We start from the raw sequence: 121,896 nt of genomic DNA on the forward strand, positions 1-121,896 counted from the left end.
TAACTGATAAGTTTTTAACTATTTAAATATTTAATGTTTCAAGATAACAGAGTGTCTAAGATTAAATTATTTTCTTCAGATGGCGACTAATCATCATACCACTATAGTACAAATTAGCCTTCTAAAATAATAATGCATATTATACTTTGAGGTGACAACCACAAATAAAATGTTACTTATTCTGATTGTAACAGGATAATATCCATAGTACAGTTTGCTATCGTAAATTGTAAAACCTACCAATCTATTAAATGAGATTTTATAGAAATATTGAGAACTCAGAATTCTCTCTAGTTTAGACACTGACGTAGCCAGACTAAAATTCGGAGGGAAGATCAAATATCTGGGAGGTTCAGAAAAGGACCTTGCCCGGAAAAATTGTTCCGAAATGTAGTTTCATATTAATATATATATATATATATATATATATATATATATATATAATAATATATATATATATATATATATATATATAATATATATTATATAATACTTTGAATACTTAAACAAGATATACAAACATTTGTATCAATGTAAGCACATTATGTTCATAACCTTAGAAAATGAGTAATCTGTTGTGCATTTTTTGGCTTAATTAGAAATTAATTGCTTTAATAAATCATGCATGCAAACTTTTCGAAGAAAAACAAAAACTATTTAAAATACTTTATATTTGTGTTTTTAGCCATACAGTTATATAATACTGTGAGTACTTAAAAATTATATACAAACATTTGTATCAATGTAAGCATATTATGTTCATAACCTTAGAAAATGAGTAAATCTGTTGTGCATTTTTTTGGTATTGGTTAAAAAATTGTTGTTAAATATTGACTACTTTGATAATTTCATGTTGTCTAGATAAAAACTACTGCAAAGGATTGAAAAGAAGCGAAAAGGATGATAATTTGAGAAACCTTCTCTATTTGTTTTTGACTAAAAATGGAATAAATGGCTGCACTTTCGAACTGCGTGATGCGGTGTGTGAAGCCCGAGTTCCAATTCTAAGAGTCATTCATGTACCGACTAATACAAAAATAGATATTGCCTCTTCTAATGGCTTGGCCGTAGAAAACAGTAAATTAGTGAGGTAAGATTAATTAATGTATTAATATCACATTATAGATTTACATTTTACAATAATCTGTGCGACATGTTACAGATTCACAGTTATACTAGTCATAAGATTCAAGCTGCAGAACCACAACTAATTATTATTATTATTGTTCTTAATACATATCTGTTATAATATCATATCGATATTTTAGTTTTGATGGTTTGATAACTGATCAGTTTCTTCAGATTCTATTTTTGACCAAAGAACATGTATTTGTGGTTGCTGTTCCTCGAGTGTATTAGTCAATAGCAAGTTGTACAATTTGTTCCTTTGCTTTATTTATTGATTAGATCAATAGACAGGATGCATTCAAGTAATAAAAGTAAATATAATCGGTTTGTAAACAATACACTCAGGGTACTGAGGGTCTTCATACCGTATATATTGGAACTATTTTATGTAGCTTTCTTAATTTAATTAAAACTAATAGAATAAATTAATGTTATTTTAAATACTCAAAAATGAATAAATAGTGGGTATTACAGTTTTGCTCATAAAGATTCTACTTTAAAGATAAGAGTGAGGGGTCACCCGCAATAAAATATATTAATGAGAGATAAGCCGTGTTACTATTGAATTTCATACTGACTACATTAATTTTGTCTTCAGAATAATATAGCAGGCCTACTACTGAATGTTTTAGAATGGTATTCATAGAAAGACTTCATGTGTTAAAGTAATTACTTAAATCATGGAAATGAAGAGTGATTTAAATAACCATCAAGTTGTGTAATTGGATAAATACATAATATGATATTCTATCCCATTAGTTTGTATAGAGCAAATAAGAGCCCAAGAACTTGTTACGTTTCACAATTATTTCTTAAATGGATGGGCCAGTCGCCGTTGACAGAGACATTGGGTGATGTGAATAAAAACTTAGCAATTGCTTAAAGCATTTAGTAAAAGCAAAAAAGCAATTGCTAAAAGAAAAAGCAAATGCTATTAGCAATTACTAGGGTTGAGGTGAATAATCTTTTGCTTATGCTAGACAGCAAATGCAGGACTTAAATATCAACTGCTTGTTTTTTCCTGTTGGGAATTCCTGGTTTTATCTTGTGTTTTGTCAGTCAGTTTGTCATTTGTGGTCTGGTCTTCATACAGTTTACCTGTATCTGTAATTATAATTATGAGTTCATCTGAGAGTGATGTTTTTGGCGGTGAGGAAGAATTCTCTGCTAATTACCAGTTTGTAGAGCTTATCAGTAAGTACCCTATTGTATTAAATAAGTCTCAGGTACCCCAAATTAAAAAAACAAAAAGAACAAGCTTATTCAAAAATGATTATGGAATATGGGAAGAAGGTATTTGGCAAAGAGATAACAATAAAAAAACTACAAAAGAAAATACACAATCTAAAAGGGGACCTTAAGAAGAAAAATGATAGAAACGCTACAAGTAATAAAAAAATTGTTTTAAAAGATTGGGAAAAAAAGCTGCTGATGTTATTTGAAGTTGATAAAAACCCAACATTTACGACGGTTCCTGGAGCCCAAAGTGCAGGAACCCGTAATGATAATGCACAATCTTCAAGCGCGTCTGCAAGTGCTACCTGTGTCGAACAATTGTCAACACCTTGCGGTTCTACTAGTGGCAAGAGGCAGAAGGTTCAACTACAGCTTAATGAAACAGAAGAAACCAAGAATTTGGGAAATGCAGACTTACAACAACTGGTGTTATTAGAACAACTTCAGTTAATTCGGATGCAGAAGGAAAAGGAAAGATCATATTAGCAAAACTGAAACAAGACGAAGATCAGCAGACAAACGTGGTTCATGATGCTGAAAAAACATACTTTAACCTGTAAGCGAAAGTACATACTGTGTAAATTAGGCTACAAAAGTGTTTTTTTATGTTCTTTACAATTACATTCAGAGAGTATTATATAAGTTCATCTATTAATTGTGGTTTTGTTTAATATAAAGTTGTGAACATAACTGTGATTTTTTTTTAAGGAAAGGATTTGTTAGATGTGAACTGTTACACTCACTAAATCTTTTTATTTACAACTCATGTACAAAAGGCAATATAAGTTTATATATTACTAATTACATTTTTCAACTCATCTCGTTTTCTTTGACCAAATCTCCTTCTGGCAGCTTCATTTTCAGGCACTCCTTCAAATGCACCAGCACCATTATCGTCATCTTCTTCCAATTCAGAGTCATCCCAAAGTAAGTCATCTTTTAAATATTTTGCTATGTTGTGCAGAGTTGCACATGCTAAAATTATTGAAGGAACTTTATCCAATGCTACACGAATAGGATTTTGAAGGATGGAAAACCTTTTTTTTAACTGGCCAAAGCATCTCTCAATTGTTACTCTTTCTTTAGCATGTAATTTGTTGTAAGCTTTTTCTTGTTGTGACGTTGGATTTTCGTAGGGGGCCATTAACCATGGACTTATTCCATAACCAATATCACCTAGTAGTATAATTGCATTTTCCTGTGCTCTTTTCATGACATCAAAAATTGACGAATTTCTTAAAATTCTGCTGTCGTGGACAGAACCAGGCCACTGTGCATCGATACTGGTAAATATTTCTTGTGCATTGCAAGTTGCTTGAACATTTATAGTGGTTACACCCTTCCTGTTAACATAATCATCTCCAAACAAAGTTGGTTTCAAAATAAGAATATGTGTACAGTCAATAGCGGCAAACGCAGTTGGAAAGTTGAAAAGCCTCGCCCAATCTACTTTTGCCTCTTCGATTTTCCTGCCAGTAGGAAATATTACCCACTCCTTAGATTTATCCACTATTTTTTTTAGAACAAAGGGTATTGTTTTTGTCACTGTTGATCTACTGATACCTAGGTCCTCTGCAATACCATTTTGAAAACCCGGATCTCCCAAAAATCGAAGAAAAACCATCATCCTCTGTTTAGATGACAAAGCTTTCCCTCTAGTTCTGAGTACTCACCCAAGAAATGGTCTGCCAGCCACTCAACATTATTTTCTGTAAAGCGATACAACTCCTTGTATCTGTCTACATCACACTCAACACGCTCACGGTAATTTTTCTGTTTACGAAAATAAAAAAAAACTTAGCCATTTTTAACACGTCTGGTCACTTTAAGAACTTTCTAGCATGTGAGGGGGCATGCTTAATAATTTTGTAGTAAAGGCTCGAACATTTAAGCAAAAGGTGGGTTTTATTCACATGCATTTGCTGAAACGAGTAGCAATTGCTAACCAGTTTACCAATTGCTAGAGAGACTAGCAATTGCTTATAGTACAAGCTTTTACTATACTTTTATTCACATGAAATGAACCTTTTGCTTAAGAAATACCTAGCAAAAGCAATTGCTAGGCTTTATTCACATCACCCACTTAGGTCCAGAGAAAATACAGGAAGCTGAATGTATGATGTGTTGTTAGGGAATATTGGAATTAGATTAGTATTAAACCAAGTTAGCAGCTTCGAACTCCTTTAGCTTAACTTTTGAAACAAAAAAAACCTCAGCATTATCGAACTTGTTCTGTTTTGGACTTATAACTCGTAAGGGGTGGTTTCTTTACGAAAAGTTAACCACCATACTTTTATTAAAGTACATCAAATTTGCAACAATTTAAGTCCAAGTGCAACTGTGTAGACCCATTAGTTCCCAAGATATTGAACTTAAAATTGTGCCGTTTTCCTAAGAAGTTTAACATTTGGATTTAATTAATCTTTTGGCAACAATATTGGCTCAAACGATCAACACAAAAGGAAAGTCACAAGGGTGTTCTGTAGGCTGTATTAAACCCATAAAAATGTTTATATAAACTTTTTTTATCAAAATATTTAAGTTAATATTGAGTTACCTTTGGTTTTAGTACTGTCCATAAGAAGGGTTGTCAGGGTCTTCATCTTCCTCATAACGCTCTTCCAGTCTCCTTTTGGCAATTTTTCGTGTCTCCCGTATCTTTTTCTGTATATCCGTGGCTTCTTTTTGGGCGTGGCGTATGCGCACCTTGTCTATCGCTTTCAAAACTTCACAAGAGTTCTTTCCCATAGTCATCCCAAGATCTTCCAAAACCATGCACTTGATAATGTTACCTTTGTTAAATGTTGAAATTGCATCATATTATGTACCCAGTTTCAATACTTCCAACTGTACGAAAGTACCTTTTGGTAGTCGAGACCAAATAATGTTGTTGACCGACTCATTCGGGTTTTGATTTTTTCCATGTAAGCACTTTTTCAGTAAACTAGGCTGTGAAAGGTCCTGAAAAATAGGCTTTATTTTTAACATTACTTCTTGTGGAAGGTGAAAATGGCTGTTGTGGTCGTACTTGGTTTTTGTTGCAACTGCTCGCTGATACACCAGCTGTCAGGCCCTTTCGGACATAACTCGTGCATAGGATTCTCATTCGTAGAAGCAATATGGAAATATTCCCCCCATACAGCCTTCTTCATGGCATCCACAATGCCCTTTACGTTCCTCTTAATAGCCAAGTCATAGTATTTTTGAAGTTTTATTATTGCTTCATCAGTCAACCTGCCACGGCCGCCAATGGTCTTGTCATCGGAAAGCTTTGTTTTGCCCAATTGTTTTACGTCCTTCAGGCGTGTACCCATTCTTTTTCCAACATGGTTCATGCATTCAAGTTTTTCTATCTTTACATCACCATAAATGTTGTTGTCTGCCACACACTGAAACCCCTTTAATCTCCATCACCGAGGTAAGTTATATATCTAGCGTTATGCAAGTCCAAAGATCTTGAGAAAATGTTCATCGCGCCTTGAACCTCCATTGCTCCACTGACTCCTTGAAAGTTTGCCTTACAGATTGGCAAGTGAAATGTTTCACTCTTACCAGGGCATTTGCAAAATTTGCTCATAATATCTACATCAATTACAAGGCCAGTGTGTACACTTGTGGCTGTAGCGATACCATTCAAAGAGACGTGGCCTCTTTTTTTGCCAGGTGCCGTCTAGCGCAACTGACAAATCTCTCGAGCCTTCATTTATGCTTACAGCTTGCTCCACAGCCTCTTTCATTGTGGATGAGGCTACCTTTTGTAAGGACTGAACCAGAATTTGGTTGTATCTGGTAAACTTTGATGGTGGGGAAGGCAGGTTCATAATGGCACGTAACATCGCTGCTGTACTTTGACCTTTCCCGATCGATCGCATTGCGTAAACTAACCTAATATTTATGTCAAACATTTTATTGACTCGTGTTGTGACCATAGCATCTGCATTAGGTCCAGGCTTTTCTATCTCTAAGCATGGTGAGGTTAGATGAGTTCTGTTAGCATCGCAATGATTACAAACTATGGTCAATTTTGTCGCTAAACCAAATCGATACAATATATTGTACGTCAACTCACCTTTACATACTTTGCAACAAGCTACTGAAAAGACATCTTTCATAAGTTCTGATAAGTTAACTATGTCAAATATAGTGTTAGAGCTATCAAACTCTGAATATGATTCATCACTATTCCCTATTTTGGTCTTTGAAGAGGCTTAGATTCAACTGGCTAGGAACTAGGCCTAGGTAGGGTGAGGTTTTGATTATTTTTACTCTTCCAAAAGTTCTTCCTTTTTTTTAAAAACCCTCTGTGATCGTCCCATCACTAAACACTAGGCCTGTAAAAAACACTAAACGCCTACACTGTTACCACAGAAACATAAAATTACAGTGAAAATACTGAACATTACACTTTACTACACAACAAACTGAACATAACCTAAATTGAGAAGAACAAGTATAAGTATCTGACAGTACAGAAGTAAACAGAAGTAGCAGCTGCGGTACTTTGGGATTATACCGACCACACCAGTATGAAGAACACAAAAATATAAATTTATAGAAACAAACATGATAACACGAAAAAAACCCCTTTAATTACAAAATTACAAACTTACGTACAAGCATTTCCAGGTATTGTGATCGGTATTGTTGTCGCTGTTATCTTATCTTTCTCGAGAATCCCGATTACGGCAGGCCGCGCGGCATCACATGATTATTTAAGTGTTTTGCACGATACATAATTGCCTTTCCATTACAATTCAATTTATATTTCTGATCATCCGCTTTAGAATTTGATATTTTACTGATAGGTACTAACTCGAGGGATGTTTTTCTTTCGTTGACATCAGCGCGGGTGCTGCCGAAGCCCGCGCTGATGGCCGGAGGCACTCGCATTTTGGGTGGCAGAGTGTGATGAAGAATAAAAACAAGTTTAGAGTGTTTTTTTTTTTTTTCAAGAAAGAGTTTAATTTTTGTTTGGTAATGTTTGTTTTTGTTGAATTTTTGTGTTTGGAGAAATGTAACACAGAATTACAACAAAGCGACGCACCAGCTGAACGGGCGGCGAGACTCTGCAATCACGTTATCTACTAGACCGCTCGACTTTGACCTCTGTCTGAGGATGGGGAGGGGTTTGCGATAAGACAATTCCTGTTTTATATTGACGAAATATTGTTCTACGCTAATCTAGTAATCAGTAGAAGCAAAATGTTAAATAACGATTCATGTCTGGGTGTGGTCGGTATAATCCCAAAGTACCGCAGCTGCAAACAAAACACAGAGCAGAGTGGCCAACACAACATTATTTCTTTGACATCAGAAAAGTAACGTAGCATTATATAAAATCTTGAAATTCTTACTGACCCGGACGCTTGACATGCATTTACAAAATTATTTATAAAAACATTTATAGTTGTCGGATTACCTTCAAATAAGTTTTAAAATGTTTAAAACAATATTTACAAAAAGAAAAAATAATAATCAGAAATTTGATTTTTTGACCAATTTTTACTTCCCGAACCCCCGAAGAGTCACTTATAGAGCAGTTATTTAGCTTTAATTTAAGAACATAACGAATCCCGTAGGCCCAATAAGGTCCCTAGTTATCTGTACAAAACGAAAATGTATTATCCTATGTATATATACAGGGGGCAAAAAAGGTGTCCCACACAAACTTGATAATTCCCGGGCGATTACATTTAATACAATAAAACTTGGTACACCATTACTGCACGTATAAATCTACTTTTTGAAGTAACTACCATTCTTTTATCATGTCAAAGGGATGGCCTGCAAGGAGTCAAAAGGAAATCTTAAATAATAGCATAGGTCGAGTAGTACATATAGTTAAAGGTCTTTATGAATAGATTACAATGCCGTAAATCCGACCTGATGAAGTTCACTATATTAAAAATTATGCTGGTTGAAAGTATGAACATTTACAATGTAGGTCCTGTTCTAGGTGGTTCAATATTCTTGTCTTGGCTCAAGTTGTGAAAGTTAAACTTAGTAAACGAACTGGACTTGAGAAATAGTTTTTAAGGTAGATACTGACTCTTCACATCAAATATTGTTCGATTAAAATAATGTACATCTTGGACTATGCTTACATTAAAATTTTTGCCGAACTCCTTGAAGACCATTCTCCATTGGATGTGGACTACAACCATCTTACAATCGTGGACTAATGTCACTCTCTCGACCTTAAAACTCTTCGCTACGAAATTGTCCTCATGTCTGCTGCGAGAGCAAAACTCCAGCTTGCTTGTCTACCCCCAATCCAAGAAGCAGCGTCCCAACACTCCTACAGAACATACCACCAAGTTGGTTAGGGGTCGATATAGAGCCTTCCGACTGGAGAAGGACATGGTTCCGGTAAGGGCTAACTCCTATCACCACAACCCAAGATCCAGCACCCTCAGGACTACTGAACATGATTTCATGCAAATGTAAGAAAGTGTGTGGTGGTGCAACCTATATGCGAAAAAAAACAGGATCCAAGTGCCACAACACCCCAGACGTCTTGGCAGATTCGGAAGGGGAAGAAGAGATGTGGACAAACCTAGAATAAACACCATCTTCCCCAAGACCACCTCAACTTTTAAGTACATTTTGTAATGAATAATACCACCTGTAAAAATTAATTTTCTTAAAATTTAGTCGTTTTGCTCAATTTATTAAACAACCAGATTTCCCCTAACTTTTCATTTTGTACAGGTAACTAGAGACCTATTGAACCTACGGACTTCGTTATATACTTAGATTAAAGCTAAATAACTGCTCTATAACTTTGTTGCATACAACTTTTCCTGTTAGATTGCGGCGAGTGTCTGTATAGATTTGAAATTGGTGCGTGTAATCTATCAGTAGCCGCGAACACGATAGCCAGTTGCGCCGACCTCTAGGTCATAGCTTAAACAATAGGAGCCTCCTGTTATCCGGAATCCTTCTGGACAGGTTCTGGTAGGATGATTCCTGCTAGGTTGGTAGGCTGAGAGCGGAGTTTGTGTGCGGGTCGTTGTGCAGCGATCGAGTAGAGTGGACCGGGTAGAAGTGAATGTACGTTGTCTAGGATTAAGTATAATTGTTAGGGAACTTTTCGGAACCATATCTAAATTATTAGTTTATCTTTCGCCATCAAAGCTGGTTAGGTTTGGATAGGGGGAATCTAGTGGCGGATCCACGGTTAATTATTATTCCTCTGGAAGGTGCCCTCTTCCGGTTGCGACGACACGAGGTTGCAAGATGAACATTTGAACTAATATTCTAGTCAAAGGATGACTATAGTCGAATTTTGGATTTTTTTAAGGTTTATTATCTTGGGAACTAATAGGCTTGCAGAGTTTGCAGTTTGTCTTATTCTGTTCCAATATCTGTTCATATTGTATTTAGTCTACTTTAAAAAGGGAATGAGTAATTGTTCGTAAAAACCCCACCCATCACGAGGTATAAGCAGAAAACAGGAAAAATCCGAAAATGTTGAAGTTTTTGGCTGAAGGATTTCGAAGCTGCAGATTTGGTTTTATAATACTCTAATATCTCCTAACAACATACCATAAATTCAGCTTCCTGCAATTTTTCGCCTTTCATATACCTAGTGAGTGGCCTAGAGTCTTTCTGAAATATTCTGAGCAGTCAGGAAATTTAATCATGTGGTTTTCTGGAATTCTGAAAAAAAAATCTCGTTGTAGAACAATGGGTATGTTTCCACTCTTATACGGTAGTGTTAAAGGGCATGAAAGGAAGTTTAACCTTCGTGTTTAGGCCTTCAAAGAAGGTATTTGAGTTACTGGAGAAAATTATCACGAGGTGGGAATCAAACATTTCAAACATCGGCATCTTAGATCAACATAAAGAATCAGATAGTATAAGTAAATTATTCGATATTGAAATGAAAATAGCAAATAAAACTGATGTTATGTACATAATGTTTATGTAACATAGCAAAAAGCAACACTGGCGCACCCAACAATCTTCTCTGGGAGGTGTCCGGAGAGTCCGGGTGCCTTTCCCAGGAAAGTGTTTGAAATATTAGGTCCTAAAATCGTTATTTTATAGTGCTTCTGAAGTAATAAAAATGGGGCGAAGATCAAGTCAGAGTATATAGTTTCCAGTAAAACCACTATACCAAATAATATATAGCATTAATAATTAAAATCTGCTACAACAAATACAGTTTATATAAAGTGTTACAACTAAAAACAAAATTTAATCATAACATTAGCAAAATATAAAACAAAATAGTAAAGTTTAAATCACAAGTCAGGTCCAAAGATAAAGCTTGATGTCTTCTTTCAAATAAAAAAAGAATGGATATCCCAATTTGAAATTTGACCACAAACTAAGAAATAGAGGTACAATAACGGAAGTATTTAGAAGAATTAGCTTGTTTATTTCTGCGTTTGGACATACAAAACTATTTACTAACAATAAATTATAGTTTTATATCGATAACAACGAAAATAAATACCTGTTTTGGACGCTCCTCAATCTAAGTGTAACTTTGAAACTTCATAACTCGGAAACTTGTCATCCGTTTAAGACCAAATATTTAAACAAGATACATACAAGTGTAGGCTATTATAATTAAGTATGTCGTTTTAGAAATTTAGAATAGTATTAAAATGTAGTTGTTATCAAATTACCATCTTATTTTATTCTTGACCGGGTGCCCCAAAAAATTCTGCATCTGTCGCATTATGGAGCTCTTAGTCATCTTGAGCGTCTAATTCTGCAAACCACTATTTAAAACGTTTCATTTTGAAAACAGACAACATTGAGCAGATTGTGTTAATTTACCGTAACCGGCAACTGCGTTTTAGCGCAAACCGCCAGACTGCACAGGGTAGTGTTCCCTTGTGGTGACAACGAACTAACGCAGAATAGAACTGCTCAGAGCCAAGTCCACACTAGACCTCCCGCCTCGCTGCTGCCCTGCCGCTGGCTGCGTGATGTCACGGGAAGGGAAGGTCTCCAGCTCAACCAGCTCAACCCTCACTTGTCAGTTGTCACTGACACGCCAGTTCATTAAGGACGTTTGTTGAGTACAGTACTGCGTGTGTTGTGGATTTCGTCAACACCTGGTTTTATTATGCCAAGTAAATGTGTTCCAGAATGCAAAAGCAATTATTTTAATCCATGTATTAATGTTTTATCATTTCTGAAATATCCTGAGACATCCCGAAAGTGGGTAAGAGAAATTCACAGAGATAGCTATGACGTTACGCACAACTACCGCGTGAGCATGAAACATTTTTACGAGCGATGGGGACTCTGACGGCACCATTTTAACAGTTAAGCAAATTCGGCTAAAGTTAAGGAACGATGCGGTTCTAACAATTTTTGAAAACTTACCTAACTACATTGGAAAGGATCTGCCGGCCGAGAGGAGGGATCCAGAAGAAAGAAGAATGGAAGCAGAAGGACGACACCGAAAACAAATCCAAGAGGAAGCACGGCGGGACACAATAGACTACTTAAACTGTCTCGAATAAGCACAGTAAGGAGTGCAACTTAGAACTTAATGTATATCAAGTCAAAATCTGTTTATTCACATACACAAAACAATAACATATACAATACACTTCCATATGTATATTATCAACAGGACAACAACCAACTATTATTTTTTTAGTTTTCTATACAGTATTAACCCTACAATGTTACATTGTCCATGAACATTAAAGATGAGGTGCCCTTTTATTTAGCTAAAAAATAATAACTTGATCAAGGATAGTAGTTATATGCGAACGTTTTCACAGAGCTTAAAAATTGACCGTTGACACAAGCTGCGAGATTAATTGGAACACTATCCTCTAGAGTAGTAGACATTAAAAAATAAAACAAAGTAGAATGTACGAGCAGTTTGTTGGATGGCATGTCCGAAGAAACAACAGACACTAATGTAGCAGAAAAGTAATTAGATAATTAAAAAGAAAGTTATCCTGTAAGAAATAAAATGAAAATTAATCTAGCATAGGTAGTATTGATGAAATTTATGTAAAACCAGAAATGAGCTGTACAGGTGGTAAATTGGAGCAACTACCGCGTAATCAAGACAAAAATTCTACTAGATTAGCGACAACCGATCAGTCGTTTATGATAAGCTCATTACTTTCACACAATAAAGATGTTGTAGGGTTATTTCATTGTAGAGATTTAACCAGTGATTATTTGTATAGGTACTCTAATTTTACAAGTATTGAACATATTAATTGGTGTTGGGTATATAGTGTTATGAATTGTTTCCGACAACAATGGTTTTAACAGAGTTAAGTTTACAAAACTGTGTGGTGCAACGCTTATAAGTAGTTTTCAATCCTTATAACACTGTTAATCTTTTTAAATGTATAAGGAACAACTGACTGAACCAATCATACACTAATCAATCATTTATCTTCCTTTTACGATAATAAAAATACTTATTTTGCAAGTGTTTCACACCTAAAAATTATTCAAAAATTAGAAAAGGCAATGTTGTTAAAACAGCCCCATCATTAAAAGAAAAATGTTTTATTTCTAACTAACATTGAAAGACAAAACGTAGATTTATGTGTGAAACTATTTGATGTTAAGAACATGGCTGCTCTAAAGCACCATGCTACTCAAAATATTAGTAATGCATTTTTGGCACAACAATGTATTTAGATATAATTATTACGTGGAGGAAGATTGTTAACGTAAATCACCTTTTCAAAGGGATGAGGTTTAATGATAATTTTTGTAATCCAGTGCAAACGTTGACAGACGAAAGCTTGTTATATTTAATAAGTTAGTTCATTGGTTAGAAGCATGTGAGCTTGCCAGTTCAAGTGGGTAATAGAAGGAAACGAAATGGGAAACACTCTAAACACTCAACTCACTCACTATTGTGACAACTGATCACGTCCGGAGTACTGTACTAGATACTTTGGATCTGGTACTCAATCGCCTGTCCCGAGAGTACAAGTTACCGCAAACCTAAAGTACCCGGTACACGTTACTGTTACAGATACTTTACATGTTTACCACCGTTCCTGATACAAAGTACTCGAACTAGTTTACAATAAATGAAATAAACGTACCTGTACCATGTTAAGACTACTATATAACGTATGATTTTAAATCAGTTCGAGTTTATTTTTTACTCGGTTAATAAAAGTACGTGGTACAGGTAGAATAAGCCACAGGAAATAGTAAGAACTTACGTCACTTTCGTTGTTGTTGCGTGACGGTGAAATTCAAATATTTAGTCTAGAGTTTTGAACAAAATTTAATTATTATATGTGCACTGCCAGGGGCGCACCCAGAATTTTGGTTTGGGGGGGGCTTCGGCTTCCCAAGTATAAAATGTACGCCTATAGTTTTCCATTACATGACCTTCAATGACCAGTAATATATAATTAGTTGGCCTATAACATATCGAACTACAATAATGTAACATTTGGTACATCACTGTATTACATGATCATTAGATAATTGAGTAAGCTAAAAACCAACTGTCTGTGGCCCTGTTTCATAATCAACTACAAGTTAATCTTATTAGAGAAAAATTTAAGTTAATAGGCTACTATTACATTAAACCAGCTTTTAGCTCAATTAAAAAACCTTATTAAAATTACAAGTTAAAGCTTTATATTGATTTTTATTATGAAATGTCATCCTGGAATAAGTTGGACTGTCATTAATTAGTTTTAAGTTTTCAAGGAAAGAAATAATACATTTAAATTACAAATGTAAATTTAATGATTACCAAAATGAGATGTAAGTTAAAGTTAAAATATTTACAAGACAAAATCTAGACGTCTGGTCGATTTTTGAGAACAGAAACTACCTCTGTATTGGTCACTTCTATTTCACGGTGAATATTCAAAGCCGCCAGTCCACTCAGTCTGTTAGCACCCATGGTATTCCTTAGATAGGTCTTGAGTCTACGTAATGTTGAGAACGACCTTTCTGCTGTACTCGTAGTTACAGGGATAGTGCACAATATTTTCAACAATATGTGGATGTTAGGAAACATGTCCTTTATCACACAAGTTCAACAAATCAATTACATTTCTTGGTGTGTTGGTGTGGGTCTTAAAGCTGTTGTGCCACAACTCAAAACTCGGCTTTGAGCAGGCTTTCGTTGTTCCCACCACTTTCAATTATGTCATTTTTATAAAAACAACACAGCTGCAGATAATTAAGTTTTGAGGTTTCTTCCTTTCCACGTGATCCATCGGCTGCTGTAGGCATCAGACACTCAAACCCCTTCAATATGTCTTTATGTTTCATGAATCGGGATTCCAAAGAACTTATCAAAGATTCAAATCCAAGGGATGAAAATAGATCGCCGGTAGTACACTTCAGGCGTATCTGCTGGTGTGTTGTTTCTATTTTGTTCTGCCAACTGTTCGGGGCATGGAGATTTTACATCCAAAGTTGTTGGCCATATGGGTAGCCTCTTCAAACAAGGAGTGAAACTCTTCATCCGCATTTTGTTCTTATGGATTTTAGGCTTTCAAGTACAGTTTCAGCATGTGTGATTGCAGAAGATAGTTCCAAATCACTTCCTTGCAGCTTTTTTGCTTAGGTTTACAGTGTAACCAAGGAGCTTGTCTTGATGCCAAGAGAGAAATGATGAATTCGCCTTGACGTAAAGAGCTGAGTAAAATAAGATTTCCAGAAGAAGAGTCTCTATCACTCCAGTTTTTTATTTCCTCCAACGCTACTTCAACTGGTTGAAGAAGCTCCTTCATGACAAAGACGGCATCATGCCTTTGCACCCATCTTGTTGGACAAAGTTGTAGCAGTTTTTTCCTGTTGGTTTCAACATTTATCTCCGATGCAATACACTGTTGTAAAACGGCTTGTCTTTTAGGAGTGTTGAAAAAATTATACACCCTCTCTACTATTCCGAAAACAGTTTCTGATAGGTGCAACTTCAGAAGCGTTTGATAATGCCAGATTAAGGCTATGAGGAAGCGCAATGCACAAATATTGCTGTGGGGTGAGCTTCTTGGATACAGGCTTGGTCCCATTAAACTTCCCACTCATGGCAGCCGCTCCATCGTACCCCTGGCCACGTAGGTTATTGACGTCAATGTTTACTATCTTCAAGTCCTTTTTATTACAGTTTTTGCCCAACTCCCTACCGGTTGTGGAGGTTAGTGGCATGAACTTGAGAAATTGCTCACATATTTGGTAATTATTTGATGCATCAGAATCTCCGTATCGTAGACACAACGAAAAACTGTTCAATTGTTGAAACATCGGACGTTTCATCTGCGAGAATACTAAAAAACTTTAGCCTCTTTAACTTTTAGTTGCTATTTTTTTCAGTTATGATCTGGTTACAAGCATCAATTATTTGGTTTTGGAAGTTCCAACTTATGTACGTAGCATTTTTTCCACATGATTCAAAGTTGTTTTTTTAAATCTTGATCCCCCGCTTCAATTCTGGCTCTAAGCAGTGCTCTAAAGTTACCCTCATTCTCGGCAGGTCTACGATTTATATCAAACTCGCCATAATCTCTATGGCCCTAAGAGCAATATTTTGCCTTCCACACAAAATAATAGTGTCTATTATCGGAAGGATTCTTTTCACGTTGTTTTGGGCTTGAAGGTCTTTCCCTTTATCAAGGGATTTGTCGATTGATTTGATTTCACTATCCATTACTCTTTTAAAGTTAGCTGCGCTTACACAAGAGTCCTTGTGGTACTGTGAGGCTGCATGCTTTTCAAATTTTTCTAATGCTTTTTTTCCAGTTAGAAAAAAACCTTCCTCAACAAGTTGGCCCAGTATGTTGAGCGTTACTCTTGCCTACTTCTTTTTTGGAAAAAAGCATACAATGAACACAGTATGCAGAGTCTTCAATTCCAGAATAAGACAGCCAAGTATATTTATTTAGCCATGAAAACAAAAATTTTCGTTGTTGAGTCCCGTACGTTCTGTAAGGAAAGTTAAAACTACTTTTGAGGGACCCCATCTGTCATTCAACACTTTTAACTTTTCACTGTCTGTCAATTTTTTTTTGTTTTAAACAAAGCAATGTCTAAGTTATTTTGACTTACATCGGACTGCAGAGTTCTTACGTTAGCTCCCGAGACATCCTCCAACACAAACTCAGGCTGTTCAGCACATGTAGGCAGCTCCTTACTTGCCGAAATATTTTTGTGGCATTTCAACGGTTTAAAATAGTTTTGTATACTAGCTTTTCTTTTATCACCCAATAACTTACTAGACTACTGTCCAACCAATTTGTCAGACCTAGACCACAAAACACAGCTTGAACTTGACAGCCAGACAACCCATAACACACACTATACTGCAATTCGATAAAACTACGACTGTCAACTGGACAAAAGACAAAGACAAATTCACTGCCGGGGCGGGCACGGGCGCGTCTGGTGAGAGTTGTGGAAACTAGAGCTGGTCGCCCCATGGCAACGGCACGTAGTCATCGCCATAGAGCAGGATGGAATGGAGGGAGCTAACACAGCAGCGCAGGCAGTTATACTGTGAATACATACGTCTAAATATTTGTTTCACAACTCTTTTGATTTCTATGATTTAATCTGTGTTACTTTAATAAATAGGTTTAACGTTACCATTCATTATAGTTTATAAAAGTACGATAAAACATATATGATGATACATAACGAATGATTAGTCACATACAGTATTTATTAGTCGGATATATCAGGTCCTTGGGGGGGGCTTAAGCCCCCAAAGCCCCCCCCTGGGTGCGCCACTGTGCACTGCTATGTATTTCGTAAATAAAAAAATGGTTATAACATTTAAATCCATATATTGGATTATGATTGATTTCAAAGTTCCAACATAAATGTTATTTTGTAATCGAAATAGGCAATCGATTTTTAAAAGTCACATACTCTTGGGGGGGGGGGACAGTTCGCGTTCGTGCACCCCCGACGGTGCGCCCCTGGTATGCCAAATTCACGATGTCGGTTCACTGTGGTAAAAAAATCAGTAGTGCTGGGCTAATGCCTCTGGTAGTACAGTACTTTGATCTCACGTGTTAGAGATTATATAAATTTGCGAGACATTGGGCTGTCGAGTGGCAGATTGCTGCCGTAGTCCAATCTTGAAAAGGTCTAAATGAAGTTTATTCATTGAGAAGCTGACGAAACTGATTATGGGGACTAAGAACAAAGAAAAACATGTCGAATGTGGCCAGTAAAGCCGTAGAAGATTTAAGGGTGCTTATTTAGGTTAACCTTCGAAGTTGGCGTCGCTGGTTTCGGCAAATAGCTAGCTAGATTCAGGAATGCCGAAGTATTAACGGCTAACAAAGCACCAAAGGAAGATTCAATACAAATCCAATAAGTTTTCCCAATTGTGCTGAAGGACCGGAAGTCTAGAAAGAGGATCCTTAGATCCCCGCGAAAACTTATATGCAAAATGCAGTTCCTGACAACAGCATGGTCACAATACCATGCTTGTTAGATGCCTTTCAAGGCCTATAAAATTACGTGCGAGGTCACGTGTAACTGTATTTAAACTGCAGTATTACTAAAATAATGCTATTATATGACAGAAAGATAAAAGCATTTGGTTGAGTAGCAGCAAGGCAATATTTAGGAGATGCGTTTTAAAGCTCAATGAAAGCATGGCCGATTTGTAGACAAGCAAAACAATATACAGGCCTTCCTTAAATTCTCTGCAGGAAAGCTGATTGGTCACCGTCACTACGAATGCTAAGGCAATTGACAGGGTTATGTATATGATGGCCTAAGAGACCATGTGGTATATCTGCTGACCACAGTGTTGTAATAAGCCCCGCAAACTAAAGATTTCAGGCCTCAGAGGGGGATTATAGCATGCTATTGTCCAAAGCAAGAACAAATAGGAAAAATTACAAAAGGATAATACCTGTTCAAGAATACTTATTAGGTACCTTAAAAAAGGGGGTCACTTTTCAAAAAAAATGAAAAAATATTCCGTTTACTGTTTTTTGTTCTGAGTTGTATCCCAGAATCTCCTCTTTAAAATGATATATGACTTATGTTTCTACGGTTTCTGGAAGTGTGACAAATAAATTGATATGTTAGACTAGTTTCCAAGTTTTTTAGCATACCTGGTGTAAGTATCGCAAAGCGATTCAAAAGAATGTTGCCTATAATCACAATAATCGTTTCCATCTCTCTGAAAAAGTGATGCTTCATATAAAACCAGTGTTCAAAGCTCTTTCAGACCCAGTCTTGCTTCCAAAATGTGTCAAAGGCAAAACTAAGAACGTAAACAATTAGTCACTAAACAATGTTATCTGGACTTTTGTACCGAAAAAGAACTTTGTTAGGATAAAGACATTGAAGTTTGGAGTTTATGAAGCATTCACCTACTTCAATAATGGTAACATTGGAAAGCGTAGATTGTTTGGGAAATGCAACCTGATGCCTGGAAAGCAGTTTGTGAGTGCTTTGTGGAAGCTGGACCGGAGGCGAATCGCAAAAGCAGAAAAATGTCAGGATGAGCTTCATAAGAAAATAAGGCAGGTATTGCATAAGTCAAAGAGAAAACTTGAGGATGAGTATGAAAAAGAGGAAGGGGACAACCCATTATATGCTCCTGGCATGTATTATTAGGTAAAAACATTAAAATCTCTTAAACTGTTCAAATGTGTGCTTTTTTATACAGTATTTTTGTGCTTTTTTTATACAGTATTTTTTCTTAAGTGTTTGTTACACAGGCTGAAAAAAAATTACGTGTAAAAAGATAAAAGAATGTGTTTTTTTTAAACACTATTTAACAATTTTTAAACAAAAGAAAGGCATTATTAAAAAAAAATTTCCAATAAATTCAAAAATTATCTTAAGATTGTATATTTTAAATTCCAGTTGTAGTTAAGAGTAGTTTAAGAGCCAGTATTAAAATTAAAAAAAAAAAACGTTATTCAGATTTCTTTAATAGTTTCTTAGAAAAAGGCACATAAGTTAACATGGGCGAGATAGGAGAAAAGTGCCCCCTTTTAAGGACTGAATTACATAGTTGAGTATACTCCAGGCCTGATCGACTGACCTAAACATGAACTTTTCCTATGGGTAATGTAATAGAAGTCTTGTATCCAATTCCCTCGCTTCCCGACCTGGAGTAATAAAGTTACTTCAGCATAAAGATTGTTTGGCATAAAATATATCCTAGCTCACATTTTAAAACAGACATCAGGAGCTGTAGATACGTCAACAGGAAGACAGTATACTAGTACTACTGTATACTAACAAACATTGGTGAACTTGTGACAAGTTGGTGGCTGGCATGTCTGTCAGGTATATTCATGTACGGGTGCCATATGGATTCACTGTGTCAAGAACTATTAAGAAACAAGATAATGCAGAAGAATAGTGAGTACTTACCAGGTGGCATTCAATCCAAACGCACTCATAGTTTGTTGAGTCCCCTTCTAAGTAGTGATCTGACCATGTCACCCACATTTCTCAACATGCCAAGAGCATGTTGAGAGTTATGTATAGCTTCAGAACGCTGCTGTCTGAGACAGCTCATGTAATCATTATTTCTGCCAATTCTTTGCTCCCTGCTATCCCACATATGGAAACACCATCTTTAGCAGAATATAAATAAACTTCAAAGACACAAAAAGTCATCAATAAGGTTCATTTTTAATTTTGAACGCTTTGTGACCCTGTTCCTCCCTTTCAACAGACTACCAACATGCTGTCCTTGGAAGCGGTATGTAGAATGCTGACATGTTGAAAAATTCACTAGGATTATATTCCTAAAAGAGGCACAATACTTAAACAAGAGGCTCTTACACTGGAAGGATGTCTCCAAATGCATCACCCATATGTACCATTTCCTACAGTGAGGCTTGAAATTGGGAAGAAGGGGTTTTGTACTTCGGCCCCAAATTGTTAAAAGTGTAGTTTTGTGTGAGAAATGTAATGTAAATTGAAAGATATATTTACAAAAAATTACACATCTTAAGGATAATGCAATTTATAATTAGTTATTGATCATTGTAATAACCATTTCTTTATCTTAATGTTAGTTTTATATGTATTTACTTATAATTTACTGGATAAATATGTACATATGAAAAAAAAAACGGAGGGCTTCTTGCCCTAGTACAGCACATAACAATGTAAATAATGCTGGCAGCAAAAGACAAAAGGCTGGTGGACAATCAGACTGAATGGGCATATGTAAGAGTATTTTGAATAAGGATCTAGGAAAAGTGAGTTTTTACTAACTCAGTTCCTCACTATAGCCATCCCATTTTCTTAACTCATCTGCTCAGGATGAGCAAATTCGGAATTTGTTATGGAGTGTCACTACAGGAAAACATGACAGAACCACTACACTTAATTTATCTTTTTGCAGAGAATGAAGAGAGTTCATGTCACTTATTGACCAGTTTTGACTGGACTCTATTTTTGGAAAATGGTCTCTAGTAAGCAGACCTGGAATTTTATATGGTTAAAAATGTAAATAAAGTGCTGAATACCAAGAAAGCATAAGGAATATAATGGATTCTTGGTATTGCTCAATCCTGTGAAAAAATATTGTAGTAAAAGAATTTAGTAGAAACCATTTTGGAGTGGTAGAAAAAGTGGTCCCGATACAAAGCAATGCCTACGTTTTAGTAATTGAAAGTTAGATTTTCAGGAGTCTTGTAGAGACATTGTCGTAACCGGTAGAGGTTTTTACCTTCAATGATTGAATGAGTTTAGTCATTTCCTCTCTGTTTATTGGTTGAAGTATCAAAGTTGGGACATTGAAATTTTCTGCTGGTGTTATTTTCTGTAAATTAATGTGTCCATTCAGTTGAATGGTTTCGTGGGCTATATTGGTAAAGAACGTGTTAAGGTGATCGGCAATCAGTTTTGGTTCCTGTACATGTTTTCCGTGGATATCCAGTGCTAAAGGTAGGGACTTCTCACCTTTTGATTTCCTTTCAGAATTTATAATTTGCCAAAGAGTTTTTGATTTGTTACCTGACCTTGACACTGTTTCTGCATGGTCTTGTTTCCTAAGGAGTTTCAGCCTCAAGTCATAGTTTTTTTGAGCCATGACATTATCAATCAGCCATGACAAAAAACTGATTTCCACAAAAAACTGATTTCCAAACAATATTCATTAGCAACATTATCTCTTGGACCAAAATTATGGAACACACTGCCAAATGGGTTAAGATCACTGCCATTTGGTATTTTCAAAAGACAAATTGGATTTTTCCTTTTGGAACACCCACTTTATGAAGTGGATGAGTTTTTTGGGATTAGTTATAAATTAGATAATTGTTGTTGATTTTGGGAAATTCTTTTATCTGTATTGTAATTAGTTTTAATTAATTAATTGATTTGTTTTAATTGATATATTTATTTAATATATCACTTCTTTTAAAGATCTGGACGAACTGGAGGATTACATTGCTTTTAAAACTGAAATGTACAATATTGTGTTTTTCAATGTGACAATGTATGTAATCTTTACTGGTAATAAATGAGTATCATTGAGTATCAATTTGTCATTTTCACTTCCTGATATATTGTACCTTTCTTGTGCTTTGAGAAACTGTCTTTTCATGTGTATTGCAATTTGGTCAGTCAATGTGTATTTGGGTTTTTTAATTTTATACCTGATTAATGGACATGTAGAGTCTATCGAGTTTAGGAGTATTTTTTGAAAATTGTTGTATGTTTCTTCTATGTCCTTTGCGTGGTAGACTGTTGACCAGTCTTGCTGGCTAAGATAATATTTCAGGTGAAGTAGATTCCGTTCACACATATTTATTTGTTCGATAGTGGGCGGTGGAGGTGATTTTCTATTACAGTTGATTGTGCAGAGTTGACCTGTGTGGTCTGATATCCCAGTGTTGACTATTTTTACATCGAGGTCCTCGAGCGTAATATTGGTACAGACACAATCAATTGACGTTGCTGAAGTTGGCGTTATTCTTGTTGGTGGCAAGGGATTTGAGCAAGGGACATTGGCTCTTTGCTCAATACAAACATTTGGGCAACACCTAATGATTCAGAAACTAACCCTTAAAGTACTTTTCATGAAAATAACACTCTGTGACACTTTGATCTTGCATTTGTATCCTCCTAATTCTGACTTGAATCCTACTAACTTTTCTACATCCATAATGGGTAAGAACCCAAACTCTGGAGTACTTTGTACATGCGACATGTTGGGATTCTTGAATCCCGGATTCCACTGAAGTAAATACTGTGTAAGAGATCAAGAGCTTGTAAAACACACACAAATAAGGAAGTTACTTTCCTTGTACAATGTGTAGTAAGAGAATTATAAAATTATTGTAAAAGCAAAAATGTAATGGAAATATTATAAAAATTTAACGGAAAACTCAATTTTCAGTTTTTAGTTAACATTTTCAAAATAAACTGTAATTAGATATAAAGATCAAAACATTATTATATATTGTTCTAACGATTAGTCTACTCTTTAGCTATAGTAAAATTCTAAATTTTCTCTTTTTCCTCCCCCTAAAAAGGTATAGGCAAAGTGGAGTGTATGTCAAATATTTCGAGTTATCAATAAATAATCTTAGATAACATCTTCAAGAAAAGAGGAGGGTATTCGATTAACTGTTTACATGTCTCTGTAACAATTTTGTCTAAACTACTGACTCTTTTTTTAAATTAAAGATAGCTGCCTCCCCAGTGAATCCCACTCTAAAAGGTTTGAACCGGAAAATCATTTTGGAGTATGACATTTCCAACATTATACTAAGGTTTACTATAATTGAAAATTAGTAATTTTTAAATGTAAATTGCAGAGATGAATTTTCCTTAAAATTTAAGTACTATAAATTATCTTAGCAGTGCAAGAAGACATAACTTTCTTGTGTGGCTTCAGGATGGCCTCCCTGTTAAATTCAAATTCAAATGACTTTATTTGTATCATATAATTATACAAAAGGGCGAATCTCCATGACAAACCTCAGACATGGAGGAAATATTCTTCACTTTATGTCAGATTTTACCCTTGTTCGGAGTGACGTCACTGTTGAAGACAAACTGTAATCAATACTGGAGCAGCAAACCTGCAAACAGTGCAGAAATTGACTTTTTTAAACAAACATTCTTTGCTAAGAGATACCATGGAACGTTTCAGATGGGGTTCCTCTGGTAGTCCTTTAAAATGTAACAAAGAGCATCTTTAAAGAATAGGTTGTAGTGGTATAATTTATTCTAATGATCATCACTTATCCCATGGATGCCATGGAGTATTTTCCTTTTTGTGCTAAGGTTCCAAGGGACAACTGTTGGAAGCAATCTACAGTGGGGTCTATCATAGAGTAAAGAGACAGGATAGAGTGCAGATTGGAATTTCCTAACTAATATACTGTAGCTCAGAGATACCAGTGGAAATTTGCTTGTTTTTGCCAGGGTTCTCGATGAGCTTTCTCTAGCAGCCCATTGAATCACGATATAATTCAACTAGAAGGAATTTGTATATTTAGGTAATAAACCAAGATGTGAAGTAGAATTCTGTATTTATATTTATCCTCCCAACAGAAAGTTCTTTGGACCTCAAGGAATATTAATTAATTAATTTAATTACACTGTCAAGAACCATACCAAAACCTCAGATTCAGTTTGAAATATAGTGTTCACTAGGTGTCACTAGTGAACAAAGTGCCTTTTATAAAACTATATGTTTGTTTGTTGTTAGGGTTTATCTCAATTCTGACCATCGAGTGAAACATATGGTGGTGACAATTTTGGAGTGGTTCAGGCAGACTGGTCTGGTTGGTGAAGGCCCCAAGTTCCGGCCCTATGCGGTCACTTGGCTGGTTCTCTTCTACTTGATGCGGACATCACCTCCAGTTGTGTGTCCTGTTATTGATCTGAGAAAGGACAATCTAAAAAAACACAAAATTGCAGGTAGGTTTACATATTTTACCAGCCACTACATTTTTCCCAAAAGTGATCAATACTAGTGGGGCGAGGGTTAATAATGAAGATAATAATAACCTTGATCAGATAATAATAAGCATTTGTACTCTTTCCAATTCCTTTTTCCTCACTTAATCACATTACTGTTCACTAAAATTAAATGGGTAGATTGACTAACTTAATTTGAACAACTCTTTTATTTACAAACATTGATGACTTTTTACTGAATTAGAATCATTATTAATATATTTTTTTAATAGTATAATATAATCCCTAAATGATTTGTCAGAAACAAGAATACAAAAATAGTTAAAACGGAGTGCATGTCATCAGTGTTATTTACCTCATTTCTATTCAAAGATCGTATTATACAATGTAATCTAAACACTTAAAAATAATGTTAGAACTTCAACCACAAACATTTAAAGGCGTCAACTTTGTGGGAAGGTTTTATAAAAAGAATTTTCATCTCTTTTATAAAACAATGAAATTAAAATATATTTCAATAATTTTACAATATTTTTTAATAACCATTAAACAATTTCTTCTGACCTTTCAAACTTTTATTAGCTCAATGTAATCGAACTACTACTATCTTACTAATGACTTGTAGACTTTCTAATTTGTAAATACAAATATTAGTTTATTTCACATGGACCACATACATATTATTGGTCTCTGAAAAAAATGGAATGGGCTCTCTTGGATTTAAAAATAAGCTGGATTCGATACAACATAAAAGTTTTTCTAATAAAAAAATTATCAGTTGTTAAAAAAAAGAATGACCTCCTATGTAACAGTATTTTTACATAATTTGTTAGATCCAATATAAATCTATAAATCTTTCTTGAACTCTATATCAAGTAATGTCATAAATTAGATCAAGATTAAAATTCAACATGTTTCTTTTCTCTACAACTATTCTGGTAAATTGTAAAATAAATATATATTTTAAATTCTAAATCCCAAACATAAGCAGAATTTTTCTTATGGAATCATGGAGTGGAATAAAATAATAATTCTATAATTAATACTAACTGGATGAAATAAAAGACCATTTCTATGCTTTATTGAATATATGGAGGTCTAAATATTTTGTGTTGACTGTAGCACACTGCTACTGATTTTAAAATTAATAAACTGTCAATAAGTTAAGCAGTTACGATTAACTTTGTATTAGTACATAAGCAGTATATTTTGTAATCATTTATAATTTATAAAACTACAGGGTGGTGGATGTCAGTTTCCCCATAAATTAGGATATTTTGTTTCGATAGGTTGGTAACTACGTTAAGTTGGCAACGACATGGAGTAAGTTAATTGTTGCCTTCCAGTGGCTAGTGTAAAGTGACTGTCTTTGCATCTGTTATTTGTTTGTGTGTGTTTTTAAAATGTTTACAACCCAACGAGTTTACATCTTCCAGTTGTGGTGGAAGGATAGTAAAAATAATGCTATAATAATAATTGAAGAATTTAGTGGTAAATATCCAGATGTTGCGATACCTACTCAACAGTAGATGCGGGAGTTAAATAAGAAATTTGAAAACACAGGAAGCATTTTAAATGCCCCGAAGTATGGTCGTCTATGATCAATTTGCAACGAAGAAAACCTACAGACAGTTGCTCAAGCTTTTGTAGCCAGTCCCAGTAAATCGACTCGTAAGGCATCTGCTGAACTAGAAATATCAAGAAAAAGCTTGCAAAGAATGTCAAAGCAGTTAAAATTTAAGCCATACCGCCCATCTTTACTCCAAGTGCTTCACAAAAATGATTCCGATAGGCGATTGGAATTCTGTGGGACAATAATTATCCGCTCAGTGGTTCATCCAAATTTCTTGCGATCAATTTTGTGGTGTGATGAGTCATGTTTCATACTAAATGGACGCGTTAATCGGCATAACTGCGAGTACTGGTCGGATGTAAATCCTCATAATGTAATACAAGCAGAACTCAATGTGCCTAGTGTTATGGTATGAGGAGGTATTTAGAATTCTGCACTGATTGGTCCTTATTTTCTTCAAGATGTTAACGCAGAAAGTTACTTACGGTTGCTGCAAAAAGTAGTAGTCCCCAAGCTCAGAAACAATCCTGTTTTCAATATTCATTGAAGATGGTGTCCCAACACATTTCAGTATCCAAGTTCAAGATTTTTGAAATAACACATTAATTGAATGGAATGGTCGCCGTGGTACAATCGATTGGCCTGCGTGCTCGCCACACCTGACACCATGTAATTTTTCACTGTGAGTTATTATAACGGAGACTGTGTATGCTTCAAAACCGCAAAATCTTGACAAACTCAGAAACCTAATTAGAAATGCATTTGAACTTGTTAATAACAATAAACCTTTATTGCTAAAAATTTGTGATTCTGTTCTCAGTCGTTGCATGAAGTGTATACAAAACCAAGGTGGACATATTGCACAACTGCTATAACATTGTATGGTGATATGTAAGTAATTTCATGTAATGTATTTGTTTTCTTGTCTAAAAGAGTTTTATTCAATTAACCTATAACGCTTTTAAATTTATCTTCTGGGGAAACTGACATACGCACCACCCTCTATTAGCGAAATAAATTTTAAACAAGCAAATATGTAATAAAATTAAAAAAGAAAAACAGTTACTTTTAACTATATTGAGTTAGGGATGCAGGTGAGTTAGGAGCAGCTTGAGCGTACTAGCCTCGCCGTAAGTGTTCAATTACGTAGTCAACTGTATTGTTTCAGTTGTTCAATTTTAATAGATTATTTTTGATAATATTTAAAAGCACATTATAAATTCTTTGTTCAGGTTGGGATTGCCGATTTTCCTGTTGTCTGCCAGAAACAAAAAATACGCAGGAATACACCCAGTTGTTTTACAAGTTCTTGGATTTTGTAATTTCTCTTGATTTTGAAAGCCATGTCATCTGTCCTCTTACTGGTGACTTCATTCCAAGAGTCACGTTTAAGACTCCCAATCTTCTGCCTCTCTGTTTTACTCCTTATCAAAAAAATATAAAATATTTAAAAATATCTGGACTCAAATTAGGCACAACCATCTGTCTACAAGATCCTCTGGAGCTGGTCAACAATATAACCAAACAAGTGGACAGGTCTGTGGTAACCTCACTAGTAAGAATCTGTGAACTTCGCAAACAAATGCTACATGCTGGAAAAAATGGCAGACTATAACTTCCTACCTCAAAGATTACAGTGTTTAGTCTACTGTCAAGGGCGTAGCCAGCAGGGGGGTGCATGGGCTGGACCCCCACGAAATTTTTAATTTTTTAAAATTATTTTAATAGCTGATTGCCAATATTTATTATGGATTTACAGCTTTATATTCAGTTTGAGTTTTATGCAAAGGAATGGTGCCTTATTAATTGAGATATTTTTAACTACTTGTAAAAATAATCCTTTTTATAAAAATAGCTTATAATTAATTTTTATATGGCTCAAAATTACAGCAAGAAGTGTTTTAACACCTCTATGACAGTAATATTTTGTTTGTTAAGTTTCCTTGTATGGATACAATCTTATAATCGTGAGTTACATATTAAATATATTAAGTCATTTCATTGTTTATGTAATTAGCATAACAGCAAGGACTTAACTGAATAAAAGTGAAATAAATGCAGTAAAATACATAAAAGTAGTATTATTCAAAAAGAGTATTTTGTTCAGAAATAGAAAATCTTAAAATTTAGCAAAGATTTTTCTATATAACATTCCTTTGTTATGTATGTTAGTATGTGTTAGATTATAGGCAATATAATATCTTAGAATTTTAAAATGTGAAACTGGGTATTTTTTCATTCCAAACATTCAATGACATTTTAATAATATCATTGTATTCTTATTAAACTGGATTAATGTTGTTACTTATCATAATTAATAAAGTAGAATATTTAAAATTATAATAATATTTTGTAGTTATAAATTACTAGTCTTGAAATAAAAATAATTATAAAACTTGTTCAGTAATTTAACTTTTAAACAACAGTACAGTGTTTTTACAAAGCCAATATGTTCTTTTATTTGTATTCAAGATATGTTATGATTGGTTATTATTATAATATTAGCCTACATAATGTTTGTAATCTATGAACATACATAAAAGTAATAGTTCTTTATTTGTTATAGAATTTTATTATTATGTATAAAAACATTAAATAGTTATTAGGATTGGTTAATATTATGTGTAGGCTATCTCTATCCTCCTAGATAGCAAGAAATATTGTACTGGCCAACTGTATGACAAAAAGGTAATTCAGTGGACACTGTAGTTACTGTACACTTTAGATGTATATTTTAGATTAAATATAAAGTTAAAGAAAATAATTTTTGTTGTTTCATCATGGTGATGAAACAATATATATATACAGAGTGTTTGAAAAGTATGGGTACGGCTTAATATTTTAAAAACCATAGGAGATAACATCTATAAACTTTGCACAGTGTCATATGGCTATGTAAACTATTTTCCCTTGCTATTACGAAGACACGCCAACCATGGGGGGACGGCCCACAGAGTAAACCATGGAAATCTTAAATTGAAGCATGGGTCGAGTGATACCTCATTTGAAAGAGCTCACTTAGTAGAGTTGAATGCCGCAAACCGCATCTCAAAAGGTTTATCCAATCAGAAATGGCGTGTTGTTTTAGGTACACATTGTGAAGTACATTATGCGCTGCCATTTCTGACTGGATCGTCGTATTCTGATGCGGTAGGCGGCGTTTCACTCTACTAACCAATGTGTTTTCACTGACTTTTTTTACTTAGCAAATTATGTCATAAATTTATAACACAATAAATAAAACACAATAAATACCGATGGTTTTTTAGTTTTATTTATTGTGTTATATAATTTAATAATCTATAACATCTATTTAGAACATGTATGTAAATATATATATATATATATATATATATATATATATATATACCCCGCAAGTGAGAGATCCGGGATCGAGTCCCAGCACAGCGAGTAATTTATATATATTGTTTTAAAAAAGATAATTTTTGAGGAAAAAACTCAATATTTCTATCTGGCTCAAATAATTTTTGTTAATTCAGTAATTTTTTGCACTCAAGTCCTCAATTAGAACAACATTCTTTGTTTGAAGGTTATTTTTGACAATGGAAGGATTGTGAAGGAAACAGGATTTTTCCGGACATTTCCCATCGTTCAGTGAAACAATAAATCAGTAACACTACGTTTCGAGATCTGCAATCTGATCTCTTCTTCAGGTAAAGAACTAACCTAATACATAATATTACAAACTAGGTTAAAATAAACAAATCTTACCAAAGCGTTGTGGCACGCCTAAGTCAGGAATCACAACCTACATGTTGTTTGTTAACTTCACCAACTCTATAAACATGCACTTAATAAAAATTATACAAAACACTAATCATTAAAACTGAACTAATCATTAGAACATAATAAATTTTCTATTCATGATTGTGTATTGGTGGTTATTCTTGTGACTGTTATAAAATTAAACAAAAAAAAAAACCATTTTGTTATAAATTTTCACATAGTTTTAGTGCAGTTATTTTACTAAATAAATGTATGTTGGTATATGCAGCTAAAATAGTTTTGTGTGTGTTTATAGAAAATTTAAAAAATTATCTAGCTTTTACCTAGATTATTAGGTAAATAGTGAGCTTGTGGGTAAGGTGTCCTATAAATAAATATGGGTTAAATTATGTTTAATAAGGTGAATAAAACTACCTTCAAAATAAAAGCCCTCATTAGTGTATGAAGTATGCAATTAAAAGTTTCAAAAGATATAGAACATAAGAAGCACATTTTCAGATCTTTCTAGATCAATACTACAAATATTTTATAAAGATTTGTTAAATCGTGGATTCATTAATTTTCATGGAAGCTGCATTGAATCTTTTCAAAGTTTTTCAGTGATCACAGAAACGCCAACCTGAACATTCTGTTTGATAGTTTTTACTGCCACTTTGACTCCTCTGGCCCATTTTCACACTTTATCTCTGTTCATATTACCATGTAGTTCATATTTGACAGTGCTGATGATAAATATCTGTAATGATATGTTTCTTACATTAAAAACACATATCACTGAACGTAAGAAATAATCAGGCAGTTCAATAATCTTGAAAATTTTTAAGACACACAGTCTAGAGTATAAAGTAGGTATAGAACTGTATATGGCATTTGCTAGATCACAAGGGATGCTGGAAGGCAAATCACATGCTCATTATCATAAAGCTGTACGTTGACAACTTATAATAATAGTCTTATGCAACCATAATACCTTATGAAAATGCACATAATCTTTAATACTCTCTGAACCACTGTTTGATAATTATTGTTCACAAGCTGACTGTTCCTTGATTTTTAAATATCATAAAAACAGATGTTTAAGCTGAATAAATTTGAGTCCCTCTGTTTAAAAAGGCAAGTGTTGAACACAGTAAGCGCTATAGAAAACAGCTTCGAAGGTTTATCGAAACAAAATCTAATCTTCTCAATAATATTCAAAATATTAGAATCGAAGAAAAATATTGTACTGCAGTGGATTCCAAGTCACATAGGTATTTCAGGTAATGAAAAAGCTGACAAATTAGCAAAAGAGGCAATCAAAGATGGCACTAAAATAGAACAATTACATATATCCGTAGACGATTTCAAAGCGTACCAAAAACAATTATACTTCTCAAAAAGTAACGATCTGTTTATGGGAGTAGATAAAGCTCGATGGTATAAAGAGGTTGTTGTAACGATACCAAAATATACATGGTTCAAAAATGTTGAAATGAAAAGATGGGAAATAATCAACATTCTAAGACTAAGATTTGGTCACGCCAATATAAATAAAAACTTATATACTATTGGTCAGTATTTCACTCCACTATGTCTGAGATGTACTTTAGGTCATAGTGAAACTTTGGAACATATCTTTTTTACGTGCCCTGCATATGACCATGCTAGAAGCCAAGGTTTAAAATTAATAAAGAATAAGTATGGGATGAATGTTCAAAACTTAACTAAAATTCTCCAGTCAAACGATTTAGAGATTTTTAAAGAATTACTTCAATTTCTGAACTCAATTAAGAAATTTACTTAAAACAAAGTAACTATCTGCATATTGGTAACTTAAATGTAACCTGGATAAGGTGCTTCAACCTAGGAAGCCTGATGGACCCTTAGCGAGAAGATAACCTAGATCCTTACAAGAATCCTACGTCAAGAAACAAATAGTACATTAAGGCGGCATGGGATTTCCCGAAGCCTACTAGCCTAGAGCTAACAATTAGAGAAGAGAGAAAAAAAAAACACAATGGTTTTAAGTATTACTTTTATGGAGCAAGCAGCTTTCTGTCAATATCATACATTTTGTACTGAAGTTGAGATTGGGAAGAAAGAATATAAAGACGTTTTGAGGTACATTTCTTAAGGCTTCATTTTAGGCATATTTTGGTGTGGGGATAAGGGCCTGCTTGCGATTGGAGTGAGAGAATTATGACCACATTAAAATACATTAACCTCTCATGCCAGGTATCCAATCCTCTGTGGACCAGAGAGTTTTAACTTAATTAAATGTATAATTAATCTTTTTGTAAACCCATACGAAATCGATTATTTATTTTTAGATTTTGAAAAGACTGTATGATACTCTACATACTGGATGTGAATAATGATTGGATTTATTCTCATTAGACTTGTATTTATTTAGAAATCAGGCAATATTTAGTACTGACAGTCTTTACTTGTGAGTGTGGGTGCATATCAAGCGAGGTGCAGTCATAACACTAAATTCTAGACATGCTGCATTTTGCTCGACCTGCCCACCATCACTCAGTCATACGCGTTTGTTCTCTTTGTTCACAGCGATTTCAGATGCTGTAATTGTCTGGTATGACATTGTATCAGTATCGAAGCATCGTTATGTCCTTACAATGTGTCACTGGTCTAATTCAATATTAATAGTGCACACAATCTCCACTTCTCTCATGACACGGCAGTGAAACATATGCACATTTATGAGACTCTGGCGACTTGTCATAATATGAAAAAGATTGCCAAATTTTAAAACACAGCAAATGTGTTAATACATAAAAAGAAATTGTAAAATTAAATCAAACATTCAGATTTATAGTCATATTTATTTATTATTTAGAAATGGTAACAAACAATAATAACACAAAAACAAATCATAAAATAGTTAAAATAAAGACTCAACAAGAGTAAGTAAATTAAGTCATACTGTTTTATTCTCAAGGAAACAAACACATGAGCAAATTACAACTACATCCTATAAAATAATGATATTGTACTGACTAAAACTGGGATATTTTCCCTAGTGTCATAACATACAATGTAAAATGTTGATAAAACTGTATAGATTACTAATAGTGCACAGAAATAATTACTAAAGTTTTAATACTTTGAATTCCAAACTTTAACAAAACTTTAATCACAGACAGCTATATGTGTGAGAAGTGCTAACAGTGGCTAAATTGAATTCCTCATTACTATCTTGTTTATTAAAAAAGTTAAATACCTTTTTTATTTATTTACCGACTGTACAATTTTACCACATATAAACTGTCAGCTTATTTTAACAATCAACAACCTAGACTAGTTTCTTTCCCACATAAGCAAATGTTATTAAAAATGATGCAAACAAACCTCATACAAAAGTAGCATCCAGTTACTATTGTTGGTAATATTCACTATGTGTGGTTACATTTTCAAAATAGTTATGTTTATAACAATAAAACTATTAAAAACAGTTTATTTAGTTTCTATATCCTTACTCTTATGAATATAAAGTTCATTTCAGAAAGTCATTCCTCACCAAAGGCATGAAGTCATCGCCATGGTAAAAACTAAAAACGTTTTTAACTATTAAAAATATTATTTTCGATTGTAACAATGAGTGAATAAAAATAGTAATGAGAGTCTAATCCAATAAAAAGAAACATTTTGATACTGAGCACGTTAAGTTTCTATGTAAACAACAGAGTCAAAATACTGTTCAAAAAGCATTAAAACTCCTTCAAAATGTTACCGAAATATAACTTACGTGATAAATATAACAAACTATATTTGATCATGGAACTCAAAGGATTAAGACAGTAGAAAATAATTCAATAAGATATCAATAATATTATAAAATTGCAATAGTACAGTTTGTCATTTATTTATAACTGAGAATAATAAAATGTAAAGGCGACAAAGAAATAGTTTAGAGTAAATGTATAATATTATGAACTATCTTTAATGTGCTTACAACAAACCCAAACCTCTAATTTGGAATGCAGTCTGTATCACTTGTTCATTTAGCCTACAAATGTCCAAACTGAAATTATAAACTCTCCATCTTATTTTGTAGAGAAAATTATATTACATTTTGTATCATATTATCAGTACTTTAATTTCAGAAATTAAAACCGAGGTCATAATTTTATTTCAGTATTGCAGGTATTATTAAGTATTTATTTGTATTTGATTAGCATTGTATTTACAATATTGTATAAAATAGAAAGTAGCCAGTACAAGTGAGGCACATGGCTTGTACGTGGTAGCAAATTATTTTATTTGATTTAATTGCTAAATTTGGAAAATTATATAAGTTATATTTAATAAAAACATTGTAACAAAGGTCCTTTCTTGTGTGTCTATTTTATATTACACTGCTACATAGCAGAAATGTCTGGATATAATTTGTAGATCTATTAAAAATAAAATACACTATTATTTATATCATATATGTATAATAAGGACTTGAGAGTATGAATAAATGGAATAGAGGCACAAATAGAAAAAATATATATGTGTTTGAACTAATGCTATGTTGTACATTAAATCTAAAAGACCTCTATTGGTGCGGAGTTTCCTGCTCCAAATATATTTGTATAAATTTCGTCCCTTAAGTAAGTTTACATGAATAAAGCAAAAATCCCAAAATACACATTTAATTGGAAATTCAAAAATATACAGTTTGTACAACTTTTATTCTGAAATTGGTCACTACCGGGCCGAATTGATTGGGCCGCTCCCTCACGGGAGAGCACACTTGTCTTTTTATTATTTTAATAACTCTATTCAAATACAACTATTATATATATATATATATATATATATATATATATATATATATATATATATATATATATATATATATATATATATATATATAATACAATATATATAATAAATAACTGTAACATGGTGTTAATTGAAAAATTAAGGTAAACTAAATCTAAATGCTGAATTGTACAAGAAATGTTTGTTTCAATTGTCTAAAATAGAACAATGTCTTGTACAAACATCATCAGTAGCTCCAGGAAGTTACTATATTTATAGCAAAAGAAGTTGGAAGGAATTTTGAAGAAAAACTGCTAAATCACTGTCAATAAAGAATTTGATCAAACGTTTTATGTATTATTGCTAAAGAGCATCAATAGGCACAAAAACTTGTAATGAACAAGTACAACAGTACTGCCAATAGATATTTCCATTAGTAATTCCAAAAGTAGCTGTTTGGTGGCAGCACCAAGTAGACCAATGATAAAGCAGTTGACGGTCTGATCTGCGGCGATTGAACATAGCATCAGGTTCCCCACCACGGCGATTGTTCGAGAGAGGGTTAACAATTAAAATAACAAATAAAAAAATTGTATTAATATGTATGTAAGTTCTTCTTCTATGCAGCCAAATCATTTTCTTTCCACAACCCATGTAAACAAGCATGTACATACATACGGATATCCGGCACGCCACTTCCAGGGTTAAGGATCTTAGTAATACAATTCATTGCTAAAATATGAAAGCTGTATAGTTTAGCTTGTTTACAAATCAAAAACTTTTTCTTTTCGTCACTCAGCCACTCCACCTGATGTTGAGAGGACTTTGACAAAAGTGTGGATAATTGCTTTGAGCACATTGAACAAATCGCATTTCTTTAATTTTTAAAGAAATTAAAATACTTATTGTCACAAGAAAGAAGGCAGTAAAGGGAATTAAGCCATGATATAATAAAAAAAATGTGTAATCAATGTTTTTTGTTTTTGTTACTAAACAAAGGCAACATTCTATAGACATGTGGTTTTAGGTGTAGCACTCAAAGTATTAAAATAATATAACTAACACAAGATATGAATCATTAAAACTGCAAAAAGGCATTACCATATTCTAGCATATAAATAATTACATGTTATACCAATATGGAACATATTGGTATAACTAAGCTTGAACATGTTCAAGACCCTTGAGAACTTAACAACAATTAATTAAAACAAACATAGTTCATTAACTGCATTAAGTGGAAGTTCTAACAGAACACTGATCTGTTCAGAGTACCAATAACTGACTGTTGTAGGAAGCTTGATGGCCTTTGTATAGCATTGGTAAAACCAAACCATTTAAATTGGAATGAAAAATATAAAGCAAAATTAAATTTCCATTTAGTTGTGTAGGTGTGGTTGAGTACATGTGAAATTTAAATTCAGGGATTACAGGTCACAATCGTAAAATCATTAGTATTACGAAATTGGTGTTTTTCCTAATCTTTGTGAGATGTAATATTTGATAAAAATGAAGGTGTTGCAAGAACCCATTATTCAGAAACAATATACCCAATATTGGTAGGATAAAATCTACGCTTGAAAATCATTACAAGAAATATATAAATTGTGTATTTGTGGAATAGCTTTTTATGAACAAGAATAACTCAAGTAGTAAGGCACTATATAATTGACATACTGGTAAGTTTATATACAAAAGTTTTAGAGCCTCATGAGACCCTTGTATTAGTATACATTAAGCGTAAATAAAAACATTAATTAGCTGTCAATTCACAGCCTGTACACATACACTTCAGAGCTATTAAGTATATATTACAAATACTCTGGAAAATATGTATAAACAACAACAATATAATTATTACGCATTGTGGTTTGTTGAATCAAAGAAACAAACTGGAAGACAGCTCACTTTAAGAACTAACAGAGTTTTAGAAGTAATACAATCAAACTTACAATGTACTTCATCTATTAATATAATTAAAGAAACCACTATTTTAAATCTGGTATCGTTCAGATTTGAACACCATTCAAGTCAGTGCCACAACTTAAAAATGTAAAGGATTACACAAAGTTTTCCCCACATCAGGACATTCCAATGTGTATTTTCGATAATAAAGATTATATAAAAATCTTATTTTTTTGTCAGAATTAACCTATTTTGCTTAGTAAAATTTTGATTAAAATGCATATTTCAAACATAAAGTTGGGATTACTGCATAATATATGTCACATTTAAAAACAAACAAATTACTATTAACATGATAGAATTCATCATAAAATATAATAGAAACAGAGAGTCAAGCAACAATGTTGTTGTTCGTGCAATGAAGATATGGTAAAATAAATCAATTAAGAGCCATTCTATACATGTAGCAATTAAACAATTTTTTGTTACAATAAAATGTGTATCAAACTAGAAAAAAATGTTGAATTTTACTTTATACTTTAAATTAGTCCATACCCAAACAACTTTAGACTAACTTGAAAAAATACTAAGAGGCCAATAAGAGAAGTGTAAGATTTTCTATTAATAATTATGTACGTAAAAGTAAATATTTCTATTAATTCAATAATAAAGAAATATTTTATAAGTGATTACCCATTAATAGACTATAAACCTGAGAATATTTTGTTCCTTTTCAATCCTACTTAGGTGTAATAAGAGGAAAATGAATCAAAAACGTTGATTTGAATAGTACTATTATTAGTAGTAACATTCTGTTGTCAAAATCCTATAATATTGCTCATATTAACATAATCTGTAATAGTGCAATAAATGAACTACAACCTACAAATTAATCATATGTTATAATTTCAATATTAAAAGCAAATCCTATGTTTCTGAGCGTCATTTGTTACCAACGTGAAAACTATATTTTCTTAAGAAACATGTATTATACTCGTAAAATTATAAATACAGTACTGTATATTAAAAAGTGCAGGTAAAAAATAATGACAGTAAAAGCATTACAGCAAATTCAGACAGAAGTAAAAAAGGGACTTGAATATTGTAAGTACAAAAAAAGCTGTTTTGTCCAAACAAAATCTGGAACATAAAAATACAGCTAGCATATTCAATGTACAGTATTATACCTTGAATGTAGTATCAGACTAACAGTGATTGATTTTATGATAACAACCTCAGACTATAAAGGTACATGTCAGTCTTCTAGTTAGTATCTTGCTTAGACTTAGTTCCTCAAATATTTATAAACCTTTAGACTTTCACGGCATAGTTTCTTGAACTTCTGGAGATCTTTTCTATTAACTCCTGTAACACAAAAGGAATAATATTATTGAATAATAAACAATCAAATAAAATGCATAACAAAAGAATTTTATGATATGGTTCACTGAAACAAAGAATGTGTAACGAACAAATTTAAATTAAATTTAACTAGAAAAGATAATAAACTATCACAATATCATTCCTGCAATGATTTACCAAATTTATCCAAGATTATAATAATTCTTGAACAATAATAACTCTTTAACTAGCTATTTAAATTATTATGTTGATAAACTATTATTTAACAACCTTTTTAAAGAGAAGAATATTTTTCTTATTTGCTAACACCACATTATGTATTCTCTATGTATTATTTGAAAACCCTTGAAGTAGCACTTTGAAAGCCTGTAACATGAGGGAGCCTCATGATTTTCAATATTTAAATTTAGGTTTTTGATAATTTTTTCTTGGTTATCTATCTTTTTTGAGTAGTCATCAATTATACGTCCTAGTTTAGTGTCGTGCTCTTCAAAGACATTTTGACTATTTAGTCGTAGTTGTTTTTCCCTATCAAGTTGAGCCTGCATTTGTATCAGTTGATGTTGTAAGTTTTCAAGTCTTTCAGTGTATTTATCTTCCCTATTTCTCATGTCTTCAATTTTTTCTTCACAGCTGGCAAGTTGTGCTTTCAATCTAAGATTTTGTTCTTTTAAAAAATTATTCTCGTTGAGAAGAACAGAGCTTATTTTTCCAGCCATTTCTAGTTTTTCTTCTTCACCAGTTTCGTTCTAAAAAAAAAATTGTTTCCCATAAGGCTGTTTTCAAGTTCTTTTACGGAATTGTTCAGGAAGTCAGGATTATTTTTGGTAGTTTTATTTGGTACATTTTGAATAGGGGAGCTTGTGTTTGAGTCTGTCTCTTGTGAGATGTCTTTGCACTTTATACATTTCCAAACTGTAGTCTGTTGATGGTCCCATTTTTTACGATTTTTTTCCAACACACCCTGGCATCCTGCATGATACCACATACCACATGGACCTGTACATTTTATTCCTGAGTATTTTACCCCAATGGTGCAGACTCCACATGGGTACTTGGCAGGCACTTCAATGTGTGCCAGAGTATTAGGGAACGAACTGTAAATGTTGTTTGTATAATAAGTTTTCTGGGTTTCTCAGTGTGCTGTTAAAAAATGTAATTTTCTGAGGAGGGTCAAGAGTATAATTATTGTAGTTTATTACAAGGTGCAATCAAATTCCTAGTCAGGTACGAATGTCTAACAATTATCTGTTGATAAACTGTTTTTATAATTTAGATTGTATAATCAAAGAATCAAAGTTGGTAGTAAACTACAAAATGAGTATTAACCTTTTTTTTAAATGTCACTAATTAAAAAAATAAAATTGATTAAAATTAAATTTTAAGAATAAGTAAATAAAAATGTCTGTTAGATATTATTTATATGATAGGTGTCAAGAATAAGTCACAAAATATTTATGTCCAATAGAAATAAGTAAAAAAATTATTCGACAGCAGAGGGATTTGAACCCATTCTCCTATAGTTCAACAAGTTTACAGAGATAGACACTATACCAATTGAGCTATTTGAATTGTTGATAAGCTATTGAATAAGTTATATCTTCAGCCAAACACAAAAGCTGATGTCAGCACAGATAAGAAACAGCAGAGCAGAGCCCAGGGGGTCAAACTGCAACTAGAGTCCAGCACCAATTATCTTATCAAGTCATCTACACATGTGATAACAACTAATAACTCACTCCTGTCTATGCAAAGATAAAAAATAGAACAATTAAACTTTTTCCTTTTAATTTTATAAATGTTACAAATTGTTCACCTGGTTACTGAAGAAAAACTCTTACTTGAGACTTAGGTGTAAATTTTAGCACTAAAAGAAACAGAGAAACCACAGTATCTGAGGCAGAAAGCAGGAGCACAAAACCTCCCTTACTCACTTGTGGGTCTTCCCCCACCTACTGAATGAATGAATGAATGAATGAAATATCGTTTTATTCCCAACCACAAGTATATACATGGTGCATACCTAAAGAAAGAAAAGAAGAAAAAAATAAGCATATTGTTGATTAATTTTTTAAATTAATAATCTTAAAATAAGTGTAACTAATTATAACTAAAAACACCTTAATATAATAAAAAAAAGGAAATAGTCTACATGGGCAAGAGCCTGTGCGTAGACTAAGTTGCAGTGTGAGCTAAGTTAATAATATGGGAAATGATAATGAAGAAGTTAAAAGAAAGTTTAACTAACATATTACGATTAAAAAAAAAAAGAAAGAAACAATAAAAAATAAATAAAATAACAATGATAAACATAGTTTATTATAATTTAGAAAAAGTAAGTCTGGGTTTCAGCTTGGAACTGTCTAATATGTAATGTATAACTATCTCATTCTAATACTCTTACAATACAAGATACAACATCATTACTCTTGTGAACTAATCATGTAATGACATTCCAGAACTTAAATACTCCCCAAAGGGTTAGAAATGACAGTTAGAAACTACACATGCCATTAGGGTATATCAGTGCTAATACTGCAACTTCAAATATGACAATAACTCACAAACAAAGTCAACTCAGCAAGAAATGCAGTATCAACAGAAGATGTACCCACTACATGCTGTATCAATCAATAAATAATTACAACATCTCTGGAATTCTTTTCTCTGGATGAGGACATAATCTTCACTAGAAGTCTCCAACATCGCTAAAACCCCATATAAAAAGACTTTATGCTATTTTTTGTTCACGATTGGCAGATTTCAATCCTACTCCCTAATAACACAAAATTAAAAAACACACAGTACCTAAATAATTTCAGACTCTTAGCAAAACCCATTTTCTATTCAGGGAGTAGGTGTGTGACCGTTATGCCCTTTTGTTTATAATACAAATATGGAGTACCAATTTAGAGTGCAATCACCTATTCGGGTTTCAGGCTGAAGAGTGGCTGGCACCTCTTGGTTATTTTTTTTTTAAATGTTACAAACATTATTGTTGTATCGATAAATTATTTATTATTAAATAAATAGGGAGGAGGTATGTGTCACAAATTTTAGGGACAATTAATTTCTAAATTCTAATAATATACAGGGACAAGTTTAAGCGATTGGAGATCAGCATGGTGTTACACTACAAGGCCTTTCGCAAATACTGAAAAAGTTTAGGCTAAATCACTAAAATCAACCTTGACTTCAAATAAATAGAAATGTCATTAAAGACCCGGAGGAAAAATCTGATCACTTAAATAAATAGTTTCTTTGGCTCAACATCAGAAAAAACACTGCTAGCCAAAATATTTGGTACTTTTTTAATCCATATACTCAAGCAAATATGTACTCCGGAGGCAAAGGGAACTGTGGGTTTTCCCTTTCTTGAATTTTACATAAGATATGGCACACCTTCTTGAGAAAGGACAACTTCCATACATTTAGCCCTAATTCAAAAAAAGAGATCTGTTAGATGTCGAAGCAGGTGTCAGATACCCAGAAAACTTACTAGACGCATTTGCTAAACTTTAAATTCTATCTGTGGTAGTTCTGAATATACAAGAAGTTTTCCTTCACAGTCTCTAACTGACCCAAGACATCAAGACATCTTAGTCAGTACAGCAAAAACCAACAAATGATGGATCAAAGCTGGTCAACCTATTTCAAGAATAACTGAGGGACATGCCTACACAAAAGCTGAAGAAGCAGTTTGCTGACTGGCTGATGACAAGGCCCTTCTACTCAGCAAATGGAGTTATAAAAGAAGGAACACTGAAAGAAGATACTATATTTAATTACTGTAGTAACAGTATGTCACAATATTAATCTCAATGTACTGTTGACCACGTATCTGTGGGAAGCAAGGGGGAGGTTGATGCTTTTGCACCTTGACATGTAAAAAACAACATTATACCACAACGTTTATCCAATGATTTGTGGTATGGAACACGTAAATGGGCTGGAAGTCATATCTTTTTCTGGAAGGGTTTTCCATGGTTTTATCAGTGTAATTGAAGATATTTTATGAAACTTATTTAATTAATTTCAAAACTTACTATACCTTTTGTAATATTGTGAGAGAGATCAAAAGGGTCTTGAAGACAAATCGGTGTGTTGGTACGTAGTCTTTCAGGATTTTTCCATGTATTTATCTGAAAACATCCATGATTGGTTTTAATATTAACTCACAATATTATATGAAAGTGAATTAGTAACGTAACAGATTACTCATGGTGGACTGTTTTGGCCCAAAATTAAAAGTACAAAAAGGTCTTGAGAATTGTCCACTTTAACATACAAAGATAAAAGTGAGAGCTTGAGAATATTTATGAAACGTCACTTCAGACAGGCCTTTATAGAATAAAAGGAGGAGCATCTCTTGTATATATTTTCTCTCAAAGATCAATATTCAGAATCATTTACATAATTCAAGGGTCTCATAGAATATGGGCATGATCCACTTTTTGCGATTTAGGTTTTTTATATATTGATTCCTTACATAATAATGCACCTTGTATCAAGTTTTTGTACAAAAATATTTTGTAGTTTATTTTTTATGACCAAAAAAACAAAGGGTTTATGGATCATATTTGCCAAGTGCTACAATGTAAAAAGAATATTCAACAAGAATACTCGTTAAAGAAGTTGATAGAACAAGAGTTAATCAATCTAAATGTAAGATCACAAATGTTTATACTTTAAAAAAGGGTAACACAGAATACACAGGGTGTAAACAGATTTTTGGTTTATTAACCAAAGAATTGAAAAAATTACAAGAACAAGTTTATCTTGTTTGTAAAAAAGATACAAAAAGAAATATATTGAAAATATTTTGAATAAAGAGAGAATTATTCCTTGTACTTAAAATATTGTAAAATAAAAATGGCAAACCTTACGCGCAAAACAATCTGCAAGAAAACCTTAATTAAAACTAACATAGAATTTCATGGTAAGAGAGTCAAAGATGCTGAAGAAGCTACATAATCCCCCCCCCCAACACCTGTCAGCAAATTTTGATTTAGAAAATGTTTTATACTTTCCCCTAAAATTTGCTAAGCCAGTGTTTTACAAAAGGAAACTAGCATGTTACAGCTTCATGTTCTTTACGAGACAACAAGTAATGGAGGATCAATAAAAGTAGCTTAATGTTTGTTCAAATATATTACAAAAATTAGACCTGCAATCATTATTTTCAGAATTCTGTCACGACCAAAATTGAAATTCAATTGTTGTATTAATGCTGAAATATGCATTGAGCATTCATCCTTGCCTTAAAGTTATTAATCTCGTTTTTGGAGCCAGGCTACACTCATATGGAGTGTGATTCCATGCATACCACAACTGAAGTAGCAAGCCAGTTAGCAACTGTTTATTGCCCAAGAGAATGGTTATCAGAATGCAAACCTTATGAAGTCAAAGTAATACATCTTGAGAATATTGTGAACTTTAAAGGTTTAAAAAAATTATCTTATTACCACAACTCAAAGATAATTTTTATTATAAATAAATTACGAGGCGAGTTCAAAAGTACACAGTTTTATTTTTAACAAGTAAAACAATTTTATTTCTACATGAAAGCCCAAACCTTAAACTATTTTTTGACATAGTTTCCACTGCTGTTCAAACACTAATTGTCATAGCAGGTAATCAATTGTCTATACCCTCTTCGCTTCGAAGAATGTTCCCACCAACGAATGTAACCACAACTCCACAGCAGTTTTCACTTCATCGTCGGTTTCAAAGCTTTAGCCACCTAGTTCATGCTACATGTGCAGGAACAAGTGGTAGTTAGACGGTGCCAAGTCTGGGCTGTAGGGCAGGTGAACGAACTGCTCCCAACGAAATTGTCAAACCAATGTTTGAGTGTCACCATAGTATGGGACCGAGCATTGTCATGGAGAAACACAATTCCGTTACTTAGCATGCCTCTCCATTTGTTTTGGATTGCCCGCCTTAGTTTTCTTAAGGTTTCGCAATACCTTGCCACAGTAATAGTTTTACCTCTTGGAAAAAAATCAAACAGCCAAACATTTTTTCGATCCCAAAAGAGCACATGATTTTTTGTGCAGACATTGTCATCTTGAATTTTTGTTTCTTCAGGGATTGTGTGGGTCGCCAATCCATTGACTGTTGTTTGGATTCCGGTGTAACAAGACGGATCCAAGTTTCATCATCTGTCACAATTTTGTTTAAACAATCCTCAACATCATTACTGTACTGTGTGAGATTTCTGAGTCTCTTGGTTTTGTGCACGTCAGTGAGCATTTTTGGAACCCATCGGGAACACAGCTTGCAATAACCTAAGTGTTTCGTAACAATTTCGTACAAAAGAGTCCATGAAATTGGTGGAAAAATGTCAGATAACGTTGTTACAGTGAAACAGCTGTTCTCTTGGATTTTTTCCTTAACTGCCCTTACCAGATCATAGGTGATGAGAGAAGGTCAACCGCTCCGATTCTCATCATGCAGATTTGTTCTACCGTCAATGAACATTCTAACCCACTTTCTCACCATTCCTTCACTCATCACATCTTCCCCGTAAACATCACGAAGTTGACGATAAATTTCAGCCAGTTTCACATTCCTTGCATTCAAAACTCTTATTACAGAATGAATCTCACAATCGGCGGGATCACTAATTATCTTAAATATATTAAACGTTCAGAAAAAACTGAAAACTCAACGTAGAACAACTAAAATGGCGTGAGTCGATAGCCAGTGACAAAGGACGACTAGTGCGCATGCGAGGAACACCGATTGCAGCGCTACGGCGGCAGTAGAATGAAACGGTACTTACTTTCTGAAAAAAAGCCTTGTATAAAAGGTAAAAGAAAAAAATTAAAAAACAGAGAAATTTACTTAAAATTTATGTATTTATTGATAAAAACTGAAAAAGAAAACTATTTGCCAAATTGTTTATTTCAAATAAATTTAAATTTAAATAGAAATAGTAATTAGACTGAACAATGTTATAAAATACTACACTGTTAGTATATATTATAACCACAACACTACCACACGATGAAGAATAACAACGAGATACGTAGTAGACACGCACACATGACAACCAAAAATGCAGTATTACACGCCACGGATATGTTTGGTTATGGCTCTGTAGGAGACATAGAACTAACGGGCAGGTGGTCTGAGAGACAAAGAGCGCTCCCCTCCTCTTGCCACAGAATGACGGTCATTTATAAATACTTCCTTGGCAACCACAAATAGCATGAAGCTTGCACTGCACTGTACATTTTAAAAGGCCTTTTGAGCAGGGCCGCATTTACAAATTCGGCGCCCCTAGGCCTACAGACCAAAGAGCGCCCCCCCCCCAGAGGACTCTGATTACACTGACGTAGAAATCCAGTAAATTTCTTAATTACGTAATTTTGATGAAAGATAATAATAGTATAAATAAATATATATTTATATACAGGAGTGCTGAAAAGTCCCGGGAGGGTCTAATAACTTTTGAACTAATTACAATATAAGAACCAAAATTTACATCAAGCTTTTGCTCATATAAAACTATTATTTTATGTATTTCACCATGATATCCTGCTTATGGGGGACGTCCCGCTAGGGGTTGGTGAAAATTCTTAAATAGAAGCATAGGTCGAGTCGTACATCAAATTAAAGCTCTTTTTCATTGAAACATTTTGGCGAAAATCTGACATAAAACAGTTGACGCATTACAAAATGGCGGACACTCAAAGATTATAAAATACAGAATTTTTCAAATGCAAACATTCTGGTTGTTAGAGAAAACTGAGACACTTAATCTTTTATTTTACTTCTTTTACTTCAAATCACTTACCAAAACAGTTATAACAAATGTTCAAAGTGTTTGCCTTCAGTTTGCTGACAATATCCCAATCGATTGTAGAACGCTGATATCGCATTGTTTATCTGGAAATTCCTTATCAGCAGGTAAGGTTATTACCTTCCTTATCTGGAAGGTAATCAGCTGGAGCAAACAAGACCAAAAAGACAACAATGAAATTGCCAGCTGACAGATACAGTTGTTTTATCAACTCAGTCACTTAGAAGTCTTCAAGCCCTAATTTTGCAAGTAGTTTCAGTAGTGCTAGTTTATTTTGCTATGGCGCTTTCCGAGAGAGAAAGAATAACTTTATTAATGATGCGCGGGTTTGGTGACCGTATTAGATCATGTGATGAGGTAAGGCATCTGTTTAATGATAATTTTCCCAGATAAGGAAGGTAATAACCTTACCTGCTGATAAGGAATTTCCAGATAAACAATGCGATATCAGCGTTCTACAATCGATTGGGATATTGTCAGCAAACTGAAGGCAAACACTTTGAACATTTGTTATAACTGTTTTGATAAGTGATTTGAAGTAAAAGAAGTAAAATAAAAGATTAAGTGTCTCAGTTTTCTCTAACAACCAGAATGTTTGCATTTGAAAAATTCTGTATTTTATAATCTTTGAGTGTCCGCCATTTTGTAATGCGTCAACTGTTTTACGTCAGATTTTCGTCAAAATCTTTCAATTAAAAAGAGCTTTAATTTGATGTACGACTCGACCTATGCTTCTATTTAAGAATTTTCACCAACCTCTAGCGGGACGTCCCCCATAAGCAGGATATCATGGTGAAATACATAAAATAATAGTTTTATATGAGCAAAAGCTTGATGTAAATTTTGGTTCTTATATTGTAATTAGTTCAAAAGTTATTAGACCGTCCCGGGACTTTTCAGCACCCCTGTATAAATATAGGAGTGTTTTGAATAAATAAAAGCAATGAACCAATGAATGAGTCAACGTCGCACCCCGGACCTAGTTGACCTTGGCCACCCGCCCCGCCGAGCGCCAACACCACCCGCCGCCGCAACTTTCTTTTGTGTACTTTAAAATTTATGCGCCCCCTAAAATTTTGCGCCCTAGGCCTGGGCCTAGTGGGCCTATAGGGAAATGCGGCACTGCTTTTGAGAACTAAAAATCTGTCCAAGAGACAATCTATAATATCGGATATAACTGTATTTGGTGTTTCAGTCAAAGTCTACCATTCATATATATCCGTCTACGGCGTGGGAAGGGTTAATTCTTTTTCATGGAAAAGGAACTTATGAGCCAAACTTTTTACTGATTGATAACAAAATATTTGTTTGTTTAAGTAAAATTATTAAAACAAGAGGAGTGGATTAAGAAATACTTAAACTTAAAAAAATATGTTTTTATAATAAAAATCTTATTTTTAACAAGTTATACAAAAATATTAAAACGTATTTTGTCGTTCCTATAAAGTTTTGAAAATGGCTTATATATGCCTCTATTCCATGAGACACTCAAATTCTTTACACTCATTTGATTCTGTGTTCAGAATTGTCCACTATGTAGTTACTGTTTTGTGGTGATATATTACACAAACATCAAATTTTTAGAACCTATTTTTATTATACAGATAGACAAACTTTTAAATAATAACAATTTTGTTTGATTAAACAATACAAATATTACCTAGCAATAAACACCTAATATGAATTAATTGATTGAGGAATCCATGTCACAAAAATCTGGAGGATACTGAAAAGTATTGGATCCATGTATCAGTTTTCCCTTAGCGGATGGCCAGTGAGGAATTAAAAATCCTCTAAATCTAAATCTAAAGTGCCGCAGTCATTTTAAATCTGTCAACACACTGAAATTCGATTATGTTTAACAACATGACACAATGACATTTAATGAGTTTTTATGTGATATTCTTTAACCATAACATTTTCATGAATTGAGATGTCAAGCAATGGTTTTCTCATTGAATAATCAAATTAAAGTTATATGCAGGGTAGAGACTCTAAACGTCTTCAAATTCCCGATTTTCCCGGTCAAAAAATGTCAGAATCTAGTCCACTTTCAAACCAAATAAACAACTGTAACACTGTATTTAATCCTTTTGTCGAGTGGAAAGGTGAAGGTTTATTTTCACCAACTTTATTTGCTGATACCACAAAATTTGGAAATACCACAAAGCTGTGGTGGTCTAGCAAAACCACTAGTGATATGTGAGAAATTCTGTGACAATTAATTGCTGCCACCTATTTTAAGCTCCTTAGTAAAGAACAAACAATTACCAACACAGCGCTACCATAGGGTAGACTGCAGTCCAGCATTGCGAGTCAGAGGTCTACGGTGCATCTCGGTACGAGACAATGATTTTGCCGTTACACAAGTTCAGTTTGATACAATCAATAAATAAACTAAATACTTTCATTTGTTTGAAGGCTACAGAAATGACCAAAGTGCAGTTAATTCGTGATCTGTAGAATAAGTAGCCACCAGTACAGAACAGAACCTTCCATAGTTATTACCAGAATACAAGCACAATAAATATTATCAATTACAAGCTCTTAGATAATTGTGTTTGACCAGGTATACTTGTTGTAGGTATATCTCTGATTGTTGTGGGAGTCAATACGAAGTCTGTTCACACACAACAGTGATAATCATTCATAGACCAACTGAGACTTCAGCCACGATACAAATGGTAAACGATGTGTAGTAAGCGTTAGAGTGGCAACTTTAAGTGCAACACAAGTACGCTTGACACTGGCCATGAGGCTAACCAATATAAACTCTACTACACTAGTAGAGGTAACCAGTGTCAGATAGGGCTCATGAACATATGTCAATTTTTATTCAAAGTTTCACGGACCATGTTGTGTAAAATACGATGTTTTGAAATTAATCAGGTGTAATCAATTTAATTCAAGGAAGTGTCAAATTATTTCTTGTTTCATAAATTCTTAGAAACGGAAATATTGTTTTTAAAAACTTTCCCGATTATAAAGGAAGAATCCCGGCTTATTCCCCCAGTTGGGTAGCCACTCTGTATATGTCACTCAACCCATTTGTATTTTGAAATATTAAAGCAAAAATCCATGACGGCGAGTTGTAACGCTTCTAAACTAAATAAAAGTATTAATGATGGTTTTGAATTCAACAAAGGTAGTAATAAACTAAATTCAAATAATTTAAATCAAGTGATGGCCTAAAACTAATTAATTAGGTATAACAAAAGTATTTTAACTGATATTGCTATATGTCATATTTTGTAAAAAATGTCACAAGATGGGATACACTTATATTAGTACGTGAGGAGTGATAATCTCACCTTGTCCATGTATGGCTTATAGGCTGCTGGTAGTTGCAAATTTTCAAACTGAGTGCGAGGTATCACACTAGCGGAGAGGGGAGACAGCACAACAGATTTGAAGGAAAATTTTCCATAGAAGTCGAAGAACATGGCCAATAGCTCAAACTCTGATTGCTTATTTTCAGCCTTCAAATAATCACGGACTTCTCGACTGAATCGACAGTCCCAATCTGAAATCAATAACATGCTCATGTCAATATAGGATATTGTGCTACAGTGGTCATAGTAATAATAATTATAAAAGGTGTATGAATGTTAAGCAAATCAATATTTAAAGACATAAATGTTATTCATAATAATTGTACATACTTTTTTTACTTTGAGATGAAATGTAAACATAAAAGTAAGAATAAACCTCCATGACCATTCAGCCTTTGCACGGGCTAATTCTAATTCTGTCAAAGTTGAATTATCTAAAAATTAATGAAACAGCACTTTGATGGTTTGCCAGTTACCCGGAAGGCAGATCTCAAATCGTGGATTAACCTCCTCAATCAAAGGTGAAACATGCAAGACAAGATCTACTCCACTACCTGTCACTAGAAGTGTTCCTCAGGGGTCAGTGTTGGGGCCAGTTTTATTCATATTGTTTATTAACGATTTATCATCCTATATCAACTCAAATGGCAAATGCTTCATGTACGCTGACGATTCTGTCATCTTCCTCAGGGGTCAGTGTTGGGGCCAGTTTTATTCATATTGTTTATTAACGATTTATCATCCTATATCAACTCATATGGCAAATGCTTCATGTACGCTGACGATTCTGTCATCTTATCTTCACACAAATCTGTGAACAATCTTGAGATCAACTCTTTCATAGCAGTGAATATGGCCCTTAACTACTGCAACAACAATAACTTGGTCCTTAATGAAGAAAAGACGAAGCAGCTGATATTTGGAGCAAAGAAAAATGAAGTAGCTGATATACCTAATTTGAAAACACTGACTACACCAAACATCTGAAACATCTGGGAGTTATCATGGATGTTGATCTCTCTTAGAAGAACCATGTTGACATCTTCTGTAAAAAACTTAGCAGTTTATTGTACGCTATGAGGAGAACTGTTGCTAATGGTACAGCAGAGACTGCAAGAGTTGCTTTTTAAGAGCCATGTGACCTATGGAATCACCTTATAGGGGGGCCCGTCTTATGGCAACCTAGAAACGGGTTTGCTTCTCCAAAAGAGGACAATAAGAAAATTGGCTAGATTGGGAATATGTGATAGCTAAAGCAAAACTTTTCAAGATATGGAAATTCTGACAGTGGTTTCTCACTACGTCGTGGCAGTGATTTCTTCTGCTTGTACAAATGGACTTCAAAGGCTTGCTGCTATTCATCAACACATACCAGATTTGCCAAAAACTGCAATATTCTATTTCACTGTACAGCATTGTACGTGAAGAAACCAGCATACGCCGATACCAAGTTTAACTACCTTCTCCCAGTTGAATTAGAGAGCCGAAACAACCATAATCTCAGATTCCATTTGGAAAAATGGCTTGCTCAACGACCTTTCTACACAGTGAATAAGTTCCTGTCCTGAAGAAACTTTTACAGATATATTTAATGTAACTTTGTTCTTGTAAAAATGTGATGTAATGTAACTGTTTACACCTTTCTAATCTTAATAATTTTAAAATAAATTCTCTCTCTCCCCCTCTAACAAAACTTTATGAATTTCAATCAAAGGAATCTAGTCAATTCTGTCAGATAGAACATGGCTAGCTTGAGGTTTTATATGGCTATCTTATATTGCACTGTCATTTCATGTTACCTAACAAACAATATTTATTTCACCATATATAGAATATTTTTGTTCAAGCTTATATCTTTCCTTATTAATGTTGTATTAATGTGTAATATCCCAAGTACCATTAATGTTATTATACTATTTAAAGTACCGATTCTGTATGATCTAGTCTATATATTTTATTTTACAAGTTTAGTCCACATTAATACCATTGCACTATTCTCTCTTGTTAATGTCAAGTTTACCAATCATTTTAAAGAATTCAAAGCAAAATCAATTAAATATATTTTTCTTTAAACTCACTAACTAGGTCATTATAAACCTAAATGTAAAATCATTTAAACTTTAAAAATAACTTTTAAAGCTAAAAAATGTGCTATAAATAGCAATCTTGGTTATTAATGATTTAATATTGTACAATGATTAATTTATACACCTAAGTTATTTATCTTAAAACTACAAAGTCTTATTTATTTCTTGTATGAACCTATTATAATGGAATTAGTGTTTTCAATAAAGCCATAAGCTACCTTTGTAACTATTGTAACAGTGTAAAATTAAAGTGTTATACTTTAATATGTTTATGAGTATAATTGTATTTCTTTATAAGAGCTGTATATAAGTTCAATACACATTATAACATCATTGGTCTCATTAGTTCCAAAATTAGGTTATTTCTTTAAAATGTAATATCACCATCCAGTAGCTAATTTATTCTACTTACAATATTCTACTAAATAGAATAATATATTGATTCCCAAACAAGTGATCACTTGAAAGCTTGTTATTTTGGGAAATGTCTCCTCCATTAACTGTATTTAATTCCATCAGATGTAATTAAATACATTTTTGTACAAAAGGTAATAACATATATTTTATAACATCAAAACCCGTTATAATTTATGTTTTATTTGAAGGAATAATAATAATAATCTTTATTGCGTCAACAATTATTACATTGCATGCATGCGTCAAGTACATTCATAATAATATACAGTTCCATTGCAGTTATTGCTATTTAATTGCTTAACAGAACTGGGGGTTTAATTTTATTCTTGTTTTCAATAGTTTTCAATAATTTTCATCCCAGCAACTCAACATGATGTTTTATTCCCTCAGGCAGCTTGTTTATTAGTTTCACACCAACTTGGGACGGCAAGTGTTCAAATGCACTCGTTCTATGTTGAACAATCCGAAAGTTGTCCCTGCCTCTTGTCTCGTATTGGTGGACATCACTGCCTTGGATCAACTCGCATTTAAGTCGACAGTATAGAACGACGTCGAGAATATAGAGACAGGGTAAAATTAACAATCCAAGCTCTCTGAAGGCATCTTTGCACGACTCTCTGAAATTCAATTTGTAAATAATTCTGATAGATTTCTTTTGATCCTCAGGCTGGCCACGAGGTCCCTGATCTCAGCACACCGCTTGTCTCTGCATTCGGAGGGCAGGTCGCACTGCACGCCGCAGTCGGCCGCGGAGGCGCGGACTGGAATACTGATATGACATTCACAGATACTATAAAGCCCTATTTTACTGTATTTTTTTATGTAAAAGTATTAATGTATTTACTTTTACATTGTGTGTGTTTAAAGTATAGTCATGTATGACAATATTGGAGTCTTGTTATTGTACTAGGGAAACTGTTGGAGTTTGGGAGTGAGTTTACGAGGCTGCTCCTCATATTTTTATGCTGTGTGCCTGCCATTCTGATCCGTGACTAAGAATGCTGCAGTCCCTCTGAGCGTGTGAGCCTAGCGAATATACTTGGGATATTCAACCCCTCCCCTCCCCCAAGAAGGTTACCTCCATCAAACAACCACTGTACTCAAATAAAATCTAGAACTCTTATTATTATTGAGCATTATTTGCAGTTTAAGTATATGTAAAACTGCAACTGCCGTGACTTAAATGTTATATACTGTAAATTTGCAAGTATAGTTATAATGATTTTTTTATTTCTATTAGCTGTTACCCGCGGCTTTGCATGCAATCTTTAGAACCGAAGTACTTATATTACTTAGTAAAAGCAATTATGATGTAATATAATGGGAGTCCTATACAAATTTTAAAACGTAAGTAGGCATACATCAGGTAGATATTATTTAAGTTCATGATAAAAAGTATCAGAGTTTAACTTAATTATTATATCATTTTTGGCACGTGAATCTACCTTGTCATCCCGATCAAGAAAACACAAATCTCCGACCACACAGTATCTAAAACTTACTTCGGTCAAAAAGCGTATATTTCCAGTCCTTGTCATATATTTCAGGTCTAAGATATTTTCAGTACCATAGTAGAGTTTGCCTTGTTGTTCTGACGAAGAAAAAATATTTATACTTATGTAGGACCGAGATACCTACTTCGGTTAAAAAGTGCCTACTTAAGACCGTTAAAATTCACTTACCTACTATGTCACAGTTTACCTCAATCAAAATACTATATATGTTCAATTATCTAGTTCTCGGAAATCTATTTTGGTCAAAATCGTGTTGACATAGTTGAGTTTGCTTTGTCTTGATGAAGAAAATACACACATAAGTAGAACTGAAAAGCCTATTACGACCTATTAAGTCCTACGTACTTCTTAAGTACTTTCGGTATAAGAGGAAAATACTTATTAAGGTTATGCAACATTCCAAAATAATCGTTATTAAAGTTTTGAGTTACACTTTTTTTTTGGACTGTAGCCAGGGAAAGAATGAATCATTGAGGCATGTTAGTATTCATTTCTCTGTTTTTCCATAAGCCATTGTTAAAATGTAATATCATACTGTCAAGGAAGCCCACCAGTTTAAAATAACTTACATGAAAACATTCATAACTTTGTTCATTGAGGTTAGCATTAGATGATTTTAATTCCGTCACTGGCGCAATCTGGAGTAAAGTTTATATATTAACCCTTTGAGTGCCACAGGTATTTTCCAAAGGCATATGCATAAAGTGCCATGCTGTTTTTCGCATATTTGTACGCGTTTGGGAAAAAAGCTGTTGTAAAATAACTACCAAACAGATTTCCATCATTTTGTGGTTGTTCTTTTTCTTATTAAATGCAGAATATGATACATATCGTTACAAATAAAATTTGATTTATAAAAATATAAAAAATTTCAGTATTTATAAAAACTTTTTTACTATTGTATAAAAAGTTAAGTTTCGACCTAATTTGAGTGTATACAGTATTTTTAAGAATGTTTTTCTTTATATCATGATAAAGGCCATATAATTCTAAATAAAACCCATGTGTAATATCTTATTCTAGAATTTTAAAAACATGGCATTGTATGTATTAACAAAATGCTGCCCGGTACCGACATTTTATAAACTGCACTTCATTTGCCAGAGTTTAGAAATTACTTAGTAATGGTGTAGTTTTCCCAATAAATCTAATAAAACATCAATATAATACAAATAAATATGATTAGTAAATGTAGAAACAAATACTTGTTAACATATTTACATAAAAGTTTACATTTACTACATAATAACCCTAATAATATTTACACTGAAAATTCACGTTTTTCGCTTGGACACAACTCAAATCACTACATTACTTTTGTAAAGAAATACAGTAAAATACTGTATAAGTTACTTTTTTTTTTTTTATTTACTCAAATGCTTGGTTATTGGCACATAAACAACAAGAAAGGCCGTTACGCAACAGGGTACTCATCCGCTACGTAGCGTGACTGGAAGAAAGAATCATCGCACTGGTACTTCGGTATTATCACAGCCCACTATTTTTGGACGAGTTTTCCTTATCAGAGATCAAAATAAACTTCATTATACGTTCCTTCTTCCATAAGGAATCGAAAAATACTCGATGAGTCATACTTCCTATCTCCAAATTGGCTCCAAATAGATACACAAATGACCTGACATTTTCGAATAATAAAACGTTCTTATAGTTTTTGATTCCATTGATTGTCGTAATAACTTGTAAATTCCAAAATAGGTTAAATAAAGTTAGTTGTACTTCAATACCGGTACTGTAATTTGTTTTGTCCCCGATAACGAAAACTCGTCCAAAAATAGTGGCTTCTTGATAAGTACCCAAACAACATACGTTTCACAGATAAAATAGTAGAGAAACAACATACAACTCGTATTTATTGATAATTTGGAACCTATTGAATACAGCTGTCTGGTTATTTGGCCAAAATAATCTTGTACTATATAAAATATTATCTAAATACGAAACGTCAAAATTGGCGACACTGGCACTTTATGCACTTTTTGTACCGTCAAAATTAGCGACGCTGTGGCACTCAAAGGGTTAATGTTTTATTTACTATCTGCATTACACTACCGATCAAGCACTGTTTACTTCTTATTGATAAAATTTAAATGTAAACAGATGTTTGTCGAACTATAGCTGTCAACAGCTGTTTAGTGCCAGTTTAATTTGAATTATGAAACGTAAAAAACTACAATATTTTCTCAATTCCAAAATATTCCAGGTAACTTTTCTTAACTTTTTCTTCATAAAAACCTTCCACGGATTTCAATGGACATTATACAGAAAGAATAAACCGAATTGGTCCAGCCGTTATCAAGATTAGCGCTTACTAACACATTTCGCCATTCATTTTTATTTATAAGATATTACTAGTTTTGAAATTTAAATTATTATGAAAAGTCTGTGTTAAATAGTAATTGATCTTTTCTAAAAAAGTTGGCGCCCTATTCTACCTTATCTCTTTAAGACTACTAAGAGACTTGAACTAGTAGACCCACTACCATCCCTGAGAAGCCTGAGGCAAGGGTGTTACAGTACAGCCAAGGACTCAAATTGGCATATTAGATACTATTTCTTAATCAATAATATACTCTATTCAAAAGGGTTGGTTTTGAGGTCTTAATATAAGATTGAGAAATAAAAAATAAGTAAGATTAGATTAAGCAGATTTGTGCAAATTCTTATATAAACATTCAACAGCAAACAAGGCCCTGGGTATATTCAATTCATTTTGTAAAGTGATGTGTATTTTCAGTTCTCATTTAACATTTGCCAAGAAACATACATCTTTGACAAAATTGAAAAAATGGTTCCATTATTAAAATTACCAGATACCAAACTTACGTGCAATGGAGTACTTAGGACAGCCTCTTTGTAAATCTGTGACGGAACAAAGAACCTGATGGCGCATGAGGAAGAAAATGACAAGCCAAACACAGGCGTAAGAAGTGAAGATGTTACGGTCAAGCAGGTCATTGTGGCGCATCCACCATTTGACAACCACTACCAACCATTGCACTCTTTTGTCTGCATTCAGAAACATCCTATGGGCACACCATATTTTTACATAAGTAAATAATGCAAAATTATTCTGAATCAGGATTTTTGTTTTTTTTTAATTGTCATATACCACCATGTACAGTAAGTAATTAATTACTTAATTACTGTACCACTACTCTTATGATAGATGATGTGTCAATTTGTTAAAAATATGTATCCTAAATTAAATTTAATATAAATTGCATAGATAAGACATATATAGGATAAAATTTAAACATAAGCATTAATATAAATAAAATATAAATAACATATAACAATAAGATTCAAACATAAAATATTAAACGCTACGTATTAACCCTTTGACCGCCGTGAGCCATTATAGTGGCTCGAGATGTACGGTACCTTGACCGGCTCGCCGTATGCAGTATCTTGAGCGCCGGGGGCTACTATAGTGGCTCTGTGAACTTTACGCCTTTGTCCTTATAGTTTAAACATAATATATATAAAATATATTTATATCAACTTTGAATTGTATTGCTCTGCTTCATTTCAACTATAAAATATTGATATTTACTTGTTTTTATAGTAACAAGTGTATCTTCATCCTACAGCGGAATTTTTGAATTTTTCAGAATTTTACTTAAATTACATTATTTTATGCAATTTCTGTGGAATATATTTGTAACTTTTAGTATATGCTCAAAACAAATACTTTTGGTTAAAAAACACTGTTTGAGCCCAAGTTACTTATTCAGTGTGTTTTTGTACCCTCAAACTTAAGTTTTTTTTTTTTTTTAATTACGACAGGCATACATACTACTAAACAAATGTAAAAAAATAAAACTGTAATTTATTACATCAACTGAAAGCACATATCTTCCCCTCAAAAACAAAACCAAAACTAAAAGGCTAGCTCAAAATTTACGAAAGTTATGTAATTTAATATGTGACCATGCAAAAACGGGTGATTTTGCCGTGGCGGTATTCGATCCGTGCGGTGCTCAAACGTCTGGCGGTCTAGTGAACGACAGCACGTGGGAGCGGCGGCGCACTAAGGGTTAAATATAAAAATAGATAGCAAACAGAAAAAATCCACAACACAACATGAACAAAGACACACAATTTAAATAATTATTAAAAACTTATTGCTTTTCAGTTAAGAATCATTAATACTGTAGAAACACTTTTCCAGCAAATATCCCTTCACTTTATTCAACAAACTCTCCAAACAATTCTCTAATTTGGCATAATTGGGCAAATTGTTATGCAAACGAATTTCTCCATACTCAGGCAATTTCTCAAGGGCTCATGTTTTGAGTAAAAGGATACAGAAAAGTACTATTTTGTCTGGTGGAATAATTGTGTATATTTGAGAATGAATTGAAATTTGCTATATTTTTCTTGATCATAATGAGTGTCTGGTATTTATAAATTGATGGAAAAGTAAGCAGGTTTAAGTCTCTAAAACTAGTCTTGCAGTATGCATCATACTTAATACGGTTTATTTTATGGAATATCTTTTTTTGAAATATGAAAAGCTTGTATACTCCAACTGCATCACCCCAGAATTCAATGCCATGTGTTAGGTAGGAATATACATATGCATAGTAAACTATTAACAGTGTTTTAGTATCTACTTGTGTCACAAGGGATTTTTGCACCAATTCTCAAAATCAGTAAAATATAAACAAACAAGTATATTATTGGTTTACTGATATTATAAAGCTAAATTACCTGATAGAGGAGAGATTCATGTTTGTTTTACAAATTCTTTTAACAATCTATGTGTTGGAGAGGAAGATGGAGCAAGTTGCCTTGATTAAAATATAGAGTAAACTTGTTACACGATCCATGTATTGGAGGGGAGTGAACTAGATTACAACATGCATATAGATGTTTCTTGACCGAAGTAGGCTTTTCAAGCCTACGTAAGTTTATTTTCTTCATCAGGACAACAAAGAATACTCAACTACAGTACTAAAAGTAGATTAAATCGAAAGTAGGTTATAATGGCCGGAAGTAGACACTTTTTGACCAAAGTAAAAATTGGAATATCTTTCAGTGAGCAGTAATATCTCAGGAATATTTAATATGCCATTTAAAAAAGGATATGTCCATGTTATTCATCAGGAAATTGCATGTGGAACTTGAGTATCTGCTAGTGTAACAATATTAAAGATATATTCTTAGTACAGTTAATAACAATTTATATAATACAAATACAAATGGAAGAAGACCTCGAGGTAGACCCAAAAATCGCTGGAAGGACCAGGTGGAGAAGGACTTGCGGAAATTGAGAGTGGGTCAGGAGGATTGTGAAGACAGGGAGAGATGGAGGCAGCTGGTTGGCGAGGCCAAATACCACCTAGGGTATCCATGGCCATGGGAGTAAGTAAGAGTAAGTAAGTAAAATACAAATACAGATATCCAAGTATTCCTAGGTTTGGTTTAAAATGTTATTTAAATTTACAGTTCTGTACGCATTTTATCATATAAACGTTATTATATACTCCTCTAAAATACCATATTTTCATGCAAAACTATACCTATATGAAAACTAAAGTGTTTGGTCTTTTGTTACAGAAATTCCCTCATTAATATCTTGTTTTTGTACCAAGGTATTTACTGCGTTTTGCTAACATTAACAATTTTCATATTTTCTCAATGACTCAAAATATTGAGTTACGGGACTCTAAATAAAGTAGCAGAATATTTGTGATATTTTAGTATAAAAAACCAACTCTAAATTATATTTATTATGATATATGCTGCAAATAGGTAAATTTAAATTTAGTTCCTTATTTGGCTGAGAGAATGCAGCACTTTCGAGCCACAATTGGATATGGATAGAATTTTACAACTAAACACAATGGCCTGACAAGCAGAGCGAGAAAAGAGCAAGGGCCAATATGCGTGCCCCGGCGAGCTAAGGTTGATGATGTGGTTATAAACCTCCAAACTGACACAAAGAACACTTTGACCTCCAAGAGTGGCTCCATGAGCTAAGAGGACCATTACATCAGTCCGAATCCATTTGCAGAGGATTAATAATAGTAATGTTCTGAATTTATTAGTTTACAGCTTGTACAGATCCTTCAGGGTTATTTTCCAATCAGTAGTTCTGAGTCACATAGTTTTACAACAAAAATAATATACTAAACCTGATAAGTTGGGAGTTTTCAACAGAGAGCCCACTTCTGCAGGATATGTCACAAGGTGTATCTGTTCTATTATGAATCACTCGAATTATAGGTACTCTGGCATCAAAGACAGTTTCCTTCACTCGAAAATGTGACTTGGGGTGAGTAAACTGCTTCAGTAGGAAGTGCAACCTGTTTATTTGTTCGTCATGATGCAAGTCAGTAAAGAATGAGCGGTTATCTGAAAAAATTGAAAATATTAACAATTTATTTAAATTAAAAAGTTGTTAACTTTGAATAATAAAGTTTCTAATTCACATAGTGCTAAAAAGAATTGGAAATCTTCTTTTAAAAACTATTTGCTAAATTTAATGTTCTACAACTATAGGGCATTAAAACTTCAACATCATCTCCCTATCGATGAGTATCATCTTTATGTTTATCATTCATATATACATAAATTACCATATACGTTTGAATAATAATTCAATAAACAAAATAAGCCTCTTTCAAAACATTTATAAACTTACACCAGTGTTGACTTTAAAACTACATCATTTCTTTATCGATGAATATCATCTTTACGATATTGCATCACTGAGCATATGACGCCATTACAAGTTTATATAACAAAACATAAACATGTTTACTACAATTTATTCTGAAGCCAAGTGAAAGATAAAAAAATAAAGGATGTCTTATTTTAATAACAGGCGAAGTTAGGGAAAAGAAAAGTTTAAGCCAACTATACTGGTCCCAAGTTCTGGGCCCCATCACTCCTGTAACCAATGGGGAAGGACGAGGGAACCTCTAAAGTCCAACCCAGACGACAATTTCATACATAAAAATTAATGTTTTAAATATTTATTAATGACTTGCCCAAGCAGCCTCACTATTTTGAATATTAATTATCTTAACTACATTAATTTTTTTGCATATGATACTACATGTCTAATTAAGTCACAGAGCAGATTTTACCTATCTCAAAAAATAATACACAAATTCAACTTAAGCCAGTTAAGAACAACACACTTTCATTACATATCTCAAAAACATCAATATATAACTTCCATTTTATCACAAATAATGTTGAACAATTAGAAATAACATTCTATGAAATATAAATTAACTTCCTCTAACACTTGGAAATTTCTTGGTGTTATTTTAGATGACAATTTGAGATGGGAAAATCACATCAATCAATAAATTGGAAAATTAAATTCAGCATATTATGCAATTAGAAAAATTGGAGATCTGATTGATCTTAGGACGGTAAAAAACTGTTTAATTTGGTTATTTTGACTATCTAATTATTTTATTATTTACTATTTTATTTTAGGTATTGTTTTCTGGGGCGTGTCACCATTTATAGAAAACGTTTTCAAAGCTCAGAAAAAAGCTATTATGGTATTAAGTAATTTAGACTTTAACCAACCATACAGCAACCATTTTAAAAACCTTAGAATTTTGACAGTAAGGAGCAGTACCTATGCTCTGTGTTTTGCAGTCAACAAACAAGCTGCCTAATTCATTTCAGATAACAGATAATCCCATTTCTAACCCAAAAGAATAATTTTTGAAATGAGAACATAGGTAATGTGATACCTTTTATAAAAGCCTATGTACCCCGAGCATTTTGACACCAAAAACTCAATATTATTAGTCATATGTACATATGTATTGACCTAAGCCGTGCTTTTGACTGTTGATCATAGCCTATTGCTTGAAAAGATGGAACAGTATGGCATCAGTGGATCTGCAAAAGAATTTTTTAGATCTTATCTGTCTAAGAGGAGTCAAACTGTTTATCTTGATGGCCGGTGGTCTTCAGCTAGGGAGCTTAGATGTGGTGTTCCACAGGGGTCTATATTGGGCCCTCTTTTGTTCTTAATAGTTCTTAATAAATGATTTACCTATTAATATTCAACAGTCTAAAACTTGTATGTATGCTGATGACACCAATTTTCTTTCTATTGATAAAAACTTCATTGATTTACAATTACAAGTCAATAATACTTTAGAACTAGCTTCAAATTGGTTTTCAGCTAATAACTTACTTTTAAATAATGACAAAACTAAATCAGTTCTGTTTAGTCTTAGACCTGTTGCAGTTAATATTGAGTTTGATAATTGTGTTAAGTTTTTAGGTGTGTACACTGATTGCAAGCTGTCATGGGTAAAACACATTGAACAAATATCAACTAGGCTATCTCGTGTGCTTTATCTATTAAGACGTCTTGTGAGTTGTGTTCCTAAACATTATATTGTTACTGTTTACTATGGTCTATTTCAGTCAATAATTAGCTATGGTTTGATTTTCTGGGACAATTCCAGCAACCTTAACGATATCCTTTTGATACAGAAGAAGGCCGTTTGAATAATTACCAAATCTAACTACCTGGCTAATTGTAAACCACTTTTTATTAATTTATGTATTTTAACTGTTTTTAATATCTATATATTTTATTTATTGTTATATATTCATAAAGATATTTTATCATATAATATAAGGAATGAAATCCATGAAAAATTTACAAGGCATGGTAATTGTCTTGATGTACCCTTCACAAGATTGGAAAAAATTAGATCTAGCCATACTATAGTGTGTATTAGACTATATATTAAGTTACCACTCTCAACCAAAGATTTATCTTTTAGTCTCTTTAAATGTAAGTTACATAGATGACTGGTTGCTCATCCCTTCTATAGTATAGATGAATTTTTAAACATGCCACATTCAGAAATAAATGTTTTGTAAGTTTTTTACATATGTAAGATTTAATTATTTTATTTATTGACTATTTATTTTAGTTTATTTATTTATTTTTAGATTTTATTTGATATTTATCAATGTTATTTTAATTCAAGAATTAGGTATAGCAAAAATGATGTTTTATGTTATCAATTTACATTAGTTAGTCCTACCTACGTAGTATAAACATTAACTATGACAAGTTATGATTTGTAACATAAAATGATGACCATGTCGATTGCTATATGCCTAAAGACAATAAAGATTTTGATTTGATTTACAGAGTGTGACAAAATGTCTTAAATTTAGGTTTTAATAGTAAATTCTGCTGTACGCCCCCTTAAGACCTACGTGCACCAATGTTTTGTATGATGTTTATTACACACCCTATCAGGAAATATGTAGTGGTGGCGTATCGTTTACTTCCATTTCTAATTTTTATAAATCATACAACATTAATAAATTAAAAACATGAATAGTCAAAAATAGCAACGTATGTTGTAAAGTACACTATTTAAAAATCCTATTAAAGACAAACATTTGTTGTAATTTTATAATATGTAATTTTGTGCAATAAATAAGAAACCTAAATTCTAACATAATATAATTTAATCTTACAATAAAATTATACTAAATTCTGAAAATAATTTTAAATATGGCTCATCCATGGAGTCAATATTTATACTAATTCTAATTTTCTGGTGAATCTGGTTTAAAATCATCATATGTATATATTTCATTTTCCAGCATTCTGTAATGACTCTTTTGAAGGAATTTAATGTTGGAATCTCGTTCCATGCTATTGGTAATTTATTGAAAAAATATTGGTTATTATAACAAAATGATTTTTTAAAGTGGGTAGTTTTATGTATTGGGGCAGGAATAGCATTAATAATCTATGTAAAATAATTTTGTTAGCAAATTAGAGGTTTGGTTTGTACACTTCTGTAATGAGAAGCCTTATAACATTGTTAATATGTTCTCTTGGGGTTAGACCAAGAGTTAGTCACATCTCACTTGCATGTCAATCCAAAATCCCTATTCCCTCAATCAAGGTTGAACAACATACATTGAGGTTGCATGGCCAAGTGGAATTTGGAGTGAGTATGCAGACTCTCAAGACTGAAGTCTCTTCAGTTTCAAGTAAACTTGCTCCATCGAACCCGGGGCTTTCCCGCAGTGGACCCAACACTAAAAGCTGAACAGCTTCAAACCACTAACACTGAAGACGAGCTGTTAACTAGCTTAAGCAATGAAATAGATCTGGATAATAACCACAAGCCACTTTACAAAATCCTATGGAACTCTTTGTTTCATTTGAAGAGCAAAGAAGAACTGAAACTGAACAAAGCAGCAAGAAAATGGTTTAAGTGGCTTCTAAAGAAGGGATTGCTAGAAGAAGAGGCCAGAAAGGAAGCATTAAAGGTTCTGCCACCAGATAGAAGGACCAAGCGGCCTTGATCAGAAGAAACCACCCCCGAATCTAATCAGGCTAATTACTGAGGGGGCTACAAATTGGCTTCCTGGCCAGAAAACAGCTCCACAGGCAATCAGCCTAAAGTAAAATCTGGAGAGATCAGCAAACGTTTACCTGTGGGCTAAACAGGGAAATCTAAAGACAACTTCAAAGAAGCCCTTTAAATTACTAAGGCGGGAATTATGCTGATGACTTTCCCAGAAGAAAATCTGACCAATGATCAGATGAATAAAATTGAGATGGCTATTCTCGAACAAGTTGCAGAGAAAAGAGGGGAGACCACTTATTTCAACGCCATAGCTTTTTGTCCTGGTTAGCTAAGTATATTCTGTGTGGATAAGGACACCGCAGGGTGACTACTGTTCATCATATGAAATCTAAAGCCATTGGAAGAGGCAAGCTTGAATAATGTAGAAGAGAAGGACTTACCAAGGTCAAAGATCCTTAGTGTATGCCCTCCAAGCAGCAGCTCTGATCCAACAGAAAAATACTCAAATTTATCACAGCTAAAACTCCTCCCTTGAGATGACTGAATGGAGACTGGTGAAGATGAGTGACAAAGGAATTGTTGTACACCTTCTAATGTGTACAGACCTTGCCTCCATCCAATGCCTCAAGAAAGAAGTATATAAAATCTTCTATACAGCTAAAGAAGTCTACCAAACAGACTGTCAAGAAGGTGAGTGAAACAAGTTAAGAAACTCCGCTTTCTCTTCAGACTGGCACTAACAAGCATAAAGCTAAAAAGTCAGTAGTGGCAGAGCCAGAAACTTCGTAGGCTGCCACCAAAAAAACAACAACAAAAGCCTTACAGAAAGTTAACAGGAAAAGATGGTGATAATAAGTGGAAGAAGCAGCACAACCTGGATCTCGGCTCAAAGTGGTTTCCGACTTGGCAAAGGAAAGAAACATAAACCTCAAAGGTCAAGGAAGTGATGAAGGGGCTTCAGGTCATACAGGTGAATTTCCAGCACAGCATAAGTAGCTGAGCCGCTTGCAAGGACAGTATCCCTCAGCAGTCAGCCACCTAAGCAGCAGCCACATTTGACATTGCTTGACCCCATTATCTTGTGATATCCACTATGTTACAAGTGTGAAGTGTCATTCAATTTTTCAAGCTGAGGAGTTAAAAGCAGCATAAATTCAATGAATAATGGCACAAGAAGATGGTAAAAACAGGTGACGTTATAGTGTGTAAATGGCCCAAAAAATTTTAAGGTGAACAAGTTGATGTTCATGACAAAAGAGGCCAAGTACACAAGTCTTTTACATAAACAACCTCGTTGAACAAATTGATGAATGAACAGTTAATGCCAAGTGGAGTTATCATCAGTGAAATGTCTGCCAAATATCTTAAATTTCAAGATAAGTGTTAGATAAGTTCCAAAAATTTAGTCTGATGACCACAACCCTTAACGAACGACAGCAGCAATATAGTTTTTTAACCATGACGCTAATGGAGTATTAAAATATAATTGTGACAGAGATGAGATGGGTTTAATCTCCCCAGATATACAAGAGTCACCATCAATGGATGTATTCAAATTCAACAAACAAATCCAAAAAATTAAAAAAAAACCTTTAAGAACGGGATCAAGTTTTGGGACCATAAAGGTGTTCTGCTTATGGAAATTTACAGTCAGAGACCACAATAAATACATTATTACATTATTTTACTATAACAGTATACTGTAAAAGATGCATAAATTTACCAGTCTTGACAAGTCTATGTCCACTTCTACACTACAGTCCAAAGTGAAATTCAACACTAAAAGACCTAAATTCTTGAATCCAAAATTATGCATTGTGACTGTTAATTCAATTATCTCATGATTTATGTTTAAAAACGCAGATAGGTACCTATCCAACTGTAGAGCTTAAATTCTAGGCATTTCAGGAGAATTGTGTGTACACTACTTGAATTAAACCTAAGTAACATTATAGAAAAAATAAATTATTACCAAAGTCAATGTAGACATCCAAATCACTCTCTTGTGTAGCCAGTCCCGTCACTTGTGAACCAAAGAAATGTACCTTGCTGCCTGGGACAATAGCATTAATGTCCCGTTCTATCAATAGGTTTTTGGAGTCTCGATTCATCTTATGACGGTCCATGTCAATTTGTAGAGCTCTCACATGTGTTTTAACAGAATGTGGTGACTGCAGAACTTCCCTTACTTCTGTTTTTAAACAAATTGGTTCCTTGTTACGTCTTCTTGTGCGAACTTTATCTAAAACAAAACCGTTATTAGGTATAATAATACAGTTTAGTTGTAATATTTATTAGACAAATTCATAAAAACTAAACCATTTTTAGTAGTTTTCTTAAACTTATCATAAATTATGTATTTTTTATAATGTTATATAATGATTTGATGTTAACAAAATATGTAACAAAGTAAAACAATATTAGCTTTTAAAAATAACTGCTATTAAAAACTAATTCTTTAGTGGGCCTACATTTTACTGAATTTATAACAATTTTGTCTTGAATATTCTATACTTACAACGATAATGCTAGACACTGGAAAAACAAAGAAAAGTATCAATCAATAGACCTTATAACAGGCAAGGAGAGTAAAGATGGTCAAAAAATCAATGGATCAAACCTGGATTGAGACTACACAGGCCCTTGGCAGTTCTCAACCAGACATATGTATGGATCTTGGCGGTAAAAGGGTTATAAACCTAATTGTTATACTGCAATCAAAATTTCTATAAACAGTTCAGCAAAACAGATTTTTCTATTTAATTTAAAAAGGAATCCTGTGCATAATCAGTTCTCAAAATTGTGATATCAGAGAAACAAATTTAATAAAATATATTTTTTCATGGAGGCTAAATTTACCACATTTTGGGGGGGGGAACCTTATACATTTCAAATTGTCAATTTAGCTCCCCCGTATATGCTTAATAGATCCAATACTGACTATACTTTAGAATAATACCTAATAAGGTTGTTTATATGTGTTTTATATCATCCTTGACGGTTTAAATAATTATTTGTATGTAAATAACATAGTGTTTTGTATCAAATAGTGTTTCTTCCTTTGTTTGTATTTTTCGGGTTGGGGTTGTAATCCAAGTTTTTTTACAACCATTACAACTAACTTTGAGTTTCTTAGGAGCTACATAGATTTAGCATCCAATAGGCTATATAATATATTAATTTCTCAAAAATATTTCTTTTTCATGCATGACTTCTTTTTAAATCATTTATCAACATACTTTACAAATTATTTTCAAATTACAGTGTCACATAATACTTTTGTTTGAATATCAGTATATAAAAATATGATTTATATTTTACTGTTATTTAAAAAAATATGTCTTAACTTAATGCTCAGAAATGGTCTGCCAACAAGAAGTTAAATGACTTGCTGCCAAATGGAGGATTATACTGATAAAATAATACCAGTATCCCCTGAAGCTTAATACATATTTACAAAGCTTGAACAATTAGTATTTGCAAATGTGCTTAGTAATCAGAAAAACAACATTTAAATGCATATAAATAATACTTACCAGCACTAAGGGGATTTATAGAAACTCTAGTTTCTAGTTTTTTAACCCAAATTTTCTTGAGTTGTAATGCTTTTTGGGCACTTTCACTGGAAACAAGACATACTACAATTTATAAGAAACAACTAAAATATTTCATAAAATTAAAAACTAGTTTGTTACTGTAATTAAAAATAATTTACAAACACCCCAGTTCACAATTCATTGTCTGTACAGAAGTTTTGGCCAACCACATCATCCCTGTTTTGGACTACTGCCACTCTTATTGTGTAGAGAAAACAATAATATATTCTGCCACTCTTGATGAATGTAGAGAAAAAAAAAAAAAATATTTTTCTTTTAGTAACCATGGAAATAATGACAGTAGCCAAACGGTGAAGCTTTTGGGAATTATACTTGATCCAAAGCTATCCTGGAATCCTCATGTTGACTATGTGTGTAAAAAGTTGCATAGAGTGATTTACCTTCTAAGACACCTTAAACTATGCATACCAAATGATAGCTTAAGAATGGTTTATTTTGCATCTTTTCATAGCACGATAGCTTATGGTTTGCTTTTTTGGGGCAACTCCAGTGGTTACATTTTGTTACAATTTTAAAAGTATCATTTTTCCATGTTACGTCCACATGTTAAGTTAAATTAATTTCTTGCACTGGGTTGCACGTTTTGTTTGTTTTTTACATTGCTATTAGTCTACTTAACTTTTTAACTTAATATTATTAAAAACCACTTTTTAACTTATTAACTATTGCTTTTAGCTATCGCTTTGATTCAACGGTATTATGCCCGTGATTTAACTATGAATTTACTGCACGATTGATTACCATTGTTTATATGTAATGTATATTTATTTGAATGTAATTCTTGATCTGTTTTAACTTGCAAGTTGTAATTGCATCATATTGTGACGAGATCCATTGCATGTAAATGTTTAAAGATCAATAAAGATATCTATCTATATCTATCTATCTATCTATCTTAGTGGCTTTTTTCTTTGGTTTAGTCAGTTTTGAATGGCACAAGACCTGAGTCTGTCCAAGCAGTGAAAACAACAAAGGACACTTATTTTATTATTGCACCTTTATTGCAGTTGTGCAATAAAGGTTTTATATATATATATATATATATATATATATATATATATATATATAAAATTACATAACAATATTACAATGCTTATTCAATGTAAGTTTCTCTACCTATCCCAAGGAAAATATACTGAAAGTAAGTGAGGTCTATATAACAGTATGTAAATATCAGAACTTAAGTCATGCCATTTCATCTGAATTTTCCTCTCCACAATGGGCTCCTTCTCGAGCTCTGTACCATTTCATAAAAGGCCACAACCTACACTATTTCAAAATCTGCTTCTTATACAATACAACACAATTTTATATAAGAATAAGAATAAGAATCATTTATTCCATTGATCTGTTTACAGAAATAGGACAAGTCATTTTAAAATTACATACATTGTTAGAGCTAAAAATTACATTAACACAAAAGTGTTGTAAAAAGTTCACATGAAATTTAAGTAAAGTAGCAATAAATAAAAGTAATTATAGTTAGTTATAAACTAAAACCTAACATTAATATGGCAATTCATGAATTCCTCAATGCTGTAAAAAGGATTTTTGACTAGCCAATCATATAACTTTGTTTTAAATATTTTAAAGGAAACAAGTCTCGCATCATCAGGCAGCTTATTAAAAAAACTTATAAAATTTAATTTAAACGAGCTTTTAGTTTTAGCTAGTCTGTGAGGCAATATATCAATCTTATTCCTTCCCCTAGTGTTGTATTGATGGATCTCCTGTCTTGTATGAAAAAGATTCAAATTAGATTTTGTATACAATAAAACTTGAAAAATATAAAGATTTACTATTGTGGGAATTTGAAATTGTACAAAAAGAGGTTTGCAGTGTTCAAGTGGGTTGGCTCCTCCAATATTACGAACAGCCTTTTTCTGTAGCACAAGAATGTCAATGACATGTGAAGAATGACCCCATACAAGTAGACCATACAATATGTGCGACTGAAAAAGCCCAAAATATGCCAATCTTAAATACTCTGGACTAACAAAACTTTTGAGTTTCCAAAGTAAGTAATTTACTCTAGAGATTTTGTTACAGACAGTATCTATATGAGTTGACCAGTTTAATTTTGAGTCTACATTAATTCCTAGGAGCTTGACCGATACCAAATTGATTTCCTGTTTGAGGCTTAAAGTAATACACTGTGTTTTATCCAAATTGCATGCTAGCTTATTTGCTGCAAACCATTCATAAGCCCTTTTCTCAGATTGTTGGGTAATTTGTGCCAAACAGTCTAAATTATGATGACTAGAAAGTAAGGTGGTATCATCAGCGTAAATCACTGAATGAGTATTGAGGTTTTTAGGAAGATCATTAATATAAACAATAAAGAAAAAAGGCCCAAGAATAGAACCCTGTGGAACACACGAGCTCCTCACGTGTGAGATTTAATGGGGTGATCAACCGAGGCGGAGAGAAAGAGTGGGGATGGAGGGGCCCCTCCTGCCAACTACAGATAGCCCGTGTGAGGAGCTCGTGTCAGTTTTGGATCCATCAGTATAAACATAAACATAACCTAAATGAAACGTAGTGTTACTGTTTTCTTGTTTCACTGAACGATGGCAAATGTCCGGAAAAATCCTGTTTCCTTCACAATCCTTCCATCGTCAAAAATAACCTTTAAACAAAAAATAACCTAAATGTGATAGTGACATTTTTTCTAACCACAATTAATTGTTTTAGAGTTTCTTTACTCGTATTCTTTTTACTTACTTCTAAATTTGTTAATCTAGGAAAAGTTAGAAATTTGCCTGGACTTAATTAAGCCTTCTAAGTAACAATGTAAGACTTCAATAAATTATATAAATTTGTGTAATTGTAATTGTATCATAAATCTTTATATTCGTAGCATTAGAGATCAGTAGGACTAAATTATTTTCATCATCCGTATTACATAAAATTTCTGTAATATAAGTGTAATATTTCTTACATAAATATAAATGTTTAAAATTGTAAACCAAAAATATACTCATATATGATCTTAAACTGAATTTGTCAGTTACAGTAATATAATATAATTAGCAAAATTTTGTATTTATTAATGATGTCACGTGCTATGTTAGGTATTTAAGTCAGGTAGTTGTCATTGGTTTTGTCATATTTCTATTATTATGTTTTTGGTTGAATATTTACTCGCAAGTTTCTTTTTTAATCTTTTTTAATACCCTTAGTTTATTACAGCTATTACATAACTCTTATTACAGATTTTGTAGTGTAATTATTAATTTATTTACTACCAATTAAGGACTCCACATGTTGCTTTTGCCCTATTAATTTGAATATATTCCAATAGCACAAAAAGATTATGATATTTTATTCGTTGTGCACCATCTCACATTTTGTAAAGTGTCTTTGGAGTTATAAAGAAAGTTCAATATTAATATAATTAATTCGATATAATTTCTATGTTTTGCAGATATGTTCGTGTAAAGTGTCTTTGGAGTTATAAAGAAAGTTCTATATTAATATAATTAATTCGATATAATTTCTATGTTTTGCAGATATGTTCGGATATAAAACGACTCATTAATTCGGATATAAAACGACTCATTAATTCGTAAGATAATAGAAATCAGAACCGTTCCGAACTGAGGTCGCTATTAGCCGCATGTACAGAGTTTGTCAGGAATTTTCGGGATTTATCGGTACTGCTCGGCTCTGTCCCCACTCTTTCTCTCCGCCTCGGTTGATCACCCCATTAAATCTCACACGTGAGGAGCTCGTTGTGGAACACCAGTTTCCACGGTTTTCATTTGAGAGCATTTATTCCTGACACATACATATTGCAATCTATTGGAAAGATATGACTTAATAAGTCTTAAAGCACAATCACTAACACCGTAAAATGCAAGCTTATCAAGAAGAACATCAACAAGGACACTGTCAAATGCTTTACTGAGGTCACATAAAACTAATGAAGAGGAATCCTTTTTTTCAAAAGCCTCTAGGGTATGATCAATTATGTTTAATACAGCCGAAGTTGTAGATCTTCCCTGGCGGAAGCCATATTGACTATTTGAAATTAAATTATGAAACTCAAAATAGCCATTCAGCTGGTTGTACATAATTTATTCAAAAATTTTAGAAAATATAGGGACAATTGAGATTGGACGATAGTTATGTACACAATTTTTGTCACCTTTCTTAAACACTGGAGTAACTTTTGACACCTTTAGTAAAGGTGAAAAAAAACCCTCATTCATGCAGTTATTTAAAATTATCGCTAGGGGTTCACTTATAAATTCAATAGTACTTTTAATAATGAAATTCGACAACCAATAATAGTCCATAGCTTTTGAATTTGAGAATTTTGACACAGCCTTTATAACATCCTCGGCTGTAACTGTTAGCCAAACAAATGAATTTTGATCAATCATTCGTTCTCCCAGAAAGTAATCAGGACTATGGTGACTGGGGGGAATTCCTTCACTAAGCTCTTTAATTGAGTTTATGAAATACTGGTTGAATTCCTCAGGATCCAAATTTACATCTTGACTGTGTGTAGGTGAGTGTTCATTACTAATCACCTTCCAAGCAGCCCTGCATTGGTTAGGAGCTTTACTAATATACTGCTCAACTGCAACTTTTTTTGCTAGTGTTAATTCATTCCTATACCTTTTTTTATGTTGAATATATACATTATAAGCTGCCTGAGTTTGCTCTGACCCCCTTAAATTCAAACTTTTATAAATTGTGAATAATGCAAGCATTTCATTTCTTGTTTTGGCTAGTTCCGGTGTATACCACTTGACAAGTTTAGTGTTATTAGACCGTGATTTATTTGAGGTTTTTACTAAGGGTGAGCAATAGTGCCATAAGTCAACAAATTTTTTAAAAAAAAAACTATTAAAAAGTGTTTTAATGTCAATTTTATTTTGTTTAAAATCATCTATCATGTCCCAATTTTCTTTCTTTAAATAATAAATAAACTGATCCAGACTTTCATCACTGTGCCTTCTAATAAAACCATTACTAGCTTGCAACATGTTTTGATTGTTCTGTAAGTGCTTTGTGGAAAACATTTTTAAAAAAAAGGGGTACATGGTCTGCAAGACAATGTTCACCAAGTGTAGTAGTAAATAGCTTTTTATTAAAATTAACAATAATATTGTCAATGCAGGAATTAAAACGTGTAGGTTGATTATTTGTAATAAAAAGATTAAATGATCTGAGAATGTTACTAAATTTAGAAAAATCCAAATTACCATTATCACTATTACCCATTTCAATATTAAAATCCCCAGCTATGAGTACCCTCTGGTTATTAATTAGTAACCTTTTGACAGCATGCTCAAAACAGTTAAAAAATTTGTTAATATCTCCATTTGGAGATCTATAAATGCTCACAATCAAAATATTTTCTTGTATTTTTATAACCTTATAAAACCTTAAAAATAGGATTTCCGTTATATAGTTTAAGTTTACAAAATTATACCAGGTCAAAAATAACACATTAAAAGGTGAAAATTCAGATGGAATGGTTTAAAGGCTGGAATGAAGCCTATTGTAAACTAAAAAAATTATTATGAAATACTACAGAGATTGAGAAGTGCCCAACCACGGCACGGCAAGGTGGCTTGGGATAAAATTCTAACTGTTTAATCCAACGGTGTTAATGAAATGCGGCGAATTAAAATGTATACTCGCCGCGAGCTGGTGCCCGGCTGGTTTGTCACCAGAGTGGGTGTGGGTTGGCTTCAACTGCCGTAATGTATTGGGTATAGGGATTTCCAGTCTATGTTCTTCTTTGGTCGCTGGGCAAATCAGACTCGAGAAGTTCTAGATTCTTTTAAATGGGAGGTGTTTCCTCATTCGCTTTACATTCCAGACCTTACACCCAGTGACTACCGCCTGTTTCCAGGCATGAAGACCTGACTTGCGATGCAGCGTTTTGTCGATGATGTGGAATTACGGAAGAGTGTGACTACCTGGTTTGAAGTCTCAGGCAGCAAAATTTTATAACGCTGGAATTTTAAAACTAGTTTACCGCTAAGATACGTATTTAAATGACTGTCTATGTTAAAAAATAGTATTTTAGTGTCACTTTAACATGTATATAATACAATTTTTCCTTGTACTTTGTTTTTAGTTGATATAGAGTATAGAGCTGTTCAGAGAGTTAATGAGGCGTCAAGGTAAGGCAGTTAGTATTAGGGTAGTTTGGGTTGGAGTACATGCGCGACAGTTAGGTAGTGGGTAAGGTAAGTTTTGTTCTTTTATTTCTCAAGATCAATATATTTAAATAAATACTATCACTTAAAAATTAAAAACAAATTTCTTATTAAAACCTTAAGAAACCTATCTTTCTTTAAATTATTTAAAATTATCTTACCAGTTTTTGAATAAGATCTTGCTACCACCTCTGTCAAGAACACATTTTGTGATAAATCCAAAGCGCTTGAAGGCTTCAAAAACATCTTTTTGTTCAGTGCCTTTGGGTAGTCCTGGGTTAAAAAAATTAAAGTATTTAATTCAACATTGCAATATGCTATAACAAATTAATTAAATGATGGAATATTATTGATAAAATACTATTTACCCTTTACTAGATTATTGTATGATCTCTGTGGCCTTCCAGGGAGTCTGGGGTAAGAGAAACTACTCGTATTTTGTAACAACAAAACTATTAGACAATATTTTTGTTTGATTTCACCTCCAACAACGTAATTCAATACATCTATTATATATCTCTGTGAGGTGAAAAACCAAACAAGCTCAACATCAAAGAAATACAAACTGATAACTTTTAAGGTTATTCTTTTAGCAAAATATTTTACTGATTATATTAATTGAATTACTCTTTTAAATCCAAATCACAGAGAATCATTACCGTGCCTTAAAAATGTAAATAGTTTAACTCATTGAAGGCCATGGGCTGATACATTTGCTCTGGAATTATGTTTCCAAAACAGCTGAGAGCCAAAATCTCAGCACTGCAATATCAGGATCATGCCAATACATTGACCCACTTCAATCAATTACATTATTCCCTTACTTCTGTATTTTTAGTTTATAATATCAAATGAAATAATAAAATATATCCTTTCAGATTATTATAATTATATTCAAGATACTTTCCAGGTAAACAACTTTTATACCAAACTTTTATGTTAATTTGCAAAGGGTGCTGCATTGTAGTATTTTTTTATTTCCAAAACATTTATTTTGAAGGTATTTGCATGATTATTCTGTACTTGTGTGAAAATGCATAGTATGCATAGTTTCTTAGAATAACAATGGTTTTCTTAAAGTATTTTTTGCCTTAGCTTTCGTCAATCAAACATAACAAAATTACATTCTCATCAGGGCATACTCTGGACAAGAGTCTCTCTCACTTCAGTGTCAGCTAGTCAAAATTGCTAGAGTGAGTAAAAGTTAAAGTTTAAATATCAGTTGTTATATAGCATTGATTCATTTTAAGGGGGAGTAGCTACTTTATTTATAGTTTATGTATTTTAAATAAGCTTTTAGTTTGCTTTTATTGTAGTTTTGATACGGGAGGATCTAGGAAAGTTGTTTCTTTGACTTAGTCATTAATTAAGTTACTTCTTCTGACAATGTTTTGGTCGAGTCTCCAGAGGATAAGACGATCGTGGACTTTGTTGTTAACTTAGTTATTTCCTCTAACACTACTTTAACAGAGTCAGACCCGAGTAGACAGCTTTAGGCGGTTGCTCATTTGGTAATTTTGTCTGACACTGCTCCCGGTGTGTCTGGAACACGCAGATGTAGGTGGAAGGGCTTACTCTATAGATAAGTAAGTATATCTTTCCTTTCTGGGTGATGATGATAACTGATGACTAAACACTTCGGCAAAGTTAGTGTTACTTGGACTGTAAGCCTATTTTTCTTAACCCTGAAATTACTTCACTGAGCATTCCATGGTTAATCTAGCAATAAATTTGTGACTAATTAGGGACTTAATCCATCTCACTGAGAAGTACCTCTCATTTCCATAGTTCTATGAACAAAAATAAAGCCAGAAAAGTGTTTGAAGTTTAACATTATTCTTATGGGGTAAAGCTCAAGGTCGTTTCTCTACAGCCCGCCCTTAAGTCTTCTTTAACATTATTTTTCATAATTCCTCGTTAAAACGAATATTTATCCTTTATTATATAAAGTGTGCGTTATTATTATCTGGAAACTAATGTTATTGTAAAGTTGAATAAAAAATCTAGATAAAACATAAAAAATTTATATTTTTATTTACAGAATTATTATAGAATAAAACTTAAAATTTTTGTAAAACCACAAATTTTTAAATATTTTATAATTGTGATTTAAAAAAATTCTTAATATTCTGAGAATTGGAAACAAATCAATTTACAGCAACACGTTCAGCATAAAAAAAGTATGTGTAACAACACAGTTTTTACATCCAAAAGTTAGTTCTAATACAGTGGTGGATTCAAGAGAGTAGCCAAAACATCAATAACATCATGATAAGTACTTACTACAAGAAACTGATTGTAAAATCTAAAGAAATTAACAAAAAATGAAGGAATATTTCAAACTCAACCAACATATTAATTAAGATTTAACTTTTTACATAGGAAAATTAACAGGCTTACCTTGAAACCCTCTTTCTGGGATCCACGGATTTGAAAGAAACAGATTCAAAATGTTCGATTCAACTCCAATCTTTCTCTACCAGTAGTCACTGAACTGCTTCATATATTAAGCAGCTGACACCTACCATTTATTACAACCTTTAAGCACCACAATACCATCCCCATTATCCCCCTAAGGCTGTGGTTTTCTAGACCCGTAATAGATGCGCTGCGCCTTAGATTCGCTGCGTCTTGTACCTCGGCCGGAAACGCAGCCGCCGTCCAATGGTTTCCTAGACTTTGTAGAATACACACGGTTGTGCGTAACATGACTTCACGTAAAATGAAATTGCTGTGTAGCAGGTATCGATGGTAAAAATTTCCGAATTTTATCTCCTGACAAGTCTGGAAGTCTTTTTCATAATTTTAAATGATTTTTCTCAATCGTTCTATTTACTATGGCTGATGCTAACTGCAAATTTCTTCTCATTGATGTTGGATCCTATGGAAAGGAAGGAGTTGCAGGAATCTTCCAAAAGTCAGTAATGGGATCTAAGGTGTCAAACGGGGAATATTTCCCTCCACCTAAAAATTTGCCAGCATCAGACATCAAGCTTCCTCATGTTGTTGTCGGTGATGAAGCATTCAGACTGGATAAACATGTGATGATTTCTTTCACCCAGAAACATGCTACAATTCTGAGTAGTCCCAAGAGGAACTACAATTACGCCCTGTGCAGAGCCTGAAGAGTAACGGAAATTGCATTTGGAATCATGTGTGTTGTGTTTAAAATCTTCTTTACACCAATTAATTTGAAACCTGAGATAGTAGATTTGGTAATATTTGTGTGTTGTTGCCTCCACAACATTTTAAGGAACAAGTTCATTGGTAACAACCCCCAAACTCCTACACATGTCGTTGTGGATGAGGTCCCAACAAAAAACATGATACTATTGGCTGGAACCGGCGGATTTGCCAAATCTGAAGGTTTTAAAGTGAGGAGTATGTTCATGGAGTATTTCATCAGTATGTATTACAAAAAACACGTACAAGAATGGCAAAAACACAAGAAAACTACAAAGTGACGAACTTATGTGGCCCTCAAGGATGTTTTAGTTATAGTAGCAAGCACATTAATTTACAATGTAAAATATATAATTATATGACAACTTACCTGATTTATTCAGCGAAACTCCTATTTTCTTCCATATGACGTCCTTCTTTATATTACTTTTATAGTCAGGATGACTAAACTTCCACAATATTTTGTTTTTTGTTTTTTTTTTTTTTGTTTTCCCTTCTGAGGGAAGAGGACACTTTGTCCCCGCACTTAGTCCTAAAAGGACCTTTGCGCCTCCCTTACTTTTATTTGTGCCCTCAAAAACCGAGGCTTTTGCAAAAACCAATCAGATTTAAGGGCTCCTGTTCTCTGATGTCCTTGGGGCTGAGGAGATATGCTCCCAAGTATCTTTTCCTAGTCTCTACGATGGCAGGACAATCCAACCAAATGTGCTCTGCTGACTCCTCCTCTTCTCCACAGAGTCTACATTCGCTGCTCCGACTAAGGCCTACCTTCAAAAGGTGCTTCCTCAGAGGGCCATGTCCTGTCAACATTCCTAATATCAGTCTTATATCCTCCTTATTCTGGTCTAGGAGAGCTGTCCATCCTTTTGCATAAGGAGAGATAAACATTTTGGATATTCTTAAACCCGAGGCTCTGCTCCAATTCTTGTATCTTGTCCTCTTTTCCCAATCTTTAACCAGAGCTTTAATGCTGGAGAAGGATATTCCACAACCTGGCTCAGGCCCCACCAATGTGGATTCTGCTCCCTTTTTGGCGAGGATGTCCGCTTTTTCGTTCCCATGAATTCCTTCATGACCCGGCACCCATCCGAGTGTTACTCTGTTATTTGTTGCTAGCTCTGCTAGAGCATTCCTGCATTCCCAGACCGCTTTCGAATCAATCGAACAGGTATCCAGTGCCTTCAGTGCAGCCTGACTATCAGAGAGTATTAGGTATGATAATCCTTTTGTCCCCAACTGTGTGAGTCTTCTAGAACATGAATCTATTGCCATGACCTCCGCCTGAAAAACTGAGGCATGTCTTCCTCGGGGCACAGCCATGTCAACTCCAGGTCCATGTATTCCATATCCTGCCCTTGAGTCTAGGAGTGAACCATCGGTGTAAAACTTCAGGACTCCTTTTTTAGGGTAGGCCTCCCTTTTAATCCATTCCTCCCTACTTCCGATAGAGACCGTGTATGGTTTTTCAAAGGAGTATTTCTTAACCATAGTATCAGATACTTTGGTTAGCATTTCAGCCTCAGGAAAATTTTCCAATATCTTCATGTGGCCTTCTAGGGAGGTAGCATTTATTACCTTTGTTCCTAGAAGCTTCATTGCGCTCATCGCAGCTGTTCTCATCACTTCCTGGCCAAGAGGAGTATAACCCAGAACCGCTTCCATTGCTAGTGTTGGGCAGGAGCTCATTGCTCCCGTGATGCTTAAGCAAGCTAACCTCTGAAGACTCTGTAGCCTTCAATATTTTGTTAGAAGAGACCAATTCAATCAACTCTTCGTCGTTATTGTTTGAGAATTTTACCTTCTCGACGACATATCCCTCCAATTCTAATTTTGATATTGCACAAGACATGTCTGTTACGCAGCGTATCTCAGAGTTGACTGCTCCGAAAGCAGTAAGCCAAATACGCAGCTATTGATACGCGTGCACTTGATACGTTGCCTGGGAAACCGCTTATACGAAACCCCATAAGACAAGTGTGCTGCGTCTTAGATACGCATACGCAGCACATCTATTACGCGTCTAGGAAACCACAGCCTCATAATATCCTTGTAACCACAGATGTCAATTCCCTTTATACAAACATCACACACACACAGTCTCGCAGCATTGGAATATTTTCTGGGCAAACGTCCCAACAAAGAACCGTTACCTGTTTTCCTTGTAAACTTAGCAGGGTTCATACTTCAGAAAAACAACTTCCAGTTTGAAGGAAATAATCTCCCCAAAGTGTGTGTCCCCCATTTCATTGACGACATTTTCATGCTCAAACTGCCACTTTCAAACAACCCACTAATCTGAATAAGCTACAAAGAGAAACCGGTCCCCCAACATGCTGCAAGCCACATCACAGACTTCTATAACTGTTTTAAATTCACAATAGTAAAATAAATACCGAAAAACTGCAAACTCTCACAGATGGGAACTAGCATATCAATGGGCAATAAAAAGCAAGAAATCCTCCAAACCTAAACCTGAGATAATCCACTCCCTTCAGCAGACTAACAGTTTCTTATAGATATAGAATTAATGCCCAAAACAGTGAAAATAGTGTCTAGAAAAAGTGAATTGCCAACACTGCTTCCCACAATGACTCCGGGAACACAAAGTGTACAGCCGACTGGAATGCTCTCACGTTGAGCAAGATTGCAGTACAATTAAAATGTTTTAAATAGCTCTCATTTTTCATTTTAATACTTATATACAGTGTCCTACGAAGAGGTTTAAACATTTGATTTTTTATTACTTGCCCATTTATGCACCGAACATTTTCAAACGCTACACAATTAATAAGGTAGGTTATAATAATATTCTGTGAAAATTTCAGCTCTCTAGCAATTTTAGAAACAAACTTATGACATATTCAAAATTTTACCATTTTGCTTCCTATAAAAATTCATTTCTTGAATTACCTGATTTGATTACTGCGTTGCTGTTTTAAAGAACAGCTGTTTAATAACGCTTATTGTTGAAAATAGCTGTTTGAATGAAGAATATTGCTTATGCTAAAAAACATAGCCTACCCCCTCCGTTACAGTTTTACTGATATTGAAGTTCGAGAAATGGCTTTTAATGTTGAACAAAATGTGAAGTATTGTGTGTGGGCTATTGCTTTTGGCAACATTACAGAAGCAGTTAAACAATTTCAGGTTGCCTACCCAGGAGCTGAACCACCTAGCAATCCAACAATAACTAAATGGAAAAGTCTTTTGTTAGAAACTGGAAGTGTCTTAAAAAAGTACTCTAGAAGATCAAATGAGGAAAGAGAAGTACTAATACACGCATCAATGCTCCGCTCTCCAGGTAAACCGAAATCACTAAGGAAGGTTGAACTTGAAACTGGTGTTCCAAAGTCTTCAGTACAGAGAATAATTAAGGAAAAAAAATTAAATTGTAAAAAAGTCACCGAGTCTACAGTATAATCTTCTTGAAGATGATCCGGATAGTACAGTGGAATTTTGTTCTTGTATCATTGAGTTTCATGAGCTAAATCCTAATTGGCATACTCACATTGTTTTTTCAGACGAGTCCACTTTCTACCACAATGGTGCTGTAAATAGGCATAATTGTAATTATTGCAACACTGGTAATCCACACATTCTTAAACACACTCTACTCAAATCAAGAAGAATTAATGGGGTGCAGTAATGGTCAGTTGTAATGGGGTGCTATCTTATGACATTTCAGACAGTACAATGACTGGGAATAGGTATGAATAGGTTTTAAATGAACAAGTCTTGCCTCATTTTATGGTTCCAGAAATGGATCAAGCAATCTTCCAACAAGATGGTGCTCCTCCTCACTTCGCAAATCCTCTCAAGCGATTACTAAATGACAACCTTCATGGCCGTTGGATTGGTTGTGGAAGTGATTTTTTAGATTGGCTACCCCAATCCCCAGATTTAACTGTGTGTGATTTCTTTCTATAGGGTTATTAAAGGAACAAGTTTATACTCGTAGCTCCAATAAAGATGAGGAATTAAAACAATCCATTGAAAAGGAACTTCTCCGGATACCGCAGAATTTCTTTGTAAGAGCTTACAATTAATTTGTTAAGTGCTAATATTAGTGTGTCACTGTGGATGGATTACAGTTTGAATAATTGTGGACTGTAATTGTAGGTTTTTTAATAGGCTATGTTCTAATTTTCTGGTTTAAATGCTTTATTACTTTAGAATATGACAATAAATAAGTTTACAAAACCACAAATACTGTTTTTTTTACTGTTTTTAAAGTATAGTTTTTCAAAATGCCACCATTTTGTTTAAACAATTGCTAGAGAGCTAAAATTTTCACAGAACATTTTTAAAACCTATTTAATGAATTGTGTAGAGTTTCAAAATGTTTTCGGTGCATAAATGGGCAAGTACAAGGCATGTTTATAAAGTAAGTACCGTTTTTAAATTATGCCGCCGCAGTTGCCGTTTAGCGCATGCACGTAGTGTAGCTACATCAGTTGGGAAGCCACAGACACCATTTGATCGAGTCTTCATTTGTTTACGTGATTTTAAAATCCCGCCGACTGTGAAGTGCGTGCTGTGATTCGTTTTCTCTGTGCGAAAGGCTTAAAAGCAATTGACATTCATCGTCAAATCAGTGAAGTTTATGGTGAAAACATTATGAGTGAAGGAATGGTGCGGAAATGGGTTAGGGCCTTCAAAGATGGTCGCACAAACGTTCATGATGAGGAACGAAGTAGGCGACCTTCCACGTCATTACCGATGATCTCATTCAAAAAGTGGACTGTAAAGTGAATAATAACAGACAGTTCACAATTTTGTCCTTAGCTGAAAAATTTCCTGCTGTATCAAGAAGTGTTCTCTACGAAATTGTGTCCGAACGTTTAAATTATCGGAAACTGTGTTCACGGTGGGTACCGAAAATGTTGAATGATGAGCACAAAACTAAACGATTGGGCAGAGCATTACAGTAACGAGGGCGATGATTTTTTAAGCCATATCGTTACAGGTGATGAAACATGGGTAGCCCACGTTACACCAGAATCAAAACAACAGTTAATGGAATGGCGGCATTCAACATCTCCTAGGAAAGTCAAATTCAAGCAAACAATTTCTCCCCAGAAAATCATGTGCACTAGTTTTTAGGACAGACAGGGTGTGTTGTTGATCAATTTTCTGCCTCGCAGTGAAACGATTAATGCAGCCACGTACTGAGAAACTTAAAAAAAAACTGCGCCACGCAATTCAAAACAAAAGGGGTGGCATGCTGAGTGCAGGCGTCTTTTTGCTCCACGATAATGCTCGTCCACATTCAGCAAATCGAACAAAAGAGCTCATCACTTCATTTGGCTGGGAACAATTGGACCTTCCTCCATACAGTCCCGATCTAGCGCCTAGCGACTATCATTTGTTTCTGCACTTGAAGACGCATTTGGCGGGGAAGCGTCATTCCAATGATGAAGAAGTAAAACGGTCAGTGCAACAGCAGTTGTCCAGTCTAGCAGCAAGCTTCTTTGACGACGGCATACAAAAGCTGGTCCCAAGAAACGACAAGTGCCTTAATAATAATGGAAATTATGTAGAGAAGTAGAGGAAAGAATGCTCTTTTATGTAAATAAAGTTTTGTTTGAAAAATTTACTTGTTGATTTTCTTATATCAAAACGGTACTTACTTTAAAAACATACCTCGTAATATAAAATCAAATGTTTAAACCTCTTCATGGGACACCCGGTATATCTTCATATGTTTCTTTCAAATTAGTGGACACTAAAAAGAAATTTTGAAGGTAAGCTTGCAGACTTTTCTTATCCATTAATTAAGATTAATACCATAAATTTTGTATCAAGATAAAATATGAATAAACTTTTTATTACCTGGTTAATTGATTTATGGAGGCCTTTCAAGGAGAGACCAAAATTCGTTTTGTATCAGAACACAATATTATCATCTCTATTAGTCTATTGGACTAGTCTATAAGTTCATGAACTTATTTTCAAATAAATTAAACATAATAACACATTTGAAAAGTAAAAAATCTTAAAACCATTCAACACTGAAAAAAACATTTGAAGTAATTTTACCTGTAACATATATGCCATTCCTATTGACTTGGGGTTTTTCATATTTCTTGTTCGATGATGTAGCAGACTGAGAATCACTTCCATCCACAGTTGCATTCTCATCTTCAGAGTCATCAGTATCTTCTAATGATGACCCATCTTCACTAACTGAATGGAAATTTTCTCTTTTTGTTTGTACAGGATTACCTCTTTGTTTTAATCTATTGATTGCTTGATGAACTACAGTTTTCATATGTGAAGAAAAAACATTTCCATCGCCAATAAATATAATATTGCATACTTTACATTCATGGCATAACTGCTTTCCCAAACATTCAGATGAATTAATTCGATTAAAATGAGATGCACTCATTATGTGAGATTTCCAGTTGTGTTCATCAAGAAAGTAAGCTTCACAAGTATGACAGTAAAAACCAAAGATGGTATTGGTTGGTTCATCATCAATGTGTTTTCTAATAATGGCTTTCATTAAATCAAAATGTGGGCCTTCTTCATTTGATAGCTCAGTTGACTCATTTGTATTATCGACTTCTGATTCATTACGCTCTTGATCAGTATTATCTCTTTTCTCTCCTAAGGAAGATAACTCCAAATGAAGTTGCATTTTGATGTGCTCTTCCCAAATCCATCTGTCTCCAAAGAGATCAACATTACATGTTTTACAAAAGCGAAGTGAACAATTTTTGCAACCGTTAAGCTTGCTGATATGCTTATCAGTTTTGAAATGGTCTTCAGTTGATGAGCCACTATAAATAGTGTATTTGTTGCAAATTTGGCAATACAAACCAAGGCTACTACCATTTTTTTTATTTAAACTGTCTTTTGCTATAGCTAATAAGATTTCGTGAGGTTTGAGTCTCTTATGTTCTTCCTTCATGCTCATATTACTGCGAGAACTACAAACACTAGCACAATCAAATGTATCATCTGATTTCTGTGCATCATTTCCTGGTGATAACTTCTCTGAATGTGGGTTTTTAAGGTTAAAAACAGCATTATGTTGTAAAGTAGAACAATGTTCTTTGAAGTGTTCATCAGTCCCAAAAATGTTTAAGCAACATGATGAACAAATATGCCATTTGGCATCCTCAAGATGACACTTAGTATGGTTTTCACTAGATAAATGGCTATTAGCATCTTCTTCATTATTTGCCAAGTCGTCACAAAGCCTACAGATATACAACGAAACATCTAGTACAAGGTTTTTTTTAAATGAGTCATAAACAATATTTAAAACTCCCTCATACTTTTGAGGCAATGCAGATTTCTTGATTACATCATCATTGGTGTCTGACAAACCCAACTGCTCTTTTTTATTTCCTTGATATTGACTTTCTCTCAATAACTTTTCACTTCTGTAATCTCTCTTCTCTGAATTAAAATTATTCACTTCTTCTGAGAGATGTTCAAAAGATGTATTTTTTGACAAAATTCTTACATTTTCTAGAGCTAAATCTTTACTATCAGTATCACCGTCAAGTATGTCCGTTGTCATTCTCATATCAGTTATATTAAATGTTCTCCTAGAATCATCAGACTCAATTGCCTCAGCTATAATTGATGGAGTAGTTTCCATATGGAAGACGGATGCTGAGTAATCATCCATATTCTTGGAAAATTTGTCACCAGAAAATAATGAAATGTTTTCTTTTAATGAGTCAATTTCTTTAATTAATACCTTATTTAAACTAGGAAAGGTTTTTATGACAGATATGAAACTATTTATTGTCTGTAAATTGATCAGGAGTGATTGTTGGAGGGAAGGTATCATCTCTTTATTTTCAGTGTCAAAATTAGCCATCTCATATATGCATTCTTGAAGGGAGAAGTATCTATTTGGATTAATTCCATGCAGGCTAATTTGCTGACTGGAATCAGTTCCCTCATTCAGAGATTTATTAGAAATATGTATAGTCTTTTCTCCTTTCTGAGGAGATAAACTACAAACGTTATTTGCAAGCTTCTCAATATGTTTTAAAGGGTAAGAAACCGTACATTTTTTATAGTTACTTCTTAGATTTTTCTTTGAGGTGTCTATTCTTCCCTGTGAGTCTTCTAATGTACAATTTATGTTTTTCTGGAACTTAGTGTGGGAGTCTGTACTATTTGACTTTATGTTTAGTGTAGGCTGATTATTAACACTTTCAGTCTCATTCTCTATATTTGCTTTGTTTGTTTCATGTAAATTTCCTGAATTTGTAGACATTTTTATTGGTAGGAGAAGATTTGAATCAAAAAAAGATGGATTTGCCATGGACAAATTAGACGAGCCTTTATTTTTGTGTGATATTTCACTCAATGAAGATGGCAAACAGGATACTTCAGAAATGTCAATGGCTTGATCAGTTTTGTTTTTTGAAATTTCATTGATAGAATCGTCCACCACATTGTTTGTTGGACTGATACAAAACCTTTCTTTGGTGTGAAATTGATCTTTTTCTTTATTTAGTTCTTTTTTAAATTTTGATACATCAGCATTCAATTTTGAGGATAAGAATCGTCTTTCGGAAGTTGCAGTAAAATTGAGTTGGTCATTTCTTTTGGAAGCAACATGGTATATATCCTTGGCTACTTGATCAGGAAAATTACTGTAATTAGGAGCTTGGTTTGATGATGGCAAATTATGTAACTCACCCTCTTTATATTGTTTAGGAGAACTATCTGTAATATGCAAATGTTCTGTGATACTATCTAATGAATTAACAGAATCTTTGATATTAAAGCTAGCAATTTCAATATTTTGAGGCTTTTGTGTAGGTTTTTTCAAACTTGATTTTAGTGTAGAAGCTAACATTTGATTTGAACTTGCACCATCTTTTTTTTTGTTCATGTCATTTGCACTAGACAGAGGTTTATGAAATGTTTCTCCAGAATCACTTGATGTCATGGTAGAACTTGGTTGAGCAATAGAAAATTCCTTTGGTTTATTGGCAACTGGATTATCACGAGTTTGAATTTTTATACCTTTGTCTGAAGGACACATTGATATAATCTGAGGGTTTGGTCTTGTGTGTACTAGATCAGACATTCTGGAGTTCCTTTCTTGAGCTTCACTAAATGGTGTAGTAGGTCTACCAACCTTTCGAGATTCATTCTGTCCCATTCCAACCTATAAGAAAAAGGTAAAAGTTAGTAAACAGAGAGAACCATATGTACTGATAGCATTGTTTATAAACACTGTAACTTGATTTACAGGGTGATTTTCATATCAATACTATGTACCATCTGCCACTCTCCTCTGCAGACGATTACAAATAGGTAGTCCAATGTGTTTAACCTGGTAGACTTGTTGATGTAACTTATCACTTACTCTCAGATCAAAAAGCATATATACCCGAGTTTGAAAGTTAAATACAAACTAACCAGCAGAACAACAGTAACGGAAGTGAAACACTTGGCTTGTTTATTTTTGTGTTTAGACATATAAAGCAAATAATTTACAAAAATTACGTTTAGTTTTCATTGATAGCAAGGTAAAAGGGTTCCGGTTCTTGGCAATTATCAACCAAGCTGCAGTTTTGAAAATTCATAACTTGGAAACATATGATCAGAATAAGATAAAATTGTTATATAAAGATGTTATCTTAATCTTGGAATGTCAATTTTTAATAATTTTGTAGTAATCAATAATATTCTCATTTATATAATATGTGTACAAAATGTTTATACATTTTAAAATCTTTTGCATTTAAACTTTTTCCTAGAATAGTATTTATATAATAATAAACTCTACAGTAATTAAGTTTCATTGGTACATGTCAAAACTGTTCAAAATAAACTGGTTATTCAAATAAATGTACTTTTTTAAATTAATAGTTGTATTATTCCAATACCAAATGTATTATATGTTGTTTATCATAATAAATAAACAAATTGATACTCTAATTAATGTTATAAATCTGCTCTATGAGTATAATAATTTGTTATTTAAAATCAGATTCTTATAAAACTGCAATATTAAATTAATACTCCTCAAATTTATGACATGTATTGCCATATAAACAATTTAACATTTTCCTTATGGGAAAACTGCTATGTGACTGCAACCTTATGGGAAAGCTCGGCGAATGCATCAGCTGGCCACGTTGAGAGAGCCAAACATTTTCATACTCTGTTCCCAATTCCAACACTAATTTTACACCTACAAAATAGTTATGTATATCACTAAAATAGTAAAAGAACATGCCAAATTATATATATATATATATATATATATATATATATATATATATAATTGAATCGTAAAAAGTGAGGGCTCTGTGGTGTAATGGTAGCACATTCACCCGGCAAGTGAGAGATCCGGGTTCAAGTCCCAGCGGAGCAAGTACTTTTTACGATTCAATATTTATTGAAATTATATATATATATATGTTTTTGTATTTTTAAATATACAGGGCGTTTCAAATAGGACTTTACAACTTTGAAAATTCATATAAATTTTATTAAACAAGGTACAGAGCTGGTTTTGGGTGTTATTTTAAAGGAAAAAAACTTCAAGTTTTTTTTACCTTAAACTTAAGATGTTCGATGTGGCTTCCGTCGGTTATTCTGCAGACATCCCATCGGTAGTCAATTTCTTCCCAGACTCGCACTAGCATTTCAGGTGTAACTTGCTCAGCAGCAGCGTAAATTCTTGCTTTAAGTTCAGGTAGAGTGGCTGGCAAAGGAGGTACGTATACCATATCTTTTATGAAATCCCAGAAGAAAAACATCTAGCGGTGTCAGGTCTGGGGAACGGAAGGGCCATGCAATTGGCGCATCACAGCCAATCCATTGACCTGGGTAGCGGTCATTTAGAAAATCCCGGACGTCAGTCAGATAGTGTGGTGGTGCACCATCTTGCATAAAGAAAACATTTCGTTCTCGGTCATCCTCATCGATCTGTGGTATTAAAAATTGTTGCAACATATCAAGTTACACTATCCCATTGATGGTTCTCTCTTGAAAAATAAAGGGGCCGTACACTTTCCTCTTGCTCAACGCACAAAAAACGTTCACTTTAGGGCTATCACGAACATGTAATGTTTCATGTGGATTTTCGCTGCCCCTACAGTTATGTGTGTTTACCTTGCCACTTAAGTGAAAAGTGGACTTGTCAGAAAAGATTATGTTGTCCAAGAAATGTTCATCATCATCCACTCGATTTAACATATCCACACAAAAGTTCCTACAGCCAATCTTATCAGTGTCTTTAATTGCTTGTAAAAGCAAATATCGGTATGGTTTCAAGTGCAAACGTTTTCTTAACACACGCCAAACCGTCGTATGTGGTACTTGCAGCTCACGAGATGCACGCCGGATCGATTTTGTAGAGCTATTTACAAAACATTGTCTCACTTGCTCAACGACTTCGTCAGACATGCTTGGGCGACCTGAGGATTTTTTTATGTTTCACTGAGCACCCTGTTTCTACAAAAAAAACTATGCCACTCATAAATTGTAGGTCTACTAGGAGGATCTTTAGCGTACTTGGTACAAAAATTATGCTGAACGGTTGTCGCAGACTTCGATTCTTCAAACCAAAACCCACAACTAGCACGCTCAGGTCCAGTGAAGGCAGCCATGTTTAACATAACTGTCACTAGCGCTTGTGCGGCGCGATTAGGCACTAGCGGACTACACGAGTCAAAACTTGAACTGTTTTCCTTTAAAACAACACCAAAACCAGCTCTGTACCTTGTTTAAATCAATTTTAACTGAGATATTAGCTACTCCGTCAAGAATAAGAATGTTATTTACACAATAGAACACTAGGTTTTCTGTAGAAGTAAAAACATCAGTATAAGAGTAATTGTACAAAAGCAATTGAACAGAACTGTTTGCAATAGAGCATACCATGTAAATGTAAAACAGAGTACACTCTTGTAAGGATCATACAGAAATCCAACAACTTCTTTATAGTATGAATAAATATTAAACACTATCAGTCTCATCAAGACATGGGTATCATGTTGTGAGAACTTCATGGAGACTGTAGAAAGCCTTCCAGATCAAGTAAGCCTTCAAATACTTTTTTAAACTATTTACATTTCGAAGTAAATTGTAGAGTTTAGGACCAAAATGAGTAGTTAAGTTTTTGAAAAGGTTGAGTCTGAATTTTTTTCAAACAAACATTGTCGAATGAAAAATGAGGAGAGAGGCCAAGGTTAGGGCACCAATAGTCGGAAATGCTCTCTACAGCTTTCATCTGGTCTCATTCCCCAGAAGAGCCTTAACGCTCTCTTTTGAAGGGTAAATAATCTATTAAAGTTGATAACACTAGACAACCCAAACTTATTACAACCTCAACTTTGTCTCAAACAAGCCTAATTAATCAAGTTTAAGATCTTCTTCGAAGATAAATGTAGAAAGAAACCTCAGGGCAATTGTAGCTGAATTTAACTGCTTCGATAATATGCTTATATATGTATTCATTCCATTGCAGGACAAAATCAAGATAGACCGATAACAACTTATAGAAAATGTGCTATTTATTGGATTGAAACTAAATGTATAAATATTGGGAACATTATAGGAGGTTTGGAAATAAAATTCCACATATTTGTTTTTAAAAAGTTTAAGAACAGGTTATTTGTGCAGAACCAGTTAGAAATCAAACACGAGATGGCTGTATACTGTTCTAACAAGGTACTAAAGGGATAGTTATTTCGAATAAGGCACTATGTCATCCATGGAAAAAGTGATAGCAGGTTTGATGGGTCTGTTGAAATGACTTTGAATATGTTTTGGAAGATCATTAATGTATGTGACGAAAATTAGGGGTCCACGGATAGATTGAGGCACTCCAGTTTTAATAATAGAAAAATCTGAAAAACTAAATAAAACATAAGTGTTTATAATATATTTCATAGATTATTCAGTTAATTTTTCCATGGGTGAAAATATAACCTGTTATTGTCTTGAGTTTTGTTTAATTTTATTTAAAAGTGCAGTAAAAAGTATTGTATTTTAAAATTTTACTAAAAATAAAAGAATACTGGTTGTTATTGCAATACAATATATTGAAATTAATTATTGTAAACTGAAATATAAACTTAGTGAAAACCTAGACCTACAATAACTACATAGTAATTGTTGTAATTATTTGGTTTTTGTAATCTAAATATTACATGCACTTCATAATAAGAAAAAATAATATTATTCTGAATCATTCAAATCAGGTTGTTTGATATTAGTGCCAGTTTTCTTCTACTTAAATAGGGGTGAGGGGAGGGGACAAATTAAATGAAAATTAGATATAGAAAAACAGCTAGTGCTGGGAGAAATAAACTGGAAGCTTAAAAAAAACAATATCAAAACCTTGAACATCTACAGGGTGTTTACAAAACGGTGTAACAAACTTATTGGGTGATAGTATTTATCATTTCGAGCAAAAAATGTCCTATAAATAAAGATTAAGAAATGTGTTGTTTAGCAGCTAGCTGCCATTTTGTATTTTTTTTTTTAGAAAAAAATTAAAATCTCGAAAACTAATTAAGCTAAAGAAACCAAATTTGGCACATAGGTTTGAATTGATAATAAAAAAATTAAAAATTGTGTTATTTTCTTTATTATTAACAAAATGGCATCTGTCAAAGAATTTTAAAGTCAAATAACCGAACTGATGCTGGATTATAGAAACCTGATTGAAATCACAAACTGCTTGAGGAAGATTTTAAATCATTGTCTGGTGCTAGAAAAGAAGTCCTGCTTGAAAAGTCAGAGGATAGTTTCTGTGAAGTTGTTAGAGAAGGTAAATACATGAGTCATTAAGTGAGTGATCCAACCTTCCATATACTCTAATTACACTCAACAATAAATATGAAATTCTATCAAAAGAAAATCTGAAGAATGTATTTAAACCATACAGAAGTCAACATATTAAGTAATAGATCCCAAAACAAAAACAATGCTAACCAATTTTCTAATTCTGTCACTAAAACTAGCGCAAAATATACTAAAGTTGGAGTAAAAAAGGAAAATAAGAGTGAGGACTTTGTAGTGAAAAAATACACATTTTTCCTGATAGTTATGGGAGAGATCTCTATGAAATTTTAAAAATACCTGTTCCAGAATCTGATGTGTTTGTTAATGTCTGTCCTGGAGCTCCCTACATAATGACGAATGCATCTGAAATCTGTGCAGACCTGACTGACAAGGATGTGGCTGTTATAATCGGAGGTGCGAATGACATGGAAGTTACCTATATAAATCATCGAGCTGCTCAGGCTATTCCAAGGCAGATTCATACATTTTGTAAAAAAAAAATAACCACACCAAATTTATAGTTGTTCCAATGATATGACCTCGGAAGGACACACATCATTAATAAAGAGATTGCAATTAAAAAAAGACAAAGAAATGAACAGTTTTGGTGTTACTGACAATACTTAGCTGACGAAACAAAATATTTTAGTGGCCATGGAATGCACCTTAACAAGATAGGAAAAAGATTACTTGGCAGAACGATAGTCCAGGCTATTGGTCCCATTAACATCTAATGTTCCTTCAGGAACATCTGCAGATCCCCCAGCTATGGTTAGTAGTAGGAGTTGCAAGCAGACACACCCTCCAGGTCACATAACAAGCCCATCTGTGGCTGAGATCAGTCAAAGGATTTTGAAGACAACTCCACAGGAGCACACCACCGTTCCCCTTCAACTGTGGATAGTCAACAGACACCACTGTGAGGATACCCTGCCTGTATTCCTTCAGAGGAAATTCCTGGGACTTCTCTGCTGTCCTCAACTCTTGTGAATAGTAGTGTTTCCTTACCTGTACAGGGCTTTAGTACACTAACACGGACGAAATTATTTTGATGAAAAAGTTAGTGAATGAAATGAAATGAAAATGAAATGAAAAAATGAAGTGAATGAGTGCAATTATGTTCCAAAAGAGCCTCAAGCTGAAAACAGTTATTTTTCAGGAAAAACAAACACATGTAACATACATTTAAAAAGTCCTCAGAAGCAATAGCCAATCATATAAAGCAAATAAGAATCATAATAACCGCATGAAAAATAATGTTGGTGAATTTAAATGTTCAAGGGCTCAGAAACAAACATTACTATTGGAGACCTCTTTGATTAATGTTCTAAATTTAATTTTCATTTATTTGTCAGAGCATTGACTTAACCCTGCTGAATTGCCATCATCGTTCCCAAGTGGATTAAGTTACATCCCTTCCTATTGCCGGAATGTTCACAGTAGAGGTGGTTCTTGATTTATTTCAGTGATCAAGTTCAGTAAAAACCCTGTGATGTGAGATGTTTCTGCATAGAATTTCATTTTGGATGCTGTGCAGTTTTTATATATGGATTGAAAGTTTTATCTTTGTACCACTCCACAGCGGGCGATTACAATATATTTATTGAAACCCTGGAAAATTTGCTTTTTTATACATCTAAAGGGCCAAATTATACTATCATAGTTGATGGAGACATAAATATAAATACAAATTTTTCAAAAGTATGCTCAACATCCTTTGACAATACAATTTTTATCACTTCACACGAGGTCATAACTGCTTAGACAATGTTTTCATTAACTGTCATAGAAGGTATGTTTTGTCATGTAGTTTCTTTTATTTTGTCAGACCAAGATGCAATTTTAATTAATCTGACAAATAAATTGTCAATATCGGAACAACGTAGCTGTTAAATTTGACCCAACTATAAACACTCCCTTTTCCAAAAACTGTCATCAATGATTTAGCTATTAGATAAGCTGTATATGATTGGCTAAACCTGATCTTTCATTGTATTTTAGGTAAATATAGTACAGAGTTAGTATTTGAAGGGATCTTTTCTATTATGGTTAATAATATTAAATTCCAAAAAAATGAAAATAGTTAAAAATTATGCACAAATAAAAATGTGGTTCAACAATGAATTGTCTTCCACGAGGGATAGACTTTTTTAAGTCACTGACTGGAGATACTACCAACAATGAGCTTTAGCAACATAATCTTACAAAGAGAATATAGACAGGCAATAATAGATGCAAAACTTTTGTACAATTTTAAACTTGTCCAGTAATATTAAGTGTAAGGCAGCATAGAAAATAATAACATAAAATATGGCAGTGGCATATGTCCTGATGATTTTAATCATTTCTTTATAAATTCTATGAATGATATTAAACAAAAAATAAATATGTCCAACCCCCCCAGTACTCCCAGTACTGAAGAATTTGTTCAGAAAAATTTCATTCCATCTACCTCTTTTACTTGGAAACATATATCTCCCCAATGATATAATAAATGCTACCAAGCGTCTGGATTAACTCCAATAGCTGTGATACTTGTGTACTGTGATGTGTTGTACTGTGATCCTAACGGGTGATAACAACTTTAGCAGAACCTTTTTCATACTGTTTAAACCTCTGTCTACTTGAGGGAGTTTTCCCAAATAAACTTAAAATAACTCGTATTTGTCCTATTTATAAGAAGGAGCCCAAGAACAAGCCAAATAGTTACCGCCTAGTATCCGTTATACCAATACTGTAAAAAATTATTTGAAACTTTGGTCTATGATCAAATTAGCACTTTTTTTGGAAACTAATGGCTTTCTTAGTATGTCACAATTTGACTTCAAGTCAGGAAAAGGCATTTTGATGCAGTAGATAGCCTTGTTTAATTTGTGCTAAATGCCTTTCAAAACAAAGATTTTGCTCAGACCACTCTCTGTGATTTATGCAAGATGTTTGATTGTGTAGATCACAATGACATCGTTATGAAATTAAAATTGTATGGTTTAAGTAAGATTGTTATTAAGTTTTTTTTAATCATACTTAAGTAATCATAGACAGAAAGTATATGTTGAGGGAACATGCTTAGTAGAGTCTTGGTTAAGTATGACATTCCTCAGGGCTCGGTTCTCAGACCACTTTTGTTTCTGCTAGCAATCAATGATATACCTTTCTCATTCATACAATATTATATGCATACTACACAATTTTAATTAGTAGTAATGACCTGAATAAATTAAAGCAAATTTTAATGAAAACCATTCATCAAGCATCATTCCAAAGGATTTTTATTGAAAAAAAATAAGACACAGCACAGAATTTTTAGCCTGAGACAAGTAAACTACAATATTTACTCTGATACTGAGTTGTTGGATAATATAAAGTTATTGGATGTTTGTGTGGAAGATCTTTTGACATGGGGACTCCACATTGATCACCCAGGATTGTTTATCTCCTAAGACGTCTCACTTGTTGTGTGCACACTCAATGATCTCAGAATGGTCTATTCAGCTTTCTTTCAATCAGTGTTCAGATATGGCCTAATTCTGTGGGAAAACTGCTGTAGGATAGTAGAAATCTTTGTTATATAAAACAAAACCATTAGAATTATAGCATGTTGTGAACCATTAGCTCACTCTAGACCAATTTTTATTGCCAATCAAATTCAAACCATATTTAACTTTTATATATTGTTATATTATATTCTACTTTCTAAACATCCTGATCCTCTGAAGAGATATAGTGACATACATAAATGTGTAACACTTGAAGTAAAGAAAATGTATCCATAAGACTTTTATAGACCAAATAAAACTATTAAAGGCACACAGTAATTGCTTTGAAGGTCTACAACTTTTTAAGACCACTTATCTTTAAATACAGTTATAACGAATTTAAACAAAAATGTTATTTCTGGCTTTTAGTAAATCCACTTTATCCTTTAAAAGAATTTTTTTACTATAGAACTGTTAGTTTTTAGATAAGACCTATTTAGTCTGAGTAATCGCTTTGAAGGTCTACAACTTTTTAAGACCACTTATCTTTAAATACAGTTATAACGAATTTAAACAAAAATGTTATTTCTGGCTTTTAGTAAATCCACTTTATTCTTTAAAAGAATTTTTTTACTATAGAACTGTTAGTTTCTAGATAAGACCTATTTAGTCTAGCGATTAGATTTTAAATGTTAATTTCATATGTTTTTTTCTATAGACTATATTTTTAAATTTATCAATATTATATAACTCTATTATTATAATTTTTTAGGCTGTGTTTTACTTGTTGTTGTTACTTTTTTTATTTATTATATACCTGTTTGAATGTCATGTTCCTGTTATTTATTTATTTAAATGTTAAAATAATATTTATATTGTGTCTTAACTGTTTTGGCAACTTGGGTTTTGTGTACCAAATGTTTCCTATCTGGACTTATTCTGGTTTTTATGTTTTATACATAACCTGCGACTTCGCACACAATTTCCTGTAGAAAAACAGTACACTATATTCACGTATTCTTTTTATATCACATTCTAAACATTCCTGAGATAATTGAAAGTCATTCCTTTGTGAACCTCTTGGGTGCATTATGAAGGTAGTGCCATATTTCCTGCTTCTATCTTTCTTGGTTTTTGCTACATGTTGATAAGTTATTCAGTAGAATTAATTTATATTGATGAATCTCGATAAACTATTTAGGTTATAAAGAATCAAATACGATCTGTTAAAATTAATTTTCTGTATAAGATATCTCCAGTATTACTGTGGAGTTTACCTTGTGCTCCGATAAAGAAAATGTATCAACAAAAACCAATTTCGAGCATAAAGCGTCTTCTTTTGGCTCTTTTCATTTTCTTCGATCTAACCAAATTCGATTACCTTATGTACAAACATTTACGACTTTGTACAATGAGGTGGTTTTTATAACAGTGTTTAATAATATTTTCATTGCATTAGATAGTTTATTGATCATTGGTACAATCTAAATTTAAAATTAGGCAATAACTTCTATGCAATCTGCATTACACTACTAATCAAGCACTTTACAATAATAATTTTCTAAATTTTAAATGTAAACAAATGTTTCTGCCTCTTTGATGAACTTCAGCTGTAAGTATTAACAGCTGTTAAGTATCAGTTCACTTTGTATTACATGTTGTAGTGCAGTCTGCCGGATCCAATGTAAAACACTCCAAAATCAACAACAATTTATAAATAAAACATTAATTAAATAACAATTTAAATTGGACAGAGTTGTAAATCTAAACCATTCTCGAATATCCTTCAACACACACACAAAATTTCGTCATAATCGGTCCAGTCGTTTAGGAGGAGTTCAGTGACATACACATGCAAACAAGAAATATAATATATATAAATATATCAAAACTAGTGTCAATGCTTATGTAAATTTTATGGTAATAAACATATTCTTATTAGTAATTGATAATAAAGTCAACAGCTAGGCTTACAAAATTATGTCTCGTGCTATAATTAATAATCAGCTAAGTGTTGCATATAATGACTGAAATTTTTTTTATGTAGTACACCATGTTTTACCAAATAATTTACTTTTAAATTGTGTTTAATTTGTTTATGTACTGTAAATAAATACCAGATAAAATTGATTACTTTACACAATTTTATTATTGTATATTTTCTTACAGAAAATGAAATTGTTTACTAAATACAATCAGCAACAATGGTCATCTTTAAATGTATTAATCATCTAAAATTTAAGTAATGAAAATTTTAATTGATCTATTTTCTTTAGTAAATCTACTACATTAACTCATTTAAAGTAACAAAAATATAATACAAATTATGCAAACCAACTAATTTTAAATTTAAAACATTGTATATGGAAAAAAACAATATTCAAAAATCAATTTGGTAAAATAATATGTATTGCACACAAACAAAATCATTAACAACTGTACAAAACCATAACATTAAGCTAGTACTCCAATAATAATTCAATTTCATTTTTGTGAGGCCCACCATTTTTATTTCAGTTATGTGGTTCGGATGATCGTTTTCTTTGAAAAAGAAATAAAATTTAATGATTATTGGAGTGTATTCTTTTAAATTAAGAAATCTATTTCAATAAGAAGCTGGTACAATGTATTAAGCTAAATTAGTCTCATCAATCAAATACAACAATCAGCTGATTATTAATCAGAAGTTAACACCATCAAAAACTCTTGAATGTATTTTAAATAAAGGATGGTGCCCAGTAAATCCTTTACTAACCAGTTATTTGTTTGTCATAGTACAATAAACTTAATACCAACATGTTCACCTTAACATAAACAATTGTTCACTATTCCCTTAGTTTTCATAACATTTCCTGTTTTTGAGTCAATACAGTTTAATACTACGAGAATGACACTTGAGTTAAATTTCACTGAGAAGATAAGATAAAAGACCACTCTAAAGATTATTGCTGTACTTTTGACTTTATATCCAGAGTTTGTATATTCTAGTATAATGCGATGACAAGGTTTGGTTTTTGATGGAATATAATTTCACTGACATACTCTTTGGACCAACATATTTTCTGTTTCACAATTTTAAATAAATGGAATTTTTACTCATTAAATATTTAGCATGTTTCCTTGGACATGTTAAGTCCATCTATTACAAGTTGTCCAATACCTAACACTTAAGCTTATTATTTTTTTATCTTATCTATATTTATTTTCATAGCTTTCTACCAGGCCAATTGCTAAATACAATATTTCTGTATTTTTAGTTCTTAAACTTATGTGGTCAGTGTCATAGACCACATAAGACTAGTCAAAGTTTACTGGTTTGCACCATGTCGAAACACTGTTAACACAAACTTTCGGTTAACTGATGATGGCTCTCCAAAGTGAGGTCGTAATATGTCAAGAATTTAATTGTGTTAGCAATATTCTGACACAATGTAAACCGCAAACTTAGATGTAAATTATTTTCTATATGTTCTATGTAAACCATTGGTTACAAAACTGTTTTAATGCACTGACCTTCCATAAACAGAATTTTCTCCACTGACAACTAACAACAGAAAATAGTTGTTTTCAGAGACTTGTGTAGTGAAATTAAACTTTCAGGAAACTTTAATTCAATAAATACAGAATATGTTTATGAGTAATTTTAGGTAAATTAAAAATATAATGAACCCATTCAATTACTTCAAAATCTAGAGCATTTTTGCGGCTCTTACCGTGAGCTCCATCACACTTTGATGGAACACTTCCGCGCCCTTAATAAATCACTTGCTGCAACTCGATAGATAGCAACAATCATCATGTTATGTTGGGTGCAAAGTCAGTATATGCTCAAAGAGCTTTCACAGCTATCTTCTCTTTCTTCAAAAGTATTATTTCCGAGGGTGAGTAACTGGGACAGCATGATCTAATTGTTGTCTTCTTATCACATCCAACCAGGCTAAGCTCAACTGACTGGCTTATTTTCTATGATTTAATATTGATTCATTTTCATTTTGTTCTACTCTCACACATAAGGACAACTGACTTCTTTTATTCTTTTCTCAACTTTTTTATTTTCTTGCTTTCCAAGCTAAGATAGAACTAAGGGTTGGTAAAGAAAGTGATTCAACTAATGAAAAAAATATGGGCTGGTCAAAAATATAAAAAATAATGATACCAGGCAATATCGAGTTTAATGTAGCTTTCCTTAGTTAAACTGAAGCGCTACTTAGAACTGTTAGATCTACGCTACTTGTGGAAACGCTAAGAGAGAGTAACCTTTGAAAGTTCAATGTTCATTATTACTGAGGAATTATGAGCCAATGAGTGGAAGGAAATTTATACATTTTATAAAATATTTGACTATGATTTTGTTTCCCACATTTCAGCAGAGACAAACAAATACTATCTTGAAAGCACTAAAGGTGTCCTCACTGAGTTTTCCAAACTTCAAATGGGTGGAAACAAATCCCGATGAAATTTATTGCTTTTTAGCAACCAGCCTTTTGATGTCACATTGCAAAAAAAAATACAATAAAACAGTATTGGTCGAGTGATCCACTCCTATTTTTTCTAAGATTTTCTCTCAAGACAGATACCTTTTGAGGCGCTTGATCCACTTTGATGGCAACATAAATTCTAATTCTGGGGATAAGCTATACAAAATTAGGACAGTATTAGAAACATTGAGGAGAAAATATAGATCACTAATCCACCCATACCCGAATTTAGTTTTTGACGAGAGCCTCATGCTTTGGAAGGGAAGGCTATCTTTTCACCAATATATTCCCAACAAAAGGAAACGATTTGGTGTCAAAACATTCGTCCTGTGTGACTGTGAAACCGGAGTAGTCTTAGACTTTATAGTTTATACTGGTAAGGGTACAAATATTGACAAAGACAGTTGTAACGATGAGAATGGCTATATGAGAAAAATACAGGAGCATGTGGCACGTTGAATGCTAAACGCAAAAATGTGTCATGTCTCACGAAAAAGATGAAAAAAGGAGATGTTGAGCTGCGGCATAATGATACAGTAGGACCTTGATAAATCGAACCTCAATATATCGAATTCCACGATAAATCGAAGTTTTATCCCGCTTGAATGTCCATTTACTTCAATGCTAATTTTACCTCTACATATCGAAGATTTCAAGTAAATAACCTCAATATATCGAATTTTCGCCAATAATTTTGCCTATTTTTTACCTCTATATATCGAAGTTTTCTTATAATTACCTCAACATATTGAAGTTTCAGTTTATCAACGAAACGAACTTTAGTACTGTATTGTCATGTTGTGCAAACGAACAACCATCAAAGTAGAGTAGGTACCGTATTCTTCATGTCGAGACTTGAAACCCCCACCACCGACACTCCTTTGTTTTCTGTAGACGCCAGTGGTGAATCACCACTCCACCCTCAGTTTAATTTGGACGTTACCGCAATTAGTGCGAGTTGAGGTTATCTTAGTGAATTATTGTGCGTGGCAGATTTTCAACTGTGACATTGTTTTGTTTAAAAGTGCGATGGCAAAACGGAAAACTTTATCTTATCAAGATAAAGTTAAACTTATAGAGACTGTGGACAACGGGAATAAGAAAAAAAGTGACATTGCAAAGGAGTTTGGTATACCAGCGAATACTCTCTCGACCATATTGAAAAATAGAGAAAAATATGAACGCCAAGGAACTTCGTGCAAGAGAATAAAAGGACCCGAATTCAGGGAACGTAGATGAAAGTGTTTATCAGTGGTTAAAACAGTGCCGTGATAAAAACCTTCCTGTAAGTGGCCCAATTTTAAAAGAAAAAGCAGCACAGTTTGCTGCGCAATTAAATAAACCTGACTTTCGAGCAAGCAACGGTTGGCTCCAAAACTTTAAAAAAAGAAATGAAGTGATTTTCAAAAAGGTGACTGGCGAAAGTGCGAGTGTCGATGACAATGTTTGCACAGAATGGTCGCAAAAACTGCCTGATCTTGTCAAGGGATACAAACCTGACAATATTTTTAATGCCGACGAAACAGGTCTTTTTTACCAGTGTCTTCCTGACAAAACTTTAACTTTTAAAGGTGACACTTGCCACAGAGGTAAGAATAGTAAACAAAGAGTTACATTGCTACTTGGAACAAATCAAATTGGCACCGTGAAGCTTAAACCATTGATGATAGGAAAATATAAAAATCCAAGGTGTTTCAAAAGGATTCAAAGCTTTCCAATGGACTACACATCAAACAAAAAGTCATGGATGAACTCAGGGGTTTTTGAGAAATGGCCAACGGACTTGGACAGACAAATGAAGAAAAAGAAGAAAAAAATACTCTTGTTTATTGACAACGCTACTGCTCACGGTGACATCCCAAAAATGAAAAACGTAAAAATCGAGTTCTTACCTCCAAACAACACATCCAAGCTACAGCCATTGGATCAAGGAATAATTAAGAACTTTAAAGTTCATTACCAGAAGGAAGTTGTATGCCTCTTCCTTCGTGACCTCGAGGACAAGAACCCTACAAAAATAAGCATACTTGATGCAATGTGGATGGCTTCTAAGGCGTGGAACAATATTACCGAAAATACTATAAAGAACTGCTTCAAGAAAAGTGGCTTTAAACAGCAAGTTGACGAAGAAGAGGAAAGTGTTGTAGAAGACTGTTCAATTGTTGAAACGGATAACGGTGAACTTCCTAGTCCTTTACTGTGGAGACAAGTGACTCAGGCCCTTACTTTGGAAGGGCTGTCTTTCGAAGACTCTTTGGCCGTCGATGACGAGCTTGCTACTTGCGGCCAATTAAGCGATGCAGACATTATTGCATCCGTTTCCAAGGACATGAGTGTAGAAGACAGTGTAGTCGAGGACGGCGAGGATGATGACGACAACGAAGTCGAAACGCCTGACCCCACCCTTCGCGATGCCCGGTGTGCCATCAACACGTTGCGAAGTTTCCTCCAAAAGAAGACGTCTATGGATGACAAAATAATCCAGTCTTTATCCATTTTAGACGACGCGTTGGACAAAGTGACTTTCATAGTTAGACAAACTACAATTTCAGATTTTTTTTAACAACAGTAAATAAGTTTTACAAACTCTTTATAACATGTACGTAAGCCTACATTACAGTAGCATTTTAAACATTTAAAATACAGTACAGTAGAACGGTATTTCAGACTTGTATATTTATACTGTACAACATAACTTTTTAAGACGTTACAGTATTTCATATTCATATTTATGTAATAATATTACTCTATACGTTTAGTTAAAAAATAAATAAATTTAAATTGATGTATGGTGTACTTGTTATAATTTCTTATTCACATTTCCCGCTAAAGTAATGTACGATTCTTAATTGTACTGTATTATTGTAGTGGGTGTGGACCTCTATACAGGGTGAGTGGCTCTTAGTGTGACAAAATTTTTTGGGTTATAATGCAATATAAATGTGATACAATGGTGGTTATAAAAAAGTCTAACTCCAAGAATTAGGTCTGAAATGAATTATTTTCAGTTTTTCTAAAAAACCCGTGTTTTTGTACGTAAATCTGATATTTCTCAGCAACGTATAGACATATGTGAGCAAACTACACAATTTTTAGAGTCTCCATTAAATTTTCAATTTGAAAAAGTTATCGGTTCAAACGGTAAGAAAAGAAAATTAAGCTTCAGGTCGATTTAAATGGCAAAGTTGCTAAGTTTCAGAAAAATTGAAATATCATTGAACCCCATCTTTTTACCACACCCTGTACACAAGAATGTGTCAAGTGATATTAAAAACTTTGCCATTTAATAGGCTTTAAAATGGTATGCCACATGACCATAGTTAAGTATTCGGTTACCTACTTTTATCGGTTTAAATATTACAAAACATGCAAGCTACAAAAAGATCATCACAATTTAATAACAACTGTACTTAATTTTTATGTTTTATAAAACTGCCTCATAAAACAAGGAATTGAAGATTACAAAAAAGTAAAACAGTTTAAAATAATTTGTGGATGCTAGTTATGGATTAATGGTCACATCCTTTATCAATGTTTTAATTCCTTATCTTATCACTTTCACCAGTATTTTACATTCATTCCTTATCTTGTGTTGTAAGACCAGTCCACATGAATTACTTCAACCTCCAATAAACTATTCTGCTCAATTTGGCCTCACAATGGAAGTGGAAGTCCAAAACAAGCTTCCCTTTTTGGATGTGTGTGTATTAAGAGATAGGGATGTCCTTAAGACAACTGTTTTTCGAAAGATAACACACACAGGAAAATATTTAAATTATCAATCCAACCATCAAAAATCTGTCAAAGAAGGAGTAGCCTACTCGTTGTTTGATAGAGCAAAGAGCTTGTGCTCAGATAAAGATGGACTAAAAGAAGAATTTAAGAAAATTGAATCGGATCTCAGAAGCAATGGATACCCTCAATTAGTAATTAATAAGTGCAAACGAACCAGAAGAATCATTCCTGAGTCAGAAAAATAGAATTGTGATAAATTTGCGTTTATGTCAATCCCTTATGTGCCGGGATTATCAGAGAAAATTAGAAGAGTAGGTAGAAAGTACAACATTAGAACCACGTTTAAAACACACAACACTCTTAGACAATGTCTCGTAAAAACAAAACCAAAAAATGGCACACAGGATTCCAAAAACTATGTTTACAGTATAAAATGTAGCTGCAATAGGGAATACATAGGCGAGACAAAAAGACCACTAAACGTAAGGATAAAAGAACACAAAGAAAACACGAGAAAGGGTCTCACAGAAAAGTCAAAAATTGCACACCATTGTTGGTCCGAAGACCATCATATGAATTGGGATGAAGCCCACATAACACATCGGGAACCACATTTCTTCAAAAGGAAACTAATTGAGGCAACTTACATTAAATTGGCAGACCAACCAATCAGTCAACCATCAGTCGAGATTAGGCCGCTTTGGTTGCCAATTCTAAAAAACGAACTAAAGACAAAACCAAAAGTATCAAACGGATCAGATATCTGTAATAAACCAATGCGGAGTTACAATATGGTTTTAAGAAGTTCATCTCGCATGAACCAATAATAACGAAAGGGCCCATTCCTGTCCCCCTTCCCTTGTATTTCTGCCATCTTGTTTTAGCCAGCCGTCACGATTACCATTGGCTAGTCCCTCTGGTCAGTCGTAGGTGGTTAGTAAACGAGTGAAGACGTATTGTGACCTGTATTCCGTAGTTTAGTTTTAATGATTAGTGTTTTGTATAGTTTTGTATTAAGTGCATGTCTATAGAGTTAGTGAAGTTGACAAACAACATGTAGGTTGTGATTCCTGACTTAGGCGTGCCACAACGCTTTAGTAAGATTTGTTTATTTTAACCTAGTTTGTAATTATGTATTAGGTTAGTTCTTTACCTGAAGAAGAGATCAGATTGCAGATCTCGAAACGTAGTGTTACTGTTTTCTTGTTTCACTGAACGATGGCAAATGTCCGGAAAAATCCTGTTTCCTTCATGAAATGGTAAGAGTAAATACAAGAACAGCCAGAAATCAACAGAAGCCTTTATGTGTTGTTAATTACAACAGAAATATGGAAGCCGTGGACCGAGCCAATATGATGGTTTCGTTCAATGACACAACAAGAAAAACTATGAAATGGTATGTCAAGCTGTTCTTGTATTTATTAGACATACAGTTTTGAATGCCTATCTCATATACAGAGAAAAAATGAAACAAACTAACCCTAGTGTAAAGATTCACATCATGGACTACCGCATGAATCTAATTCGACAGTTGCTAGAAGCCCACATAGCGCCTAACAACGACGCAGCTGTTACCGTCTCGTGGCCCGTGGACAGAGCCAAGAACCCGCTCAGACTCTCCGGTCGCCATTTCCCCAGCCCACTACCTGAGACTTCAAGCCGCAAGAGGAAATTTCAAAGACCTTGCTACGTATGTATGCACACAACCAAGACCCCATCACGGCGAAAGGACACGTCTTATGAATGTTCTTCATGTAAAGTATCGCTTTGCAATTTTCTTGTTTTCAAAATTTTCATACACAAAAAAATTTCTAAGAACATATAAAATGCTTAAAAATATAATGTAACCTTATCAAAAGTGTTTTTACAAGTAATTAAATAGTTTTTTGTAAAAAATTCAATTTTTTTACCCTTACTCCTTTGAGGTTAGTTAAGGTAAAACGGCTCACTCCTTTAATAACCATTACACGGGAACATAATATGACGTGCGCACTTGCCAACAGGTTAAACAACTTTCAGCAGTTTGGTACAGCATACATATACTTAAACTACATTTTCAAGCTGAATGTTGCAGGACAGAGCACAATCACATTTATTTAATTAAACCTTGATTTTACAACATAATTAATATTCACATCATTGGAGATCAGTAGGACTAAATTATTTTCATCATACATGTATTATATACATATTTCTACACAACCATAAAAGTGGTGTTTAAAATTGTAAACCAAACTTATACTTATATATGATGGTAAACTGAATTTGACAATTACATTACTATAATCTAATTAGAAAAATGTTTTATTTATTAACAATTTCATGTGCTATGTTTGGTATTTACGTTAGGCAGTTGTGATTCATTTTGTCATATTTCTATATTTATGTTTTTGTTCAACATTTGCTCACAAGTTTCTTTTTCAATCCACTTAAGTTAGTTTCTAGTTTTTAACACGTCATCTACTGTGATAACTCTTTATTACAGCTTTTGTAGCCTAATTATTAATTGATGTACTACCAATAAGGAATGTGAAGGAAACAAGATTTTTTCCGGACATTTGCCATTGTTTAGTGAAACAAGAAATCAGTAACACTACGTTTCGAGATCTGCAATCTGATCTCTTCTTCAGGTAAAGAAATGACCTAATACAGAATTACAAACTAGGTTAAAATAAACAAATCTTACCAAAGTGTAGTGGCAAGCCTAAGTCAGGAATCACAACCACCATGATGTTTGTCAACTTCACTAACTCTATAAAAATGCACTTAATAAGAAACTATACACAACACTAATCATTAAAACTGAACTACGGAATACAGGTCACATAACGTCGTCATTCGTCTACTAACCACCTACGACTGACCAGAGGGCACTAGCCAATGGTAATCATCACGGCAGACAAGAACAAAATGGCGGAAATAAAAAGGAAGGGGGACAGGAATGGGCCCTTTCGTTATTATTGGTTCATGCGAGATGAACTTCTTAAAACCATTTTGTGACTCCGCATTGGTTTATTACAAATATCTGATCCGTTTGATACTTTTGGTTTTGTCTTTAATTCATTTTTTAGAATTGGCAATCAAAGTGGCCTAATCTCGACTGATGGTTGACTGGTTGGTTGGTCTGCCAATTTAATGTATGTTGCCTCAATTAATTTCCTTTTGAGAAATGTGGTTTTTATTTTTTCCCCTTCCTGAGGGAAAAGGACAGTTTGTCCCCGCACTTAGTCCTAAGAGAACCTTTGCACCTCCCTTACTTTAATTTTGTGCCCTCAAAGACCAAGGCTTTTGCAAAAACCAATCAGATTTAAGGGCTCCTGTTCTCTAATGTCCTTGGGGCTGAGGAGATATGCTCCCAGGTATCTTTTTCGAGTCCTTACGATGGCAGGATAATCTAACCAAATTTGCTCCGCTGACTCCTCCTCCTTTCCACAGAGTCTACATTCGTTACTCTGACTAAGGCCTACCTTCATAAGGTGCTTCCTCAGAGGTCCATGTCCTGTCAACATTCCTAATATCAGTCTTATTTCCTCCTTATTCTGGTCTAGGAGAGCTGTCCACCCTTTAGTGTAAGGAGAGATAAACATTTTGGATAGTCTTAATCCTGAGGCTCTACTCCAATTATTGTCTTGTCCTCTTTTCCCAATCTTTGACCAGAGCTTTAATGTGGGAGAAGGCTATCCTACGATCTGGCTCAGGCCCCACCAATGTGGATTCTGCTCCCTTTTTGGCGAGGATGTCCGCTTTTTCATTCCCATGAATACCTTCATGATCCGGTACCCAACCGAGTGTTACTCTGTTATTCATTGCCAGCTCCGCTAGAGCATTCCTGCATTCACAGACCGCTTTCGAATCAAATGAACAGGTATCAAGTACCTTCAGTGCAGCGTGACTATCAGAAAGTATTAGGTATGATAATCCTTTTGTCCTCAATTGTATGAGTCTTGGAACATGAGTCTTCTGTCAATCCCGTATGTGCCGGGATTATCTGAGAAAATTAGAAGAGTAGGTAGAAAGTACAACATTAGAACCGCGTTTAAAACACAACACTCTTAGACAATGTCTCGTAAAACCAAAACCAAAAAATGGCACACAGGATTCCAAAAACTGTGTTTACAGTATAAAATGTAGTTGCAATAGGGAATACATAGGCAAGACAAAAAGACCACTAAACGTAAGAATAAAAGAACACAAAGAAAACACGAGAAAGGGTCTCACAGAAAAGTCAAAAATTGCACACCATTGTTGGTCCGAAGACCATCATATGAATTGGGATGAAGCCCACATAATACATCGGGAACCACATTTCTTCAAAAGGAAACTAATTGAGGCAACTTACATTAAATTGGCAGACCAACCAATCAGTCAACCATCAGTCGAGATTAGGCCGCTTTGGTTGCCAATTCTAAAAAATGAACTAAAGACAAAACCAAAAGTATCAAACGGATCAGATATCTGTAATAAACCAATGCGGAGTTACAATATGGTTTTAAGAAGTTCATCTCGCATGAAACAATAATAACGAAAGGGCCCATTCCTGTCCCTCCTTCCTTTTTATTTCTGCCATCTTGTTCTTGTCTGCTGTGACGATTACCATTGGCTAGTGCCCTCTGGTCAATCGTAGGTGGTTAGTAGACGAATGAAGACGTATTGTGACCTGTATTCCGTAGTTCAGTTTTAATGATTAGTGTTGTGTATAGTTTCTTATTAAGTGCATTTTTATAGAGTTAGTGAAGTTGACAAACATCATGGTGGTTGTGATTCCTGACTTAGGCTTGCCACTACGCTTTGGTAAGATTTGTTTGTTTTAACCTAGTTTGTAATTATGTATTAGGTTAGTTCTTTACCTGAAGAAGAGATCAGATTGCAGATCTCGAAACGTAGTGGTTACTGATTTCTTGTTTCACTGAACGATGGCAAATGTCCGGAAAAATCCTGTTTCCTTCACAATCCTTCCATCGTCAAAAATAACCTTCTAACAAACAATTAAAGACTTTATATTAACATATGTTGCAGTTATGCTTATGAATGTGTTGCGTTGCTCTATTAATTATAATAGCTTACCAATGAAATAAAAAATATATGTAGTACCGTCGTTTTAAGCCTATAAGCAAAATATGACGAAATTATGACACTTATTCGCTGTGCACCATCTCACATTTTGTCAACTGTCTTTGGAGGTAGGCCCTATAAATAAAGGGTACTTTGGGATTATACCGACCACACCAGTATGAAGAACACAAAAATATAAATTTATAGAAACAAACATGATTGAACGAAAAAACAACTCTGTAATTACAAAATTACAAACTTACAAGCATTTCCAGGTATTGTTGTCGCTGTTATCTTATCTTTCTCGAGAATCCCGATTACGGCAGGCCGCGCGGCATCACATGATTTGCACGGTACATAATTGCCTTTCCATTACAATTCAATTTATATTTCTGATCAGCCCCTCTAGAATTTGATATTTTACTGATAGGTACTATCTCGAGGGATGTTTTTCTTTCGTCGACGTCCTTTGGTGCTGCCGAAGCCCGCGCTGATGGCCGGAGGCACTCGCATTTTGGTGGCGGAATTTGATCAAGAATAAAAACAAGTGTTTAGTGTTTTTTCAATAAAGAGTTTAGTTTTAGTTTGGTAATGTTTGTTTTTGTTGAATTTTTGTGTTTGGAGAAATGTAGAGGTAAAACACGGAAGTACAACATTTAGCGACGTGACTCTGAAATCACGTTATCTACTAGACCGCTCGACTTTGACCTCTGTCTGAGGATGGGGAGGGGTTTGCGATAAGACAATTCCTGTTTTATATTGACGAAATATTGTTTACGCTAATCTAGTAATCAGTAGAAGCAAAATGTCAAATAACGATTCATGTCTGGGTGTGGTCGGTATAATCCCAAAGTACCAAATAAAGTTCAATATTATTATATTAACTGAATAAACATTAATGTAGTATATGTTCTATATCATTTCTATATTCTCAGATATATTCGGATATAAAACGATTCATTAATTTGTAATAGATAATATAAATCATAACCATTCCGAACTGAGTTCTCTGATCAGCCTAATATTCAAGGTTTGTCGGAACTGCTCGGCTCTGATCAGCCGTAAGTTCGGTATCTGTCGTACTGCTCAGCTCTGCCCCCACTCTTTCTCTCCGAGGTTTATGATCAGCCCATGTAGGTGTCCCACGAGGAGCTCGTAGTAAATAAGGCGGTATCAATTTACAATATCGTGACCATGGAAAGGTATGTTCATTTTTTTCCCCTGAAAACTACAATTTTTCCTGAAAACAATAGTGAAGAAAAAATTCGTCGGCAACGAAAATCAAAGGAGTTACGATTTTTTTAAATCCTCTGAAAACTCTGTTTTTGACAGTATCTCTGGCAATTTTACTGAAATGATGCTGACTAGTACGTTAATTCTGTCAACGATGCCTGCCCGCTGCGCAGTGCTGCGCACTGCTTGCTCTTTTAGAAAAAAAAAATTAACTCGAGCTTGCAAAAGTCGAATCCCAGATCACGTGATGCCCCTGATCCTTAACCCTCCAAGTGTTGTTCGACAAAATTTTGTCGGTTATTTTCCATCCTTAACGCAATAATGCCAGAAAGGAATCAATATAATACAATAATATACTTTCCCCCCAGTTTATATGCACCTGTGATAATAATACTTGGCTATAAATGCCCAACCCATGAAAAAAAGTCCATTTTTGATGGTCACGCTATTGTAAATAAATACCAATAAGGCTAAGCTAAGTAGGACATGTAGAAGCTAAGATCAAGCATACTAAATAATTCCTCTGTCATTCAGAATTAAGTGAATAAATGCAATAGAATATGATAAGAGATAATACGTTATATAAATGCAACAGAATACAATACAAATAACCTACTGGAGATTCAAAAAATCAAAATAAAACAATACAAATAAAAAAAGCAGTTAGTAGTAAACACAGTTATTTAAATAAGAAGTTACACACTTACGAGGTAGGACCAATGATGCAAATTTCTTGTCTGTCCAATAAAAATCAACAAATTATGGGAAGCGGGACATAAACATTGACCCGACAATGGTCTTTAAGACTAGGTTATCTGTTTAAGGCTGAACTTTTACACTGACAAAATACTGCATAATATCCTATCTATCATTATCAATCCTTTTACCTTCCAACATCAAACGTGTTTCACAGACCTGAATGGTGTTATTCAGTTCTTGATGTTAATTAACCCTTATAACTCTCATAGAAAAATACAATAAAACAAATGCAAAGAAATGCTTAACAACATAACTGATTACATCTAAATATAAATGAGACACAAGAATACCAATAATCAACAAATGTAATTTTATTAGCACAAACGTCACAAATCAAGAAGAATCAAATAATCATTTAACCATAGATTATACACTTAAGCGAGTTTTGTTCGGTTTGGTTTCTTTCCCTTTTTTTTTGTTGTTTGCTTTAGGGATAGGAATTTATAAAGCAACGTTTTCGTTTTTGTAGTAATTTACATGTCCTTAATTGTGTGCGTGTGTGTATGTGCGCACACGCGTACGTGTGTTTCTGAGAGAGGTATGTTCGTGGAAGGAGTCATGTTTGATGAGTTTAAAGAGATGTTTTTACTTCGCTTTTGAACGTTCGCAGGTTGTTGAAAAAGAAGTCCACCTCTGAAGGACAGGAGTTACCCAGTCGATGAAATCTTGCGACTTGCAGACTTTATATAATTTATTCCGTGATTGCTGTGTACACAGAGGTCAGTAGACCTGGTAGTACCTGGTGTCCTCAAGTTGGCACTTGCAAGAAGAGCAGAACAGTCGGTGATTCCATTCATAAGTTTGTAAAATATTGCCAGATCAGCAAAATCGAAGCGTTCCACAGGTGGACTGAGATCCACCCGTCTCATCAAGTTGTCAACAGGAACCTCAAGATACCTCAAGCCCATTTTGGTACCAACCAGCCTTACAAACCTTCTCTGAGTCGTTTCCAACCTTGTGATGTGGTGGATGTAACACGGAAATCACCAAACATTTGGACGCGTTAAGTTGCATTCTGTTATTGGCACACGAATTGCAGATGTTATCCAGAGAGCGTTGGAGGGCGTAACTCCCATCGTTTTCACCCAACTTATCGAACAACTTAATTTCGTCGTCGAATAACAAGAAGTTACTTTCAATAGCCTCACTAATATCGTTCATAAATAAGTTGAACATATATGGTCCTAGGAGGGAGCCTTGGGAACCCCTGAATTGTAACAGCCAGATCAAACCTTACAATGGCATAATCTGGAAGGCACTGTGTCTAAAAAGTCGCAATTGAATAATAAACGACTGAGAGTGTCTTAAATAATGCCTTAAGCTTTATTAGATCCTTACTGCGCCCTACTACAAATATGACACGGCATGAATGAATTTTTATTAATTTCAGAAATCTTGACACGACCAACTTTGCTAAATTGGCTACTTGAATCTAAAATAGTATTCTTGACGAGAAATATAATGCAGAGTGGGTTCGATCCACTGGTTGACTATGTCAGTATCTATATATATTCTCTCTTCTTCATCAATAATTGTATTTAAATGATGAATCAAAATTATAATGAAAAAAGTTTTTTTGATTTAAGAGAAACTTTTAAAGAGAATAAAAATTATTTGAAGATATGTCATGTGAACGTAGAGAACTTACATGCTCATAGGGATAATTTTATTGCTAAGTTTGGTGATTCTTTATTTGATATTATTGCCATCACGGAGACATTTTTAAAACCTGTTCTGCCATCAGCTCCTTATGTTATTGATGATTATAATATTTTAAGACACGATAGAGAAGGGAAGGAAGGGGGTGGGATAGCTTTGTACATTAAAAAATGTTTTACTTATAAAAAGATTGCTTTTTCAGAAGCAGTATATTGTAGAAAGCCGGAATATATTGTAGTTGAGATATCGTTAGCATTAAATTGGACGTTACTGTTGTGTGTTGTATATCGTCCACCCAAAGTCGGGTATATATCAGAATGTTTTGAAATTATTGGAAATTTGTTGCCTATTTATAGCAACGTAGTCATGATAGGTGATTTCAATATAGATTTGTGTACTGATAGGTATTTTAATGATAAAAATCAACTACTGGCTATAGTTCGTAACTTGAATCTTAATGTATTACCATTGAAACCGACTTATCATAGGCCTGATACCGAGTCTTGGTTAGATTTAATGATTGTTAGTGATGAAAATAGAGTTAAACAATTTGGAGAAATATCAGTATCTGGTTTATCATATCATGATTTGATATATTTAGAATTCAATGTTAAAAATAAAATAAATACTGATAAGGGTAAAATTAAGATAAGAGATTTTAGAAATATAAACCTAGATGCTTTGAAGAATGAGTGTTTGAGTTTAAAGTGGGATCAGCTATATAATAGTGATTCAATTGATAATAAGGTAGCTATTTTAGAAAGTTATTTATCTATGTTGTTCAATAAATATGTAATAGAGCGTAATGTTTCTAAAAAGAGAGACCCGTGTCCTTGGATTACGGGAGAAATTAGAAATATGATGAAAGAAAGAGACGTTATTTATAGGCGTTATGTTAAGACTAAAGACCTAGGTGTATGGGAAAGTTATAAAACTCTTAGAAATAGAGTAAAGACAGTGTTAAGAGATGCAAGAAATAGGCATTTTGAATTGTTCTTTCAAAAAGATAACTCCAGTAAAGATGTATGGAAGGTGCTTAGGAAACAGGGAGCTGGAAAGGAGAAAAAAGGATTAACGGAACCAATTGTACCTTTGAATAATTTGAATGATTTTTTTTGTGGTATAAATAATGAAATCAGTAATGATTTGGTTCAACAATATAAGAACATGTATAATGAGCCATCTGGGATATTTAGCTTTAAGGATGTTAATTGTGATTTAATGTTTAAAATGTTAAATAGTATATCTTCAAATGCTGTAGGAAACGATGAAATTGAAATAAAGTTTATCAAGTTAATTTTTAATGAAATTAAGGAGGTTTTATGCCATGTTTATAATTTTTCTATAATTAACTCAGTTTATCCTAGCCAATGGAAAAAATCAGTTATATTACCTTTGCCAAAAATATCTAGCCCTTCTGAGTGTAAGCACTATAGGTCGATAAATATACTGTGTGTGTTCGGAAAGGTTTTAGATAAGTTAGTGCATAGTCAAATATGTGAATACATTGATGAGAAAGATATTTTGTGTAAATACCAGTCAGGGTATAGAAAACACTTCAGCACTCAAACTGCTTTAATTCGTATTACAGATGATTTAAGATATGCAATGGATAAGAGACTTGTAACTATTTTAATGTTTTTAGACTTCAGTCGTGCATTTGACTGTGTTAATCACAAGCTTCTTTTGTCTATTTTAGAGTCTTATAACTTTAGTTCAAATGTTGTTCGATGGTTTGGTTCTTATTTAGACAATAGATTGCAGCGCATTAAAACCGTAGGAGGCTTGTTTTCAGATTGGAAAGTTAACCTTTCCGGTGTACTTCAGGGTTCCACTCTGTCTGCGTTGTTGTTTTCATTGTATATTAACAGAATAATAGAATCCATTACATTTAGTGAAATCCATATATATGCTGATGATGTACAGTTGTATTTGCAGACTAGTATAAAGGATATTAACATAGCTATCACTAATTTAAATGCTGACTTGGAAAACCTTGTTAAGTGGTGCACAAACCATGGATTAGGCTTAAATGTATTGAAATGCAAACCTATGATTGTGGGCACTTCTCGCTTACTTTCTAGCATAGAGCATCATACTGTGTTACCTATAAAAATAAATAGTACAGTTTTAGAATTTGAAAAATCTGTTGTTAACTTAGGGATAAGAATTACTCCAAATTTATCGTGGTCGGAACAAGTGGATTACATACATAGGAAAGTTTATCAATGTTTGTACCAGTTAAGACGATTGAATTTTAAACCAACTTTTATGATTAAAAAAATGTTAGTTACTACTTTAATTTTTCCTTATTTTGATTACGCTAATATAGCCTATTGTGACTTAAATGAAACCTTAACAACTAAGCTACAAAGAGCACAAAATGCGTGTATTAGGTATATGTATAATTTGCGATTAGATGACCATGTAACTAGATTCTACAAGGAACTAAGACTATTAAAAGTTAAAGAAAAAAAGGAGTATAGTGTTTTGAATCTGTGCAAGAAATTGTTAGTCAATAGAAAGCCAGAGTATTTATATGAAGTTTATAAAAGGTTAGGAGAAGGGCACCAACCGGAAACTAGATATGGTGAAGTAGTGTTGAGAGTTCCAATTCATAGAACATTAATTTATAATAGGTCTTTTCATGTATTATCAGTTCGGCTTATGAATTCTTTAGACAATTATGTTAAGGATGCTCCTAGTGTCAATATGTCATTGTCATTCTCTCTCTCTCTCTCTCTCTCTCTCTCTCTCCTCTCTCTCTCTCTCTCTCTCGATTTTAAAATTTAAAGCTCGATTGAGACACTTTTTGGCGTCGAGGGTGTTTTATTCAGTGGAAGAGTTTATGATGAGCCGCTGGGATGAAATTTAAAGTAATTCGGTCATCCTCTATTTCTGGTGGTAAAATTTAGAAGATTTTAAAACGTATGGCTGTAAGTATATATCAGTCTTAGGAATGAGTGTGGACTGTGTATGAACGGGTATGAATGGGGGCAATTTAAAATAGATATACATATTTCTAAATAATTTAATTTGACGATTGTACGCAATTTTTATTATTGTTGACACAATAAAAAGTATTATTATTATTACCTCCGGTCGGAATATACCGAGGAAAAGCTCTACTGATTCAGATTTTGACGATTTTGGATTTCACTGGTTGAGTCGTTGAGATAAAAGTGGTACTTAGAATTATGTTAGAACATTGATTTTAGGTATCAATTGAACGCCGACTAATATCTTTATAATTATGAAAGAAAAATTGAAAAATCGCTTCCGGTCAGATAATACACCGGAAAAACTCTACTGATAAGAAGTTCCGACTACTTTGGATTTCACTGACTGAGGTATTTTTTTATTTTCCTTAGTATATTCCGATCGGAAGTGATTATTTTTGTTTTTTTTTCTCGATAATTATATATTTATTAGTCGGCGTTGAATTAATCTCTAAATTCAATGTCCTAACATAATTAATTATAAGTACTACTTTTACCTCAACCACTCAACCAGTGAAATCCAAAATCGTCAAAACGAATCAGTAGAGAGCTTTTCTTCGTTATTTACCGACCGGAAGTGTTTTTTTTCTCGATAATTATATAGGTAGTCGAGTACAGTTTAATGATAACAAAAAAATCGTCGTCCTAACTCAATAAAAAATACCACGTTTACCTCAATAACCAAAGTCCGAAGTAGTTGAAGTTCTAATCATTAGAGTTTTTCAGGTGTATTTCATTTCCGACCGAAAGTGATTTTTCCGATAATTATATACTCGTCTACAGTGTAATGATACAAAAAAATCGTCATTATAACTCATTCATAAATACCCCAATCAGTGAAATCCAAAGTGGCCGAACTTCTAATCAGTAGAGTTTTTCCTGTGCATTTTCCGACCGTTGCGTTAGTTTGATCTGTACCCGAGCAACGCTCGAAAATCGCCCTTCTTTTCTAAAGGGTTTTCGGCCGTCAGTGGCCCAATGTCCCCGAAGGGGTATTTCATTTTCTCCACAGAATATAGTTGAGTCAATTATACGCTTGAGTGAAGCTCTGTTGTGTTCTTTTTCTTTCTTATCACTTTGGTGCCTTCTACCCGGCCAGAATCGAACTTCGTAAAGTTTCTGTAGCTATACAAGAAAATTTGTGGTACTAGAGTTGCTGTGAGAGTTTAATTTGCCTATAACATATTTCCACTTTCTATAAGGCGTAGTTACTAAAGCTCCATGTTTTTGGTATTTACCTTTTACCAGTGAATTCATTGGCAAATAACACACAAAACGTCCCCGGATCCCCCGGTTTCGGACCCCCCCGAACGAAATTTCTGGCTACGCTACTGAAAATCTATGTTAAGTTAAACAAGTCATTCCAGAGCGTTGTGACACGCATTGGTCAGGAATCACAACCACCATGTTGCGTGCCAACTTCACAAACTCCTAAAACATGCACTTATTAAAAACAAAACACAACACTAATTTTTAAAACTGAATTAAAGAACTAAGGTCACATTTAGCCTGCATCCAGCGACCAACCACTTTCGACTGAAGAGAGGCAAATCATCACGGCAGTAACAAGATGGCGGTAAAAAGAGGGAACGAAAGTGGGCATTTTTATTATTGGTTCATTCTACATGAACTTTTGTAACTCCACATTGGTTTATTACACATATCTAATCTATTTGATACTTTTGGTATTATTCTTGGTTAGTTTTACAGAACTGGCAACTAAAGCTGCCCAATCTCGACTGATGGTTGACTGATTGGTTGGTATGCCAATTTAATGTATGAAGCCTCAATTAATTTCTATAAAAAAATTAAGTTCCTGATATGTGGATTACGTAGTATGTTTCTAATGCAGTCACAGTATAGTTTTAAATAGTTAATCTAGAATGATAAGGAGAATAATATAAATCAAATAAAAATAAGTGTAGGCCACTGTCTAATATGTTTTATTGAATGTAATTTGAAATATATTTATAGTGTTCCTATTCAGTGAATGGACAACTTGTTTTATATATATATATATATAATTATATCGTATGAATAAAAACCACAACCAAACTAAACGGTTACATTTGATTCCAAACCGTGTTCGTAAGCTTTGAGGGTACGTGTTGTAATTTACATTATTATTGCATCATTTCAACGTATGACTCATACTGTCAAGGCTAGGTAAATTAAAGTAGTGATTGGAGATTCGAATACTTTAAAGAATCGAATACTCTGTATTCAAAAGCACCCTTGGATTCGAATACTTTATCTGAGTTGAGTATTTTAACAGACCAATATAGACATGGTTTACTTCCTTCCCGTAATCCATTTTTTCTTGGTTATTTGGTATTGCCCTGCCAAAAGGGGGGGAAAATCCTTTGCCTTTTTGTGTCTCCTACAAATATGTCATACCTAGTATTCATAAACTTCAGAAAAATATATTTGTTTACTTGCTACTTTAGTCCCAACTGAAAGATTCTTTTTTACTGCAGATTTTGTCACCGATTATAGTAGAAATAGATTGAAGCCAAAAACCTCAATCACATTTTGTTATCACACAACATAAAATAAACATTAATTTGGTCATTTATGTATTAATTTTGTTATTATTGTTAGGAATGTATTTATAAATTTAAAAATTTGTACAATTATACTTTTTGTCAAGTTTGAAAATTTTTAATATCTTATTCCAAAATATATACGCCATTTTCATATAAAACTCTCCAATGGATACTTGCACAAGAATATTAATACACCTCTTGAACATTTTATTTGAATACTATTGGTCTAAACGAATAAATGCCGTAGGTTTTAATGTGATTCTTCAAAAAATGTATGGATTTAATAAGTATTCGAACTTATTTTGAGTTATTCGAATATTTGAATATCCGGATAGTATTCGAATAACATTCGACTCTGTGATTCAGGTATATTATTGCAAACTCTCACACTCAGAGACTGTCTCAGACTCATTACTGTTGTCGTATATTGTGGTAAAACTTGATGCATTTTGAAGATTCATTGAAGGAAGTTGGATATTGACTAAGTTTTACCCAAGTTAGGTAAGAAACGCTAATGTACATAAGTCTATAGTCTAGCTTAACATTGCAGTGTAACCTCAAATAGATTATTTATAAAAGAGATATAGATAAAGTCTTATTAGTAAAAATGTTAACATATCAACTTCACATCACAGTTTAAAAATTTCTGGATTGTATAAAAAGGATTTCTTTGCAGCCAATCAATGATCCTGTTTTTAAACTTTGTTAAAGAAGTGTCCTTGGTTGAACTGTGTAATTTGTTAAAATCAAATTACATTTATCTGGTGAGATGATCCAATTTTAGCCAATCTATGTTAGGGTATATCTTATTTGTATCTATTAAGTAATAAAGTAAGCGTGTTAAGTAATTATGACTTTCATTGTAGCGGGAATAAGCCAGAAATTTTTCTGAGAACTGGGAAAGCAGGACGATTGAACGACGCTGTGACATTCAATAGCCTAATTGAATGACTGAATCAGGAACTGATTAATCTCGAAACATCTTTTTTTAAGCGATGAGGATCGTGAAATTGTGAATGAAGATTGATATATGTTCTCGAGCTTCATCTGAGGGTTGCCTCCACTAGTGTTGTAGAGTTTATCTTGGTTAGTTCTACTCCTGTGCCTCGGCAATCCACTCCTCCTCCGTAAAAAAAACAAGTAACAATGCATTGGACAATTTTAAATCGGCTGACCGATCATTCCGAACTTTAGCACTAAACGAGCGGTACGTAGTAAGCGGTAAAGCGATAGTGGCGGCGATACAAATGGGTTTTTTTGTATTTAAATATTATTCAGAGTGAAAGTACACAGTCTTTAGAGTTCGGTTCGTTAAATAATACAATGTTTGACGGTTTGATAAGAGGTGCAGCCTGGTTTTTTGAGTACAACAGATTGTCAGTTGGATTTTTACAAAGCTTGATAAGATGACTTTTGGAGAAGAAAGTAGTGGGTTAGTTACAACAAGTAACATCGAAAAGGGCGTGTTTGCATAAATCATGTTTCAACGGGCGCAAGACCTCTCGCGAGTGCTGTTACAACCAGTGTTGGACAGTTGGTTACAAGAACTGTAGAAAAGTGTTGGCTATTAACATTTCAATTATAAATATTGCTGAGACATCACTACTGTTGGAAATTATAAGATTAATATAAGATTGATGTTATCAACGTATTCTGCTCATCCTCCAGTACAAAATATATATGGTTTTAGGGGCTGCAAAATGACAAATAACATGATTTTAGAGGGTATATACATAAATAGTTAAGTTCTTAATGTTCTGTGTCTGGATATCTGTAAATATTGTCTGCGGGAGGGACTGATAGCCTATCTTTTCTGAGCGCTCTGGGGCAGAAGTCAGAGATAACGTGAACTGTAGGTTGGATCGAGTGAGTGCGTGACAATCATGGATCAACCATCCACTGGTGTGTCGTAAATATTATCTGCGGCTGGGACTGATAGCGTATCTGTTATCTGAGTGCTCCGGGGCAGAAGTCATGGGTAGGGTCCAATAAGCGGACCCGGTTTTTTATATCGAAATTGGCAAACGATATTACTTTAATCATAACCATCGATATAATCAATCGATACTGATTAATTATTTTTAACAATTAACTTAAATAATCTATATGAACAGCTGTAAACACTTTCAAATAATACAATTAAGGTAATATTTTAAATTTCACATAAGTAACATTGTGTATTAAAAATGGCTGTCAATCTTTGGAAGCTTCACGAAATTGCTTTAAAAGACGATAAAACATGTTTTTATGGCTTCAGAATGTTGGGTTAGTACCTAAGAATCCATTATGTGATATTTGTGGAAAGGTAACAAATGTAACTGTCAGAGGAGCTAACATGGTCGTCTTCAGATGCAAAAAAGAAGGTAATGGTAAAGGTTATTTGTTACATCATTAAATTCACATTTTAATTTAAAACATATGATTGTTATTACTTTTATATCGATTGATAGTCTATAATTCGATATGCAAATATTAGGTATCGATGATTATATTCTTCGATATAAAAAACCGGGTCCGCTTATTGGACCCTACCCGAAGTCAGTGCTTCACTAGATATCGTGTACTGTAGTTTGAATCGAGTGAGTGCGTGACGATCATGGATCAACCAACCACTAGTTCGACCAATCGTAGTGAATTGGTGTGTCGGAGTGTTTTTTTCGGGCATGTTTACGCAAGAGTTTACGTTTCGACCGAAACGAGTTTATTTAGTTTCTGTACATTCTGTGGAAGACACTAATGGTAAGCGTTCTCTATTAATGTCCATTTATATACGTATTCATATTAGGGATATTCATGATTTATTAAGTTTTTGGTACTTTGGGATTATACCGACCACACCAGTATGAAGAACACAAAAATATAAATTTATAGAAACAAACATGATAGAACGGAAAAAAAACAACTGTTTAATTATAAAATTACAAACTTACAAGTGTTTCCAGGTATTGTGATCGGTATCGTTGTCGCTGTTATCTTTCTCGAGAATCCCGATTACGGCAGGCTGCGCGGCATCACATGATTTGCACGGTACATAATTGCCTTTCCATTACAATTCAATTTATATTTCTGATCAGCCCCTCTAGAATTTGATATTTTACTGATAGGTACTATCTCGAGGGATGTTTTTCTTTCGTCGACGTCCTTTGGTGCTGCCGAAGCCCGCGCTGATGGCTGGAGGCACTCGCATTTTGGGTGGCGGAGTGTGATCAAGAATAAAAACAAGTGTTTAGTGTTTTTTCAATAAAGAGTTTATTAATGTTTGTTTTTTTTTGAATTTTTGTGTTTGGAGAAATGTAGAGGTAAAACACGGAAGTACAACAAAGCGACGAACCAGCTGAACGGGCGGCGAGACTCTGCAATCACGTTATCTACTAGACCGCTCGACTTTGACCTCTGTCTGAGGATGGGGAGGGGTTTGCGATAAGACAATTCCTGTTTTATATTGACGAAATATTGTTCTATGCTAATCTAGTAATCAGTAGAAACAAAATGTCAAATAACGATTCATGTCTGGGTGTGGTCGGTATAATCCCAAAGTACCAAGTTTTTTACACGGTACATAATTGCCTTTCCATTACAATTCAATTTATATTTCTGATCAGCCCCTCTAGAATTTGATATTTTACTGATAAGTACTATCTCGAGGGATGTTTTTCTTTCGTTGACATCCGTGCTGATGGCCGGAGACACTCGTCTCGACTCGATAACAACTCAGTAATTTGTAGCTCAAAATTTAAGAAAAGCATTGTTCATTTGGATCAAAATTCTGCTCATTTTAGTATTATTTTTCATTTATGTTTGCAAAGATGGCACCGCATCCGATGACGTAATCACGAGGTTGAATCATGGTCACAAAAAATGTCATGTGATGCCCGATGTGGATGTAGAAGATGGAAATATTGCTCCGCGCTAGAACAGTTAATATCCCGAAACTCGTATTTTGCCGCTCTGGCCGTTAATGTGACAATTACCCCGCCGTTTGTGAATAGACTTCGTCTTGACTCTCGGAACAACCGGCAATACAACTGTAGCAAGCACTTGCGGCAGTTCTCGTGAGTAAAATTGTTTATTTTGTTCACATTATGCTACAGTAGATGCGCAAATCCTCTTGCAACTTTACTTGCCAGGGTAAACGCAAGTAAATGTTGCTACCAGTCTACAAATGGCAGGTGGCCAGTCGATCAAATCAACCACGCTAATCAGTTTTCGTCGATTGGCAATCTGGTTCAATGTCAACTAGAAATTTCTTCAGTTCTACGGTTAACTATTTAACGACTTCTACGCACATGTGACGATCATTCAAACCATACAAACCAAATAGTCCAACGTGCATGAGGATCTTTATATCACTGTTGTTTCGTAGTCCTTGACTTTAATTTAACAATACTGATGCATTCTTCATGTATTGGCTGTTATTAGTGGGGTATATTCGGAGCCACGATACTTTCACGGAACTTTAACCAGGACTACCATCTACGATGATAATCCGAAAAAGCGTGCGTTATGCATGAATTTCTGATTCCGGGAAATGTGCGTGGATCTGTGTAAATTTTTATAATGTCCCTGGAAATTTTACTAGGGGTGGATACTCGATACTGTGGCTCTATTCACTTGATTCCAAAAGCAACAGAAGTGCTTAACTTTGCTTGAAAAATCACGATTTCACAACATTAGTGATATGGAGAAGCAAAATCTCAAATCCAAAGATAAATCTTGCTAAAACATTTTTTTACTTTTCGTATGAAAACATGTAGATAGATAACCAAAGTTACAAGCTACTGCAAGTTAACAAATAATATTTGAGTTATAATTAATATTTGTATATTTATTTAGGCACATCGAGAGTCTGCACTGTCTATTCGTGGACAAACATTATCACCAGTACGCAAATTACTGATTGGTGATTGTGTTTTGTATTTCTTTGTGTATGAAATTATTTAGAAATATATAGCAACAGAATTAACCCTCCAAGTGGTAATTAAATCACTTTAAAGTGCTGGGCTGTTTTGAAGCAAAATATAAAATAAAGATAATTCAAAACAATTACCACTTTTCTCTAAAAAAATTCTTGATGAATAGTAAACAATTTTTTTTCTTTTTGTTTTTTTTTAGATGGTGAGGTTGTAAATGTGTTTTAAAACATGGTTATAAATATTTCAAAATATACTAATTGTTTCAAATTTCATTGTGAACAACAAAAATGTCACTTCAAAGCCTTTTGAACAAAAACTACACACACAAAATATATAAACTAAAAAAATGTTCCACACACCAAAATTTGCACAATGTACACATTAAAGTAAACATTTCTAAAAAAATATTGGTTTGGATGTACATATAACTTAAAAAAAACTAAATGTCTGTTTTAAAAATTATGAATAGTAAAACAAATCCTATTATGGTCCTCTTGGATATATACATATGTATATATACATATTTACATTTGACTAAAGAAACTTAGTCAGATTCTGATTGCTGCGCTACCCTCTTTCTTCTGCATCCCCCTACGGGCTTCCTGAAGTGCTCTAAAGCACTGTAGCAACTCAATAAAATAGAAAATACACACACAATGAGCAAGAATCTATCGCACAGTGAATAATAAATAACACTGTAAATCAAAACAATATGTCGCGGCGGCCGAACGATAACTAACCTAGACGAAAACTACAACGAAGTACTGCGTGGCGAGTGCGGCAACAGCTGACAAAATCAGCTGATTGTTATTTTTCATTCTACTCAAAGGCTTATAAAGGAGAGCCAGTGCGTAGAGAAATCTCTCCTACGTTATACTATGAAAATCACAGAATAATTAAATAAACCGGTTTACGGCAATTGAACAAAAACGAACAATCGCATAGTGCGATAGTAGCACTTCAAAGTGGTTCGAACATATTGCACAGTGCGATAGTAGCACTTGGAGGGTTATGTGATTTATAAATAATATTTTAATTGAAATTCGTATTTCAATTATGAAATAATTTTGCTATGAATAAATAAAGGGCTACAATGATCTTGTGGTGCCACTCTACAAATGATCCTCACCACCTTCATTTGAAGAAGCAAGATAATATGGGTTGCTGAATGACCCCAGAGAATAAGGCCATATGATATATGCAATTGGA

At 33.6% G+C, this 121,896-nt stretch overlaps 2 protein-coding genes across 4 annotated transcripts; one reads left to right on the forward strand and one right to left on the reverse strand.

The window, feature by feature from the left end:
• Positions 1–35,233: 35,233 nt before the first annotated feature.
• LOC124357291 lies at positions 35,234–108,918 on the reverse strand. Of its 3 annotated transcripts, none has more exons than XM_046808949.1 (10): positions 108,727–108,918; positions 82,092–85,200; positions 73,031–73,142; positions 66,607–66,692; positions 65,043–65,312; positions 58,874–59,093; positions 55,557–55,756; positions 48,674–48,885; positions 41,604–41,694; positions 35,234–37,555 (listed from the first exon to the last, which is right to left on the reverse strand). In XM_046808949.1, the coding sequence occupies exons 2-10, from the start codon at positions 85,192–85,194 to the stop codon at positions 37,476–37,478; spliced, it is 4,374 nt and encodes a 1,457-aa protein (XP_046664905.1). In that variant the 5' UTR covers positions 85,195–85,200; positions 108,727–108,918; the 3' UTR covers positions 35,234–37,475. The 3 variants fall into 3 exon arrangements, with proteins under 3 accessions (XP_046664905.1, XP_046664903.1, XP_046664904.1); XM_046808947.1 differs by having other exon boundaries at positions 108,699–108,918; XM_046808948.1 differs by having other exon boundaries at positions 108,519–108,918.
• Positions 99,501–109,207, forward strand: LOC124358317 (tigger transposable element-derived protein 4-like). The gene is made up of 3 exons (XM_046810616.1): positions 99,501–100,309; positions 103,058–103,216; positions 109,181–109,207. The coding sequence occupies exons 1-3, from the start codon at positions 99,509–99,511 to the stop codon at positions 109,205–109,207; spliced, it is 987 nt and encodes a 328-aa protein (XP_046666572.1). The 5' UTR covers positions 99,501–99,508.
• The last annotated feature ends 12,689 nt before the right edge of the window (positions 109,208–121,896 follow it).

Source organism: Homalodisca vitripennis, chromosome 3 (assembly GCF_021130785.1).
Source record: "Homalodisca vitripennis isolate AUS2020 chromosome 3, UT_GWSS_2.1, whole genome shotgun sequence".
In the NCBI taxonomy this organism is placed as follows: Eukaryota; Metazoa; Arthropoda; class Insecta; order Hemiptera; family Cicadellidae; genus Homalodisca; species Homalodisca vitripennis.

Excerpts from the sequence above, each read along its gene's own strand:
- LOC124358317 (XM_046810616.1), top strand. The coding sequence starts at position 99,509 with ATGGACTACACATCAAACAAAAAGTCATGGATGAACTCAGGGGTTTTT. Across the intron at positions 100,310-103,057 it reads TAGACGACGCGTTGGACAAA|TTGCTAGAAGCCCACATAGC; the intron begins GTGACTTTCATA and ends CTAATTCGACAG. Across the intron at positions 103,217-109,180 it reads AATTTCAAAGACCTTGCTAC|GTTGTTGAAAAAGAAGTCCA; the intron begins GTATGTATGCAC and ends GAACGTTCGCAG.
- LOC124357291 (XM_046808949.1), bottom strand. The coding sequence starts at position 85,194 with ATGGGACAGAATGAATCTCGAAAGGTTGGTAGACCTACTACACCATTT. Across the intron at positions 66,693-73,030 it reads AAGATCTTATTCAAAAACTG|TGAAAGTGCCCAAAAAGCAT; the intron begins GTAAGATAATTT and ends TCTTGTTTCCAG. Across the intron at positions 55,757-58,873 it reads GAAAACTCCCAACTTATCAG|GATGTTTCTGAATGCAGACA; the intron begins GTTTAGTATATT and ends GTGTGCCCATAG.